Genomic DNA, 140,027 nt, shown 5'->3' on the forward strand with positions numbered 1-140,027 from the left:
GATTGCTGAGGAGCCGAGCAGAGCCGAGCAGAGCCGAGGAGAGCGGAAGAGGAGAGCCGAGAGAGAGGAACAGAGTCGAGAGAGTGGAGGAGAGTCGTCGGTCGGTCGGTTGGCGGAAAGGCGGACGGCAGGTCACGCGTCCGGTGGGCCCAGCCTCCAGTGAGACCATAGTGGTATGGCTCCCCTACCTATGGCTCCGTGGGTGTTCCTTTTTGGCCTCACCGTATCCTGCGTTCTTGTGTGGGGAGCGGGAGCAGAGACCCCGCAGGCCGCCCCGCCTGAAAGATGGCGCGGTGAGAAGGCCTCCGCGCACGACAAATGGCGCAGCGAGCAGGGTCTCCTGCACGACACCTGGTTTGTGGTACCAGACCTTTATGGCAGTGCTTGGGGTGCCTTGCATAGTTTCAACATGTAACAGAACACGGGACCCCATAATAGGCCACAGTGAGAGCACATAGATTCCCCGCAAAATCATCCCGGTATCGCGACCTCCGTATACTACAGTCACTTACGGTGGCCACTCAGCCACCACCCCTGGCGTCACTTGCAAATCATGAGTCAAACCGGCCCCCCATGGGGCTATCAGACCCAACCATCGACAATGGGGGCTTTTGACCTGCCAGGGCCAAGTCCATTGCTGTCGTTCCCCTGCTTTCAAGCATGTGGGTGCTGACAGCAAAATGTTCCCATTTCTGCTGTAGCCTGGCTTTAACAGAGTCTCACTTGTGGTAACTTGCAATTGAATGGGAGCGGCCGTTCGATGTAGCAGAGCGTCTACTGGTGCGGGCCCTCCCTTCCGTGGTCTCTCATTCAGGACTCTCAAGACGTCCCATAGACGCGAGGCCCAGTCACGCATCGTGGGAGGGTGTTTTGACACCCGGAGACCTTGCTTCAAAAGGCCATTATAGCGTTCAATCATGCCAGCTGCTTGTGGGTTATACGGGGTATGAAACAACCATTGCATGTCCATCCTGGCAGCCCAGAGCTGCACTTCTTGCCCCGTAAAATGGGTACCCCTGTCACTTTCAATGACTTGGGGGTGCCCATAGAGGGCGCACAGCCGTGTAAGAGCTACCACTGTATGCCGCTGATCCGCAGCCGGACACGGCCAAGCAAACATCAACCCCGTAGCAGTGTCCACTGCTGTGAATGCATACATCGCATTGTGGGCCTTAGGCAGGGGTCCACTTGCCAGCGAGGGAGGGGCACCCTCCCTGGCGTAATCTGCTATGTCTCCCAGGGGAGCCTCCGCCTTTGGGGGCTGTCCTGGACACAGACGGCACAGTCATAGCAGGCATCTGCTATCTCCTGCCATTTCAAAGGCAGACCCCAGCGTCTGCTCACCTGCCACATGGTTTGGCCTCTAGCGTGCTGCAATTTCCTATGCAGCCAGTGGGCCACATCAGTGGCAGGAGCCCGTTCTAACCATCGTACCCGTGCTAGGGCATCTGCTTCATCATTGCCTGGGGACACTAAGGGGGAGTGACCTGTGACATGCATTAGGGTCACCTCCTTTCTCTGCCCTAGGTCCCAGAGGTCCTGCCACATGGCTTGACCCCACAGTGGACGGTGTCCCACCAACCAGTTTTGGTGTTTCCACGTGGGGAGCCACAACATTAGGTCCCGGAACACCGCCCAGCTGTCAGTGCAAATAGCTAGGGGCCCAGGCTCGTGGCTGATTACCATCCACACAGCCTGTAGCTCAGCCCACTGGCTACTCTGGCCCGTCCCAGTATCAAACCAAATGGTGTCTGTTTTGGGCTGCACACCAATAGCCGTCCAAAAAGCTTCAGCCCCTCGGCTAGAACCATCGGCAAACCAGGCATCCTCAGGTACTGGGGACTGTCCTTCTTTGTAGGGCGAGGGCTCCAAGTCCTCCCCTCTAGGCAGAGGGCTTGGCTCAGCCTGGGCTACAAGCTCCACAGGCCCCAGGACCTTTTGTAGCTCTGTGCTCAAAGGGCTTGAACTAAGGGTGCTACGTTGCTCCAAGTAGGCACCCCACTTGGCGAGGGTGGTGGTCTGTGCCACCCCCGTTTTGGGTCCCTGGGTCCACGTACAGACCCACCCCTGGATGGGATAGGTTGTTCGAACCAACACACGTGCTGTTCCTGTGATGGCTTCTGTGGCCACTAGGGCTGCATACACAGCAGCCAGCTGTTTCTCTATTAGAGAGTAGCGGACCTCCGCTCCTTCCCATAATTGGGACCAAAATCCCACTGGCAACCGGAGACGCTCCTGCCGTTGCCAGAGGCCCCATCCGTACCCCTCGGGTTACGTGAACATCAAGTTCAAATGGGCGGCCGGGGTCCACTTCTCGCAGAGCCTGAGCCTGCTGCACTGCCCGTTTTGTGGCAATGAAGTCTTGCTCTATAGCCTCTGTCCAATCCCATGAGGCCCCCTTTTTCATCATATTGTACAAGGGCCTTGCCATTTGTGCTAAATGGGGTACAAACCCCGCCAATATCCTAGCAGTCCCAAATATGTCTGCAGTTGGGAGACCTTGGTTGGCCGGGGAAAGGCTTATATCTTATCAATAATGGCCTCAGGTATGACCTTTGTCTTACCTGACCACACAGCACCCAAAAACTTGACGGATAAGCCAGGGCCTTGGACCTTTTCCTCATTCACCGCCCAGCTATATGACTTCAGGTGGCGGAGAAGAGAGGGAGCTGCTTGCTCTAAATCAGAAAGAGAATCTGATGTTAATAAAATATCATCGACATAATGAAACAAGGCCACAGAGGATGGGCGATCCCACTGTGCCAAATCGACTCCCTTTTCTATGGCTCCATGGGTGTTCCTTTTTGGCCTCACTATATCCTGGTTCTTATGTGGGGAGTGGGAGCAGAGACCCCACAAGCTGCCCCGCATAACACATGGCGCAGCGAGCAGGGTATGGTGCCAGCCAAAGCTCTCCCCGAAGGGCAGTGGAGCAGTTTGTGCGCATGAACACTCAGTCTCAGGAAGACCAGGAGGAGCAGCTGCCGGAGAGCTGGACCCCTGTGGAGGGGTGGGAAGACGTGGACGGTTCTCTGACCAGCATAGGCAGGAGAAAGCGAAGGTCATTGTGGCCTGGTGGGCTGGAAGTGCTTGCTGAGGCAGCCCGGATGCAGGACTTGTAGTCCCAGGAGGAAACACTTGCTGACTCCTCCGTGGGAGATGCGGGTGAGGTCAAGGTCATCCCTCAGCCCCAGAACAGCCCTGGCGAATGACTATGGACTATGGGGAATTGCCTTCTATCCCTAATTTAATGGACCGCTTGACTGTTTGCTTTGGAACATACCACCATGTGGTGGAACCGGTGGATATTTGTTTTTGTGCCTTGACAGGCCGCCATCGAGAATATGTGAGAGACCTGGCTGAGTCCAGGAAGCCTGGCTGTGCCCCAGGGAGACTGGTGGTACCCTAAGAAGCCCAGGAAGACTGGTTGTGCCCTGAGAAACCCTGGCTGTGCCTAGAGAGCCTGGCTGTGTCCAGGGTATTACATTCACCTCCAGGCTCCTCGCACAGGGCCCCTCATAGAAGACACTTGTCGCGTAGATTGTGAGGCGAGACCCTGTAGGGGTGGAGTGTAGGGACAGAGCCAGGAGTGCAGTTTCCAGGCTCTTGCCCTCACGTGGAAAGGTGCTCACTCGGGTAGTAAATGGCCGTCAACTGTGATTGGATGGCCATCAGCTGTGGCTAGTTGGCCATCAGCTGTAACCAGTGAGCCGTGGCTACACTAGCAGAAAAATGGGGGCTAGCAAGAAGATGGTGGCTGAGCCTGCATGCGGCGCAGTGAGGGTTGTGGATCGTGTGGCTCCTGTTTCCTGTGTCTCCAACTCAGCCGTCAGTGAGACTATAGTGATATGACTCCCTCATTTATGGCTCCGTGGGTGTTCCTTTTTGGCCTCACCACGTCCTGCGTTCTTATGTGGGGAGCGGGACCAGAGACCCTGCAGGCCGCCCCACATGACACCAGGAGAATTTAAAATAGGAGTTTAAAAACAATTGTTTGCATGAATGTTCAGAGTAACCCTGTTCAAATAGACCAACGTGGAAACAACCCAAATGTCCAACAATGGATGAATGGATAAACAAAATGTGGTCCATCTATGCAATGGATTATTCAGTCATGAAAAGGAGGCAGGCGCTGACACTCACCACAACGGGGGTGGACCTTGAACACACGGTGCTCATGAGAGGAGCCAGACACACAAGGCGTGTGTGATTCCACTTATGTGAAATGTCCAGACAGGCATATCCACAGACAGGAAGTGGGTAAGTGATTGTCATGGGCTGGGGAAGGTAAATGGGGGGTGACTGCTAACGGGGACGGGGTTTCTTTTTGGGGTTGTCGTGCGGGAGACCCTGCTCGCTGCGCCATTTGCCATGCGGGAGACCCTGCTCACTGCACCATTTTTCAGGCAGGGCGGCCTGCGGGGTCTCTGCTCCCGCTCCCCACACAAGAACGCAGGATATGGTGAGGCCAAAAAGGAACACCCATGGAGCCATAGGTAGGGGAGTCATACCACTATGGTCTCACTGGAGGCTGGGCCCACTGGACGCGCGACCTGCCGTCCGCCTTTCCGCCAACCTTCCGACCGACTGACGACTCTCCTCCACTCTCTCGACTCTGTTCCTCTCCTCTCTTCCGCTCTCCTCGGCTCTCCTCTTCCGCTCTCCTTGGCTCTGCTCGGCTCCTTGGCAATCCTCGGCAGTTCTCGGCAGTCCTCGGCTCTCCTCTGTAGCCGCGGCAGTTATACCAGCGGCCAATCGGCTAACCGGCCACAGCCGACAGCCAATCAGCCACAGCCGAGTCAGCACCTTTCCACGTGAGGCCGAGAGCCTGTAAACTACTCTCTGGGGCTCTGTTCCCACAGGGGTGATGAATGTTCTGGATTAGATAGAGGTGACAGTTGCACAACATTGTGAATATACTTAATGCCATTGAATCACATTTTAAAATGATTAAAATGGTAAATTTTATGTTATGTGTATTTTACCACAATTAAAAATAAATCTTGCTACCCACGTGGCACCCCAGGCCAATTATAGCAGAATCAGGGGCTCCGGCTTCAGGTGCTTCTTAAAGCCCCTCATCCAGTTTGAAGAGCAGTCAAGATTGGGAACCACTGGGTCTGATCACACAGACAGGACCCAGGAACCAAATGCCAAGCAGGCATGTATTTTAGATGGAGATTCAAACAAGCCAGCTGTAAGTAATAATACGATACAACTGAGGCCAGGCAAATGCCAACTGGATCATTGCTATTAGGCAATTAATGTTGTAAGTCAAGTCATTATGCTGCACACCTTAAACTTATGCAGGGCTGTTCGTTGATTATATCTCAATAAAACTGAAAAAGAAAATTAGTGTGTTTTAAGTCTGATCATGACGCTGTGGCTCTGTTTTACTAAGCGCCCTTATCTTGTAGAGAAATGGAGTTGCTACAGTGCAATGATTTGGGGAGGGGGGGGGAGACGGAGGTGAACAGCTGAGAATTGTTAGTTTGTCTCCACTTGACACTAATCACGGCGGAAGCCCCAGCTGTTCATGGTTCCGGGACGTTGCGGGCAGGTTGTCATGTGCAGCCCTGGCCACACGGTGGCAACAGAGTACAGGCTATTCTGGCGGTCCATCTTGGCTGTGGGTACAGTCGGTTTGGGAATGGTGTAGGGGGTATATAGGGGTAAACGTGCTTGGGGATTTTGGCTTCATCCTGGCTCCTGCCAGAGCAAACCCACTACTGTTCGTGGCAACGACCCGGGCGTTCAATCCATATCAAATATTTATGGAATTAATTCTGGTCCTTGTTCACCAGCTCCTCCCCTTGATGTCTTGTTAGCTTTGCCTAACTTTACCCTCCAGGGCAGAATTTAGGAACCACAGGTGGAGCCCTAAGGCTTATAATTCTCCCTGAAAATTAGTGGATTACTCTCTCTCCCCACTCCACTCTTCAGAGTTACCAGATTTAGCAAAAATACAGGACACCTGTACAATCTGAATTTCAGATAAATAATGAATCGCCATTAGGTAGGAGGAAGTCCCATGCAATATTTGAGACAAACTTGCACTAAAAAAATGACTTGTTGTTTAGTTGAAATTCAAGTTAACTGGGTGTCTTGTGTCTTCTAGGATGAATTGCTCTAGCTCTGCTGTTGGGAGCTCTCTCAGTTGGTGGCTCCTGGGTCCCTTGGACATGCCCCCATTTTTGTGGGGTTTTTTTGAGCATGTCCTTATGTTCTGACACCACAAGATGTCCAGGCTTATTTTGTATTTGCCCCAAGCAGGCCATAGAATCAGCCATTCCTCCAAGGAGTTGGGGCAACTTTTAACACAGCTGTGTGTTTCCTGATTACTGTCACAAATTTCCCCCAATGGGGTGGCTTAAAACCACATATGGATTTTCTGACAGTTCTGGAGGTCAGAAGTCTTAAAACCCAGGTGAGGGCAGGGCTGGTCCTTCCGGAGGCCCCGGGAGAACCATTCCCGGCCTGTTCCAGCTTCTAGAGGCACCGCGTCCCTGGTTCGTGGCCCCTCCTCCATCGTCACAGCCAGCAGTGCAGCCTCTTCCGTGTCTCTGACTCTGAGCCTCCTGCCTCCCTCTCATGAGGACCCTGTGATGACACTGGGCCCCCTGGAATCCAGGGTCATCCCCATGTGTGTGGGGGGGGCGGGCCCTGACTTAATCCCACCTGCAGAGTCCCTCGGCCATGTGAGGTGACACATTCCAAAGTCGCGGGGACTAGGATGGGGACTTGTCTGTAGACCATAGCAGCCTATGAGTGGTCGCTCTGTGGTCTTTGTTGCTTTGGGGCCACTCTGATCAGGGCCTCCACCCACTCACACTCTCTTACAATCTCAGGGCACAGTAGCCTTCCCGCTTCCCTGGCTTTAGACATATTTCCAAGTCTGCACAGCAAATAGCTTTCCTAGCTACTTTTGCCTTTTTTGTTTGTGGCTATTTAAATTAAAGCCCTATAAAAGATAAAACTTTGTTCTCTCAGTTGCACAAGCCCCATCTCATGCTCAGTCACCCATGGAGTTGGCGGCTCCTGTATTGGAAGGCGCATGTGGGGACAGAGTCCCAGAGAGCCGTTTCCAGGCTCTTGGCCTCACATGGAAGGGTGCTGGCTTGGGTGGTAGATGGCCATGGCTGTGACTGGTTGGCCATCAGCTGTAACCAGTTAGCCAATCAGCCACTGATACAACTGCTGTGGCTGTGTTGGTTGGTTGGCTGACAGGCAGAGAACTGGATGGCAGATTGCGGATCGTGTGGCTCCTACTTCGTGTGTCTCGCCTGGCTGCCAGCAAGACTGTACCCCCCTTGTTGGGGTACTGGCCGATGTTTGCTTTTGTATCTCCAACCCAGCCACCAGGGAGACCATAGTGGTATGACTCTCCTATCAATGGCTCTGTGGGTGTTCCTTTTTGGCCTCACCATATCCTGCGTTCTTATGCGGGGAGCGGGACCAGAGTCCCTGCATGACAGTGCAAATCTAGAACTTTCTCATCACTGCACAAAGTTCTATTGGACCGTGCTGGACTGGAACATTCTAGAGAGTTGCTGTCCAATACAGGAGCCACCAGCCACATGTGACCATTGACATTTAAATTCTGTTGGGAAGCCCAGCATGAACCAGTGTGGCCTTCTCCTAGTAAAGGGGAGGGTCCAGGGGTGAAGTAGGCTGTGCTGAGTCTGCGAACCAACAGAGAGAAGTGACAAAGTGAGAGCTTGCATCCAGGACACTGGTCACGCTTTAGCCTTTGGCTTCCCTGAGTGTGCAGAGACGTGGAAAAGCTATCTGCACAGGGCAGGTGTTTTTGCTGCGAAAAAACCTACTTCGAAGCTCCCGGGCTGGGGATGCAGACGCTGCAGGTGGCTATGAGCTTGAGTTGCTCCAACTCTCTGTGGCTTAAACAAAGGAGGAGGCTTTTGGCGCTCATCCCTGAGGGGTTTGGCTGGATCCAGGGCCTCAAATGGCAACCTCCAGAATCCACCTCTGGCCACCTCGCCCTGACCACAGCAGCTCTGGCCTCCCTCTAATCAGTTTCACAAGCCCTCAGCGGGAGGTGGGGGAGGGGTGAGAGCACAACCCACAAATGGTTCTGGAAAGTCCTCCACAGCAAGTTCTCTGAACAGCATGGGGGACAGACCTGCCCCTGGTTTGGGGCCCCACCCCCGTTTAGTATTGCATCTCTCAGAAACCCCTTGAGAGAGCTCTGGCCAGATTGGATTTGGGCCCAAGCACGGGGCGTGACCCTCCCCTGGCCGGTCATCCAGGCACCTCATTCCCATCCCCTCTGCCGAACTCTCCAGCACCCAGGGCACTTTTGAGATGCTTCTTCTCTCTTCAGATTACGGCAGCAAAATGACAAGCTTTCTCATACGTGGCTGTCCAGAGGCAAAGCCACCCAAAAATACCCTTTAATTCCTTGCAGACCCCAGAGACCACCCCTCACCCCCCACCCCCGCCACAGTGCCCACTCTCTTCGGGACCCTTGCTCAGGCTCCAGCCCCCACCTCCTTCCTAAGAACTTACTCCCACCCCTCTTGACCCCTAGGCCGCTAGGAACTGCTCTTTTTCTTTTTGTGGTCTCCACAGCCTCGCCTCCCGGCAGCCTCCACTGCCTTCCGCAGTCTGGCTGTAGCCAGATCTCACCTGGGGCCACTGCAGCGGTGTGGAACTCCACCTCTTCACTGTGGACCAGGCCGGGGGTTAAGCATTGCCCACCCACCCATGTTGGTCTCCCATGACTGCTGGAGCTAATTACCACTAAGTGGGTAGCTTAAAATAATAGGAGTTTGTTCTCTTACTGTGCTAGAGAGCAGAAATCCAAACTCAAGGTGTGGCAGGGCCGGGCTTCCTCCGGAGGCTCCAGGAGAGGGTCCTTCCTGCCTCTCCCAGCGCGGAGTGCTCCAGGCTTCCCTTGGCCTGTGGCCTCATCTGCCTCGTCATCACCATCGTTACACAGCCTTCTGTGTGTTTGAGTCGGAAATCTCCCTCTGCAAGTCTGTCTCTCCTCTCACAAGGACACTCATCATTGGACTTACGGCCACTCCAATCCAGGATGACCTCATCTCAAGATCCTTAATTATATCTGCAAAGAATCCCTTTTCCAAATAAGGTCCCAATTACAGGTTCCAGGGGACCTATCTTTTGGGGCAATGATTAAACACACTGTACCATCCCTGAGCTTCACCAGAGTTAAGGAGTGTGGATATGGGAGCACCCCGATTTACAGATGGGAAAATTCCAGGCAGGGCTAGGGTAGAACACCCAGTGTGTGTGTGGTTCTGCAAGACCTACGTTGTGCTCTGTAGCTTTGGACCGGGTTTGGCCTTCCATGTCCTTCCACTCAGCCATAGGGCCTGAGGTGACTGCCACTCACTGGTTTCACTGTCCTGAGGTTCCTTGTCCATCTGTGGCTGCTCTCTCTTGTCCCTTCCTGTTGCACCACCTGACATATTGTCCCAAACCCTTTGCCTCCTCCTGGAAGCCCTCCAGACTCCTCTGCTATGCCTCCTAGCTTGCTTAGTGGGCTCTGTCCCCCAGATCCTTCCTCATTACTCTTTCCTCAGGCCAGCAGCCCATGGGGACCCTGGCCTCTGGGCACTTCTTTGTCATTATACCCCACACCGCACCCTCCCTACATTCCAGGGCTCTCTTATACCCTTCAGAACTTTGGTGCCCACCGACCACTGACAGTCAAACCTCTGGTACCGCAGTCCTCACCTCAGAGCCAACCTGAGCCCTGAAGAACCGTCTTGTGGCCCAAGGGGCCAGGTCATCTGCTCCCAACTAGACCAAAGGTGAGTGGGGGCCGATACCTGTGGCTCATCAGTCAGGTGTCCTTTGGGGACTGGAAGTCATTACGACCCATTGCAGGAGGCAGATTCCCAGACCTGTTTCCCCATGTGTACGGCAAGTGGACCCTGTCCTTTGGGGGGTGGGAGCCCCCCCAGCACAGAGTTGGGCAAGTGCCCCGGGAGACCACCTGGCACTGCCAACTCCACAGTGGCCATAGCTGGCCTCACACTTGGCCATCTCCAGGGATGTGTAGGACCTGAGCCTCAGGAAAGAGGGACCTGGCTGGACCACCGCCCCCTACATACTGGATGCCCTCATCTGGAACAGGGCACAGCGCCTGGCCTACATAAGAGCCTGGAATGGGTGTATCCTGGGCCCTCCCTAATTTATCTGGAAGGTGGGGGTGCCAAGGAGCTGGGTCTGAGAGCCCCTCCCCCATGCCCACGGTCACACACCACACCAAGGGCTCACATGTAGTAAAAAGACTTTATTAAGAAGGCTTCGGAGTCAAAAAATAAAACTCTTGATACAATTTTCTGAACCCTTAAGTCAGCTCAGCAAATATATAATCAGTAATTTAGCTGTGTAAGATTAAAGGTCCGTTACTTTAAAATAAAATATATTTTAGTTTTTAAAATTTATTCCATAAAGTACATATTTCCCTATAAATTCGCTACATATACACAAGAGGTAAAAAGTAAAAGTTTAAAAAAAACCAATTTAAAAAAATGTAAAAACTGACAACATAAACCACAGCAGAAGGGGATTAATAATTAAAAAAAAAAGTTAGAAACCTCCGGTTGGGATGCCCCTCACCCTGCCCCCGCCCCCTCTGACCGGGGCGGGGACTGACATACAAAAGGGTGACAGGTTAGCCCCAAAAAGGGAGTAAAAATGTCGCCATCCTCCTGGTGGAATTTTCTGCAGAGGCTGAGACTGCCTGAAAACATTGTCAGATCAGAAATCCACACCATAGAAAAGGACAACCGATTGTAAAAATCATGGTGTTTTTTTCTTAAAAAGATCACCCTGGGGGGCGGGGGGGGGGTGTCTCAAATAAAAAGTGCAACAGACCTTTTCTCTCTGGTTTATTTTAACCTGTCGACTCAATACTGTTATTTAAGAACTGAGGTGCCACTGGGCCACCGGGTCGTTGTCTCCACGCCTGGGACCGGAGTTAAAGCTTGTCTGTAAACACTGGCCACGCTGCCCTCTCCTCCGCCCTGCCCCCATCTACTTCCCCACCCAGGCCCAGAGAGTGTGTGTGAGTCCACACCCTGCACCCACCGACAACCCTGGTAGCCACAGGCGCGGTGAGGTGACCCGCTAGGAAAAGATATGAATGGCCTGGGTGGCGGGCGTGCGGCAGGCGGGGCACTCAGGCTCGCTCTTGCCACAGATGCGCACGGCGCAGTCCATGCAGAAGAGGTTGTGGCCGCAAGGTACCAGCGCTGCCATCACCTCACCCTCGGCGCATACCACACACTCCCGCGCCAGGGCTGGGACGGAGGCCGGGGCTGCAGACCCAGAGCACGCTGTGGCTGAGGGCTTGCGGCTTTCGGAGGTGCTGGAGTCCAGGGAGGGGCATGAGGAGGCCGAGGAGCTGCTGGGCAGAGAGGTGGCCGTGGAAATGCTGCCACTACTTGAGAAAGATGAGAGGGAGCCCTGCGGGGGCCTCCAGGGCAGGGCGCCCACCAGGTCAGGTGCGGTGTGGCGGGCCAGCGGAAGCTCCAGGCCCAGGCCACTGGGCTCGGGCAGCGTGGGCGAGTGTCGCGGGGTGCCAGCCCCACTGCTGCGCCGGACACCTAGGGTGGGTGGCGGGGGGGCCCCGTTGACGGCTGAGCAGCTGCTGAAGGCTGGCAGGGGCGCAGTGCGCTCAAAAGGGGCCCAGATGGTGGCCGCGGCAGGCACGTTCAGGTCCAGTGCCAGGAAGTCGAAGCCAAAGTCACAGTCCTCAGGAGCGGGGGGCCCCGTGGGGGCTCCCGGGCCGTCACCGCCAAAGGTGAAACCCCCGTTACCTGAACCACCGTAGGGACTGGTGGGGCCCGTATCTGGCACCGGTGGTCCCCCACGGCTGCCTGGGTAGAAGGCCTCGGCTCCCCCGGGGGCACCCAGGGCACTGTCCCCACGGAGGCTGGCTGTGGGTACGGGGGGTCGCCGCCCTGGGTTAGGGGTCTTGGACCAGAGGCCCGCAGCCGCCCCGAGCAAGTCCAAGCAGACGTCGGTGCCGTTAGCGTGGAAGTCGCTGTCGGGGCCTGCGTCGGTGAAGGCGCCGGTGCGCAGTGTGATGTGTGCCTCGATCTCCTCGCGTGCCCGGTCCACGTTCTCAGGCATACCCGTCACGGCGAACACTGGCTCCTTGTCACGCCCTGGCGTCACGATGTATGTGTGCGTCCGCTGCTGGATGCGCTTGATGGTGGCGCCCTTGGGCCCCACCACCAGCCCCACCACGCGGTAGGGCACGCGCACCTGGATGGTGGTCTGTCCTGGGAGGTTCGGTGGGCCCTGTGCTGCGCCGGGCAGCCCACAGGCCTTGCTGCGCGTGGCGCGGATGACAGAGAAGTGCTCGGCGGCCGACAGGATCTCACGCTTGGCCATCTCCACATCCTCCTTCCGGCCAGTCACAATGAAGACAGGCTCCTCCCCGCGCACTGGCGTCTTGATGTATGTGTTTGTCTTGGCGCGCAGAGCCTTGATCTTGCACCCTAGAGGGGAGAGGGACACAGTGAGGACAGGGACCTCTGACCTGGAAAGCCCTTCCAGGGCAGCGGCTGCAGGGGCCAGCCAGCCAGCCAGCCGGGAGCCCCCACATGTGGGCTGTAGCCTCTGCAGGCTTTAATCTCAGCCACACATCCTGTCCACCCCCCATCCCGCTCCTCAGTTTCACCTCTGGTCCTGGGTACCCCGGGGTTGGCAAAAAAGCAAGAAGGCAAGGAAGACTCCGTTGTGAGCTTAACAGTGTCTCCCAAAACCGATGTCCACCCAGACGCTCAGAATGGAATCTTATTTGGAAAGAAGGTCTCCACAGATGTAATTAGATAAAGCCACAGTGGGGTGGGGGTGGGGGTGGGGGGCTGAATCCCATGACTGACTGGGTCCTTATAAAAAGAGGGACACAGACACACAGAGAAGACAGCCATGTGACAAGGGAGGCAGGGGTTGGAGTGATGTGGCTACAAGCCAAGGGCCGTAGCATGCCTGGCAGTTTTACCAGCAGCTGGGAGAGCATGGGATAGACCGTCCCCTAGACCCTCTGGAGGGAACGTGGCCCTGCCAACACCTAGATTTCATATTTCCACCCTCCAGAACTGTGAGAGAATAAATTTCTATTGTTTCAAGTCATCCAGTTTATGTCAGTCCTAGGACATGAACACAGACCCTCTGACACCAACTCCCCATCTGATGGGCAGGGAAACTGAGGTTCAGATTGTGGTAGCCACCTTCTGACCAAGTGACCCTCCCATCCCAAGGGGAGCCAAGGTCTCAGCCAGACTCCTGGGCCTGAACTCAGGCTGTTTCCAAAGGTCGGGGTGGCCCTGGCCTCTAAGCGATGCTTGGGAACACACAATGGCATGGCATTGTGGTTCATCCTCACTGTCTGGGCTAGGATGCGGGGTACCAACCTGTGGAGGGGTGCAGGAGTGTCTGGGGGAGACAGGGGTCATGTAGGGTCTCTGATGGTGGCACCTGCCCGGGTTCCCTGATAACCCCACCCCCAGCCACAAGGCCTTCTAATAGTCTGGGAGACCGCCCCCGCCCAGCCACCTCAGGCTCTGTGGAGGCTAGAGGGACACAGGGATAGTGTGTCCATACGAGAGGACGGCACTGACAGGAATAACTGTTGCTAACTTCCTCATAGAAGATACAAAGTTAGTTGGACCAGGGGTTTGCCCAGGAAGGAATCAAGGAGGTGGGGCCTGGGCTGGGGGGCTGCTCAGCACGGAGTGTCCCTGGGTGGCCTCACCCGAGCCAAGGAAGACAGCAGCCCCCCATCCACGACTGAGCAAAAGCAAGATGGTTGAATAGGGATCAGAAATCTCCCAGAGTGGCTGCCTTCCTTCATTTCCAGGCCCTCCCCACCTCCTGGATCCTGAGCCACTCGTCCCCCATAGCTGCGTTGCCTCAACGACACCCAACTAAACCCACTCTGACCTGCTGTCTCCACTCCTGCACAGATGGTCCCCCCTACTTGGCAGCTGGGGTGGGGGGGGCTTTCAAATCACACGAGTCCTGCCTCTCTCCTGTAGCTGCTCCCTGCTCTGGCCATGCTACCCCCACACGATCTTCCCCCCCCCACCATTCCTCTACGTTCTCTGCATCAAACTGAAACCTGGCGCCCCTTCCTCCTCCAAGAAGCCCATTCTGACTGGGCCAGACATCAGCAGGATTCCAGAGTTTCTGCTTATACTACGTCTGACTTTCTGAATGCCCCGAGGCTGGGGGCCTGTGTTCTAAGGGCTGGGTACTTGGGATTACCCTGGGCCCTTGAGGGAAACTTCCGGAGCCTCAGCTTCCTCAAGGAGGGCTGAAATACCCAGCTTCACAGATTTGGGGCGTGGCCCCAGGCAGACACCCAGCCCTTGTGGGTCTCAAGGGCGCATATTACACCTTCACCTGAGATATTCGCTTGTAGCAGAGCCACATTGAGGGGAGGGGAGCAAGGCCCAGAGAAGGGGCAGGGGATCCGGGCCCTCCGCTGGCCCTCTGCACAGATGGGGAAGCGGGCCTCGTTCCCAAGCTCATAGAGCTGGAAGAGGCAGGAGCCGGCCAGGCTGTGAAACTTGTTGATGTGTTTGGTCTCTTGGCTGGGTAAGGGCAGGAGAGGGACCATGCAGCTTCCCCTTGGGTGGAGCCCTCAGGGCCCGAGAGGACCACAATTCACTGACTGCACTTCAGCTGTGACACCCGTTTGCCCCCAAACCCCACCCACACCAAGGCCCTGCGAGGGGGCAGAGCTTGAGGGGTTGGGACTGCCCAGTCCAGGTAATCGGGATCCATGAGCGGCCGCGGCCACACCTCTCCCCAACGGGGATGACAGTGTGGCAAGAGTGGGTTGTGACAGGGGGCTGAGCCCTGCCACCCATCAGTGGGCACAGGCTGAAATGTAGATTCCTGAGCACTGCCCCCTGGATTCCAACTCAGTGCAGGGTATACCTGGGAATGTGGCGACCACCCCCATGGCTGGCTCTGTCCTGCCCCAGGTCCCAGCAAACCCCACTCCACTGCAGCTAGACCCTCCCCTCAAAGTGGGGAGGCTGAGAACCCCCGGGAGAGCCTAGATGGGGGCAATCTTTCGCCTCCCATCACTCATACGACCCTGTTCTGGGGTCCTGGTCACACTCGTGTGCTGGGCACCCAGAGAACTTGGCCGCACGGGTGACCACAAGCTACACTAATCAAGGAAACATCAAGGCGGTGGGAGCGAGGGGAGCAGAGGGGGCCGCCCTGGGAAGGAGGACGGGCTGGGGGAGCGCTCCAGCTGTGTGACAGTGGGGAGAGTTCAGGAAGCAGGACAGGGCTGGGACAAGTTCCCACAATTAAGCAGGGCCAAAGTGGGCTGCAGTCCTGGCTGGGCCGCGTCACAGAACGGTGGTCTGCGGGGAAGCTAGCTTGTCTGTGACACAGGGACATAGAACGTTCCTACACAGGCAGGGCAGGTCTATACTTGCCAATACAAGGAGCCCCCAACCCAGGCCCGGGCACCGCTGTGTATGCCCCACAGCAGATAGACAGGAACACCAAGGCCTGGACCCCAACCCCCTGCAGTGTCCCTGGCCACCAGAAAGAACACCTGATGCCCCTGGGGATGGGGCCAGGTGTGTGTGTGGGGGCTCCTGGGGGAGGGGAGGGGAGACCAGCCAAGGAGGAATAGTCCCACGCCGTGGTCCTCAGCCTGACAATGATGGAGGGGACCCGGGGCTGCGGGTCCCAGCTCTGCCTTCAGCATTACTCATTCACTCCTTCCAGAAGGTGCAGCAGGCACTGCTGTGCAGTGCTGAAGACCCAGTGACCAAGCCCAGGGTTCAGGAAATGGATGGCAAGCGGGGAGGGACGGGCCCAAGATCACCCATGGCCAGTGTGCGACAGCCTCCCAGATGGCCTTGCTGACCGGCTGGACGGAGAGGCCCACCCCACATCCTCTTGGAGTCCCCACTTTTCCTGTCTGTAGAATGGTGCTGCCTCCTGCCACAACCAACCCTGGAGTTTTGGAAGGTGGCAGTTCTGTCCTGGGCCACCCTGCTCCCTGCAGGGAGAGAACAGTAAAGGAGACCAGGGTTCAAATCCCAGCCCTGCCGCGCCTCCGGCTGCCTCCTCCTTCAGTGCCCTCTGGGGGAGGGGGGTAGCCCTGGACTTGGAGTTTGACAGAAATGAGAGTCAGGGCAGGCTGTGCTCCCTGCACTGGGGAGAGCCTGAGCAGTAAGAAAGGACAGTTTTGGTGTCCAGGGACCCACAGGGGGGGAGAGAGGGGTGCGTGACTGGAGGAGGGGAGCGGGTGGTGCTGGGACAGTCTTCCAGGGTGTGCTTGAGCACCAGGTAGGGAGGATGGGAGCCACAGATGGTACTGGAGCTGGAGTGATACAACCCATCCGGCATCCACGCCCCCTCCCCGGTACCCAGCACCCCTCTTGCAGGGTGGCTACTGGGTGCCAGCCCAGGATTAGAACCAGCCTCCTGCTTAAGAATCCACACAAAAATCCTGAGGGAGGTGCTGTCCCCCCACCACAGAGAGGGGCTCTCATTTGCTCAAGGTCACCCCATTCTACAGGGTGAGCTGTCATGGCCCACCATACCCCCAGAGCCTGCCTTGCTGTGTGCCACTGCAAGGCTGGCACCCAACAACTGGGTCCCAAATGCACACCCAGGAGGTGAGGGTGGAGCCTGAGACCCCAGGTTTGCTCCTCCACCTCCAGGACACCACTCTGCTCAGCCCAAGGCCAGGGGTCCAATGTCCTCTGCCTGACTCCCACTGCCACCCACATGGCGAGGCCTCTCTGAAAGGAGCCTTGGGTGCCAAGACACGCATATTCACACGGAACATTCCCTCCCGCTCCAGTGCCTCGCAGCTCAGCCTAGTGACATTGGGCAAATGACCCCCAGGCCTCACTTTCCATGCCTGCCCGTCTGCAGATTTCTGGGCACTCAGTACATGGCAACTGTCTTATTACACATTCCAGGGCATTTATGGGGAATAGGGTCAGGGACATGAAGGGCCTACATAGGAAGGCAGTAAGAGTATCAGAGTGGAACTATCTGGTCTAGGTCTAGCTGTACCTGTCCAGAGTGACGTGTCCCCTTTCCTCACTCTCACTCCTGACAGCACTATGCTTTGCCCACCTTTGTCCACACATGGAAAGGACAAATGAATGACCAAAGAGCCACCCCACCCACCTGGAAGCATGAGAGGGCAGTGTCCAGAGCATCCCTGTGGTCCCCCCCCTGTGGAGGCGGTGAGGGGGACAGGTCACTTTGTAATTCAAGCCACCCCCATCCTTCTCTGGCTCCTGTTCCCAAGGGTGCAGAGGCCAGGACCCCCAACCCAGGAGAGTCCTGCAAGCCCCACCTTAAGCCCCGCCCAGGCCCCACCCCAAGTTCTAGAACCTGGCTGACCACAGGCAGCCAGTAGGGAACAGGAGGTGCCGGCAGAAAGGCAGGAGAAAGTTGAGGCTGGTGGGCAGGCCGGCTAACAGGGTGGGTGGGTGTGTGCTGGGCCCGGCACTGCCCACCACCCTCCGCCCGCCCCGCAGCTCCAGGGCCAATGAGCGGCGGCCGGCCTGATGTCACCCTGCAAATCTCAGCCTGGCTCTCTAACAAAGAGAACAATGGGGCGGCCACAGGGACACTCGGGCAATACTGCTACCCAGACCCTCACACCCAGGGCCCGCTGCCCGCAGGCCTGCCAGGCCAGGGCTATGGGGTTGTACCCCAGGAACCGCTTTTATAGCTGGTCCTTCCACACACCCTAAATTCCTGACTCGCCCTGAGAGGAGGGTGGGACCCTCTCTCATCCTGTCCTGTGCCCCACCCCCAGCAGGATCTCCAGGCTGGCAAGTCAGGGTGTACCTTCTTTGTGCAGCCAAACTTATCTTCTGACCGTGCCTGAGCGCCCCCCCAACCCCGAGTGGGTACTCCCCATGCCTGCTTGGGGTGTGAAACGACCCCCACCCCACCGGCCCTGGTCCCCGGTGGGCATAGCCCAGGGCCTAGGCAGCGGCGCCGCACACGGGGGCCCTTCGGGGGGTGGAGGCGCCGGGACAAAGGCAGCGACCGGGCCGAATCGCCCAGGGGAAGAGCGCAGGCTGCGCTCAACTTTCTCCCGCGGCCGGCGGCAAAACAAAGGCACACAGGCGGCCACTGAGGCCCGAGGCCACGCGGGGCGTGGCCGCGGGCTGGGCTGGGGCGGCCCTGTCCCCGGAGCAGCGGCGCGGGGACCCCCCGGGGCGGCGTCCCCCACGGCGGCCACTCACCCTGGCGCCCCACGATCTCGGCGACATGCTCGGAGCTAGGCACCGGCACGCACTCGGTCATGTTCACGCTCTTCTTGCGGCTGCCAATCACGCTCATCTGCTCTGCCAGCAGTGTCGCGGGGCCCAGGGCTGCGGGGTGGGGCGCAAAGCCCGCGAACACGTCGGGCGGCGACGGCCGGGGCGGCGGGGGGCTCACGTCGGGTTCCGGCAGCGGGCCCGGGGCCACGGACACTTCGGACCTGTCCGGGGGCGCAGGCTCGGCCGCGGCACCGCGGTCCCCGCCGTCCGCGGCCGCCCCCTCCTCGTCGCGGCCGCCAGCGCCGCCCAGCCCCAGCACCGAGAGCTGGTCCAGCGCCAGGCGCAGCGCAGCGGCCGCGTCGTCGGGCTCGGGCGGCGGCCGGGGCGCGGGCGCGGCCTCCTCGGCGCCTTCGGGCGCGGACGGCGGCGGGGGGCACGGGCTGGGGTCGCCGCAGGCCGCGCCCCCGCCGCCGTCGGGCTGGCCGACGGAGCCGGGCATGGCGCTAGCGCTCGGGCCCGCACCCTCGCCTCTCGGCCGCCGGCCGCCCGCGCCGCCGCCGCCGCCGCCCGCGCCGCCGCCCTCCGCCTCTGAGAGCTCGGCCGCCGGCCGCCGGCATCCAGCGGCGGAGCGCGGCGGCGCGGGGCTGCTCCGGGCCGCGGGCGGCGCGGCGGCGGCGCGACTCTTCTTGCTCCTAGGCGGCGGCGGCGGGGCTCTCGGCGGCGGGGCTCTCGGCGGCGGCGGCGGCGGCGGCGGCGGCGGCGGCGCGGACGCTCCTTTCCTCCCGCCGCCCTCCCTCGGGCCGCCCGCCCCGCCCCGGCCCCGCCCCCGTGACGCGCGCGCGCGGCCAACAATGGGGCGCCCGGCTGGGCGCACGCGCGGGGCGGGGCGGGGCGCGGTCACGTGCGCGCCGGCCACCCCAGCCTCGGGCACTCGGGCGGGTCTGGAAGGCTCGCACGTGCGGGCGCGGCAGCAGGTAAGTCCGCGGGGCGCCTCGAAGCGGTAGAACGACTGCCCTCCCGGTGCTAGGGACCCCTCTCTGCCCGCCCCGGCGCGGGGTCCTGCCCCACAAGACCCCTCGCGACCCGGCAGACCTTCGCACTCGAGGCTCCTTCCCCTGCCGGTCCTCGCACGCAGCTGGTCCCCGTGGGAGGTCACTGGCGCCACATCCCCCAGCACAGCGTGTGCCGGAGCCCGAGGATTCTTCACGTGGGCTGCGCTTTCGGGCTTGGGCTGGTTTCCACTGGTCAGAGTCGTCTGTGGTGAAGACCTTCTGGGGTGCCTGGCGCCTTGTCCTGCAGGCTCCCGGAATAGCCCAACGTGCTCAGCTCCAAAGCTACCCTGGCCCCGTGGCCCCTTTCAGCAGCGTACTTTTTCTGGGGCGAAGGATCCATCCGGTGTCCCCATGGAATTTCTCCTGATAAGTGGGCTGTGAGCAGGACGGACCCCAGTGCGGTCGCCCGCCTGAGTCTGCAAGGGGACCCCGCCCAGGTCCCTGGCTGGCAGTGGAACCTCAGGACAAATGCCTGGGCCACCTGCTCCTATTGTCCTGCACTAGCCCCTCCCGGTGTCCACCGCTAGTCTCACCTGCCCTAGGTTTCTTTCCACTCCCCATGTGGTCCCTTAGCCATAGCTGTTCATGGCTGGTCTGCCCTTTGCCTCCAGTCATTTCTCTCCACCTACACGGTCTTCCTTGGCAGGTGCCCTCCCCTAGTTAAAGCCCTCACTTCCCTGCCTTGGTAGGTGAGTCTGACCCTTCTGCCCCACCCTAAAATGTCTTTCCTGACCACCAGGCCACATTCAGCCCAAGTTCCTTAAGGGTTCCAGATTTCTCTGTGCACTGTAACACTCAGAATTATTACTGCACAATAACTTATCGCGAGTTCCTTCCCTTGAGACTGAACTCCAGAAGGGCAGGCACCAGATCTGAACCAGCTCTGCTGGAGGTCGGGTACACAGCGGGTGCTCAATAAATGCTTATTGAGTAAATGGAGGAAGTTTGAGATCATCTAATCTCAGGGGCTCAAACTGTCTCCCCTAGCTACAAATGGTGTCCCGTCTCCAAGGTGGGGCAGGGATGAGGGAGGTTGAATGGTGGGGGTGTTTTCTGTGGTGGGCTGAATAGTGGCCCCCAAAAGACATTCACCCCTAATCCATGGGACCTGTAGACATGTTGCCTCACGTGGCCGAGGGACTCAGCAGGTGGGATTAAGTCAAGGCCTCTGAGATGGGGACGACCCTGGATTACAGGGGGCCCAGTGTCATCACAGGGTCCTCATAAGAGGGAGGCAAGAGGCTCAGAGTCAGAGATGGAAGAGGCTGCGCTGCTGGCTGTGACGATGGAGGAGGGGCCACGAGCCAGGGACGCGGTGCCTCTAGAAGCTGGAAAAGGCCAGAAATGATTCTCCCTGGAGCCTCTGGAAGGACCAGTCCTCCCCTCACCTGGGTTTAGCCCCGAGACCCCAGATTCCTGAACCCAGAACTGTCAAGAGAATAAACGTGTGTGGTTTAAACCACAAAGCTTATGGTGATTTGTGCCAGCAGCCACATGAGGCTCACACAGGTGAGGCGGTGTCCCAGATGAGTGACAAGGGTGCAGGTGCTTCAGAAAGCTCTCCCCACCTTGGGCTGGGGGTAGCTGGGCACCAGGTCTCATGAGGGTGGCTCAGGGTCCATGGTGAGGATGTCCCTAAGCTGGTGGCCCAGAAACCCTGCTGCTGTTGCCCCCTGAGGGTTTCACCGTGGAGAGGAAAAGAACTCAGGAGGAACCCTCGAGCTTGGAAAGGTAGCTGGCTCAGTGTCAGGATGGGCTATGGTGTGGTAGGCCGTGTGGCAGGGCTGGAGTATTCCATCCTCATGCAGAACCAGAGTGCGCTGGGACCCAGGCCCGTGCGCTGGGACCTGAGGTCCCTGAGGCCAGAGGCTGGGTACAGTCAGCTGCATGGGCGCTGGAGTTGGGGAGACCCAAGCTCTCAGGCCCAACCCCATTCTACCGTGTTGCCCCAAAACTAAGACCTAGCCAGACCATCAGCTCTAGCGCATCTTCTGGAGCAAGAATTAATGACGGACTTGGTCTTATATTAATATTTTTGCTCCAGAAGATGTGTTAGAGCTGATGGTCCAGCTAGGTCTTAGTTTTGGGGAAATATGGTAGCTGGTCCCCCTGGGCAAGTTGCTAACCTGAGCCTCAGTTTCCGTTTCCCCTCTGTAAGATGTGGCCATGGCTGGGCGTGTGGGCAGGGCTGACTGTAGATAATGTAGTGGAAGGGCCACTCAGTGTGGGTGGGTGGGTGGGTGAGGGAGTCAGAAATGGACAGACTCCATGCAGTGGGGGTCAGGAGGGATGGGGACAGAAGACCTGGGGGGGCTGGGCAGGCAAAGGGCAAGGGTCCTCCCAAAGGCACCAGCCTTTAGGTTGGGAGAGAGGCAGCATTGGCCACTTGACCTGTTAGTGCTGGTCCAGAGGCTGCAGGGCAGTTCAGGTCCCTGAAGACCCCCCACGCCTGCACTGGGGGCTCCAAGTGTCCGTCTGTTGGAAACCTGCACTCCAGCTTCACACTCACTAACAATGCTGGGAACTGTCAGAAGGTTTGTGCCTCGGGGTCCTTCTTGGGGCCACAGGGAAATCTGCCCTAATGGACAGGCCCTGATTCTGTCATCACCCAGCCTAGGATGGATGGTAAACATGGGACACAGGCCCCAGGGCGAGGCCCCCATCCCAGACACAAACACTGTCTTCAGATTGAAGCCAGGCTCCAACCATGCTCGCCTGAGCTGGCTTTATTCAGTCACTGCCTACAGCAGTCTCCCCGCAGCCCTTAAGCTGGCAGGGGCCAGTCCCCCACCTGGGGCTTCCCCTCCCAGTGTGAGGTTCCATGCTCTAGGGAGGGAGCTTCCTGGTGGCCTGTGGTGGCCTGGCCCAGGCACTAGGGCCCATAGGGCAGCGCAGGGATTGCCAGGTACACTCAGGAAGCCTTCCTGGTTATCAGGAGTTGTGCTTCAACTTAACTTTGAAGGATGTGGTCAGTTCAATGGCCAGCGTCCTTTGGGTAGCGAGCTGGCAGCGGCCCCCCAGAGCTCCAAGGGGCTTCCATGTCACCGCCCACTTGGCTGGACATCCACCTGCAGCCTGATTGCTGAAAGTATCTGGAGTCATAGGCTGCTAGTTAGGACAGAGCAGAGAAGGGTGGTGCCCCTTGCCCAAGGCACCGGGGCTGCAGGGACAGGAAGTAATAGGATTCTGATAACCTTTGTCCCCAGTGCTCCCGGGGGGGCGGCTGCTCTGAGTGTGGACCATAAAGGCACCTCGGGATGAGGGACGCAGAGGAGCCTGGGCCCCAGGGCCAGCTCTGGCCCGGCCGCGTGAGCCTGGACATCACTGTCTGTTATACAGGGGGAGACTGAGGCACAGAGGTTGGCCCTGCTGTGCTCCCGGCTGTGAGCAGTCCTGTCCTCCGTCACAGGTGGCTGACGCTCAAGCAGAGCCTGCCGGGCTGCTGACAGGTTTTCAGATGTGAAGGCCAGAGTTCAAGTCCACGTGCAGCAAACGCAAAAGGTTAAGCAGGTACGGGACGTCCAGCCTTGTTTGTACCACTGATTTATTGAAGGAAAATGTCTGGTTTGTGCCGCTTGCTTTTGGACACGCTCCGAGCATCACGGCTTCGCCTGGCTGGATGGGCACAAGGGGCACTGCCCTGCACCTCCTTCCGGCAAGAGTGACGGCTGGCACAGAGCACTGCCCCGCACACACAGACAGGGAGGCAGGACTGCTGCAGAACGTCCCCCCGGCCCTGTGGGGCCCTGTGGGGGACTGCGGAGGCTGCCTGTGGGAGCAGCTCAGGGCAGTGACAAGCACAGGGGCACGGCTGGCCCAGCCCAGGAGTGCCCGGCACCTCCAGACACTGGACCCTTCTAGATGCTACGGGGTTGGTTGGGGAGGGGGCCGTCCTCCAGCCATGCCCCCGAGGTGCCCCTGTGCCTGGAGGAGGGGACAGGCCTAGGAAGGGAGGGGGGCCACCTTCCTCCCCAGCCTGGTCCCAACACTGCTAGGGCAGTCTGCAGGCACCCTACACAGGGCCTCTGGAAAGACAGGGAGGGGCCATGAGTGCCCCAATGAGGGCCAGGCCACCCCGAGCTCCTTCCCCAGGGAGATGGGAGCTCCCACAGCACAGCCTCCACCTGGAGCGGGCCAGGTCCCAAGGCCTCCGGGACCAGCCCTCCCCCGTGTCACTGCCAGAGTGCACCCTGCAGCCGGGGTCTGCCCGCTGGCTGCACACGCTCTAGAGGTGCTCCATGTCCTGGTCCTGGTCCGGCTCCTCCTCCTCCTCCTCCTCCTCCTCGTCCTCATCTTCATCAGCACCTGGCTTGTCCAATGGCACCTCGCCATCCCGGGCCAGCTCCTCCACATGAGCCAGCATATCGGCCATCAGCGCTTCCTCCAGCCGCTTGCGGACCTGCTGCACCAGCTCCTCCTGCTTCCTGGGGACACACGGACGTGCTGGCAGGGCATGTCCCTGTCTCCAGGAAGACCAGCGCACGAGTCCAGGAGGGCGGGACGTGCAGACATATGTGGACTGGTCACTTTGGGGGCCCGAGGCTCCTCCAGCCTGGCCTACAGCCCACGCTGCTTTCTCAAGCAAGTGGCCCTGACTCGGCCTTCTGGATGATGCCGAACTGTGCCAGGCCTGGGGGCCCCGAGTGCTTAGCCATGCTTGACCCCCGCTCCACTGGCCATCCCCTCTCCTCAGGCACTGCCCCAGCCAGCTCCGGTCTGCCTGGCCACTTGCCCCCTCCCAGCACAGGCAGTCGCCTGTCTGCCTGTCTCTTGTGGTCTTTCGTACACAAGAGCTCTTTTGCTATCACTTGAGTGGGTTTGCAAAGGGCGAAAAGACCATGAGTGTCCAGTCCACTGTCTCCATCCAGAGTGTCACTCGTCTTGTGTATGACCAGCTTTGCAGGTAGAATTCTAGGTGGGGAATGGCTTTCTGTCTCTAGGCTTCCGTTACTACAGTCAAGAAAATGGCTGTTGCCTGTTCTGCTCGCCCGTCTGCCGCCCCTTGTCCCCAGTTCTGCAGTTTCACTGCAACGTGAACCCAACATTTGTGTCTATCACCAGCTCTGGCAAGTGCTGGCCAGGTCCTTGTCCTGTGGGAGTCCCTTCCCTCCATCCTCAGCCCGCTCTGCACCGCCAGCCACTCCTCTCCTCTCCAGATAGGACCAAATCCGCTGCCTAACCCGTGACCCGAGTTTTGTCATTTTAGTGAGCTTTAAAAATTCATCTAGTCTTTTTCGATAATCGTGTTCTTATCCTTTCAGGGCTCTCTCCTGCCCTTTCCCTTGGGAGGAGCTTGAGGTGGGCATGGTGTCCGTTCCACATGTTTGCCTCGCAGGGGGCACAGGGCTTTCTCGTCCCCACGAAGCTTTTAAGCCCTGACTTCTGAGACCGGAAGCCCCCCTATGCCTCCACCCCATGCACCACTCAGGCTGTGGCTGCTCTGGTTTCCAGTCCCCTCTTTGTGTGGGGTCCCCAGAGAGCTGACTTCTTTTGCCCTCAGCTGTGCACTAGCATTGTGAAGTCTCAGTGTGTTTGCCTGTTTCCTGTCTGGTGCCAGTTCATACCAGTGCTTTGCCAGGATGCCTCCCACGGGGAGTCTACCTACACTGGGCATCAGCAACTCAGGCCCTGGGCCATATCTAGCTTCACCTCTTACCCCCAGTACTTCCTGTTCCTGTCGTGTGCCACACTCCCTGCCATTCTCTGGAGCCCCCTCCTCTGTGCCCACCCACAGCCAGTACCCCACCCCCTCAGTAGGCACCATGAAGGCCTCACACCCGCTGAGCACTTGGAGGTACACCAGCCCCAAGCCAGAGGGCTGGGAGGGAGGGCGGCTACCTGATGTCCTCGTCGGTCACCATGAAGGCCTTGCAGAGGGGCTGGGCCGTGTTGAGCCACACCCCGGGGTTCTTCTCCACGGCGGCTGAGAGCTGCCCAGTAATGGGCATGGTGCTGGTGTGCAGGGCGCTGGCAATGGCCGAGAGCAGGGTCTCATCTGTGCAGCCGGGACCCACACCTGCAAAGGTGTAGGAGGGGCAGTTACCACCAAGCACCGACCTTTGCCCCTTAGCCCCGGATTTTGTTCCCCAACCCCCCTTACAGACAGGCAGCTGCTCTCACGACATAAAAGGAAGACGCTGTGTGCTCAGGGGGAGCAAAACTGCACCCCGAATCTTTTTGGGGCCCCTAGGACAGACACATCCTGTTGGTCCAGCCCTCACCTCGCCCCCAGCTGTGCTGTGCTGGGGCTTAGAGGCCATCTACAGGCCCAGGAGCGCAGGCTGGGAAGCTGATGCTGACGAGGAACCAGGCGGCTGCCCCGCTGGTCCAAGGCTTAAGGGGGAGGATACCCCCATCCACCCTGGGGGCCAGGGTTACCTTGCAGACCCTTTGGGAGGTCCATGGTCTTCACAAGCTCCTCCGCAATGTCAAAGGCATTCAGGCCACTCAGCTTCTTCTCCCAGAAGAGCTGCCACCAGATAGACAGACATGAACCCACTGGATGGCCACCCACACCCACATGCAGGTGACCCAGGGCAGTTGGGAAGATGGCCTCTGACTCCCAGCACTGGCTGGGGCTGCTGGCGCCCCCACGTGGGAAATGAGAGCATCACAGCCTGAGGGGCACCATCCTCCAGGAGACCCAGGGGGCTCAGCGCCCAGGCCTGTCTTCCCAGGGCAGAGAACCACCCACCCCGACCTCGGGCAGGACAAAGACCTAGGATGTCAGACGCACCGTCCACACTGACGATTTATGGTTCCCAAAAGATGACTGTTGCATACTCTGCTACCCAGTGGGCATTTGTAAATACGCACGAAAACACGGATAGTTCTTGGTTTTTGAAAAGCAAGTTATAAAGCTGTATATGCATGACCTTACTTAAAACAACCCTCACAAAACTCAGCCACCTATTCAAGAACAGCAGCCTGCAGAAGCCCGAAGTGCCCCCGCAGCTGTCTGTGTGGTGGACGGGGTCAGGGAAGGGCTCTGTTCCCCATGGAACTTGGTTCTGGGGTGATCACTCCTGACTGCAGCACTTGGGCCGAGGGACCCACAGACGCCGGCTCTGAAGAGTGGACTGAGCTCGGGAGGAAAGCAAGGGTTCAGAGAGCAGGTCAACCGTGGCCTGGCACAGGTGTGTGTGCGTGTATGCGGGGTGTGTGCTCACCTGCCGGGGCTGCTCCACAGCCTTCTGGGGGTCACTCTTCACCTTGTTGCTGGGATGGTTGGTGATCTTGGTCACTGGCTGCTTGAAGATGGAAGCCGTCTGCCTGACGGGGAGGGCCGTGTTCAGGTCAGGCTTGCCCTGCAGAGACATGCACGCTGGCATCCAGGCCCCCAGAGCCTGGCTCCTGTGTCCCCCAGTTACTAGCACACCCCATGGCACCCATGGACCCGGAGGCAATGCCAAGTCCAGGTCCTGCCTACTTGCTGCCCTCAGTGAGGCTCTGGTCGCACACCTGCCCTGTTCTCGCCTTCTGTGCCAGCTCTGTCCTGCTGCCTGGGCAGGGACAAGGAACATACGTCCATCAGAGACTGGGGGACACAGCGTCACTGGGTGCAACAGAGCAGTTGGGACTGTGCCGGGGCCCCTCCAGGGACAGAATGGCAGACAGTGTCTCATCTTCTTTCTGCTTTTCTGTGGCCTCCAAACCTCCCTCAGGGAGTCCTTATGACTTCAACACTAGGGCAAGTGAACTCGATTATGAATCAGCTCTCTCCCACCCACAGTGGGTCCAAATTGGTGACCCCCACCCCAGCGTGGCACCGGGTGGCTCACCTTGACCTGGTTAGACGAGTCGTAGCGCACCCGCTGCCGGCTCTTGTTCATCTTGCTCATCAGCATCTTGCCCGTCCGGAAGTCGAAGGTGCTCAGGTCCATGGAACCGCCCAGGTACCGTGCCAGCTGGGGCTTGCTCCGGAACTTCTTCCCGCTCGGGCTGCGGACAGAGAGGGGTCAGCAGCTATAGGAGGTACAGGGCAACGCCCCTCGACATTAGGCCACCTGCAGATGCTGAGGCCGAGAGCTGGGATGAATGTGCCCAGACCTACAGAAGGATGGGGCCCACCTCTGGAAGCCTGGCTGACATTTCCAGAACATTCCAAAAACAGAAGTACGCCTGGTTCTTGAGAAAAGACCCAAAGATAGCAGGTATTTGAGGAACAAGCCCTAACAGCAGTCTCCTCGTAGTTACAGGGCCTCCTGGGGGGCTAGGCGGTAAAGTCTTATGTTAAGATTTGGGGCCAGGACCCCAGACAGCCACCTAGGCGTGACCTGTTGGGAAAGCTGGAAAGCAGGCGCTGTCAGGACCTGGCTGCTTGGCTCTGCACCTTGCTCAGCTCTCTAGCACACGACGATGTCCGCCCACAGGGCCGCTGCACAGCGGAGTCATCGCCCAGCTCGCAGCAACACTACAGCCATCTCAACTCGGGCAGCCACTATGCAATCAGCCCGGCAGTGCTTCATATGATCAAACAGCACTTCTACACCGAGGCATTTCCCTGAGAAATGAAAACACGCCCATGCAAAACACACCCCAACGTTCATGGCATCAGATTCACAACGGCCACAAGATGGACAAGCCCAAAGGTCCCACAGCTGATGGCAAACACAGCATGGCCCAGCCACACTCTGGAATATTACCCGGCCGTGAAAAGGAGGGAGGCGCTGACACTCGCCACAGCGTGGATGGACCCTGAACACACGGTGCTCATGAGAGAAGCCGGACACACAAGGCCACACAGTATGTGATTCCATTTATGTGAAATGTCCAGAACAGGCATGTCCACAGACAGGAAGTGGGCTCATGGTTGTCAGGGGCTGGGAAGGCAGTGGGAGGTGACAGCTAAGGGGCATGGTGTGTCTTTCTGAAAGCCTCCAGGACAAGCCCCTAATTCAAGCAACTGCCTGCCTGCCCCCTCCAGGCCTGCTCCAGACGGCCCAGCACAGGGCAGATGAGGGACAACACAGGGCAGTGGGGGACCTGTTATACCCAGGAGACCAGGATGTGTGCCCCCCCTCCCCCGGGACAAGGGAACCAGGAAGCAGTGCTAGTTCCCTGGGCCTGGCCATATCCACTAGGACAGGGCGCCCCGGAACAGAGCCCTCACGGCCTCGGGGTCTGAGGCCATCGAGGACTCTTCTGCAAGATCCACTTTTCTGTTCTGCTCTGTGCGGGCTGATGTGAACCCCCAGCCCACGTGCCCAGGACAGCAGAAAGGAACCCAAGTCCCTGACATGGGTTTCAGACACAGCCACAAAGAGAGAAGGGACCCTGTGAAACACTCGCCACCATTTCTTTGCCTGCAGTGACCTCACCACTGCTGGTCGGCCTTTAGAAATGAAGACAACGGAGTAAAACGTAGCGCAGACAGGTGGTTGCTTAGGGCTGGGGGTGGGCGCAGAGACAGTTAAAGGGCCTGCGGTTCTTTCTGGGGTGATGAAAATGTCCTAAAATTGACTGTGGTGATGGCTGTGTCTGTGAATACGCCAAACACACTCAATTGTACCCCTTAAGTGGGTGACCTGTGTGGGGCGTGCACCCTCGCTCAATAAAGCTGTTTAAAAAGAATGAGTGCCAGGGGCTCCAGGAGGAGACGGGGCGTGATGCTAATGGGCACAAGGGTTCGTTTTGGGGTGATGGGAATGTTCTGGAACTAGAGTGGTGATGGGTGCACATATTGTGAAATGTGCTACAAATGGCTGAGCTGTACACTTTTAAAGGGTAAGTTGTATGGCACGTGAACTACACCTCAATTTTCAAAAAAGGTTTTGCAAATCTGTACTGACACATGAAGACGTCCCTGATATTCACACTGTGGCGTGGAGTGTGGCTGACTGTGGGGATGGGGGCCAGCACCCAGCGTGGAACCCAGGGCCTGAGGAGATGCAGGATAGAAACTTGGCCTCAGCCCCCCTTCCTTCCCTTCATTCTGCTTCTCATCTATTGAAAGGGCTGCTGCAAGGCTCACCAGGACCAGTGAGTGGGCATCCACAGCACACCCAGAAGGAGGCTTGTGACCTGCACCGTCCAGTGAGGCCCAAATATCAAGGCACAGCTAGTTATGGACAACCTCAGCGTGCTGCCCAGGGAAGTGGCGGATATGCTAAGCCCTTTCTGTTCTTCGTAAGTATATTTCTACTTTTAAAATGAGATCTTCTGGAAAAGTCCTCTCTATTCTGCACGTCTAAAGAATTAATTATTCCTTAGGTTAGGGTACTCACTTCTCCCAAGTCCTCAGTTTCCTGCCTGGATAGAAAATGTCAAGTGGTGAGACTTTTCACAAGGAAAACACCCAGCTGCTACCAGATGCCCCACCGTGCCACCCTACCCTTGTGGCACACCCTGGGATTAAAGCTAGGCCCAGGTCATCAAGGTGGAAGGGTAGGTGGGTGAGTCCCTCAGTGAGACGGTCTGTGGGGTCACTCCACCTCTCCATGGCAATCCTGCAAAGAACACGCTCGCTCCCTTCTATTCTCTGGACCAGGAAACGAAGGCCTGCACGTTCCCAGAAGCAGGGCTAGGAGCAGGGGCCAGGTCTGTCTGACTCAGCAGCCTCCTCTCTGCATTAAGAGAACCAGGAAAATCTGTGCTCCTGCCCAGTCGCCTAGTTCAGCAGGGGGCTCCAGGCCAGGAACCCACATTCCAGAAAACACTCCAGTTCCGTGTCACATCCCCCCCAGATCTCCCATCACTGGAACGGGGACATCTGGCGGGTCACTTGGCCAGAGACCTGGGAGTGGTGCTGGCTCCCAAGCCCCCTCCTCTCCCATTTCAGTCTGACTCTCAGTGGAGCTGTGTGAAACCTGAACTCATGTCTGTCCAGTCCCGGGGTGGAGCTTCTCCCCACCTCCAGAACCTGATGCTCAGGGCTGGGGCCTCAGAGTGGGGACAAGGTGGGGTGATGATGGTCTCAGGGCACTCCAGCCACGCTGGCCTGGGTTTAGCTGGAGCTGCAGTCAGCTCTCCACTTCCCCAGACCTCTGCACAGGCCGTTCCTGCTGCCTGGCTAACTCCACTGTTAGGGGTCAGCTGTGTCATCTTCTCCTCAGAGAGGCCCTCCCTGATCTGCCCTAGCTTCACTTAGATCCCTGCACTTCTCAGCGTCTGTCACCACAGGTAACTACAGGAGTAATAAGATGAAGACTGGTGCCTCAGCTGTCACCCAGGAGGGAGGGGAGGGCGGGGTCTCACTCCCTGATGAATGGCCAGGACCCAGCTGTGCCAGACACCCAGAAGGTGCCACAGAGGGATTTGTTAAATTAACAAAGAACTAGAGGCAAAGATGCCTCAGCCTTTGGATCTAAAACAAAGAAGCCAGCACACAAGCAAGCTTGGAATCAAATGAGGCAGATGGTTTCTAGCTAGCCTGAGGCCTATCTACTGACCCAGGAAGACATAACTACAGAGATTTAGATTTTCTCAAGAGCCAGCAAAGGAGTGATGTCACAGTAGGTGGCAGCGGAGGAGAATGCACACTTGTCCCTAAGAAACAGCTGCTTACAGTGCCACTGTCAATGCCTAAGTTAGAGTCCAGCTGATTACAGTACACATCTGGGGGCCTAGTTTTGCTCCCAATTGTTGCCCTGCACTTTTCCGGAACCAGATTCTCAGCTTGTCCTGGGTGAGTTACCATCCTTTCCCTGCTCACTTCCTCACTCATTCTCCCAAAACGGACTAGCAAAGGCCCACGGTGGCCGCCAGTGCTAGAGGATGGACTGGGGGTTCTGCCTCTCTCCTCAGCCTCACCCAATAAATTACTGGGCCCACAACGGGCGGTAAAACCCCCAGCACCCGCTGGTATTTAACACGTGGCAGGTATCCAGCTCGCTTTCACCAGGGACCTAAAGCAAAGTGGAGGGAGCCGGTCAACCTGGCTCAGAAACAAAAACATCTACTGCCACGAAAAAAAAAAAAGGGAGGGAGAAGGCAAACAGCAGGTGGCCCACCGTCTGGGGTTGGGCTGCGAGCCTCCCACTAATTCTTTGTTCCACGGAGGGGGCTCCGGCCACTTCTCCTAAGACGAGGGCAGCCCCTCCCTCCAATTTGGGGTAGAACTCTGAAAGCCCCAGACCAATAACGTGCGTGCAGGACTCAGTCTCACGTTCCCGCATCTCTGCGGAGGGAACACCAACAGCGGAGGGGAGGGGAGGCGCCCACGGAACACGTTTAAACATGGGGAGGGGCGGCGGGGCCCGGTAACCATGGGAAAGGACCAGGAATCTACATTCCTAGCACGTCCTCCCGAGCCACCAGAGGAAACCCTGTTCCCCAAAACCCCTGATCGCCAACCACATCGGGCTGCGCACAGCTCCAAGAGCGCGCGCGCGACGCGAATCAGAGGGACAACCCAACCCCCACCCCCGCCTCCCAGCGGCGTCCGACCCGTGCCGAGCGCCCCTCGGCCCGTTGGTCGCTGCCGCACAACAAAGGCCCCTACGGGATCGCCCGGGGCCAGTCCGCATGCCATGCGGCCGCGCTATGGGGCGCACGCGCACTGGGCCGGGAGAGCGGGGGGCCGCCGCTCACGCACGCGCACTGGGCCGGGAGGAGGGCCGCCCCGCGCGGGCGCGGGCACGCACACGCACTGGCCCGGGCGCCCGCCGCGCGACTGTACGTACGCACGCACGCACGACGCACACGAGGGGCCCAGGCCGCGGCCCTGGTCGGGGCGCCCAGGCCGCCGCAGAGGCCGCTGGGAGGGGGGCCCTGCCCGGCCGGCACGCTCATTCACCTATAGTAAAAGATATCCCTGTGGCCGGCCGACAGCCCTGACCTTCTGGGCACTTCTTCCCTCTCCCAGCCCTGCGGGAGCGCCGGGCACTCCCACCTCTTCCGCTCCATCGCGCCCGGTTCCTCGGCCCGCCGCCGCCGCCGCCGCCGCCGCCCGGACCCCCGGTCTCCGCCGCCGCCTCAGCTGCCTCCGCCGCCGCCACCGCCACTTGCCGTGGCTGTTCCGGCCCACAGGCCCCCTCCACCCCCAGCTGGGCGCACGCCGGCTTTGCCGCCCTCTCAGCCCCCTCCCCGCTCTCGCCAGCCCCCGCTCGGGGGGCCCGCTCCGCCCACCCGCCCGCGCGCGGGGCCGCGTGTTGCGCAGGCGCCGCGCAGGCTCCGCCCCGCGATAGCGGCGCCTATCAGCATGCGGACAGGGGCGGGGCCTGCGTCGGCACGCGGCTTTCGACCTCGGGCACCGCCGGCGGCCTGTGTCCCCTGCACACCGCTACCTGTCCCCTCGTCCTCGCCTGGCTTCCAGGATGCTCATCTAATGCCGGACCTTTGTCTCGCCCCTCCCCTGGTCTCCCAACGTCCAGTCTCTTTCACTGGTGGCCATTGTCGGTGACCACCCCAAGTCCCAGCCAACGCTTTTCTGACGCCTCAGAATCCGGGAATACACACCCCCTCTCCTCACCTCCACCTTGGTTCATCTACCATCTGTTGTCTGGGGGTCCAGGACCCTCCTATGGAAACTTGTTCACCCCTTGTTCCCGCTTCCCAAAACCTCTTCCCCTCCTTAGCCAGGGGATACAGGTGGCGCTCCCCCCTCAGTCTCTCCCTTGGCTGCAGTGCTCCAACATGGCAGAGACTGGCCGGCCCAGGGCAGGCGCTTAAGATTGCTCAATGAGTGGACAGCTGTGGCCGGCGCCAGGAGCAGGCTGGATCTCCTGACGGTCCTCTGGGTGAGTGGCGAGGATGCGGGTGGGAAGGCCCCGGGCTCCACCTAGGAGGCAGAAGGGTGGTCTGCACACCTGGTTCTCCCTCACAGGTGTCTTCCCAGCCCAGCCGGTAATTCTTGCTCACAGGTCGGAGGCAGGTCCTGGGCGGGAAACCCAACCCTACAACAGGCAAGTGTCACTTTAAAGTCTTCAGGAGAGTGCTACTTCTCAGGATTCCTTATGCCCCTTATCCTCCTGGGTTCCCCTAGGGGCAGCTGGCTAACAGTTGCTGCCTCTGCTGAGAAGGCTGCTCCCTCACAGACTGAAGGGCTAAGTGGCCAGGCAGGCACCTTGTCAGCAGGTTACAAAGCTGGTTTGATGCCTTAGATTCCTATCTGCAGAGCTCAGTACCGAACCCAGGACTCGGGATCCTGGCCTTCCGTGGAGGGCACTGTTCTTAACTGCTAGGTGTGTTTTCCAGCATGTATGACTTTATTTTAAAAATTGTAATTACAAAGATAAACACGTTCAGATATGCTTATTTCTGTATAGAAAGTTTCTAGAATTTTCAAGAACTTGGCAAGAGTTGGAGAGAACTGCGCAGTGGCACCGGGGAGGGGACAGGCCACACTGTACCCTTCATGTGATGGTTGCACACGTTTATAAGTTCGGAAGTTCTTCCTTTCAAAACAGCCTGATTCTCCCTCCCCTTGAGTGTGGGCTGGATTCAGGGATGTGGTCCTAGCAAATGGAATGTGCAGTGACAACAGAATCCAGTGATGGAATGAGACTGCCCAGGGGAGGTCATAAAAGACATGTGGCTCCTGTCTGCTCTCTCTCTGGGATCACTCGCTGGGGGTGGGGGTGGGGGGGGTAGGGTGGCAATCAGTGGAGGGGCCCCATGGGGGAGCTGAGGCCTCCTGCTAGCAGCCATGTGGGAGAGCCATCGTGGAAGGGACCCCTCCAGCCTTGGTACAGCCTTCAAGATGAGGTGGTCCACACTGGCAGCTTAAATGCAGTCTCATGAGGGACCCTAAGGCAGGACCACCCAGATAATCCTCCCTAATTCTTACCTACAGATACTGAAAATGTTTTTCACAGGATAGTTTCTTAAGGTAGTGATAAATACACTTTGCAGGTGTTATCCATTAAACATCTTAAATAATGTTTCTGCCAGCGATTGGGAAACAACTCTATTTGTAAAATTTTGGAGGTGAAAGGACTGCCGGGCCACCCAAGCCACCAGGACTATAGACAGGGTAACCAAGTTGCCAGCATCACCATGTCCAGGCGGCGCAGGTTTCAAAGTGAAGTTTAATGCTGTGTGCACTCACATCAAAGTTATTTTCCGAAACTATAGAAAGCCCTAAGTCATGCTGTGGACCTCCTTGAGGTCTGTGCTGAAGGCTCACGTTCTATATGCAGCAGACATCGCCACCAGCCACCTGCACGGGGACAAGGGAGAGTGAATAGAGGGCTCTCGGCTCCTGTTCTTACAGGAGAAGAGGCATTGAGCAGTGAGGGGGACACGGACGCTGCAGTCAGGCTCCAAAACCAGAGCTAGCCATGCCACCTAGGAGATGCGTGGCCAGCCTCTGTGCTGATAGGCTGGAGGTGCCTGGAGAGCCCACCCAAGAGCCCCACCGGTGGGCAGGATTCTCCAGGGCGAATAGTCCAGGTGAGCCGCCCTACCCTGAAAGCACAGGGAACCCGCCTTGTGGAAGCTCACCCCTCTGCCATGCGGGAATCACAGGGTTCACCGCCAACAGCTGCTGAGACTTACCAGAGAGGTCCAAGGAGGGTAGGTTTAGTTGTCCTTAAACTTGCCGTTGATGTAGGGCACCCAGTCCAGAATCAGCCGCCAGTCGGTGGCCCACACCAGCCCTATGGTACCCACGGTGCCCCACATGCCCACTGTGGGAATCCTGCAAAGGACAGCGGAGGTCAGGCTCTGCTGGGAACTCATCCTCCTGGCAGCACAAGTGAACCCCTCCCCATTCTGAGCCCCTGCCCAGCACGTGGACACATTCTGTAGGGTGGGTACATGCAGAAGACCCCGAAGTGACCACTCCCATCTGCCTTCATGTTGGGATCTGCCTAAGGTTTTATTTGAGGAATCGGCTGCTAAAAAAAACAACACCCCATGCTTATAACCACCGTAACAACAGGCGCCGTGTGCACAATGTATAGTGGTTTGCTGATCCCTGCAACAGCCTATGACCGGAGGAGGCAGGTGTATCAGGGTCTGTTTCACTGATGAGACCAAGGCACAGAGTGGGTGAGTCAGTCCCCTGAGGACACAGTCTCATACGACAGATCTCATTTGTTTACTTTCTCTGGTCCACTGACTAGAACGTCGTCAGCCACAAAGGTTTATCGCTAATGTCTCTGGCACCCAATAGTGCTAGATGCTAGCACATAGTGGGTGCTCAGTAAGTGCTTCCTGACTGAATGAAAGCCTGGATGAGTGTGTCGCTGCTCTGACCAAGCCCAGATGAGATTGGACCAGCTGAGCTAGGGGAAGTCCCAGCCAACAGCCTGAGAGACTGCATGGGCCCTGGTGGTTCTCACCTAACACTAGGGATGGCCTTCACCTTCCCGGCCAGGTCGCCCCAGTTGTCGTTCACCACCAACAGTGTCTACCTGAAGGGCAGAGCCACTATCCAGAAGCATCTCCCACCCCTTTCCCTGCCAGAGCTCGAGGACACGACTGTCAAGTGTAGGCCCCTTTTAGCGCCTCACGTTGTGGACACCAGGCAACCCCCTGCAGAGGTCACCCCATCCGTGTTGCCACGGGGGGGTCACCCCAAAAAAGTCACAAAGTCAAAAGCAAAGCCAGGAACACAGAACCATTTTTCAGGCCCAAAGAGCTGAGCCGAAGGTGCTGGGCGGGGACAGGGTGGGCGTCTTGTACGAGGCAGAGAAACAGGTTCTGAGCGGCTCGGCCACGGGGTCAAGAGCCCGCCACGTACGTGTGCCGGGACAGACCGCTCCGCTTCTCTGCGCCTGTTCTTTCGTTTGTTGCCCGGCACGATTCAGGCCGCGGTCCAGGAGCCATGGTGCGCGCACTGATGGGGGCCGTGCGGCGGCGGCGCGGACCGGGAAGGGCGGGGGTTGCGTCCTCACCAGTTCTTGGCCAGTTCGCGGTAGCGCGGGCCCAGGAACCTGCTCAGCATCATGGCACCGTCTGTGGCTCAGGGTGACCCTGGTTCCGCCCAGCCCGGACGCACTGCGCAGGCGCACAGAGGCCCCACCCCGGGTCAGCCAACCCCGCGTTTGGACCCGCTGCCGCTGCGTGCGCGGACGCGGAAGACACTACAGTCACTTCCGGGGAGGTTCAGATGAGGTTAGACGTAGGCTGGAGCGATCCATGTGCTCCAGTTCTTCGTGTCTCCGCCCCCCTGGTTAGCGTGGCCCCCAGTTACGCGCCGCCTCTGGCAATAAAGTACGACCTATGAAATTTGGCTGGTGATTTCGTGTACTTACTACGTGCCAGGACTTCATTTACAATTAACGAAACTGAAGCCAAACGGAGAAGGGACGTGCCCAGCGTCGCACAGAGGGGCAGACTGCGATCTGAACCCACTTCTGGAGCACTGGAGTTGTCATTGACCCGCTGTCCTCGAGGCTGTGGCCAAAAGACAGTTCCTCCCCGAACCTGTTTGCTCTTCGTGAATTGTCTGTTGTCTGAAATTTTCGGCACGTTTTCATTTGAGAGCGCGGTGATTCCTCCTCCCGGCTGCGGAAGGAGGCCGGCTCGGTGCCGAGAACACCCAGGTCTCCCGTTAGCTGGTGCGCCGTCCGCACAGGCCCACCCGCTTCTGGCTTTCTGCAGGCCCAGGTTCGCTCCGGCCCAGCGTCGGATGCAGCAGGCCAGGAGGTAAGCTCCCGACGCCGTGGGCTGGCTGCCGGGCCCTGCCTGGCCCGCTGCAACCCTCAGCTCGCCTTCAACCCTCAGCTCGCAGGGGCTGCGGGTTCTGATCTGCCCCTGGCCCCAAACTGGGGGTGGGAGCCAGCAATAATGTGTCCCTTGTTTCCCCGAAAATAAGATCTAGCCGGACAATCAGCTCTAATGCGTCTTTTGGAGCAAAAATTAACGTAAGACCGGGTCTTATAGTAAAATAAGCAAATTGATTTTTGCTCCAAAAGATGGATTAGAGCTAATTGTCTGGCTAGGTCTTGTTTACGGGGAAACACGGTAGTGACCGTGATCTGGTTTCTTGATCTTTCCAGTTACCCAGGAGTTTTTGAGCTTAGTATCAGAGAGGTCCTGAAAAAGCCTGACCTTGATGGAAACTTAAAAAGAGGGGCAGTGTACTGGCTGTTACGAAGATTATGAGAGAGGAGGAGAAAGAATAAAGCTTCCTGAAAAGAAGAGCAGAGGTGGGCATGGAGGCCTGGGGCTGCAGGTCCTGGATCCAGCAGTTCCTGAAGCCATGCCTCCACTACTCCTTTCCGCATAATGTACTTTATCCAACTGGGCAGAGTGCTCTTCGTTTCAAGTGATTAAAAAAAACACAAACAAAACAGAAACGGCATAAGCAAAAAAAAGGACGTTTTATGGCATGTTGGATAGCTTCAGGCATGGCTGGATCCAGGACTCTAGCAGTATCATTACAAATCTCTCTCCATCAATTAGCTCTGCTTTCTTCTGTCACCCTCCCTCTCTGGTCAGCATCACCTGGAAACTGCGTTGACATTCCACCAGTCCTTATAGGAAGATGGTACCTCTTTCCCAGTAATAACAGAACATGTCCCAAGGCTGGTCCTTGTTAGCCTGCTGTGGAAACGGCAGAGTGAGCCCCTCTCATATGAGGACATGGGCTGAAACTGGGGGAGGAGGGGACTCCCAAAAGGGAATAACCAGGATTCTATGACCAGAGGAGAAAGTGGACAGCAAGCCATTTTAAAATGTACAATGCAGTGGCATTGAGTGCATTTGCAAGGAGCTCAGTGTAGTTCCAGAGCATTCTCATTTCTCCTCAAAGAAGCCCTGTCCCCATCAGCAGTCACTCCCACCCCCGCCCCAGCCCCTGACAACCACGAACCCACTTCCTGTCTGTGGATGTGCCTGTTCTGGACATTTCCCGTAAGTGGAATCACACACTGTGTGTCTGGCTTCTCTCATGAGCACCATGTGTTCAAGGTCCATCAACGTTGTGGCGAGTGTCAGCGCCTCCCTCCTTTTCACGGCCGAGTAACACTCCATGTGTGGATAGGCCACACTCTGTGTTGTCAGTCATCTGTCCATGAATGCTTTTTAAATTTCTACAACTTCAGTGATGTATATTTGACATACAAAAATACACATATTTAAAACGTACAACTTGGCATGTGCATGCCCGTGAAACCACTACCACCACTGAAATGATGGCACACTTCCCCCACCCCTCCCAGCCCTAACCACCACTCATCTGCTCTCTGCTATTGTCAGTTAGTCTGTGTTTTCTAGACTTTTCTGTAAAGGGAACCTTTGGTGTCTGGCTTCTTCCCAGAACGTAACTATCCTGGGAGTCACCCAGCCATTGCGTGTGTCAGTGGTTTGTTCCTTCTGGTGCAGAGTCGCATTCCATGTAGTGTGTGGACCTGTGTGTTTAGTCATGTGTCGGAGGACATTCCGGTTGCTTCCAGGTTTTTTCTATTACAAATGGAGCCGCGATGAACCATCGTGACCAGGTCGTTGTGTGGACGTGTCTTCGTTTTTCTTGGGTGGGTGTCGGGATTTGGAGGGCCAGCTCATAGGGAGGCATCTGTTTAACTGTTGGAGAAACCGCCAAACTTTCTCTTAATTGCGGTATAACTGATGTAGGACATTACACTAACTTCATGGGTACCGCCACTCTTTTGTAAAGCGTTGCATCAGTTCACATTCCCACCAGCCACGTGTGTGAGTCCTGTTGCATTTGGATGTTTTAAAAGGGCACATGCTATTCATTTCGCAGAGGTGCTATATGCTGGCCAGCTTAAAACAACAGAAATCAATGCTCTCCCAGTTCTGGGGACAGATGTCTGAGATCCCCATGTGGCAGGGTGGCGCTCCCTTCCGAGGCCCCAGGGTAGAATCCATCCTGCCTCTCCCAGCTGCTGGGGGCTCCAGTGTTCCTGGGCTTCTGGCTGCAGCACCCGTGTCTGCCTCCACCTTCACATGCCCTCCTCCCTGGGTCTGTGTCTCTCCAAAGGACACTTGTCATTGATTTGGGGCCCACCTAGATAATGTAGGATGACCTCATCTCAGAGCTTTCCCTTGATTACATCTGCAAAGACCTAGTTCCAGATGCAGACCTCACTTTACTGGGTTTCACAGATGATGCAGTTTTTACAAGTTGCAGGCCAGACCCTCACCAGCAAAAAGGTTATGGTTTGCTTTACTGCGGTGGTCTGGGACTCAGCCTGCAGTGTCTCTGCAGTTGGCCTGTAAGGTCCCATCCACAGGTTCCAGGGGCGGATGTGGCATCTCTCTTGGGGCCATCACCACCCACTGCAGCATAGCATGGGCTGAGAATGCCCACCGCGGAGGGGAGGGGGTGTGCTCACCTTAGTCTGGCATGTCCCTTCCATTCTTGGCTCATGGGTGACAGGTCTGCTCTGGGAGGCCAGGCTCTGAGGGTTCTCATCAGTCTCTGGCTGTGTGGCCTCCAGAGAGCCCGGAGGGCTGCCCTGGGGCCCAGTTGAAGGCCTGCGCCAGGCACCCAGTGAACCACACACGTTCTCACCATGCCCCGTCCCCTACCCACCACATTTCTGAGCTGAGCCAAGCACTCTCTCCTAGAAATTTCCAAGGAGCCAACTGTTGCTGGGAGAGGTGTGACGCCTCACTTGGTGAGGATTTTGGCACCTTTACACACCTTTGAGCTATATAACTCACCTACCATGCCATTCACCCATTTAATGTGCACAACTTAGTGGGTTTTTGTGTATCAGTTCTTTTTACAAATCAACAGGCAGCATCTTGGGAAACGGCTTTTCTGTGTGCGCCACTCCCGGTCCCAAATCACCAGGAACCCAATACAAGTGCAGGATCCCATCTCATGCACATCTTTGGTTCTAGAAGGATTCACTGTGGGCTCCTTTCCCGGTCAGACTCCTGTTGTGGCTGATTTGCGTGCCTCCAAAAAGACATGTTGAAATCCTGACCACTGGTGCCTGTGAACGGGATCTTATTTCGAAAGAGGGTCTTTGCAGATGTAAGATGAGGTCATACTAGAGTAGGGTGGCCCTGATGCAGTGACAGGTGTCTATATAGAGGGGGCTATTAGGGCAGACACATGGTGAGTGAAAAGCCACGTGACGACAGAGGCAGAGATAGGCTGATGCAGCCACTAGCCCAGGGACACAGGAGTCCCCAGAAGCTGGAAGAGGCAGGAAGGACTGTCTGCTCCTTGGGAGGGATCAGGGCTCTGTGATACCATGAGCTTGGACTTCTGAGCTGCAGAATGTGAGAATCTATCCCTGTGGGTTTATGTCTCCTTCAAGAGTGTGGCCACCCCAGGGTACTCACACCCCCAAGAAGCCCGGCATTCCCAGTGCCACCTTTACAGGATGCGCTCAGGCCACTCAACAAGCTGCTCCCATGTACACGAGTTCAGGCCCCCTCCCCTTCAAAAGCACACAGCCACCGAGAGATCCGGGGCACAACTGAACATTGGCGTAAAATGTCACATTTATTGCTACAGTGCTGTTAAGTACAGAACAGGTCTCCAACCTACTTTTGAAAGGGCATTGTTTAAAAATTCCAGACTCCAGCCAACCGTGTGGACACTTGTATAAAAAAAGTTTTGAAAACCAATTATCTTGAGGCACTCAGCACAACCCCCCCCCCCCAATAACTCTGGTTCTTCCCCTCCTCCCCAGTGCTACTTTTTATATGCTGGGTTAATCTTTCTTTTATATATCTGTAATTTAAATTCAGTATATAACACACAGTTCCAAAGTCTGTGGGCCTTGGGTGGGTGGGGGGGCTCAGATCCTTGGACCCTGCCCATCTGGACCTATAGGTAAAACCAGAAGCAGAGTAAGGGAAACTGAGGCAAGTTCCCCAAAAGAGACGAGACCCAACAGACCAAGGGAGTCACCAGGTAGCCCCCTGTAAGCCGATGGCTTCTTGCCATCCTGATGAGTCTCAGAGCCCGGATGTCCCACCTAGTGCCAGCTCTGGGGCACCCCGCTCCCCAGCCTTGGGGAATTCCAGTCATGTGGGATCAGGAGGCCCCCGGGTGCTCTGGGAACAGGGTTGAGGGGGGTCTTTAGAGGGGATGCCTGAGCTGGTGGGGGGGGGGCTGCTGGTGAACACAGCCAGCCTGGGGGTCCTTAAGGCTTCTGTGGGGGACACGGGGGGTGATAAGGGAAGAAACCAAGACCCCAGCATGCATGACACTGCACCTGGGTGACATGTAGGGTGACCAGAGACATGGATATTCAGTATAAACCTGGAACATTCACGTGTAGCCAGGGACCAACTGGTTCCCCTGCTGACACGTGTGACCAGAGAGGGGACTTGGGGAGGCCTGGGACATGGGGCCCTCCTGGTTTTGCAGCTAGTCGGTCATCTGGGAAGGTGCACAGCTTGGGGCCTTTTCTGGGCACAGGGACCCTGTACCTTCTCCCTGTAATGTCCACACCCACCTCTGACCCGTCCACAGCAGGACGGCCACTTGGTGGAGTCGGGGGGGGGGGGGGCAGTTTTCTGTGCAGGCCTCAAGCCGCAACCCCTCTGCCAGGGTGCAGAGAAGGGGCTTGGGTTCCCAGGTCAGAGGAGACACCTTTGGACCGGACTCTAATAGTGCGGTCCTCGTGCCTGGGAACGTTAAGTCCCAACAAAACCCCCCATCTTGGAGAGATCTGTGGGCTCCAGGGTGAGCAGCTTGTGGGGTCCCTGGGAGGGCTGTGGGGACCAGCAGGCCATGGGAAGGTGCCTCGGGGACCAGGCTGCTTCTGGAGGAGGACCCTTGGCATTTCACTTGGAAGGGTGGCACCTCCCTGCAGGCGCCCTGCCCTGAGAAGCCGGGGTGTCCTCCATCTGGAGGCAGGGAGGATGGGGGTGGGGAAAGGCCCACCCACCACTTTACGCCAAACCAGATGCACCATCCCTGTTCAGCAGCTGGGCTACCCAGAGGCACCTCGGTTTTACATTGGGCCTCATTAATACAACTTTTAATAATCTGGTTGCTCAGGAAATGCAACGGTCACTTCTAGAAACAGCAGCAGAAATAGCAAGAGACATGAAACTTTTATACAAAAACATTTGTTGCTTACAAAACATATGCAAAAAAGCTAAAAACAAAAACAAAAAGAACCACCAAAGGCATTTTTTCCTTGCTAATTTTCTTCTACGTTAAAAAAAATCTCATAACTAGCATTCTTTTTATTTTCCTTAAAAAAAATATTAGGCATAGGCACAAGTTGCTGGTGGCTTCTGAACAAGCCAGTTTTGCACAGCGTCTCTCTCCAGCAGGTGATATGTTTCGATTCCTCCATGTTTTATACTTAAGGCATTTATTTTTTCTGACAGTGTAACGTTTCTTGCTTTCTGATTTTTACAAAAAACAAACAAACAAACAAAAAAACCCAAAAAAACTTCGGGCCAGGTCTTGAGTGGCAAGGCTAAGATGCAGTTTCAGGATCCATCAGGTGTCACAGAGCATGGGGACAGCTGAGACCTGGGGGTGGGGGTGAGGGCGTGAGGCTGGTGAGGGGACAGCAGGGTCCCTAGGATGCTCCCGTACCCAGTGTCACCTCCAGGGCCCCCATCACACAGAGCCGCCTTAGGTCAGTGTTGGCTCAACACTGGCCACAGCCGTCTGTGAGGTGGACACCGTCGGGCCCACATTGAAGCTGGACCCAGCACCTGGTATGACCGTCCCGGAGGGGACTAAGGTCAGGTCACTTGTCCCACAGCAGCGTACCTTTCACATGTGGCCAGCAGGGTTGTGGGCATCGCTCAGGCCCTGATGGGCAGCTGAAAGTACCATCTGGGGGTCTCCGACCACGCCTGACACCTTCTCCTCTTCACGTCGTTTCAAGCAGGCTGCTTTGGGGTTCAGGTTACGCTCTGTGAGGAGGGGGGAGAGCACTGTGGGAGAGGGTCCCCTGGAGAATGAGAATATGAGGTGGCAGGGCTGGGAGCATGGCAAAGAGCGCCAGGAGAGAAAAGGGCCCCTAAACGTGTGGCCACCTCCACTTCTCGACTTGACCCCTTCCCTGACTAGACTGTGCAGCGCTGGGGGTCATAAAGAACAGGCGGAGCGTTCCGGGGCACATCTCCTGTGAAGCGGCGCGCGCACACGGGGTGGGGGCGGGGCGGCCGGGCGCCTACCTCGCACCTGCTGCTCCAGGCCCAGGATGACCTGCACGGCCTGCTGCAGGATGAGCAGCTTGGTCTGCGCCTTGTCCGACTTGAGGTGCAGCTGGCACATGCGCCCCAGCTCCCGGAAGGCCTCGTTAATGTCCCGCACGCGCACCCGCTCCCGCGCGTTATTGGCCATCCGCCTCTCCCGGTCCCTCAGGTCTTTCTCCTCCAGGGACAGCACCTCCTCCGTACTGCTGGGTCACAGCACCGGGGCCCCCATTAGTTACGTGCGGGGACGGCGTGGTGGGCAGGAGGGCGGGCGGGCAGGGCCGGGGTGTAGAGGGAGCCTGCTGGCTGTGTGGGCAGGCACCACAGTGAGGGTGCGTGTGCCTAGTGTGTGCTCACGCCCTGAAACATGCTCCTGGAGCAGAAACCGGACGCCACGTGCCTGTATGTGACTGGTTCCAGGTGAGGCTGTGTGTAGTCATATCTGAGGGACATGACCAAGGCTGGACTATCCCCAAGATGATTGCTTTTATCTGTCCTTTGTGTCTTGCCCATCCCACGCGCCCCAGGGCTGGCCAGGAAGGGAGGGGAGGCCTGGCGCTCCTCTGGGGATGATGACCTTTCCCGTTTAGAGCAGCCGCCTGCTGGGTGGCGGAGGCCTAGGTTGCCTGGCTTGACCAGCTAGGCTGGAAGGGCTGAGGAGACTAGTTCAGCAGGCCTGCAGAGGCCTGGCGAGAGCCCTTGTACTGAGCAGTGGCCCAGGACGTCCAGTCCCCCAGGAAGCCAGCCAGCGAGCTCACACCCTCCAAGAGCCCCAGAGCTGGGCTGCCCTGACATGTGGGCCTGGACTGGCCATCATGAGCTCTGCCCACAGGCCTCAACTCTGGGCTTGGGGCTTCCGATCTACGGACTTGGGGCTCCAGCGGTGGCTCCAATTTATGGAGTACCCATGTGTACTGGGTAGAGTGGTGAGCCCTTCGCCCAGACACCTGCCCGCCTGCTCCATACCCAGCCCAGGCCCTAACAGCTGCATGGCCATGTGGCTCTAGAAATGACCTCACTCAGTGCCTGTTTCTTTATTGGTAGGAAGGGGGTTAATGGCAGTCAGGATGCCTGCCACATTTGGCTGTGGTGATAAACATGGGTGAAGGCCTGGCACATGGCGTGTGCCCAAGATGCAGGAACCCAGACGCCCAGCGCCCTGTCCTGCTCCTGTGCTGCGGCGGCTGCTGCCCTTGCCCTGCCTGCCGGCCCCGGAGCCCAGGACAAGCGCGCAGACCAAACTGACAGCCAGGCCCAGAGGCTGGTGCTCCTCGGTACCCTTTCTTCCCTCAAGTCCCCACCAGGAGCTTTGGGAGAGGAAAGGCCTGAGGTTGCTGCCTGCCATCCGGTGCTTGGGCAGCAAGTGCGAGGTGAGGAGGGGCTGCCGGTGGAAGCGGGGACAGATAGGCCGGGTGAGGTGAGAGCGCGAAAGGCAGAGAGCAGAGAGGCGGACACAGGGGCATGGCGTGACGCCCACACCGAGTGCAGATGCAGAAACCTCAAAGCTGAGGGGACAGCGCAGGGTGGGCCAGAGCCCCAGCTCCAATACAAGCAACAGCGCTGCAGGAGAGAGAGGGTTACTGGGTGCACAGTAGGGGAGGCGGTAAGGAAGCAGCTAGGGGGGTCACATGGGGACTTTCTGGATCCTCACAAACCCTGGGAAATGGGGGTGAACCCCACCGGCAGATGGGGGCTGACAGGGTCCCACAAGGTGTTCGCTCAGAGTGACAGTGACAGTCTCTGGGACCCGGGGAACACTGGCCCCTGCTGGCTGGGCTCTGGACTTCCTGAGAAGGAAGGGCCAGGGTGAGCAGGGGTCCTTGGGGTCTGGGACGCAGTTCTGAGCCAAAGTGCCCAGGTCTGCAGGACTAGGGACCCAGAGTTCCATCCTCCCATTCCAGAGGGCACACTGGGGCAGGCCAGGCAGAGAGGGCTGCCGGCTCAAGGGGGACGGTCACTGGGAATCACTGTGAGGGGAAGGTCACTGCAGGGACAGGCGGTCATTGTGAGTGAGGGCTGTCATTATGGGGAGGCGGTGACGGGGAGAACAGGGCAGTACAGGGGGATGGTCACTGCAGGGGGACAGTCACTGCAGGGAAGGCGGGCTCCAGGAGGGGAAGGAGAGAGCGCGGGCAGCGGCGGCCCCCACTGACCTCGCACCTGCTGCTCCAGGTTCAGGATGACCGACACGGCCTGGTGCAGGATGAGCAGTTTGGTCTGGGGCTTCTCACTGTTGAGGTGCAGCTGGCACATGCGCCCCAGCTCCTTAAAAGCCTCATTGATGTCTCGGACCCGCAGCCGCTCCCGTGCGTTATTGGCCACCCGGCGCTCCTTCTCCCGCTCAGCCTTCTGCTCTGGGGGGAGAAGGTCGTCCTCGTCCTCGTCCGGGCTACGGGGCCGGGGGCCAGAGGGAGACAGTGAGGCGGGGGACGGGCGCGGGGCCCGACGGGTGCCTCGCGTGGTGGGCGCCCTGTGCATGTGCGTGCGTGTGCGTGCGTCCTGACGGGAGGGGAGGGACCAAGGAGGGGCTGGCACCTGGTCCGGGTCCGGGGGGGTTTCAGCTCCTTCTTCTCCTCCTCCGAGTTATCGGCCACGGATGCGTTCTCCTCGTCCTCCTTCTCCTCCCGCTTGATCTCGCTGGCGCCTGAGGCAGCGCCGGAGCGCCCAAGCCCTGCAACAGGCAAGGGGGTTAGGGTTCGGCCACCCCCAGGACCACTGGACACATCCCGCCACCCTCTTGTGAGGGGCAGTGAGCTCTCCTGGGACAGCCAGGTCTCCGTTTGCAAAGGGGGACAAAGCGTCCACCACACAGCACACAGGCATCATCAATTCCAGAAAGGCGAAACCTTCAAGAGCAAGTGGGTGGGTCTTCAGTGAGGCCTAGGGGCAGAGAACTATTTCGTAAAACACTAAAACGGCTGTTCCCAAAAGGAAAAACGGAAATTGATAAACTTGACTATATCCTAATTGTGAATTTCTGATCCTCAGAATACTACCAAGAAAATAGGAAGAAGATAGGCCACAAGACAGAAGTTATCCATCACATATAAACCAGCAGAGGCTAGATCGCCACAATTTGTCAAAAACGCCGACAAATCCACTAGAAAAGGACAGATGGTTCAACGGGAACAGAGGCAGCACGGAGTGGGCATTTCAGACGTGGACATGGATGTGGCCATATGGAAATCTGCATCATCACATCAAGAAGTGCGAATAAGGACCAACAAGCTACACGTCACAGCCACTGAGTTGGCTGAATCGAGAAGTCTGACCGTCTTCAGTGTTGTGTGTAGGACGGCAGGTCTGTACAACTGCTTAGGGAAACAACTAGGCGTTATCTGGAAAAGACACGTGCACATCCAGAAATTCCACAACTTGGAACCACTCCTGAGAAACTTTCGCATATGTATCCCAGGAGACATGTTTCAGAATGTTCTGGAAAGCATCCAACAAAAGCAGAGAGGGAAGTGGCCTAAAGCCCTAGGTTGGGCCTGGGACCATCCCCAGCCACTGGCAGCACAGCAGACGTCACACCCAACGTGAGCAAGCAAACAGGTGAAGAGGAACATGGGTTGGACTCCCAACCCATGGGGAAAAAACACATGGCTTCAGGGGTCGCAGCTCCACTGAACTCAACTACATAGGAGATGCAGTCGACAAAGTGCTGACCGGGAAACAGCTCACGTTCATCAACAGGTGAATTGCAGGGAAAGGAGGGGAAGGGAAGAACCTGTGGGTAAGAGCTCAGGGTCCCGCAACAGCACCGCTGACATCGGGGCTCGGTCACTCTGTGGGGGGCCGCCCTGAGCACTGCGGGGTGTTCAGCATCATCCCCGGCCCCCACCCCTTCAATGCCAGGAGCACCCTCAGTGTGACAACCACAGATATCACCTGGTATCCCTCAGGTGAGATTCTGGGTGTGGAGTAATAAAAGGAAGAAAAATGAAAGTACTGACTTTTTCCTAAGTCTGGATGGCTTTTGGGGTATGTGTGGGGCAGGACAGGGAGGGTCCCCAGGCAGGTATGAGAGCGCCTGCTCTAATTTGGGTTGCATGGTAGGTTCCCAGGGGACTTGGCAGTTACGCAGTCTCCTCATATCAACACGACATTACTGCGATGTGTGCGGTGTATTTTTCACAAGGTGGAAGGTTCAGGGTGGAGGCCAGACTCGGACACAGCCTGGTGGGGAGCCCGCTCTGGGCCTTGATCCCTCCTGCTGTAGCAAGGTTGGCGTTAACTGACTCTGGGACTGGCCATGATGAGACCTAGGACCCCAATCCTGGGTAGGTGCTTGTGAGCCCTGCCATGAGCCCTGCCACATTCCTGCCTCCCGCTCTGTGAAGATCTCCCGCCAGGCGGACAGATGTCCTGCTCACTAAGGGCCTCCCCTTGCTGGCCCCAGCACCTTCAAATGTGCTGTCACCTCCTCAGTCTTGAAATAAATCCTCTAGACTTCACCCACTTTGCTCCTGCTCCCTGGACGATAATGCCCCAGTACTGTACCGACGCCACTCCTGCCCCGGTCACTCTGACCCCACCTCAGTCTAGCCTGGGTTCTTACATCTGCATCGGACACAGTCCACCCTCCTCCACTTCCCTCGCCACACACTCGTTTCTGGCCTGACGCTTAGGCCTCAGCTCTGCTCTGCCCACACCACCTATCACCCGTTCAGGTGCCCAGCTCTGAACTCTACCACATGCAGTGACACTTGGGCCTGTCAGCCTGAACTCCGGATCCGAATCCCATCACCTCCTCCACGACTGCAACTTCTGTGGGCTCTGCCTTCAGGATAGCTGGCACCCACCTACCATGCCACGGCCAGAGCAGTATCCTGTGCAAGGTCCTTGGCTGCCGCCCTTGTTCTCCCCGTCTGTCCTTCCCACAGCAGCCACCAGAGGGCTTCTTTGAGCACCCGAGTCAAGTTACTGCATCTCCCTGAATGTGAGGCCGATCTGGCTGCAACCTCTGTCACCCCAACGACAGCCAGGTTGATGGTTGACCTGGCTGGTGTCCCCTTCCTCCCTCACTGCTTTGTATGCGTCCCTCCTGAAGCTGCGCGCTTAGTCGGAGAGGAGGACCTTACCTGATAGAGGAGAGGGGCGTTTTTTAGTCAAGGGTGTATGAGTAGCAGAGCTCCCCTGCTAGAACCTCCAAACAAGTTCAAGTCCTGCATCTCCCTTCCCTGGTCTGTCCTCCCCGCAGCAGCCACCAGAAGGCGCCTGTGAGCAGGAGTCAGTTTGGTCCTTACCCTGCACAGCTTGTCCTCCCCAAAACCAGCAGGGGGCGCCTGTGAACAGCCCAGTCAGGTTCTGTCCCTCCTCTGCCCACAGCCCTACGGGACTCCCATCTCTCTCTGGGTAAAAGTCCAAGTCCACCCCGTGGCCCACAAGGCCCTGCCCAACCTGCGCCTTCCCCTCCCTGCCCTCACCTCCACCCTCTCTGCCATTTGCTCCCTCTGCACCAGCTACACCAGGCACAGACCTGCCCCAGGGCCTTTGCAGGGGCTCCCCCTTCCTCACACCTGGCTCTGCTTACATGTCACAAGCTTGCCACCGCCACTATCTTTGAAACTACAACACCCCTACAGCCCTTCCCCTCCCCACCTTCTCCTTCGCACCTGTCCATCCCTTACCCCCAGGGTGGCCATTCTCTGTTGGATTCCATTTTATTCCCCAGAGCCTAGAGAAGCCCCAGGTACACACTGGGCATGAGCCCAATTCACTCGAGTGTTGGACGAGTGAATATAAAGGCAGGGCCCTGAAGGCCACAGCATCACTTGCCCCAATGAGCAGCCAGAGACAGCTGGATCCTGTCTCCCTTCCAGAAGGAGCTGACCAGTGACCTCGCCAGCCTCTCTGGGACTCCAGGTGCCTCTGCCAGTGACCGCAGCTGCCCAGCTCACCCCTGCTGGGAGATCCTGTGCACCTGCCTGGTAGCGCTTCCCCAGTTCCTGCTGTGCCTGTGCCTATTTCCTCACCTGGAAATGGAAGTGGGACAGTCACAAGCCCCAGTCCAGCAGAGAGCAAATGCTTGGCGCAGCTTGGCTGTTCTCAGTCCCTGTCACAAGCCCTCTGTCATCCCCGTTTTCCAGAGGGGGAGTGACACCCAGTAACCGGGCCCCACAGAGGGAAGCAGGGCACAGGTGACGCTGAGGTGCCAGCCGCCTTGCCCAGGCACGACACTGGGACTTACCACTGTAGGAGTCGGGCGGCCGAGAGAGGTCGGGGAGGGCACTGGGCTGGCCAGGGAGGGCCACGTGGTTGTGCAGGAGGCTGCCACTGCCTGAGAGGCCATCTTCCGAGTGGCTGCCTCCAACCTATGGACGGGGAGTGGGCTCGTCAGGGCCGTCCTGATTCCTACCACCCTCCCAGCCCCTCACCCAGCACTCACCAGGCCGGCATGCCGCCCTCCCAGTGGCATGATGGGGCCAGTGAAGCCCGAGGCCAATGTCCCGTGGCCAGGCAGCAGCCCGTGCACATCACCCGCAGTGCCCACAGCGTGGCTGCGGAGCACGTGGATGGCCTCGTCCAGGTGGTCTTCCATCTTGTTCTGCTGCGGGCGTGGGGGGACAGGGTGAGGGGCCTGTACCACTGGACCCTGCCCAGTCCCATGTGGCCTGGCTCAAAACATGTGCCTGCACTGGCCACAGAGCCACGGAATAGTGCTGGATCTTACTCCTGGCAAATTAACTACAAAGTTCATTCTTGTCAATGGGGCATCTGTCCTGTTGCAAGTTCTGCTGGTCACACGAGACCTAATGACTCTTATGCAGCTCAGTTTCAAAGTCACGTGAAACATGGCCACAGCAGACATGCCAAGTCGTCCCATGGCTGCCTCCCCTGCCCCAGGAACGGGCATCCCTGTGCCTGCCCCCCCACCCCCACCCCCACCCCAGGGTGCTTGCACCAGGGCGCATCCTCCCCAGCCACACAGGAAGCTCACCAGGCTGTGGAGACCCCCATCATAGCTGGGCGATAAGGCACCGGGGGCTCCTGCTCGGGGCCACTGCGACGTCCCTGGAAAGGGTAGGAGACACATGAATGGGGGGACTTGGTGCAGCCTGACCTGGAGAGGGAGGAATTTGGAAGGCCAGGGTGGGAAGCTGCAGAGCGGCCTGTAATATCCGGGCTGGCCACACGAGGGCGCCCACATCCGCAGAACTGTTCTACCCGTGAGCCTGGCCAGGTCTGGGTAGGTTCACATCTCCCAGCCTGTTTCCCCATCTGCAGAATCCACAGCCCCTCCACCACAGGGAAGGTGGCTGGCTTAGAGGCACACAGTAGGTACCCTAGAGGCTGGCCCCTCCCAGTCCTGCCACACTGATGGCTGGAGCATAGAGGGGAAGTGGTTATTAGCCTTGTGGGCACCACAGAGGCCTTCCAGAAACCTCTGCTCTCATTCCTGCTCGCCCTTGGCTGATCCCCAGGTGCCTTCTTGCAGGGGACAAGAGGACCTGGACCCCTTGGGAGAGCTGGCACAGGGCATACAGTTGGTGCCTTTTATCTGTGGGGTGTTCAAACACAAACACCCGCATGTTCTGGAGTCTGGGCAAGAGTCTCAGGCCCCTGCTCTAGCTCTGTTGGGTCCCACCTGCCCCTCATGCTCACACAGTACGAACTGCTAGGTTCTGCCTCTGGCTTTTGCCCATGCTGTGACCTAAAATCCTGGCTTAGAGACCACCTCCTCCAGGAAGCCTTCATGCATGCCCACAGAAAAACAAACTCCAAGGCGGGTGATCTGTCCAGCTCCCTAACCCATGATGCAGCCTGACCCCTCCCGGCCCACCCCAGGCTGGAGGCACCAGACACAGCCCCCTCTCCCCCAGCACCCCACACAGACCTGCCAGGCCCTGGGGGGAACCCACGGGGGTCGAGGGGCTGGATGAGAAGTTATTGCTTGAATGATCCGGTGAGTAGATCTGCAATGGGAATGAGGATATAGGGCCACCAGGCAGCCACTCAGGTGCTGGCCTCTCTTGGTCACTGGCCCAGCTGTCCCTGCCACCCCCCGGGCCCTGAGCCTCACCGAGGCCAATGCCTTCCCGAGGGCGTCCCCAGAGCTGCCAGCCGTGGTCCCTCGGGAGCCTGTGGATGGAGAGAGGTGAGACCCAACCTCGGGAATGCAGTGCTCCCAGCACCTGGGCTTGACTTGGATGCCCGGACTGATGGGGAGGTCCCTTCTATGCCCAGCTGCCTGGCACGGATGTCCCAGCCCAGCACTGGGCAGCCCGATTTTGGTCTGGTTTCTGCCTGACATCTCACCACCTGCCTCCACAGAGGCCACGGGACCAGGAGCAAGCCATTCCCTCTTAGCCTCACTTTCCCCAGATGTAAAGTGGGGAAGCCCACTCCTCAAAGAGCCATTTTCACATCTGTGATGAAGCTGAGGGGTCTGAGCTGATGTGGATGGTGCGCCCCAGAGAGGGAGGGTGCTAATAACAAGGGCTGCATCTGGGGTGGGGTCGGGGGCCATACCCATGAGGTTGTCAGCCCCGCTGACAGGGGGCGTGTGGCTGGCAACACTGCCATAGGCGCCTGTGGGGGCTGAGAAGGTGGACACGGCTGGGAGCCCACCATTCACTTCTGAGCTGTGCAGTGGGTAGCCCTGTGGTGGGACAGGGTCAGAGAGCAAACGGGGGTCAGATGGAGTCAGAGGGGATCACACCAGGGCTACCCACATGCACATCCCCACACCACCCTGAGGGGCCTACCATGCGCTCGTGCTGGTGAAGGCCACCAAAGCCACCACTGCCGCTGCCCACAGTGCTACCGCTGCCTGGCGGGAGGGGCAGGGGGGATGAGCCCCCACCCAGCATGGGCCCAAAGCCCGCCTGCCCCGGGGGACTCCAGAGTTCTGCTGAGGGGTGCAGGCTGCCATCTGCAGAGAGGGGCACAGTGAGGTGAGAGGACAGAGGGATTGCCAGCCATCCCAGGCAAGCCCCCATATACCTACCCGCCATGTAGAAGGTGGACGGGTAGGCGCTGATGGGGGTCTTGGCAGATGGATAGGGAGTGGTGTCCCTGCTGTAATCATCACTTGAGCTGGGTGGGTACACCTGTGGGCGGGTAGGTAGGCGTGGTCGAGGAGGAACAGGACTAACATATCCCCCATCCCCAGTACTGTCCTCCACCTGGATAAGCAGCTAACCCCACCACCCACTTCCCTCCTGCCCAGAATTCCTTTTCCCTCCTTAACCCTGCAAACTCCTGTTGATCCATCAAAGTAAAGCCCAGTTGCAATGCCCCCAGCCCTTCCTTCTTCCTTGTTCCCCTAGCGCTGGAACCTCCCTTGGCCCCAGCCCTGATCACATAAAACCCAGGGGCTTCAGAGGCAGGGCCCTGGACTGACATTCCACCCAGACTGCCTCAGAGCAGAGAGACAGCAAAGGGCTTCCAGGATCAGTGCCAACTCTGATCGGCTGGCACTGCCTGGAACTGAGGCAGAACACAGGAGAAAAGTGCTGGGATCAACTAGTAATGTCTGCCCCAGCACTGGAACAGTGTGCTGGTGGGACTGGTGGGATGAGGTGGGCCTAGGGAGCTCTCAGCTCCACGGAAGTGGGGTGGGGGGGGGGCAGTCAGGTGAGGAAAATGGGAAGACAATGACATCAAGAGTCAAGTCTTTAAGACAGCCTGAGCCTGACTGCACCTCCTGGCTACGGAATGTCAATCTCTGTTGCTAACCCGGAGTTTTGGTCGGGTCCTGGAGTGGTCTGGGTCAGCTTGCAGGGGAATCTGCCTGAGCCGTGGGCCCAGGGACTCCTGGAGGCTGCACAGGAACCAAGTGGAGGCAACAGGCAAATTGCGTTTTCCCCATGATTAAATTGCAGATGGCCCAGCACCATCTGCTGGGGTAGGGACAGAAGGTGGCTCGAACCTGGGTGGACCGGGTGAGGGTAGGGACCCTCTAAACTAGCCCCAGGGTGCCCCTGTCTGCTCCCACTCCCAGGACCCCTACTCATACCCCTTTCTAAGGTGCCACAGGACACAACCTTCTCTTAACGCAGGAGGGACGATCAAGGCTAGACCCCAGAACCTCCTCAGCTCCCTCAGAAGCGGGCAGAGTGAGGCCTCGAGCAAGACTCCGGCTAACTGGCCAGTCTAGCGGGGCTGCGACCCAGAACCCAGAAGGGGCCTGCCCATGCTTAGGAAGCCACGTGGACCCACATGTGTTCCCAGCGGCAGCAGCACATGTAGCCCAGTGCCCCCACTGATGTGCTGTGTGGCCTCCAGCAGGGAGGGGAATGAACCCTGAGCTTGCAGAGCACGAGGGACATGTGGTCTGTGGGGTCCCCACTTGATCTCATGACTCACCGAGGACGGGAGACCCGGCGGCACCTTCCGGACCTTCTTGGGCTGCGTGTCTGTTAGGAGCAAGAGGAGTGAGCCACCCTACACAGCAAGGGACACCCGGGGGCCCTTCAGGGCCCAGGGACATGCCTGCCCTACACCTTGGAGATGAGGCCCTTGAGCTTCCCTTTTAATAAAACTACTTAAACAAGGGCTCAGGTCCGTGTGCAAGGGTCTGACCAAGTGCCAGAATCATGGGGGGATCTGCAGCGGAGTCTGGAAGTGGGCAATCAGCGGATACTTGAGCTGGGTCCCTGCTCCAAAGCACCCCCTGCCGCCCCAACCCCAACTCCCACAGTCCATCCCCTTATGCACAGGTCCCTGACTTGCAAATCTGCTGAGAACTGGTCCCCTCAAATCATACTTGCAGTACAGAGTGGAACCCTGAGTCTGCACACGTGTACACTGAAGAGGAACAAGTACCAACTCCGCTACAGACCAGGGTCCTTTTGTCAGTCTATCAAGAGCCCTGATTTTCATGCTTTTTGTGGGTGGCTTTGCTGTTTAAAACAGCCCCCACACATGGTGCCGTAGTGCTGGCTCGTGGTCCTGAGTACGAATATTGTGATTTGATGTGCCAGACCAGCTACATTCAGGCCCCAGTTATAGCACCACTGGTGAGTTCCGTGTCAATGAATGAACGATATATGTGAAATAAGGTATACAGACAGGAACACACCTGACACGAGGTTATGTGTTGATCGGTGATGACCAGAGGCAGGCAAGAACCTACGAACCTACCCGTGTGCTTCCCCAGAAGCAGGGACTGAGTGCGGATTTGAGAGGACAGAACCTCTATGAATGACCAGAGTTGACTGCTTCTTTCCTGGCTCACCACCCATCTCCCCAATGCCTGAGCTCCCAGTCCAGCCAGGACCTGGTAGGCACACAGTGGGGCCCTCCCTCTCCCCACCCTTGAGACCCACAGGCTGCCCTACTCACCCAGGCTGCTGTCTGCGGCTCTCCGCCGAGCATGGCCAGGGTAGGAGTAATACTGGGACCCGCCCTTGACGCCAGAGGGGGACAGTGGCCCAGGGCTGCTGAGGGCCAAATCACCGGGCAGGAACCCAGCCTGGGGATGGGAAGGGAGGTCATCACCAGGGGCTGGCCTGGTGCCCAGTCACAGCCCAGCTATGGGGTGACAGTGACCCCTGCTCAGGACGTTTCTCTCCTGACACGTCACCCATGAACCATACACAGCAGTGCTACTCTCATGAGAAAAACCGTTGCCAGCAAGCCTAAAGGGATGCAGAACGTGCAAACATGTGCATCTGGGAGGCAGTGAAATCTCACTGTTTCAGTTTGTGGGTGTCTTTGTTTTGTTAAAGCAGATGGTTTAATTTTGCATAATTAGTTTGAAAGGGGCTTTCTTCCTTAAGGAGCATAAGCGATGGGGGTTCAAGGCCTCATGGGAGTGGCAGCTCTACACCTGGCCCTTTCCATCAGTAAAACAGGTATGTCGGCTCAGGGGGTATGGTGGAGACTGATGGAGGCCAGGTGAGCTCTGCCTTGGCACAGGGCCTGGTACCCAGTTGGCGCTCAACAGGCTTCATATGCAGAGGCGACACCACCTGACACAAGGTCTAGCTGCACCTGAGAATCTACAGATGGTGGTGGGGACAGGAATAAAACCCTCGGGCGGGGGTGGGGGAGGATGCCCAAGGGGTGAGCAGGACAGGAGGCCACATGGGACCACTGTGGCTGGTCAGTTGCCCTGTGGGCCTCACAGCTGGAGCAGGCATGGGTGAGTTTCACCTGGGCGAGGGGCGTGTGGGGCGGGGCTGGCCTCAGTTTCTTTCTCTGCACTCAGGGGTGTGCAGATGTCTCTCTGAGCCCCTCCACCTGTGCAAATTGGCCCCAATGTTGGGGGGCCATGGCTTCCCCTGCCTCTGCCCCGCCCCGTCCACTCCTGGCCACCCCAGCCTGGCCTGGTCCTAGTTTAGCTGCTGCTGAAAGTGACCAGCACTCAGATCAGCCAGGAACCCTTCCACAGGTCAGGAGGAAATTGTGACCAATTTGTTTAAAATTTTAAAAGGTGGGTGGGAAAGGGGCAATGGTAGAGATGACTGCAGCCGCCACTGAGTCCTCCAACCCCGGGCCAGTCCCCACTACGATACCCCTCGAGTCTGGAAATGGGGGTCCCACCCAGCCCACTCTCTGGGTTCTGCAGACTGCTGGGTGCCAATGGGTCCTGGCCGCCCGCACCCCAAAGACATGGCCTTACCTGAGTCAAGCCACCAACACCTGCATCTCTGCCAAAGGTGGTGTAAGCACTCCGCTCACTGCCCTTGCCTGCACAGGAGAAAAGAGGGTCACTCAGCTGACCCCAGGAAGGACATGTCCCAAGGAGGCGACCCCGCGCTGGCACATACCTACATACAGCAGGTGTTCCCTAAGAGTACCACACGGAGAGGACCGCAGTGGGATACTGATCTCCCCATTGGCCTGGCGGACAAGCGGGGGTCTGGCCAGACACCTTCCCAGTGACCCACAGGGGCTTCTGCAAATCCACCAGGGCCCCCCCCACCATGTCCCGTCCCTGAGGTGGGCCAGCACCAAGTTCAGTACCCCCTGCCCTTCCTGAGTCTCCCTTCCTCCATTCAAGGTAGTGAGGTACTACTGACTCCCCAGGGTGCTGGGCTCCCAGGGGATAGCCTGAAGTGGGTGGTGGTCCCTGGGGTCTGTGAGGTTCGGTGCCCAGGCCCCAACCAGGGTTTAGCTCATGAACTACAATGTGGTGTCCCTGTGGACTTGGTGAGAAGGGGCCCGTCCCCTCTGTGGGCAGGTGACGCCTGAGCTGTGGGGACACAGCCTGTCTAACAGCCACCAGTGTGGATGACTCCTGCCACTGCAGACGCCTGGACCCAGCCTTGACTGAAGCAGGTGCCCTGGATCAGTCAGTAACTGAGCCATTTATGTCTGTTTCTGGCTTAGACTGGCACCAACCTCAACATGAGCAAGGAATCATAACACTTGATCCAGTAACTTGAATTACTCACCAACTCAGAAGAGAAAAAAAATCTCATTTTCTTTATATTAAAAGCACAACAATTTCAACTAGACTCCTGGAGCTAGTTGACAGGGACAGGGAGAGGTACCCCACAGGGCAGGTGATGCTGGGCCCTTTTAGGGATGAGCAAAGCAAGGCCTGAAGACTAGAGGGGCCTTGTCTTCTGTCCACTGAGTTAACAGATGGTGACGCGAATGCTTTCTCCCAGGGGGGTGGAGGGTGTGGGAGGAAAGCTGGCTGGCCCAGCCAGGGCTCTGGGCTCCACCTGGGGAAGCAGCTTCACCTCCCAGACTCTTGGCCTTCCGTGCAAGATGAGGCTGCCATGGTTTAGGCCCAGCTGGCAGCAAATACGGGTTTGCCAAGGGGCAGGGTGAGGAGGGCAAGGAGAGGATGCTGAGGTGCTGGGAGGGGAGCCCCGTGGGTACATCAGGTGCCTAATCCATGTGCTGGACCCTCACATCAGGGCATGGGGACAAACAGCAGAGAATAAAACCACCAGGGGCGTATAAGGAGCCAGAACGGGCTGGAAACCGCATGGGAACAGACTGGCTTCACCTGCCAGGGAGCAGTGCCCTCACCACCCACCACCAACCCTGTCCAGCCTGGTCCATGGATGAGAAACAGGCACAGTGAGGCTGAGGGTGCACCTACCTCCCTACCCGGCTTGGCCTGAACTCCCTGGCCACAGGAGATGTGGCTGTGTGGGACACAGCTGGCTCTGGGCCCTGCTGACCAGGCCCAGCGTGGGAACTGCCTATGCCAGGAAGAGGCGGGAGGAAGGAACAGCAGAGCGGAACAGCTGCAGGTGCAGAGGCCACCCTGGGCTATGGAGGCCAGGCCTCACCTCCTGCCCTGGGAAATGGAGGCAGACTCCTGCTATGCAGCGGGTGCGTGGACACTGCCCCTCCACCCCCTCATGCTATTCCTCTCGGGCCATACTCACCTGTCCAGCCCTACTGTGTGCCCAGTCCTGGGCCCAGCCTGTAGGGTCTTGCAGGCGTGTCCCCTCAGGGTTCAGCACAAAGGTCTCCAGACTCAGTTTCCCCACCGGTTAGTCATACCAAGGGTCCCACAGTTCACACATCTACTCCCCCAGCAGCCACCTTAGCCTATAAACTATGAACGATGGCACTTCTATAATCCGATTCTGCCCAGCTTTCACGTGGAAGGGCGTCCTGTCTCAGGGGTCGGGGGTCCTCCTCCCGACCCCGAGACGCCAGCTTTCCAATCGCCTCGAGGCTCCCTCAAAACTGTGTGTGGGCGGGACAGGGCTCGTTGCCTTTGTCCCTCCATCTCCTGGTGAGAGGACAGCACACAGGACATCAGTCCAGCCCCTGAGGACAGAGCGCTGGGCGGACCCTGACCAGTCCCACATCCCTGACATGTCCCTTTCTGCTGAGCCTGTCTGACCCTCTACAAGGTGGGGGTGCAGGGCCTGGAACATTGGGGAAGGCCTCACCACCTACTACATGAAAGTTTCTGTGAGCATCCCTGTCTCACGGGTGGGGAAACCGAGGCTCAAGGGGGGCCAGCCTCGCCAGTGGCCCAGTGGGATAGACTGGAGCTCAGGCTGGCTGAGTCCTGATCCTCGTGGTCATGGAGGGCAGGCCAGCCCTGGAAGGGCCAGCGGGCTCAAACTGCCTCCAAGTCACCAGGACAGCCACGTCCACTTCCTGGTGAGGACATGGCCAGCCACTAATGACCTGTGGAGGGGGGTCCAGGCTGTGTCTGCCTGTACCCTCTGTTCTGGGCAAACATCCTGGAAGCGCTGGTACTCTGAGTGCGCTGACCACGCCCTGGGCACCCCCATGCGGGTTTGGGGAGAAGGGCCATGCCTTGTGGACACTCACCTCCAAGTCCAGGTCCCAGGAATGTGGATGAAGAGAGGCTGCTGTGGGACTCAGTGAAGTGGCTGCCTTCACCGTAGGTCTGCAGAGAGATGGGTGGGGGTGAGGGGTGACAGGGCACCCAGTTTTAAAGCTGGGGAAACAGGCTTAGGAGGCAGGCATGCTCGTAAGTACCCGAGGCAGGACTCAAACCCACATCTCTGAGTCCAAAGTCCCTGCAGACCAGGCTGGCGTCCGACTTCCCCCCCGAGCCTCAGTTTCCTCGTATGTCCCCCTCCCCCGGAAAAGGGAAACTCAGGGTCTCAGGCCCCACAGGGCTCCTCACCCGGCTGGGGTCGAAGGAGGAGCTATTCTGGTCGCCACTGCCCCAGGAGCCTGAGCTGGGCCGCTCCTCCAGACCTGCGGGCAGAAGAGAGAGAGTAACCTCACCCCACCCAGCTCTATATCACCGCGCCTTACGACTTCAGATGGTCCTTCCTCCATTTAGCAGGCTTTCTGGGCCCTTCCTCAGCAAGTGCCCCAGACACCCTGGCACTTAGCACAATTCCAGGTCGGTGGCTCAAAAAATTCCACGAGCTATCACTGCTGGCAAACTCCTGCCTATCCATCAAAGCCCTACCCACCATGGCCGCCATAGGCAGAGCCCTCATGAACACCAAGTCTCCTTCCCCCAGCCCCAGGCCCCATCCTCGGGCCCTGCCCTGACCATATGGCGATGGGATCTCTGTGCCCCATCACTCCTGACCCCGTGAGAAAGACTCATGAGGACATCAGCAAATAGGATGCGTAAGCCGCTCTGATCTCAGGAAAATTGGAGTCTCCCCCTGCCTATCTAGCCCTGCCAACATGAGAGGCGAGACTGTCCCTTTGTTGAAATAACAGTGGCAGCTGCCACTGACTACCCACCAGGCACAGGCTGGCGGCTCCTCCAGGGTGGAACCCAATCCCAGTGAGGAGCAAACTGGGGCTCCTGCCACCTGCCTGCTGGGCTGGGAGTCCAGCTTGGGGAGAGGACCTTCGTCTCAAGAGTCAGTCAGGGTGGGGCCCTTATCTCCCCAGACACTCTCCCAGGCACCAGGCACCCACCCAGGACTCAATCTTCCCCCCCAGGGGAGGCAGCCAGTGCCTACATCCTTCCTAGGCAGGGGCTCCAACCCCATCCATCAGGAGTCAGAGAGCACACAACCTAGACAAGCAGAAGGGGAGCAGTCTCAGGCCCTTCCTTCTTGGTGTCTCCATTTCCCTCCTCTGTAAATGGGGTTATTAACAGGACCTACTTGGCAGAACTGGAGGTGTCCACATCCCACTGTGAGTCCAAAGGCTCCCTAAGCCAGGCTGGAGGGGGATATGGAGCAGAGGGGGCCACATGTACGAGCACAACCCTGCTCCCACCCACCCTTGAACACTACACTCTGGCCATCCCACGCACCCCAGCCCAAATCCTAAACCCTGCCTCCCGCCCTCCCCTGCTCGTGTGCACCAGAAACTTCCTTCAAATTGCATCCTTCTATTTTGGTGCCTTTGTGTTAATCATTACCCCAGAAAACTGGTGTTTAATTGGTGTCTAATTTGCATAATTATGCATATTAATCGCCAAGCCTGATGAATATTCATACATCTCATTTAGATTTTGTTTTCTAATCAAAAATTTCCAATGTGATTACAGCAGGAAGCTGGAGGGCTGCCTCGGCGGGTGGGGGACCTGGCAAGGGGCTCCCATGGTTTCCAGGAATCCATCTGGCATTTGCTGCCAGATTTGGGATTTCTATACCCCAAGGTCCTGGACTCCCACTTGGGCTCCTAAGAGGACAGCAGCCAGTGAGGTTGGGGTGACCTTGGGCAAAGCGCCAGCACCCCCAGAGCGTCAGTTTCCCTCTATGTGCACTTGTCTGTTGTCTTCTCCCCCACGGAGCAGCCCGCACCCCATGAAGGCCTGGCAGTAGTGAAGGGGGCTCGTGGGGCTCAGGGACTCCCCACATATGGGTTCCATGAGTGCCTGGCAGAGGCAACAGGGTGCTGCTCTGTCGTTTCGGGGAAAAAAATCCCTCAGCCAGCCCCCATCCTCCCTTCTAGAATGACAAAAATAGCAACAGTCCCACTCCCATTAATACAATTAACGCCCCCACCAATTAATTATGCATTTTAATAACCTGGCCATGAATATTTATAACATAACATCCCTTGTTCATGTTCTAATTAAAATGTATGAATAGAATAAGACATTGCTGTCAGAGTGTCATTTTTTTTATGATTTCTTTTTTTAAAATGCTAGAAGTGACACGCTGGTGGGGGCGCCTGGGAAAAACTGCTCAGATCCAGCCTGCCTGCCTTGCAAAGAGGGACACTTGGAGGAGCAGAGGGCATAGGAAATGGGGGCAACGCCAGGGGTGCTGCCCACTCCCCCAGGTTGCTGTGAGGATGACAAGAACCACTGCAGAGCAGGCGGCACAGTTGGCACCCCAAGCTGAGTCACCTCACCATAACTGAGGGCTGGCCCTTGCCTGATAAACTGGGGGAGTGGGCTCTGAAAAGTGCTCAGTGGACACATGCTGAGACCGGGTGGCCCATGTCCTGTGCTGGATTTCTCTGGAGCAGGGTCAGCAAACCAGGGCCCTCGGACCAAGTCTGGCCCCACCTGCCTTTATAAATAAAGTTCTATTGGCACACAGCCACGCCCATTCGTCCTGTACTGCCTACGGCAGCTTTTGCTGTAGCAGCAGAGTACAGGCCACCTGGCCCTTCATGGAGAAGGTCAGCTGACCTTGGTGTGGTGAAGATTCCAGAAGCCGGTTCCTCTGTGTAAAGAAGCCCAACTATCAGAATCTAGTACCAGGAGCAGGGTTATCATGTGGGACAGGCAAAGCCCAGGCTTTCACGGGGCCCCAGGCACAGCCCTGTCCACCTTCCCCACCCCAAAACTCTGCCAGTACAACCAGGTGGTCGTTAGCCCAGCCTGGGGTCTTCATCCTGCAGCCCATCTCTGTAATTAAGCGCCCCCTCACTCAAGCGTCGACCCCCTCTCCTTCCCTCACAGCCCACCCCACCTGGCCTCTGCTCCCAGACCGGCTGGCTGCATCCCTACAGCAGGGTCCTCGCCCATACTCCACCCCAAGCAGCCCTACAGAGCTTTCAGAAGCAAAACCTGACTCTCCTCCCTCCAACTCCTTCCATGGCTCACAGTTGCCCTCAGAGCAGAGACTAGGCTTCTCCCTTACCTCTTTTCTGCCCCTCCTTCTGCCCAGCTGTCCTGGTGGTCCCCACACCTGCTGGTTCGTCATCCCCCTTCAGGGAAGTCACGTATCCCCTCCTAGCCCGGGACCTTCTCTGCAACCCGTGTCACCTGAACAGACATGGCCTCCCCAAATGGCCTCCATTGTTTTCTATGTCTTCATCGCACCCACAAGTAACTTAACCTGCCTCCAACCATCACAGTGTGTCCCAGAAGGTAGCCATATGGCTGCAAAAGAACTTCCCGTTCTACGTGATTTTAATCGATGCACATTTAGATTGCCCTGTGTGGGTAGGAGCTGCTTATACTGGCTAGCACAGCCCCAAAAGATAAAGACTAAAATAGTGACAACAATAACAAAAGTAACCACCACAGACGATGATCACATCTGAGAAATTAACAACAAAGCCTTAAGCAACTATTCGGCCAGCGCTCCTGCAAACGTTTTCTCCTTGTTTTATCAGGTGGCTGATGCGACTCCCAGCCTGTCAGCTCTCCCTCCAGCTTTTCCCTTAAAATGAAAATCTCCAAGAAACCGAATGGTGACCATTCAGCCGCCCTGCCTGGGTCTGGCACTATGGCGACTGGAGTCTCACAAGGGTGGCGGGGGTGAATGAGATAAACGCTGGTTGGAATTTGGGGGTCAGCCCTTCCTCAGGTGGGGCTGAGGGCTCCCACCAGTGCTGGGGTCTCTTCTTGTGATCTCTTTGGGCAAGTTTTTAATTTTCGTATCATTTCAGACTTGAGAGAAAGCTGCTGGAAGTGCCAGGATGTGTCTGAAACCCAGATGCACTCATCATTTGTATTTCAACCATTTCATCATCAGCCCTGTTTATAACATCGTACGTGCCCCTGAAAGTGAGGGATGGGAAGACAGGGCCGCAAGCTGCCTGACAAGCAGATCTGAGGCTGCAGAGGAAGTGAGAGGAGGCCATACCCCACCCTTTCTAAGAGCAGGGGGTCCCAACTGGGGCTCTGTTCCAATTTAACCTCTCCTGAACCCCTAGGGTGGCAACACCCAACCCAGGGCTTTCCTGGTAGGCAGAGCTGGCCCTCAGATTGAGAGGGTCCCCACAAATACAAAGTAATTCACAGAGAAACGGGGTCCCTCAGCTGCAGAAGTTGCCCCACCCTTCTTCCTGTAAATTTCAGATCGATGACCAAAGTGATAACAGAAAGACCCCCTTCTGCTCCAGTCTCCAGAGGGAACCATGTGGTATCCAAGTGTGGGGACAGGAGAATCTGTACCCCCACTCCAATATGAGCGCAAAGGCCAACCTATGACCTCCATGCAAGAAGCAGACACGAGAGGGAAACAAGCACAGAACAGAAGAAATGGATCAAGCTAATGGATTCAGGATTTATCCCAGGAAACACAAGTATGTCTAAGACAACAACCACCATACACCCGGAAGGAAATTACAGAACATATAGATTCTTTGGAAAAAAGATGAGATTTCAGAGAGAAAAAGGGAAGAAGCGGGAAAAACTAAGAAAAGAAGTTCATGCAACAAATTCAGATTTTTATCACCAATTTTAAAAGCAGCACCAGAGGCAGCGAACGCTGAAAAGTGTATCAAAGATTATCAATGAGGAGGGCAAGTTCTGGAAATGCCCCCAAACGCAGAGAAGGAAGGGATTCTGAGACGATCGACATAAGTGAGACCCAACATTAGAAAGCCAGCACCTCTGCAGAGAACAGGAAAAAAAATCCCAGACTGGAGTGGAAGACATAGCTCACCAAGTATTTCTGAGCTGCAGACCACAAGAGCTCACCAGCAACCCCCAAAACGAATGAAAAAGCACAGAAAGTTTAAATAAACGTATGCCCGTTTACTGAGTATCACATGTGGACAGCGGCATAAGACTGGGCACGGGTGGAGGTAGGAAAGGGGATGGCCCAGGGATTCTACACCCAAGCGTCACATGTGAAAAGAGCACCCTGTCCCCTTGCTGGAAATCATCCTCTGAAGAAACACTCCAGACTGGGAGGGAGCAAACATGGACATGTGAGTCGGGAGGGTGGCCTCATTTAGCCCTGAAGTGAAGACACCATTGCACCAAGAATGGGACTGGAACCTGCAGGTGCCATGCTCTCAGCACTTTTCATGGTTTCTCCACTGAATCCTTGCAATGGCTGCGAACATCCCCATTTGACAGATGAGGCCCCGAGGCTCAATGAAGCTTAGTCATTTGCTCAAGGCCTCCTAATAAGGGGCAGGATACAACATTGACACACATTTCCCGACTATTTCCGTTTCTGTTCCATTTCCCCAACTGTTTCCGGCAGAATACAAATATATACAACTGCCAACAAAGACAATGTTGTTAAAAGTGGCCCTTTAATTTATACCAAATATCAGGGCAGGAGAAGAAATGCAGAGGCTCATTTCTCTGCTTGCCTGCAGGAGGGAGACGTGACTTCGCTTGTGGGGTAGGAAGAGCCAGAAATGGTTTAAACACGTTCTTTAAAGCCATGAAAATAACCTCCAGTGAGCTGCCAACCAGCACAGACCTTCCAAAGACAACTCCAGAAACACAGGCCAGACACACACAAGTACAGGAGGGAGTGTGAAGACAGAAAAACCGGACACCAGTGTATGGAGCGAGGCTGAAATGTAAGCCTCACAGTTAATTACTAGAAAACAACGGCACCAACAGGAGATATTCTGGAACTCAGGAAGACGAGAAAGAATCGAAATCACAAAAACAAACCAAGGAATGAAATGCAAAGGAGGGGTTGTAACATTTATATAAAAGTCTGAATTCAAGAGGCAAGTGCTCGACCCACAAAGAAAGCCCCAGCGACCAGTTTCACGTACCAATAACCCCGCATGCAATAAGCAGAAGCCAGGGACACTCAGAGACCCACAAACATGAGGGGGCAAACAGGGTGCTTGGTCCTTGATATTCAACAGACTGAAGATCCAAACATGGCCAGGCGGGAATGCAGACCTCACAGCTCCATGTCCAAATGTCCCTCAAGTGTTCATGAAGAACAACCAAGTGAGAGCAGAATGCTCTGTATTGCCTGGACAGGAGCAGCTGCCCACGCTGCATCGATTCTGCAATGGCGACCTAGAAATGTGCCAGGCCAGAGATAAATTGTCCAGTTCCAACCAGGAAATCAGGAATCTCCAAAATAATGATTCAATGAGGAAAAAAAAATGTTTTTAATGATCAAGTATCCCTAAAACCGTAAGGCAAATACACATTGTTGAAACCAATGGCGTGTGGCTGAAGTGGTCTTCATTGGGGAATGGGTAACCCTGGACACAGGTCACTATACAAGAAAGAAGGTAAAAAAAATAAAAATGAAAACTTTAAAAAGAGAATTAAGATGGAAGAGAGAAAAGAAGAGCAGTTGACTGATAAATATCAACTCAGCAATGAACAAAGATCAAAAACAGATAAGGCATGAAGCAGCTGAATCAAGAACAAAAGAGCAAAAAGAAAAGCCACGTAGATTTAGGACAGAGACACAGATGCCATTTCCTGACACAAGGACAAGTGACTGTATCCGTTATGAAAGAATGCAATGTTAGCCATTGTTAAGTGTGCCTGAAGTGGATGGATTTTTTTCCTAAAGAAATGCTAAAACCGACAAGAGGAGTGGATGAAATCTTGACAGGCCAATCGTATGAGAAAATGAGGAAACTCCAGGAAGTATCAGGTGCACACGGGGAGGGGCTGGGTCTCCACACACCAAGGTACAGGGTCCCACTTGTTGGTGACTGTTACAGAGAAACTGATTCAGAAACACAGCAGTGCCTAAGGAAGCCACAGCCCGACACTACATAGGAACACAGGCAAAATGCAAAGTAGGTCTAGCTAATATATCGTGTTCCACCCAAAATAAGATAGGGTCTTATACTGTACTTCCCTGAAAATAAGACCGGGTCTTACATGAATTTTTGCTCCAAACGATGCATTAGGGCGTATTTTCAGGGGATGTCTTATTTTTTCATGTACAACAATCTACATTTATTCAAATACAGTCATGTCACCTTCTTCTGGAACATTGTCATAACGTATTAAATGCGTCTGTCTGGCTGACGATCTTAACTGGGGCTTATTTTCGGGGAAACACAATAATAAAGGACACAGACCATATCTGAAATTCAAGAAGCATTTGGGGTGACAAAAACCATTAATGGACAAAATCCCAACACGGTGAAGGAGGAAAACCAGGGGCCATTCTGAGACATTTGTTGTGGATGGTCATATAGGACTGGAAGGAAACACCCTTAACATAAACAGACAGATCTATCTTGAATTGACAGCCAGTGTCAGGCTTGGTCCTGCTGACAAGAAAAACAGCAGGGACTGTGTGGTTCTACAAACATAAGTCGATGAGGAAACGGACATGGCAGCTGTGGTGGAAAGGGGGCGGCTAGGTGTCTGAGGATAGTTGACCTGGAAAAGTGAACCCAGAGGAAAATGCAAACAATTAAGGGTTGGCAGGAGGCAACCAGGTGAAAAACATGACGAAAATGATCTAGAACCACAGCACAAAAATACTTAGAAATAACCCTCAACAGAAAAGTACATGATCAAATTTTTTAAAAAACTACAAAATGACCTAAGTGCCTTATACTTCAATTTTCAAAGTTTATCTTAAAAACTAAGAGTCAAAAAGAAAACAAATGGAAAGGATACCAGGTTCTTATAGTGGGAAAATGCAGTATTTTAAAGACAAATGGGGCCCCTCTTGAGCCTTACCTTTGCTTGGGGCCAGCTCCAAACTATTTGGAGTGTACTTTTTCTTCTAATAAACTGTTCTTTCACTACTTAAAAAAAAAAAAAAAAAAAAAGGTTCTTCCCAAACTTACCTATGAATTTAATATACTATCAAAATCCCAACAGGTTTTTTTTGTGGGGGTGATGTGGGGGTGGGGAATGAGGAGAAGAGACATGACCTAATTATTCTAAAGATCATGGAAAAGAATTAGCATCTCTGAAAAATACAGGGAAAAAAACCTGAAAAAGAATAACTGAGACAGGACTACAAAAACACTGTAATGCCCCAGTAATTAACACTGGGTAGTTAACAGATAGCAAGGTAAAAAGATGAGAAAAAAAATTTTGTGCATAATTGCAATTTAGAAAATGCAGTAAGACATTTCAAACCATTAAGGGAGGTTTCCTTGAATTTATTGTTCTAGAACTTCCTAACTGAAATGCTTAATCCATTTCTTTTCATTCTATCTGTTCTAATGAGAAGAAAATTAAAGGCTATGATTCTTCTCCAAGTACAGCTCTGGCTGTACCTCATAGTTTCAATGTGTTTTACATTTTCACTGATGTTATTCTATGTCTTGGCTGTTTTAATTTCTTCTTTAACTCAAGAGGTGGGTAAAAAGGAATTTTGTTATTTCCAAGCGGTCTGACTTTTTATTTCTTTATATTTTTTTGGTCTTTTATTCCTAGATTTACTACATTGTTCTTAAACATGGGTTTATACTTTGTTTTTTGCTTTTTTTTAAAATTTTAGAGGCTTTCATTGTGCCGAGTATGTGGTCAATTATTATTATAAAAGGAGTGTGGTTCCTATTTAATTATAGGCCTTTCAAGAATAAGTACTTCTAACTGGAAGTTCCCTCAAAACCACCTGGAACCAGCTCTTACAGGCCCTATCCCAGCCTTTTCATCAGTGGCTCTGGGGCCAGGGTGCAGGGGTGTGTGTTCTGAGCAGCTCCACAGGTGAGCAGGATGTTTGTACTTGGATGGAGATGGCTATGCTAGCTCAGCCTCGATCACCATTAAGGTTCCTCCCTCCCACTTATTTTTCATGTCTTTGCTTGGCCAAGGACAGCGAAAGCATACTTTTCTGCCCTCTGGCATCTTTCCCATATATTCCTCAACCTGATGTAACGAGGAGCAGGCACATTCATGATTGTCACATCTGCACTGCAGAACAGACTCCGTCATCCAATTCCTAAGGATTTTTCAGAAATGGCACCATAAATGAAAAAGTCTTGACAACATAAAAACGAAACCCGTAAACCACCAACACAAATGGAAAAAACCTCCATCACTAACAACAGTTGAAAAGTTAGGAGAAAAGCTGCCAACAGAGATCACAAAAGACGAGCATGCTTTCTATATAAAGAGCTCTTGCAAATCAATGAGCACAACCTGGGTCATAGGTATGGGACACTACAGGGAAGCAGTATTGGGTAGTTAGCTGGGATGGTTACTAAACTCTCTGAGTTTCAGCTTCTCCATAAGTAAAATGGGGATGGTAACAGCACCCACCTCACTGACCTGTGAAAAAGACTTACAATAAATGATCCAGGCTGGATGCCTGTCGTAAAGTGCTTAAGAAGTGGTGACATAAGTCATTGTGGTAAGTGTTATGATTCCTGTTGTTAAAAAGTTCAGGCAGCAAAAAAAGAAAGCAACCATTGAAACAGCCAACAACTTGGGTGGATCTCTAGGAGACTATGCTAAGTGGAAAAAGCCAATCTTAGAAGGTGAGATGCTATGTGGTCCCGTGTATATAACATTCTCGACATGACAAAATGTGGACATGGAGAACAGTAAATCAGTGGCCACTGGGAGCAGGGTGGTTGGTAGGGGTGATTATGAAGGGGCAGCAGGGGGGATATCGTGGGGTGATGGAACAGCTCTGTATCTCGATTGTGGTTGTGGCTTAATAGCGCTATACGTGGGACAAAATTTCACAGAACTACACGCAAGCACGTGCGTGCACCTGCACATACACTGGGAGACCCAAATAAACTCTGTGCACTGTACCAAGGTCATCTTCCCAGTTATATATTATGTTATAGGCACACAGGACATCCCCGCAGGGGGAGGTTGAGAGATGGGGCACAGGACCTCCCTATACATTTCTTTGCAACTTACTGTGTATCTATGATGACTTCTAAGTAAGTTAGCCAATGCTAAAAAATTGATCAACTCCAAAAAAAGGGGGGGTGGGGGGAGTCATCAAAAAACTCATGGGCCTATCAGCTTTTAAAAATATAATCACCCATTATTAATGAAATAAATCCATTGAAATAACACGTTTTTTTTCACCTGTTAAACAGAAAGAGATTAAAAAAGACCTGGGGCTGGCTAAGAGGTGGGGACACCTGGGGGGCATTTTCATGGTGTACACACCTCCCAAGCCAGCAGTTTTCCATCTAGTGACTTCTCTAGAGGACAGTGCACACACCTGTGCTAGGCCAGAGTCCTTACAAAGATGACATGTGGACGCCTAAGTGTTCGATTTTTACCCCAGCATGCGTTACATTTAATACATACAAACCAAGAAAGCTGCCGGGGAATTAAAAATAGGAGAGATGCTTCCTTTGGTGGCACAAGCACACCCCGCTGTCTTGTGCGGCCTCAACCCTGCAGTGTTTGGCAGAGATCTTTGCCTCGGGGTTTCCCAAAGGGGAGGGACTAGAAAAATTCTTGTTTTAAATGTCTTTCCATCCAGAGAACAACCAGAAAGCCTCTGCCTGGCACTCATGGGTCTTCAATGCCTCGCTGACACCAGTTTTTAAAAACATACCGTTTCACCAAAAGTGAGACCTAGCCAGACAATCAGGTCTAATGTGTCTTTTGGAGCAAAAATTAATATAAGACCCGGTCTTCTATATTACATTACATAAGACTGAATCTTACATTATAGTAAAGTAAGACCGGGTCTTACATTAATTTTTGCTCCAAAAGACACATAAGAACTGATTGTCCAGCTAGGTCTTATTTTCGGGGAAACACAGTAGATGGCCCAGGCAGCCCTTCGGCAAGCATGCCCACAGACCCCAACACTCCACTCAGCTACTTTCAATTATTTTCAGAGACATCTCCCATTTCGGGCCAGGCTGCTGATTTTCTGATAGAAAGTGCCCTTTTGGAATGAATTTAAGAGAAGTAGTTGACTTACAGTAACACTAGGAAAACCAGGACATACAAAGACGGGTGAGGGGGAGAACATGGCTAGGGGACTGACTAGCACCCAGAAACTCTTGACAAATGGTGGTGTCCCCCTTAAGCTGACATGGCCCATCGGGAAAGGGGGGTGACCCACTTATGATGAAAGTGGGGAGGAGCAGCCAAGACCCTCCCCATCCAAAGTGGTCAGGGCAGGCCAAAGGGAGGGCGGGGCTGCCGAAACCACAGATAATCAATCTGCAAATATTCACAGGGGCAGACTCAGGCTGTGCCAGGTGTTCAGTGCATGGGAGGTCAGGCCATGCATGGAGTGTCCTGGAAGGGACCCTTCCCCTGGGCCATGGCTTTGGCTACTTAAGGGTGCTGACCTTTTGAATGGACACTGGACTAGGAAAGATAGCCCAGGGCAGAGGCCGGGGGAAGGGCAGGGGGAGATGAGGGCACATCTGTGCTATCTCCTCCGGGAAGACCCCAGAGACTGACTCTCTGCCCAAGGCAGGGAAGTGGCAGTACCCCAGCTCCTGGGGGCTGTTTCCGGGGGTGGGGGGTGGGGGTGGGGATTTCCACACCTCAGTTAGGATTCCGGCCAGCCCTGTGGCTACTTCCTCAGGCAGAGAGGAAGGCCAGTGCAGGACAATGGGGGCGGCAACACAATGCTTCTCCCTTTCTGGGGTGCATGAGCACAAACCACCCCCTCAAAATCCTATCTGCCTCCAGCCAGAGCTCAATGGATTCCTCAATGGAATTTGCAGATGACTCTAAGAACCTTCTGTCCTGGATCCCAGAGACATGGAAGGATACGGTCCCAATTCTGAGACCCCGGAAAGACCAAAGTCCATGCAGAATGCAGATGTGCTGGAATCTGAGCCAGCTTCCCCAGGGGATCCCCCAAACCCCTCTGCCCACAGCCAGAGTGGACTCCCTAACATGACATCTCCCTGGGGGTGAAAGCCCAAGTCCTCTCCACAGCCCACAAGGCCCTGCCCTCACCTCTTCCCTCTCCCCCTTACTCACTCGCTCACTCTGTTCCAGCCACACAAGGCACCGACCTGCCCCAGCGCCTTAGCACATGCTGTGCCCCTGCCTAGAACGCTCCTTCCACCAGGTCTCTTCTCAAACATCTCCTTGGAGTCCATCCTTGACCGGCCTGGCTTTGTGGCAGTGCTCTCCCCAGTTCCTTTAGGCCATACTATCTGTCATCCTGCGGCCACGTCATCAGCACCAGTACCCGGTAGGGTGACTGGCTCGTCCAGGTTGGCCTGAACATACCCCGTTTGAACGCTTCATGTCTCAGATACCAGGAAGCCCCTGGGTCCTGAGCAAACCGGGATGGTCAGTTAGCCCAGTGCTGGGTCCTGTGTACAATAAGTGCCTCACACGTTTGCATGTAAACAGTGGGGAGCTGGGTCTCTCACAGGGCTTACAGGAAGGGCACGATTTGTCAAGGGCTGCGTTGCCATGTCACGCCCTTCTGGGCCTCAGTTTTCTTCTTGGGGATAGACTGGAGATTCAGGACCCCATGGAGCCAAGAGGACCTTGGAGGCTCAAGTCCTGGCCTCACAAGGGCCCCCAACCCCAAGCCAGGGGCCCAGGCTCCAGGCGCAGGACAGCCAGGGGACACTATGCTGACCTACAGGCTCCCTGTTACACTCAATGCTAACACAGGTCACGTGACCATGACAGTACCTGGTTCTTGGGCTTCTCTCAGGCTGCCCGCCCCCACCCCATGCTCTCGTGTGCACCGCAGGCCCCCATTCTCCACTCCAGCGGCTGGGCCTTGGTGCTGACCCCCAGCGCCCAGAGCCTGCGTGCAGCCCCACCCAGTGCCGCTTCCCGCCGGGCTCTGCCCCAGGCCACGCTCTATACATGCTCATCTTTCCGTGCAAACGTGCAGCCCCAAAGCAGTGGGATCCTACCTGAGCCTCCAAACTGGGTGCCGGCCAGTGAGGTGGGCCGGCCCTTCCCGTTGGCTACTGGCAGAGGGAACATCTGCGAAGAGAAGAAGAGGTGAGTGGGGTGGGAGGGCACACCTGGGAACGCAGCTGTGCCGAGGGGTCCTGTCCTATCAGGCAGCCCAGGCACCCCATGGGCCCTGATGGCCCAGGCAGAAAAAGGCAGCCAGGGGTCCCCCACTGCCCGCCCCTGCCTGGAGAAAGTTTCTACGGGACAAACCCACTGACAGCGCGCCATCCACACTGGCAACAGTATCCAGTATGTTAAAAGGCAGCTATTTACAAGAGGGTTGTATTTTTAGGAAACAGGCAAGTAGCGTGTTTCCCCGAAAATAAGACCTAGCCGGACAATCAGCTCTAATGCACCTTTTAGAGCAAAAATTCATATAAAACCCGGTATTTTGTATTTATATTATATATTATTACATTACATATTATATTTATTATATCGCATCATATTACATTACATCATATCACTAAAACCCAGTCTTATAGTAAAATAAAACCAGGTCTTATATAAATTTTTGCTCCAAAAGACACATTAGAGCTGATTGTCCGGCTAGGTTTTATTTTCGGGAAAACACGGTTATTAGGTTGGTGCAAAAATAATTGCGTTTTTTCCCCCATTTTTAACCTTTTAAACCACAATTACTTTTGTACCAACCTAATATTTAGACCTTGATACAATTTTTCTGCTCTCAGAGGTGATACAAAGTTTTCTTTGCATTTCAGCTTCAAAAAGTGAGATCGTTTATACCCAATAGGTAGACCAGCCATGATCCATCCCCCAGCCGCCCCAGTCTTGCCCACCACCCAGCTGCAGACCTTTTCCAACAAGCCCCAAGTCACCTCCTGTGTGCCTCTGAGCCCAAGTGGCACAGATGTGGGGAGGACAGCTAGCCTCCACCAGAGACAGGGAGAGTGACCAGGTCGAGTGTCCCCCATGTGCCAGGCTCTGTGCTCAGTGGCTGCCTGGGTGGCCTTCACTGTACTCTCGCCACTGATGCCTGCCCATCATTAGGGGAAACTGAGGCTCACAGAGGCAGTAAGTTGGAGACCAGAGAAAGGCTATACACCCTCATGGTTGATTGGGCGGCTCTCCCAGGTGCCACCCTCCCCACCCAAACCAACGAATTAAGTCCCAAAGATTAAACAGCTTAGTAGTACAAATAGGAAAACCCAACATCAATAAACCCTATGCCACAGAAAAAATAAAACACATCCCTGCCCTGCCTCAAGGGTCTGGGTTTTACAGATTCCATTTGGGGTCTGAGTGATTAAAAGTAGCCAGAATCAAAGGCAGAGCTTGTTAGAAAATAGTTGACGGTCCCCCAAACCTTCCCCAGCAAGCCAAGAGGTGACAGCACAGCTCTTACCTAGGGGCGTGATTCCCATGTGGGCACCATGAGCTTTGCGAGGGGCCCAGGAAGTGGCGTCCTATCGCCCACACAGTATCCTACAGGAGGGGAAACTGAGGCCACATGTTCACTTGGCTCCAGGAGTTAGAGCAGAGGCTCATGGGAGGGGTGGCAGTGGGTTCTCACAGGTCTATGGCCTGAGGGGGCATGACTGTGCTCACAACTGGGCCAACCTCCCCAGAGCCCTATTTTTCTAAGATGGGCCCCTCTCCCCCTGGAGGAACTGAGGACTGTATTGGGGAGGGGCTGGCCTGAGCCAGGACCAGAACCAACTGGACCCCAAGCCTGGAGGTCAGCAGCCAAGCACGTGGGGCTTATCTTTATTTCATACCCTAAAGTGCCAGGGTCTCTGACATGGCACTTGCCACAGGGGCACTGGGCCGTGGCCTGTGGGCACCCGTAGGCCGTCTCATCACCAGCCCAGATAGGCTGCTGTATCCCCAAAGCCTCAGTATTCTCTTCTGTGAAAGGGACGCAGGGCTCTGACCACGTGGGTGTCTTGCACACGTGAGGGCCTCTGTGCACACACCTAGCTCAGAGGGGCGCCCAGCTGGGTCACCGGGCAAGCGCTGCTGACCCCTTGGTCCTCCCAGTTCTTCATCAGGCTGAGGGGCCATGTCAGGCCCACTCAGGGAATAGTCAAGTGCCCTCAACACCTGCTGTACTTTTCTAACCAAGGAAGTTCAGTGCCAGGCATTTAAGAGTTCCATTTGTTTCTTTGTATTAATATTGTTGCCTCTCCTACTTTGGAAACCTGGCCCAAGGAAGCAGTTTCCTTTTAAGTTCTTCTGTTTCAGTCTAAAAACAAGGTGTTTCAAAGAAACAAATTTTCTCTGGAGCAGGTGAGGGGCTGCTATGGAGGAAGGAAAGGAGGGATGTGAGCTTAAACAGGGGGCTACCTCTGCTCCGTGACTTAGTGAGGCCTCCCTCCTATAACAGGGAGAGAGGATAAAAATCCAGCTCTGGGTTTCAAGGGGAGACACCAGGCATCCGACCCTTCAGGCTTAGTTTCTTCGTCTGAAAAGGGTTTCTGACTGAACTGGGGTAGAGACATTCAGACCCTTGACAGAAGGGGGAGGCTGATAAGTGGTTCAGGGGCTCTAGGATGGTGGAGGTGAAGGGGCCAAGTCTAAACCTGTGCCCTCCCACCCTCAAGCTGGTCTGTTCCAGCCCAGTAGACTGTGACTTGTCAGTTTAACAAAAAAAAAAATCTGAGCTGCACTCCTGGTTACTCAGCCAGAGAGGCGAAAATAAAACGGGGCTTAAAAATACAGGCATGGTCTTTCCGGAGCTGTGGCCCACTGCGTTTTTCCACAGGCTGTGTTTTTCCACACAGTAGCTGACGTTGTTTCAGTCTGGGGACTTGTTTGCAACAGACCTCAGTGACCTGGGCCTTGTACTGGTAGAGTTATATTCAGACCAGAGAGTTACATATTCAGACCGAAAGCTTCCTCCCCCAACTTATTTCAAACCAAAATGGTACCTACGGGGGAGCAAGGGACTTAGGAAATTGTCCACACTGGGTTCCTACGTTTGCAAGGAAACCCTGACTACCTGCTCTGACACCCGTGACAAGTGGCCCACTGTGGACAGGATGAGGCCCCTGGTCCAAGGTGCACTCTAGCTCCCAGCACCCAAGAGAGTTCTGGTCTGATTTCTGACCTCACTGGGCCTGTCTGGGCTGTGTGACCTCTACACGCTAGCACCCCCTCTGAACCTCCATCTGCCTGACCGGGAAACAGGCCATTCCGGGGTGGATCAAACAGCCTGGGAAATGTAAGGATCCCCCACTTCTCCCCAACAATAACAATGGCAGTAACAGTGGTGGTGGCTGAATACTGACCACAGATGCCCACACTCCTTATGGGGTCTCTTCCTATCACCAGACTGCGTTAACCACTGTGTAGCTAAATAACGGAGAAATCACACTGTCACCATCTGAGCCCTCTGCCCCACTCACTGAGGGTCCCCACATCAGTCAGCCAGGTGCTGGGCCCTCCTCGTGTATTTTTTCATCCATGATGTAGAAAATAACCCTGATCACACCTATTTTACAGATCTTAGAAGGCCAGGGCCACTGTGTGCCAACAGCCAAGCAAGGGCCACGGGACCAAGAGTCCCCTTGGAAGCATCGGAGGCTCTGGGCAGCCCCTCCTGGTCTCTGGGCCTCGGTTTCCCCATCTATAAAGTGGTGGACTGGTCCCATTCTTCACCTGAGCAAACACCTGGGTGACAAGTGTCTTTGGAAGCCAACAAGGGCCCCAATGCTGTACAATGCCATGGGGTGGTCAGCCTGCTCATCAAAGGGTAACTTAATCCCCCAGCCCCACCTGGGGGCCCTTCCATCCAAACAAGTGTGAGGTCTAACTGTTGGGGGTATTTTGGCAGACGCTTCTCCCCAGGAGCCTGGAGCCACAGGAAGTGTTGCCGAGGTGGGCAGGGCCTGGCTTACCATGCTGAAGTCCAGGAGGTCGTTGAGCTCCTTGTCTGTGCCCACAGGCGCCATCCTCTGTGGCTGGTTCATTCTCCAGCTGCAACAGTGGGCCTACAGATGGCCTCGCGTGGTGGGCTGCAGTGGTGGATGCAGGGAGGGGCAGGGAGACACAGGGAGAAAAGGGGATGGGAGAGAAGAGGTTTGACCGTGGCCAAGGTAGACAGATGGGGCATGGGGGAACTGTGTAAAAAGCCCTTCTAACTGCCCTGAGGATCTAGGTCCCCCTAGACTGAGTTCCTTCCTGACCCAGGGGGTGGGGGCAGGGCAGCCAGGATTCCAGGATTCGGGCTCCTGGAGAGACCCCTCCCCAGAGCCCTGGAGGAGTCTGAACAACGAAGGGGGGATGTGCGCAAATACAGATTTCCTAATTCCCTCTGCGACCACCAGGGACTCAAGTTGCAAATTTTAAACTGGAAGCAGAGCGGGAGCAGTCCCTTCCCGGCTCGCTGGGCCAGAACCCGCCCCTCTCCCCGCTACATCTCCCATTTCCAAGCACCCAGGCTTCCCCTAGCCCCGCCTCCGGGAAGGGGGCGGGGCGACCCAGACCCCGCCCCGAGGAAATTTGGTGACCCCCCCAGCAGCTGTCACAGCACGCGTAAGTCTCAGTCACCCCCAAATTCAAAGCGAAAGAAATCCTCAAGAAGACCAAGTCCCTTGCCCGCTTCACGACTGATTGGGGGACCGCCCCACGCAGAAACCTACCCTCAAAGCTCCTCTCCATTCTTCATCTCCTCCCCCCACAAAAAAACAACCCAAGTCAGAAAACAAAAAAACAAGCCTACGTTTATTGTCACGATGTATCCGGTAATTATTTTTAAGCAACTCTGAAAACATCCCCTGCCTCCCGCCCCTGGGGGAGGGGAACCCAGACCAAGGTCCCCCGCATAGTCCCAGGGGGCTCCATTCTAGAACCGGGTGGGGTATCCACCTGCCAGACCCCTTCCCACCCCCCGAAAGGGGCGCACGTCAGGTCTCCATCGTCCCATATACGGACAGGAAAGCCCCTCTGGCTTCCTCCCCGTGTCCCCAGGCGGGGGCGGCTGCGGGGACCCCACGGAGACTGCGGGGAGAGGAGGTGCCGAGGGAGACCCAACTTCAGAGGAGAAACCCCCGCTTTGTTTGCCAACTAGAGACGGGGTGTGAAACGGCTGCCCCTGGGCACCCCTCCCCCGCTAACTTTTTTCTTTTTTGGAGGCCGTGTGAAACTGACTTTTTTGAGTACGAAACCGCACTTTTTGTGGGGTAGTTGAAACCGATTTTAAAACAGACTAGAACAGGGAGCTGAAACAGGCTTTCATAGGGGAGTTGAAAGTCTTATGGCGTGTCACAAGTACTACGGGGAACTCGAAAGGTGTTCGGAACCACTTTGAGAATATGGGGGCACAGGGAGTGTTCCTTTGGGAGGGGTGGGACGAGGCCCGGGAAACCAACCCCCCCCACTTCCAATTCCCGCGGCCCGGGAGCCCTTTGAAGCTGGGGTGCCACCGCCGCTCTGTTCGCGACCCCAAGCCGCCGCTGCCGCCTCTCCTCGCATTAACGCGGAGCAGATGTTCCCCCCCCCAGCTCCCCCAGCCCTCAACCTGAGCCGCAGTTCGCGCGGCCGCACCTTCCCCGCGCAGACAAAAGGACTCTCCCTCCCTCCCGCGCTCCCCCTCCAAACTCTAGCGCCCGGCTGGGCCCCTCCCGGGGGAGGGGACGCCCCGATAACCCCGCTCCGGGGCCGCGACGCCCCCCCACAAAGCTGGGTGCCCCTCGGGCGCCCCCCGCACCCCTGCCCAGGGCTCCGCAAAGTTTCGTTAAGTGGCCGGCCCGACCAAGGACCGGGCGCGCGCGGGCCTCGCATGCGCCGACCCCTCCACGTCGCCCGCCCCCCCCCCCCCGGCGCGCAAAGTTGGAGAACAATGACTCCGGCCACCGCCGCCCCGCGCCTGGCCCGCATGGGGCGAGGGGCGCACTCCCGAGAGCCATCCCCGTCCCAACTTCCCGGCCTCCGCGGCGTGGGGAGGCCCGGGGCAACTTTGCACACAGACACTGGGCCCCCGACGCCTCGCGGCCCGCCGGGTCTCGACGCGGTTACCTGCTCGGCGCGGCCCGGCCCGCAGCGCGCGGGGGGCGGCGCATGAACGGCCCCCCCCGACAAAGGGGCGTCCTCGGCCCCGAGGGTCGCGCGTGGGCGGCGCGGCGCGTGGCCCGGGCCCCTCCCTGAGTGCCCGCCCCGCGGGGCCCGTGCGCTGCCGGGACGCTGGCTGAGGCGGCGTGCGCGGAGACCGCAGTGCCCGCCGCCGAGTCCGGTGGGCTCGGTCCGGCCCGCTACGCCCGCGGCCGCCGCCGCTGCCTCATCTTCCTGCGGCGGGAGACATGTTCCGCCCCCCGCCCGCGCGTCGGCCACGCCCACTCCAGGGCACGCCCCCGTCCCGCCCCACGCCCCTCCGATGCCACCGTGGATCCTTCCGCCGCAGCCGTCCGCGCGGCCCGCTCCAGGCTCGCGGCTCGCTCTCCCGTGCGTCCGCAGGAGGTGGCTGCGGCGTCGTGGAAGAGCCCGGAGCCTGAAAGAGAGGAAGTCCTGCGAGTCCGTCAGCAAACGGCGCCGGCAACCAGCAAGGACTATCTTCCTGCGCGGAGGCGCACGTGGATTGGGAGTGCAAACCTTGTATGACGCAAGACGGAAAGGACAGTGAGATGGAAAGATAAGGCAGAGCGACGATATCCAATCGGAGGGCGCGAAAGCCTGATTGGCGGGGCCTCAAGCCATTCGTGGATAGGCCACGCCCCCTTCACGCCCCTCTGTGCGGCCCAGCGAAGAAAGAGGCGGGACTCTCCGAGTAGGAGGCCGCGAGAAGCGGCGGGGTTGGGTTTTGGGGTTTTATTCTCAGGTTTGCGTGGCCGCCCGCGCGGCATCTTGGGCTTGGTCGTGTCTGCGTTCCTAGGGCTGGCTCCGGTGTTCAGTGTTGCGAGCGAACATCCAGGCCCAGAGCGAACGAATCAGACCCATTTCACTGTCGGGGAAACCGAGGCCAGCTCTGTTTCAGGGTTAGAGAGTCCCGCGTGTAACCCGCACTGTGCCTCTGACTCGCTGGGTCTCACTTTCTCCATCTGTAACATGGCATTTGGACCTGAGTTTGGGCAGGACTAAAGCCAAATTAGGCCTTCTGATTCTCAGTGATCTGTCTCCACTTAGGTCCAGAGTTCCCCCCACATCAAAGGGCTCCTCAGCTTTTTAAAGACCACAGACCCTACAGAATGGGAATAATTATTATAAATTAAATAACACACTTTTCGTGGCTCCCTGTGTCCCCAGAGAGAAAGCTACACTACTTCCAGGCTTGGGAAGGGGTGTCACCATCCCCCTAGCCCGCGGGGCTCAGGAGCTCAGGCCAAAAGGGCCACCTCCCAGTTCTGGAACCTGCCAGGCTCATTCCCACATGTGGGTCTTTGTCCTTGCTGTGTCCCCTGCCTGCATTGCTCTTCTACCCCCACCTAGAGCTCTTGAATCACCACAGTTTAGGGCTGCTCCAGAGAGCTGGGCTTTCTGAAAGGAAGGTAGAAAGGGGGGGTTCTGAGGGAAGGAGTGGAGAAGACCCCAGGGAGATGCAGGGACTCAATAAAGTCACAAGCCCCTCCTGCTACACTGGAACTGGGGTGATCCTCACCCTGATCCCTTCTGGTCCACAGAATCTCCATATGCTCCAGGCCTGGGAAAGGGGTATGGATCGTGGGCTGTGAGTTTGAGTCCCTCTTCTCTCCCCATCTCACTGTGACCTTGGGCAAATTCTGGCTGCACTCTAGGCCTCAGTTTCCCTATCAGGAAAATTGAAGGACACAGAGGAGGTACCCACAGCTCCTGCCTGCATCCCTCAGCCTTTCCCCACTAATGGATCTGGGACTCTAGCATGAGGGCCCTCTCAAACCCCAGTGCTTACCAGTGACCCAGCCCTGACCCCACAGGTCTGTGGCCTACTCTGGCTTCCCTCCAGCTTGGGAGGTTTCTGGAGGAATAGGCTGGGGCCAGGTTTCTTGGGGTCCCCAGCCCTAGTCAGGGTGGGCCAGCCTTCCTCCCCCAATGCTGAGTATAAACCATTGGGTTGGGCCAGTGTTCCTGGGGTGGCCCTGGACACACCCAGTGAAGAGGAGAATGGTCCATTCATGGACCATGCAATTATTGAACACCGACTGTGTGCCAGATTTTATGCTGGGCATTGGGGTACAGTGGTACTTGGGACCTGTCCATTCCCTGTCCTCCAAGGCAAGCTGGGCCATCTAAAGAGCTCCCCCTTTAGTCCCAAAGGTGGCACTTTCCATCCACACTTTTGGCTGTCAGGTTCTCACACCTGAGTGATTAAACCCATTGTCCAGATGAGGAATCTGAGGCTTAAAGAGCTCCTCCTTGGGCCTGAGTTCACCCTGGGGCTCACACCTGCCTGGAGGCCCTCCTGGATCCACAAGCCACCATTGTCTTCCTGGGGAGGCCTGGTGTGGGGCTGAGTCACCAGGTGGAGCAGCCCATAGGGCCCCCATTAAGTTGCTACCTCTGCCCAGCCCAGAGGCCCAGGTGTGCCCTACAGGGCCCTGGCACAGGGACAGGCAGCCAGCGGCTGGTGCCAGGGGCCCTTGAGGGCAGCCCACAGCCTGCCCACCTCCACCTGCCTGACTGTGGCCTTTGTTCTCTGATGCCCCAGGTTGGGGAGGCAGGAGCCAGAGACCTGCCTCCCTCACCTGCTGCCTCTTCCTTCCACCTGAGCCACACCTACTGTGCAAACCCCAGGCTGGGGACCCCACAATGAGGGACGTAACCCCATTTCTGGTTGGAAAAACTAATGCCAAGGACAGATTCCCACCAATGAGTCGGGGTTGGGATGGGGGTGGGGGGTGGCAGGGGACAGAACTTGGCATGGTGGTGGAAGCTTCCAGAAGACAGACACAGTAGGTGTGTGGGCCTCAGTTGTCCACAGAGAGAATGTAATTGGAACTGGGACTTCAGGGCCACCCTCCCAACATCCCTTTTCATTTGTCTCCAAAAAAGGTACCTTCTCCTGGGGTGTGAACAGACTCCCCCCACCACTCTCCCACCCCACCCAGCTCCTCCCTGCATTTCAGAAGCTGCAGCAGGAGGGAGGAGAGCTTATCACTCAAGCCAGACACACTCACACTCACACCACTCACACACACACACACACACACACACACACACACACAGCATTTCATCATCCCAGCAAGCGCTCCTGCAGGGGTATGGAGCTGGGGGCTTCTTGGTCCATTTGACCCTCATGGAGGGGCCTGACCCCAACATGGCTATGCTCACCAGTGACCTGGGTCGGGTCTCATTAATTAATTAATTGATTATCCCTGGGAGTGAGGTTCCTCCAAGGCCTGCTGGTTGTGCCTGGGGTTGGAGGGTCTCCCTGGAGATGGAATGGGGGAGGTATTACTCTCCCAAGATGAGGAAGGAAATGCCAGCCATGGTGGGTGTTCGGTGGCCAGTGAAGCAGCAGGTCCACCGGTGGCTCCCAGGACTGACTTCTCTGGCTCTCGGACCATGAAAACAAGGAGGGGAGGGGACCCCTGCCCCTCCACCTGGCACTGGACCTGGGGAGCAGTTGGGCTATGAGAGCTGGGCAGGGGGCTCTGAAGGTGACCGGAGGCTTAGCCTCGCACCTCCCATTGTTGGAGTGTCAGATAAAGATCCAGGAGGTTTCCTAAACATGTCCCACAGGACCTCGACCTCCCTGGGGTGGGTCTCCTGGCCAAAGACACTTGAGTGTGACCAGAAGGAGGAGTGAAGTTGATGGGCAGAGCAGGGAGCATCCTAGATAGGAATTGCAGGGGAAAGGCTGGGAGGTGGGACTGAGCAGGGTGTATTTAAGGAAGCCGCAATGCTGGAGCCCCAAGAAATGGAGGAAAGAGGAGCCCAGGTCAGAGGGCGGAGCCTCAGACTCCACAGGGAGGGGTCAGGTGTTAATGGTGAGGGTATGAGAGAGCCACGGTGGAGAGAGGGACTTGATGTCCCTGGCTGTGTGTGGAGGAGGGTTCAGGGGGGAGAAGGTGGGATGGTCACTGAGGGAGAGAAGGGTGGGCCGTGGGGCTGTAGCTTTGGGATAGGTCTGTGGGGGGACCGAAGGCTCTCCCATGGGTTGGGGACGAGGAGACAGCCACCCGTCAGTATTGAGTGTGGGGCTGGGAATCTGTGTGCATTAATAGTGGTGCCCTTCACTGAGCAGGGGCGTCTGAGGGCCAGTGAAGGAATGAACAGGGCGGGCCAGGAGAGGCTGTGTGCCAGTTGGAGGTGAGTGAATGAATGAGCCCTGACCTGGACTGAACCCAAACCCAGCATGGGCCCCAACCCTGGACTGAGCCCCAAACCTAGGCTGGACCCCTTCACCTGGACTGAACCCCACCACCACACCGAGCTCTTTGCACCTGGCCCCCACCGGCATGCTCACCATCCACCACCAGGGCAAGTGCCACCTGCTGAGGGCGGCCTTTCCTCCTCCTGGCCTGGTGCCCACAGCTCCTGACTCAGGGGCCCCAAGGGCCTGTCCCACCACATTCCGGGGCAGCCTGTACAAACATGGGGCACTTCCCCACCTGCCCCCCATGGGCACTGTCTGGCTCAGTTCCCTGGGAGGGTGGGAGGGGTAGGCAACAGGGAGCCAGGCTGGATTCCCACTGCCCACGTACCCACCCACAGGGCAGCCTCTCTGACCCCTGCTTATGGCAGCATGAGGCATGCCCCTCTCTACTCAGAGCACACTGAAGGTGACCCCCTTCTCCTGAGGCTTCTCCAGATCCCCCAAGCTTCAAGCAGGAGGAAGTAGGAATCACCCCATTGTTCAGATGGGGAAACCGAGGGTCAGGTCCCTGCCTGACGCTGGCCAGACTACCACAATGGGTTCAGCTGGCCTCCCAAGCTCCTTCACCTGCTCCTTGGTGCCTTCCAGAAATGGGGGAAGAGCATTCCAGGTCACCAGCACCTTGTCAGGCTAAGGAGTGTGGGTCTTACTCAAGAGCCCTGGGGAAAAGCCAGGACAATGTGGTTGATCTCACTAGGGGCACGGGAGCTGAGCCTGAAATGCTGAGGTGTTCCCAGTCTAGCAAGGGTGATCCGGAAGAGGGTACAGCTGGGGCAAGGCCGAGAGGTGGCATTGAAAGCCATCCCCTGGGTGTGCTGAGGGGCCATGGGAAGCCCTTGGCAGTTAGTGGCACTGAGCCCACCCTGGCCTCCTCCCTTACCCCAGTTCTGCCTACTCCCCACCTTGCAGCCTCACCAACCCTCCAGGTCGCCTCCTTGCCGCTCCTCAAACACCTGTGAGTTTCCAGGCCTCTGCCCTACCTGTGCCTCCTCCTGGGCCACCCTTCCCCTAGTTGTACCTCACTCTCCCCTCCTCATCCTTCGGCCCTCAGCTTAAGTACTGCCTCCTCCAGGAAGCCTCTTGGTTCCTAGTGACTTGAGAAGTGGGTACCCAGCGTAGGAAACAGAGTATGAGTCCTGTTCCCAGCCTCTTGGCCTGGCTCACCAATAGATGCAGGTTCAAATCCCAGTTCTACCCTGTCTTTGCTATATGAGCCCAGGCAGGGGCTTTCCTTCTGGGGCCTCAGTTTCCCCTTCTGAAAATCAGAGGCTAGACCCCAAGAGCTGCCTGTATTGTGCTTTCCCTGAGTGTATCATCTCATTGAATCTCACCCCAGCCCTAATAGGTAGTGACCGTTATAGCACCCGTTTTATAGATGGGAAAACTGAGACACAAAGGGATGTAGCCACTTAACCAAAGCCACACGACTGAGCAGTGAACCCAGGCAGGGTTCTGTGCCCAGGACTACCTGAGGGCAGGGTCCCTGGGTGTGTGTGTACACCTGTTTTACAGAAGGGACAGGTTGATGGGGTCACCTGGGCGCTGGCTTTGTGCCTGGCATTGTGACACATTTTTATGACACAGTTTTTATGAATCTCTGTGATCTTCCCACCAGCCCAGCAAGTGTGTGTGTGTGTGTGGGGGGGGGCTGTGGTTGGCCCTATTTCGCAGAGGAGGAAACTGAGGCCCAAAGAGGCTCAACCAACTCCATGTGCTCCCCCTCCTGACTGGGGTTCAATGTGACCTAGCTGCGTGTTTGCAGAGAAAATAAATCAGTTGCACAAATAGGTCAAGAGGCCTGGGGAGGGAGGGTGATGTACCTGGGTCCTTAGGAGTCTGGAGTCAGGCCTGGCCTTTACTTGTTCCTGTGTGGAAGACAGTTGACAGTTTTCAAATGGCCAGTGGGGAGTGCGTGTGAAGGTTCTGAGGGAGGGAGATGCCTGGAAGTGGCTGAGCTCCCTGAACTCCTGGGATTGGAGGAGACTCAGAAAAGGCTGGCCTTGCCCACCCTCTCCCCCCACCCCCACCTGCTTGCCCTCCTCAGGGCTGAAAAAGACACAAAGCCCAGAGCTGTAAAAAGGAGGAAAATCTTCAAATTTAACTACATAAAAACAAAACATTTCTGAATTATAATAGACCCACAGATAAGGTCAGATGAGGTGTGACTAGTGGGGAGAAAATATTTGCAACATCGTAACAGAAGAAGGATTTGTATCCTTCCTATACAAAGAGTTCCTACAAATCAGTAAGAAAAACAACCAAACAGAAATGAACAATTACTTCACACAAGAAGAAATACAAATGGCCACTGGAGAGACAGAGAATATGAAGCTTAAAGTCACTCACAAGGAAATAAATGCAAACAAATACACAAACAAGAAACCACCTTTTGTCCTTATAGTTGGCAAAACAGTAAAAGATTGGTCACATCCTGCAATGGTGAAGGTGGGTGTGGGTACCACTGGGGCGTGCTTCTTACAATTCAGAAACCCTGCATGGCTTTGAACTCTGCCTCCAATTCCAGTGCTAACAATCACAAATCTGATCAAAGTGATGGCACAAACGGGGTGCTGCTTACAGCAAACACTTGAGAACCACCGGTGTCCAGCAAAACGGGATGTGGAAGCAGACATGGCCATGCACGGAACACTGTCCTCACCTTACAGCAGAGGGGTCTGCACTCGTGTTCTGAGTAAGGACAACATCTGAGGCAGGCTGTGCAAGGAAAATACAAGCTGGAGACCCATGGCGCCATTTGGGGTAGAGTTTTTGTAAAGGAAGAAAGCGTGTATTGAAAATGTGCAGGAGGAAATGCCCAAGGTTTCAGTGGTTACTCTGGGTGGGGGGTACTTTCAGTTCTTACTTTATATTTATAGTTAAGAGGTGGGATTAGCAGAGGGTGGGCTGTATGCCCTGTATGTGTGTGTGGGGGAGGAGGGTTGGTGGGGTTTTTTTAATAAAAAAAAGTTTAGCTTTTCAACTCTATGCTGAAGCTGTGTGACCCTGCAGAGCCATGAGATGGAGGGGTGGGTTTCCACTGGGCAGGGGGCAACTGTTTTCATGACAATGCTCATTGGGCGTTCCCTGGACAAGGCAGGTTTCCAGCTACCCTAGGCAGGGTCTTCTGGGGGAAACCCCTGGTGCCTGGGGAGGCCCCCCAGGGCAATCCTGAGAATGAGCAGGGTATAAGGAGCACTGCAGAGTCCAGTGGGGTCACACCCCCACTGGTCAGTTAAAGGGGATTAGTGACGACATCCATCAGGGTCAAGGCTAGGCCTCCTGATCTCCAGGCAGGTGCTGGGGGAGCAAGGAGGGGCGGCCCCTCCTGGAGGGCAGGGAAAGCCCCAAGCACTGCCGAGAGGAACTGGGTTACAGAGCCTCTCCTCTGAAGATTGCTGGCCTCAGTTTCTCCATTTGTGTTGAGGCCCTGCCTCCAACCCCTATAGGTCCCCCAGCTGTGGTTTCCTGGGCTTGGCCTTCCCATCACCCCACTGCCTGGGTGAGGGGTCTGGCCCCCTTACTGATTCTTGGTTTCCTCCCACCCCTAGTTGGCCCCAGAGCAGGGTAGAAAAATATGTCCCAGGCCAGCCTGTGACCTCTCTGTGCTTCACTTACAAGGATGCAGAACAGACACAGAGAAGAATAAGAAATTCACCCACCAGCTCCTAATTCCCTCCCCTCTTGTGGCTTGGCTGTGTTGGTAATGATGGGGCTCAGGGACACCCAGAGCTAGCTAGACACCCCCATCCAGGGATGGGGTCTGGGCAGGCCAAGAGGGAAAGGAATAATGTGAGGACAGGAGAAAACTAGGGGGCACAAAGCACCTACCGTGGTCTCCAGCTTGGCCTCCCTCCAGCCGCCTCACTCACTCCCTCCAGCCATAGTGGCTCCTCCTCTGACATCAAGTCTCATTCCAACCTCAGGGCCTTTGCACGGCTGGTCCTTCTGACAGCTGGTCCTCTCTCCCTCATTCTCCAACCTGTCAGGCTGGTTTATTACCTTTCCTCCTTGTACCTGTCAACATGCACAACCATCTGATTTGGTTGTTCAAGTCCCCCACCCCCACCTCCAGTTCCACGAGGACAGCCCCTGCGCCCAGCCTGGCCACCCCTGCATCCCCAGCACCCAGCCTGGGCCTGGCATACAGGTGAAGCTCAGAGGCGGAGGCCTGTCCTACAGCTTAGTGGTGCCTGGAAGCCCCGACCTAGGCAAAGGCATTTCTTCCAGCCAAGGGGGTTGTGTGGGTCCCTGGCAGCTGGCAGGGCCACCAAACAAGTCTGTGTGTCTGTGTGTGTGGCAGCAGCAGCTGAGGCTCCTCAGGGCCCAGCCCCCACCCTGAGTACAGTGGGGAGGGAGGGAGGCAGCAGCTGGTGGCTGGCCCTGGGCCAGCTTGAAGTCTCTGCTGGGAGGGGCAACGCTGGGGCTGGCTCTCGGTCTCTATCTCTGTCTCTGTCTCTGTCTGTTCCTGTCTCTTCTCTCTCTCTCTCCCCCTCCCTTCCTGTCTATCTCCCCATCCCAGAGCTTTGCCTCCTCTGGGGCTGGGGACTGGGCCCACTCTGTGACATTAGAATCCCACTCACCTCCACCTGCCCATCAGGACCAGCCCTGCCTCTGTTCCATGGTCTTTATCCCTCCCCATATGGGGAGCCTGGGAGATGCCTCTAATGTGCTGGGGGGTCCCAAGCAAGTCCCCACCACCTTATGAGACTGTTTCCCTTCTATAGAGTATTGTGGGCCCCCTCTCTGGCATAGGCACCTGGTGGGACCCTCGCAGGGGTGGGGGTGGGGGTCATTGCAACCAGCCGGGAAGGAAACAATCCTGAAGGAGCCACTGGAAGCGTCTGAAGCTGTCATGGGGCCAGAGCTGGGCAGCCAGAGGGTCCCCAGGAGGGGGTATGGAGGCCAGGAGTCACGCTGGTTGGGACAGGGCTAGTGCAAAGGCCCTGAGGACTCTCTCCTCTGTCTCTGTCTGTCTCCACCGCCCCACACTGGGCTTCCTCTGCCACACTAGGATCCTCAGCCAAGTCCCTGGTCCTCACCCCCAGGTCACACAGCAAGCTGGCTTGGCTGACCCTGCCCTCTGCTCCCCCATTCAGGCCACTGAAGCGAGGCCCTGGGGAATGTGGACAGAAGGAGTTTGTGAGCAGCAAGGAGGGCGGGGAGGGGGGGGTGAGGAGCTGGGCTCCCCCCAGGATCCTCATTCCCCAGATACACCCCCGCCCCCATCAGCACATCAATCTGCCAAAGCTCTGCTGACTGTAGAATCCATCACTGCAGAAATACCCTCCCCGGGCTGCAGCTTTATCACCCCTGATTTGCATTTTTGCATATTAATGTAGGCAGAACTGCTAATTTTGCTGCATTATTTTAAAGGCACAGAAACTCTGGGGGTGAGAATGGGGCCTTCCTCACCAGGTCTGTGGGTACAGGATCCCTGCCCCTCTGTGTCACCCCTGCCCCTTAGGTCACAGGGACCCCTACCAGGGAATAGGGTGTCTTTACTTTTGAAATTGAGGCATGAACTTTGGCATAAGCCAGTAGGTCTGGGATTCTGGAATTTTTTGCAGGTGGCTCCATTCTGAGTATCCCACACTGGTGAAGTTGAGAATTTGGGATCAGAATTTGTCTTAAAACCTTTGGATTTGTCATAGACCCTGAATGGTGCTAACAAATCAATCTCCTGTGTTCAGGGCAGAACCCGAGGGCCCTTCTGCAGCCTCAGCAGTGCGCTCCCCCTCCAAACCTCTCGCCCCCACATCTGGCCCCGGGGTCGCTCAGCCCAGCCTCAGGATGCCTTTCAGCTCCGACTTGCTCCAATGGCCCACCTCTGGGCCTTTGCACATGCTGTTCCCCCGCCTGTGTGTTCGTCCTTTTCCTACAAGGTCATCTCTTACCAGAGGCCCTCGGTGCTACTCTGCACCATGCACGTGTACGGTCACCTCCACGAACCGATCACGAAGCTGGGAGACAGGCACAGAACGGCGCCGCCGGGTGCTGGGTGGGTGGGTGGGGGTCACACAGGCTCCTTCCAGAGCCCTTCTCTCCCAATGGCCTGAGGTACGCACCTGGGCGCATGCTGCCACCTGGTGGCGCCCCGAGGAGTCCCCGCCCCATGGAGCCCACCCTGCTCTGGGGGACACCCAAGAAGCCCCCAGGTGCGGAGATAGCGAACCGGCCAGACTCCTGTGGACCTGGGCGCTTGGGCGCCAACGGGCGGGATGTAGGGGCTTGAATGGTGAGGAAGGACATGGGGCCCCCACCCGGCTGCCCCATTCTGACCCCTGGGGACCTTTCTGTCCCATTCTCACACTAATGTGATCATTTGACGCCCACATTGACCCTCGGCCTGACCTGGTTGGAGACCGGGCCGCCGCGACCGGGACCCTCCATTGCATTGGCAGGGACGATTGTGCAGCGGAGCCCGTACCATGACCGGTGTCCACCAGAGGGCGCTCGGCGCCCAGAAATGCGGGGGCGCCCCTGCGCGTGGCTGCAATCTGCGCACGCGTGTGCCGGATCTCCGCGTGAGTTCCTGATCGCGCGCGTGCTCTGGCCGGCTCAGGCGTGTGCGTGGCGCACCTGGGCTCGGACACGTGCAAACGCAAGTTCATGCGAGCCGTGATGTGTTCGTGCATGTACGCAGCTCAGCTGTGTTCGCCTGTGCTCACACGTGCTCAACGTGCTCAGTCTTGTGGACACGCACACTTGAACTTACGTGCGTGGTGGCAGACTAGTGAACGCTCTATACGCTCGTGTATACTCTGGCATATTCATGTGTGTTTACATTTACACGTGTGTTCTGGCATGTTTCTGGGGATGCACACACATGCTGTGACAGTTTCCTTGGGTGCGGCGTGCTTAGGTGTGTTCACACGTGCACATGTGCCCTGGCTTGTCCGAACACATTTGCGTGTTTGAACGTGTGAGGCATGTTATGTTTGTTCACACATGTGCACACATGCTGGACACACCCTCATGTCCACGTTTCCTTGGGCTTTGATCTGGTCACCTGCCCTCCTTCAGGCAGTCACATGGTCACGTTCTCTTGTGTGGCCCCGCATATTTGCACATGCATATGTCCTGGCAAACGTGTCCACATGCTCTGGCATGTTCATGCATGTTCACACATGTACACGGGCAGACTCAGTGTCCCCTCTGGTTAGTGTCGGCCCGCGTTTGATCCCCTCCCCCAACCCATGTCTTTGTTACCCTGACCTGGGTCTGGGCTGCTGTCCCCTACCATGAGGACCTGTGCTCTGTGAAGGCACCCCCCCATGTCTGGCACTCAGTGGGCACCCAGTACACAGCTCAGTATCTCAACTAGCTGAAGGACAAGCCCAGTGGCCCCTGTGATTACAGGTATCCATACCTAGCTATGACAATGCAGCCACAGCGAGTCAGCCTCAGAGGTTCCAGCATTACGGCTGGCCAGCAAAGTAGGGACCTTTCCTTATCCCACCCACCCACCCCTTCCTCTCCACTCCCAGGAGGGTATGAAGGGCTCCCTCCCTCCTTCTTACTGTTCCTTCCCGCTCCCCCCCCCCCCCCAACCTCCTATTCATCCTACAGGGCCCTGCACTATCAGTCCCTCTTCTAGGGCACCTTCCCTGGTCTTCTGGGCATGAATAGAGTGGCCACCATGGAGAGCAGGCAGGGTTCCTGGGCTCCCAGCTGGAGGACTTGTGGTCCAAGCCATGTCTGCAGACAGGAGTCTGTCATCGGTGGTTCCTCAGGGATGGGTGAAAACTGGTTCCTGGGCCCCACACATGGTTGTTAACATAGCTGACAAGTTCTCCAGGAGGCTCTGATGTGATCACTGTGCTCATGTGCTGTGGCTCCTCCTTCCATCCCTCTGTCCTTTCCTCTGTCCCTCTCTCCCCTCTCTCTCTCTCCTCCTTCTCTCAGTTCATCCCCCTGGCCCTGGCCACTTCCCACACACACACACCCCTCATGGGCCATCTCCTTGGCAACGGTGGCCATGAGGTCAGCTACTCAATCAGTCTCCTCTCACCCCTGCAGCCCTGACCCCTGGACCCGGAAGGTGACAAGGAAGTGGGGTCAAGCTTGGGTGTCCAGGGTTGGGGGAATGCTGTGGGGTTAGGACAGAGGTCCCTCAGCCAGAGCAAGGACAGCAAGACTCAGAGAGGGAGGGTGGGTCCCTGGGGCATAGGGTGAGCAGGGTCAGAGGTCAAGCGACCCTTGGCATACATGGACAGTATGGCCCTCCTGGGTCTCAGTTTCCTCCAAGACACATTCAGATTTCAAGTCCAGTCCAAGCCAGTTCTTTGGAGCACTCACCAGTTGTGAGCACAGTTCCCAGCCCTTAGGGAGGAAGGCTCAGTCCTCATCCCAATGTACAGCTGATGACAAGGCCATGTGGCTGCAGACTTGGCTTGGACCACCAAAGGTCACCCAAGCACTGGTCTGGGTAATTGTCACTGGAAACCAGGGCTCTGTCCTCAGTACACCGGACACCAAGTCCACATTCTAGCTCCTGAGCTGGCTGCATCACTGCTTCTGGAAGAGTCCACCATTACTGCTTCTAGAAGATGTCACCATTACTGCCTCTTGACTATTCCTCCATCCCTGCTTCTGGAAGAGTCCACTGGTCCAGCTCTGAGCAGTGCACCATTCCAGTTCCCCAGGGAAGCAGTCAGGGGCCTTTAGGTTTTTCCCTTGTAGGACGAGGCAGGGGAAGGTCCCCAAACACCCTGGGAGGAGGAGGCTTTCTCTCTTGTTGGCAGCCTAGTGGGGACAGCTCCTCAGGGCCCCATGAGGGGTGAGGGCCACAGCCCCAGTCCCGCCTCCCCGCAGGTCGATGAGCTGGGCCCTGCAAGGACATTGATCGCTAAGTGCATTTATATAGATCCTGGGACAGGTAGCCTGGGCCCACCGTGAGGGGACTCAAAGGGACCTTGGGGGCTGAGTGGGGACTCTAGGGTGAAAGGGTGGGTACAGCAGAGTACAGAAGATACCTCGGTTGCCCTCTCCCCTTTCTGAGCCTCAGTTTCCCCATCCTGGCAATGAGGGCAGATGGAGATATGGAGGAGTTTGCAGTGGGCCTCCTGGGGCCCCTTTTTTAGCCATGGCACCAGCAGCTCAGAGAGGTCAGGCTGCTGGCCCAGGGCCACACAGCCTGAGGGCGGGAGATACCATGGCTGTGCTGATGGGGGGAGCATTGGGCTGGGGTCCGCGCTTGACTATGGGGCTACCCCTCCCCGCCAGCTGGGGCTGGGCTGCTGGCCCTTTAAGAGCCTAGTTTTGGCGCCGCCTGGGGGTTATCGATTGCAGCCTTGGAAACGCGATTAGATTACTCTGGCTGGGAACGGCCGCCTGGCGGGGGCCGCGGGGGGCCGCTGGGGTGGGGGGAAGCAAGGCTTCTTGTAAATGGCTCCCCAAGGGTGCGGGGACCTGGGGCACGGGGAACTGGTTCCTGGGGCTCCCCTGGTGCCGCCTGCCCAGTGTTCCTTGGAAGAGGGGGTGCATCATCGGGGCTCCCATTGTGTGGGTTTGGAAACGGAGGAGCCGCAGAGAGAGGTGACATAACCAGGAAGATCCATTTATCCAGCTGCATTTATAGAGCGACTCATGTGTGCCGGCGTGTGTGGGGCTCATTAATCCAATAGTCACTGTATAGAAAAATATAATCATATTATTATTGTCATTATTATAAATAACAACTGTGGCTCATGATTGGCCCTGCTGTCCTGCGAAGACTTTAGGCGACTGCAATATATGGGGTGGGGGAGTCTATGATCCCATTATACAGGTGGGGAAACTGAGGCTCCAGCTTATGCAAGCCAGAGGAGCTGAGCCAGAACATGCAGGTACCACTGGCTCATTCCTGGGGATCCTCCCTGGTGGGGCCACTTGGAGAGGGAATGGAAGGAACTGATATCGGGGCCCCAGCCCTTCCACTGACCCTACCCCTTTCTACATCAGCAAAGGCCTCTGGGAGGTATTTGGCTTTGGGACCCAGGGCAGAAGGCAGATCTAGCCTCGAGTGGGCTGAGGACATGGTGAGTGGGGTGGGCAGAGGGAGGAGGTAGGATGTGCCCTGGGATGGGTGGGGTCTGAGGGCGCCCCCTCTGCCCCCAATTTCTGAAGCGTGGAGAAAGCTCCACTTACCGAAGCCTGCTCCCTGCACACGGATGGGGGTGCGGTGCAGGATAAGCTCCCCTTCCATTCTGCACACACATGGCCACCACACAGGCGCAGACATTCATCTGAGCACCTGAGTGCATAGCCCCACACCCCGCACACATGGGAACACACAGTAGGAGCTGATTCAGATGGCCACTCACATTCTCCCCAAATGCATCCCAGAGGCCTGGTTCCAAGTGGTCTCATAGCAAATGTTTGTGGATTGACTAAACAATAGTACTTAGCAATAATGGCGGTAGTAGTAAATTAAATTGTAACCACTCAGATTGGACTTCTGCTCTTGATAATCCTCCCAGCCTCATTGTCCAGCAAATCTCCATCAATCATTCAGTTCTAACATTTATGGAGTGCCAACTGTATGCCCCAGCTACCCGCTTCATTCCCTCAACAGCCCTGTGAGGCAGGAAATATGACGGACATGTCTACAAAAGGGGAAACTGAGGCTCAGGGAGGTGGGGGACTCAGTCAGGAAGATGAGATTCTAAACCCAGATCTGTCTGTATCTCACCCTAGGGTTGCCACTGAGGAAAGGGGCTTGATCATGTATTTCTGAGGCCCTAAATGTAGGGAAACTGAAGCACAGAGCCAGGGAGAGGCCTGGAGATCTCCCAGAGCTTCCAGGAGGAGCCAGGAGGTGGTACTGGCAGGTGGTCCTAGCACAAGCCCTGGTGTCCCACAGGGGATCCCAGAGCAGCCAGCCAAAAGGGCCCTCCACACAGCAGGAGCTTAATAGATGCACATTAAGAGCTCAACAATGATAATGGCAGGGACTCCCTGGGGTCCAGCCCAGGGCTCTGGGCCTTTGAACAGGGCCAGAGGAGAGCTGGGGAACAGGGGAGTCTCCCCTGCACCTCCCCAGGCTTGGGGGTCCCCGCAGGACCTCATCTGCCTGCCCCCTCATAGCTCTCGTCCCTCCCCCTGTCTCTCTGTCTCTCTCTGCCCCTCTCTCTCCATCTCTATCTCTCTGTCCTTTTCTTCATCTCTATCTCTCCCTCTCTTTCTCTCTGTCTCTCTCCATCTCTGTCTCTCTGTGTGTCTGTCTCCATGTCTGTCTCTCTTTGTCTCTCCATCTCTCTCTGTCTCTCCCCTCCCCCTCATCTCTCTCCCTGTGTCCTTAAGCACGTCTCTCTCCATTTTTCAGTTCCTCTCACCCCTCCCCAGTCCCGCTCGGCAGCCATTAACTGTGGTCTCTCCAGGTGCCCCCTGTCCCCCAGCCATGAAGAGCCTCGTGGAGGGGAGGCTCCAACAGTGGCTGGCTCCTGCTCAGGGCCACAAAGACTGCAGAAGCTCCATGGACACCCCCCTCCGCCCCTCCCAGAGCAGGATCCGCAGCCACCGGGCTGTGTGGCCTTGGCTGGGCCCCTGCCCTCTCTAGATAATGTTACCCCACTGTAGAAAATCAGCCTGGGGTGGGGGCTGGAGACCCACAAAGGGCTGGTTCATCAGGCAGCTGAGAGGGGACACGCAGGACCCCTCCTTCTGACCCAGCCCTGACCTGCACCCAGGCTTTGTCCTCCAAGCCTGGGGCTCCCTTCGGGCCAGATGCCTGTGGTGGGTGGGCACCAAGTGTGGGGAGAGGAGAGAATAATGAACAAACCACCTATCCCTTCCTTCTGCCACATCCCCATAGTTAGTGCTGAGAGCCCTGCCATCTTGCTAGGGAAACTGAGGCACAGACAGGGCAGGGATGCCAGAGGAGGGCCAAAGACTCCAAGGGCCTGGGTGTTCCCCTTGCTGCTTCTGGGAATGGTAGAGACCAAGGCCAGGGGATTGGGCTTGGACCAGCCCCACCCAGTAGGTTCCCCCAGGTACCACCCCCCCATATACCCTCCAAGGTTCCCCATAGTTTCCCTCCCAGTTTCACCCCAGGTTCTCCCCACAAGTTGCCCCCACAGGTTTCCCCTCAGAGCTGCTGCAGGCTGAGGTGAGCAGGAAGGAACACCTGGGCCCAGAGGGGAGAAGGCAGGCAGTTTCCTGGCAGAGGGAGTAGCAGCTGCAAAGGCTCTGAGACAGGAAGTAGAATGTGCCGCAGAGGGAGGCGGCTCTGCCCCTGGTGGGTGGGCCTCGTAGAGCCTTGTGAGCCATGTGAGAAGCAGGCCTTTTTCTGGAGTGCACTGGGGAGCCACAAGAGGCTTTAGAGTAAGGGAAGGACGAGGAAGGAGTCAGGTTTTCCCAAGGCCCTTGGGTTGCTAGGAGAGGAAGGATGTGGGTGGGGGGCAGGCAGGGAGGCTGAGCTGAGACCACAGGGCCCAAGCTAGGGCACAGTTGGAGAGATGGGGAGAGACAGGCCAGGTGTTATTCTGCCCAGCCCCTGAGACCTGGGGGGTGCCGGGCAGCCAGGAAGGGGTCAGGGCTGAGAAGGGGTGTGGGGCAGTGGCCATGGCCCTACTGGCCCCTCGGAAGCAGTAATTAAGGGTTCCGGCGTCCCCGCGGCATGATGTATGTGCGCCTTAACTAATCATTTATTAGGGCACTGATAGTTCGTCAATATTAATTCATTTATTTAAACAACTCCGCTCTGTAATGAAGATGTTGGCTGAGCTGGGAGGCAGGTGGGGGGCGGGGCCAGGACTCAGGAAGTGGGCTGAGACCTGGGTCTGGGGGTCTCCAGGGTTGGGGTGAAATGTCCCCTGCAGGGTTAAGCCAACACCCTGCTGGGCCGACAGGGAGACTGAGACTAGAGCACGAGGTGACTTTCCTGGAGGCCCCATAGCCATTGGGGAGGGGAGGGAGAACTCAGACTGGTCCATCTGGACACCCCAGCACTGCTTGTTGGACCCCTTCCTACTGCCCTGCTCCTGGAGAGCAAACACCAACCAGGAGGGCTGCAGCTGAGAGGCTAAAAGGTTGGCTTTCTCTTTCCCTGTGCTGTGCCCTCTGCCTGGTACACCTGTCCCAGTGTCCTGCCTGCCTGGTGGATTTGCCCAGGGTGACATTTAAGAACAAAAATCAGATCCCATTCCGCCTCTGCTCAAAAGCTACTCATGGCTCCCAGTGCCCTGCAGAGAAAATCTAAGCTCGTGTCTCTACTGACCTCCCTGATCCCCCAATCCAAGGGTTCCCATCACCTCTCTATCACCCGTGACCTTGTTGTTTCCCCACCAGCCTCACCTGGGTGAGGAAAGGGAGCCTGCCTGTCCTAGAGCGCAGGTGACACTCAGCAAACCCCTTCCCCTTCCCGCAGCAGACACTCTGGGGCCAGGTCTAAGGTCTTTGGCCCCTGTCATTTTGGCACAGCTGCACTGCCCATCCAGGCGAGCCCAGGTACCTCCTCTGAGTGTCTGCTTCTGGGGTCCCTGGAGGTGAGGGGCTAATGTCCCTCCATGACCTGATGGACAAATGCCCATCCTTTGCCCATCTGAGGCAGGGACCACTCTGGGGTGTGTCCCTCTCCATCTCTGGGGATTCCTGGCAGAGGGAGCAGTATCTGTAGAAGCTCACAGGTGTGGAAGGGCGATCTCAGACATCCAGTCTGGCTGTGGTGAGAGCAAGAGAGGCTCAGGGCCTTCTAAGGACTCTGTGCTCTTGTGAGAGGGTGCTGCGGAGCCATGCAGAGTCTCAGGCAGGGCAGGGGCATGCCCTGATTTGCCCTCTAGATTTATAACTCCACTCTGGGTGTGTGTGGGAGCAAGATCTGCACTGGGAATCTGTGACGTGGCAAGCACGAACTGAGAACCTACCGTGTACCAGTCTTTGTCCTCTCTCTCAGAGGTGACATCACGCTGAGGCTGGAACTGGCACTCAGTCTGCTAGCTGTCCTCCCTCTACATGCGGTCTGCACACAGCATGTGGCCTCCCAGGCTAGACCAGCTTCTCCTGTGGCAAAGAGGGGCCTCCTGTGCCTTTCTGCACAATTGTATGCTATTGAAGCTCGCAGCAGCTGGGACTTGGGGGCTGGGTGGTGCGTGGCTGGCCTGACCCAACACTGGCTGGTCTCCAAGGGAAGCACCCACACGTCTGGGGTCTCCCCTAAGTCCATGGAACCTTCTGGCCACTCTGACTGTAGGAGGCAGGCAGCCAGGGCATTAAAGTTAACTTCCTCTTAAACAGACTTAATTAGTGTTCTCTAGTCCCACATAAATTAATCGTGGCTGGCCATGGAGGCTGGGATGCCCGATCGATGGGCAGCTGGACGATAGCAAGGAATTGTCCGGCTCATCCGTCACGTCGCTCCAACTGATAACAGCTCACAGCTTTATCTTCTCCAACCAGGCCCAGATAGCTGGAGGACTGTGGGCGGGCAGCAGCCCCACTCTGAGCCTCAGTTTCCACATCTGTGAAATGGGGGGATGCTCAGATGAGGTGAGGTTGGCCATGAGGCTGGAGAGGAAGAAGGACCAGCCCGGTGCTAAGTATCACTTCATTTAATCCTGGTGAGGGGTCTGCAAAGCATCTATGAGGTCCTTCGTCCTTCTCTGGATATGTCAGCTGAGGATGGAAGAGGTCAAGAGAACCCAGGTATCGAGCCCCAGAACTTAGTTTAACCACATCCTGAGGCACCTCTGGCTTTAAGAGCTGGGACTTTGTGTGTGGTCACCTGGCATTGGATTGCATACCTGTTGTATTGGGGAAGGGGTCAGGAAGGGCCAAGAATCCCCCAGAAGGCCCTGTACCCTAAACTCTGCTGAGGGAAGAGGGCACCCCAAGTCTTCAGAAGTGTGGACTTGAACAGGGTGGGGGGATCCCAGGAGGAGAAGGGTGAATGTAGCTCCAGGCCACCTCCCTGGTCTTGTCCAGCTTGGCACACCCTTGCCTGGCCAGGGGACTAGGCAGGGGTCTCCAGGAGCCCCACATTCCTGCATGTCTACACAATGGTCCTGTGAATATCTCCTGAGCACCTACCCTTGGACTGGGAGCTGGGGACTTAGTGGTGACCACATGGGGAGTAGACTCTTTCCATGGTAAAGACAAATGAATGGCTAATTAGAAAACTGTGCAGGGAGGGTGCCCTGGAGGTGGGGACATTGGGCTGAGACCTGGAGGGGGAAGGGCTGAGGGGGAGTGGTGGCCATGGGCACACTGATGCAACCACAAAAGGGTGGCGAGTGGAGTAGGGAGGAAGGGCTCCAGAAAGCCCTCCAGACCTGGAACCATTCTGGACTCAGGGGGAAAGGTACTGGGCTGAGACCTCTGGTGAAGACAAAGCCTAGTAAGGGTGTGGCCGTGGGTGGGCGTGGCTTGTAGGAGAATCGTCAACACTTGGAATTCACAATGTACAGTGGGACATAGTCTATATGGGGCCTGGCTTTCCCTGAGGGGTGTGGCTTGGGCCAAGATGGGTAGCAGGTAGTGTCTCCCCTCTTTGAGGACCAGAGTGCAGGTAGCAAATACCCCACCACCCAACGAGTATTTAGACAAAATTGAGACCCATGAGACCGCTGTCTCAAGGTTCCCCTGAGGCTAGTGGCAGATAGAACTGGCTATGACTGCCTCAAGGCCTGGGGAGCAGAGTGGGTCCCAAGGGAAAGACCCAGGGCTGGAGGAGGAGCCTGAAGGCATGATGGAGGGTCTGCCTGGGGGTTAGGGAGGGATCCCCAAGGAGGGGCCCTTGGAGAAGGAGGGAGAGCTGGCTAGGAGAGAGAACACAGAGGGACTTGCTTGTGTAAAGGCCCTGAGGCAGGAATAGCAATGAGGTTTGTTTGGTGGGGGCTGGGGAGTAGGAGAAAACCACCTGGGAGTGGTCAATTAGCTCAGTTGGTTAGAGCGTGGTGCTAATAACACCAAGGTTGCCAGTTCAATCCCCGCATGGGTCACTGTGAGCTGTGCCCTCCTTAAAAATAAACAAACAAACAAACAAACAAATAAATAAATGGCATGTTTCAAAAAAATAAGTGAATTAAGAAGGCAGTTAATTTAAAAACAAAACAAAACAAATGGAAAAAAAAACAGGTGGAAAGTTTTGATTTTACTGAGAACCAAGGGGTCCATGGGGATTTCCAGCATGCGGGTGGGGGACCATAATGCAATTTTCATTTGGAAAAGTTCCTTCTGGCTCCACATGGGAGACAGGAGGGAAGGAAGGAGGAGGTGGGAGACCAAGGTCCAGGTAGGAACAAGGGGCAATCCTGGACTGTGGAGGGTGCAAAGGGTGGGAGAATTTTAAAGGGGGTTGGAAGAATCAGGGGGAGCCCCTGCTGGGTGTGGGTGGTCTGTCCCCGCCCTAAACTTCCCACCCCCTTGACAACCTGAGCCTGCCAGGCCTCTTTGATGTGTCTGGAATTCTCATTCATAAAATATATTTCAGGCCCAGTCACTGAGCCTGGATCCCAGCCCTGCACTCTGCCCGCCATGTCTGGTGGCCATGGGAGCTCAGCCAGGCTTAGAAGCAAACTGGTCCCAGCTCAGCATTAAACAGCCCAGACTGGGTGCCTTCCCCAATAGCTGGCCTCAGTTTATCTATCTGTGCAGTGGGCTCCACAAAGACCATGCCAAGAAAAGGGTTTCTGGTGGGGGCTCGTCAGGCAGCTGGGTGAACCCACACTTGGGGACACCCAGGCTGGGGCGGCATGACTGCACACAGACTCTCAGCCTGAGGGCTAAGGGCAAGGAACCAGGTAAGCCCTGCTGAGGGGGGAGCACAGGAGTCTCCCTTTCGGGGCTCGTTTCCCCACGTGGGTCTGGCTGACTGTCAGGCACACAATAACAATAATAATAATACCTGTCCAGGGCGATCGAGAGGGGCCTCCCAGATGCCCCTGTTACTTGGGCCAATTGACCTTTCTCTCTGAGCCTGGTAGGCAGGAGGCTGGTGTTTTGAGAAAAATGTTGTCTCTGTTTGGAAAGTGATGCTCAGGGCATGGCTAAGCAGGGTCCTCTGCAGGTTCCTGCATCCACATCCCATCTCCACAGACCCTTTGCCAAGCCATGGGTTTCTCTGGGCCTCAGTTTCCCCATCTATGAAATGGGGGTGGTTTGTGACACGAGGCACAGTTCTGAAGTGTCAAGCCCTGGACTGGGTGCCAGGAAGGAGACTTTTTTGGGTGAAGTGAGTTACTGCCTGCTGTCCCCTTAGAACCTCATGTCCCAAAGGGGAGACTCCCCCCAACCCCCGTGTCCTGGCTATATCTCCAGGGACAGGAGGCCTCTCTAAATCCATGTGAATGGCCTGCAGTGTATCTCCCTGTCTCTGAACCTCAGTTCCGCAACTTTGAAATGGCTACAACTGACTGGCATGTCCCTCCTGGAGCTGAGGACAGACCCTCACCCACTTCAAGGGGTCTTTATTCCTTGCCCGGCCCACTCTCTGTGCTGCCTTGCAACCCCTGCGGGTTGGGGAGCTCACCCCCTCCCCAGGGCCTGCAGGTAGAGGTTTGATGTGTGTCAGGCTGGGGCCTGGAGATGGGTCTGGGGGAGGCAGTTCTAAGAAGAGGTGGAGACAGTTCTCAGAAACCCCGAGACCCTGAGGGACGTCTTTCCTTTCTCAGAAATGCTCCCCCCACCAACTCAGGAAGACGCCAGAGCAAGAAATGTGGGCAGCTCTGGGCAGGGGGCTCAGACGGGCCACAGATGCCCCGCCCCAGGCTGCCCTGAGTCTTCCCCTCTCTAGCATGGCCTCCCCACCCCAGGCCATGTCTCCCACCTCTTGCCAGTCCCCAAGGGCCCCCATCCTTCCCTCCAATGCCTGGGCGCATCCCACCCCCTTTGCTATGTCCCTCTTTGTTCTGAGCTAAGGGCTCTCCCAAGCTCCCCCTGTCCCTCATCATCTCATCCCTCACTGGGTAACCTCCCGACCCCGCTTTGGGCTAACAACCCGTGAATCCAGGATTCACACCCACTCACCACGAAGTTAGGGTCTGCTTTGCCTGTGCCGCACCTATTGTCTGGGCGTGGTCCCCTCTCACACTGGGCAGGGGACAATAGTAGGACCCGAACCTTCTCCCTAACTGCTCCCAGCTGCTTAGGCCCAAGGGTAATGCTGGACACAGCAGCCCCTCCCAAGTGGGACATCTCTGGTCTCCTCCCCCATGAAACAGACTCAGCCCAAGACTCAGCCCCTAGGGCCACCTTGGGCTGGGAATGACCACATCATGCTCCAGCTGGGGTCTCACCCAGGGCCCCCCAGGAGGGGAGATAATTATCTTTGTCCTGATGTTGACTCACCTGAGTCCTTACCTACCACAGGTCACCTTGGTAGCCACAGAAGCAAGGTGGCTCTGTGGACACCTAGTGGGCAATAATGGGGGCCTGAGATGCAGGGGTGTCCCTGCCTCAGTATGGGGATGGAGGTGCTGATGAAAAAAGAAGGAACACCACTCCGCTGCTCCCAGAGCAGACTCCTCCCCTGTCCAAAAATCCGGGGCTGTCCTTCTAGAAGGGCCCATGCCTGGGGGTGCAGTGGGAGTGGACGGGAGAATTAGACTTAGGTTCACAGCCTGGCCCCTAGGTGCCCCTGTGCCTCACTCGTGGGGTCTCCCATGGGGGACACCACTCCATGAAAGCTCCGACCCCATTGCCTTTTGCCCTCCAGGCCCCTCCATAGGCACCTCCCTAACTCCCAGGCACACCAGCTCTCCTCGGACATCGCTACTAGGTCACCCGTCGGACTTTGCAAACTTCTTAGCCTCCAATTTCTGCCATAATTATCAGGTTTCACACCCATTAGAATGACTTTTAAACATGGACAGTCATAACAACGGGAAATAACAAGTGTTGGCGAGGAAGTGAAGAAACTGGAACCTGGTGCATTGCTGGAGCAGCCGCCGTGGGAATGCCTGGCGTCACCTTGGAAAGTTACACGGAGTCGCCACGTGACCCAGCAGTGTGGGCAGCTGTAACTGAATTTTTTTAAAATTGAGGTAAAATTGATGTAACATAAAGCTAACCATTTTAAAGTGAACAATTCAGTGGTTTTTAGTACATTCACAGAGTTGTGCAACCAACAGCTCTATCTAGTGCCAGAACATTCCATCACCCCAAAATAAACCCTGTCCCCATCAGCAGTCACCCTCACCTGATTCCTCCAGCGCCTGGCAAGCACTAACCTCCCTCCTATCTATGGATGTGCCTGTTCTGGACATTTCACATCAGTGGAATCACACACTGTGTGGCCTTGTGTGTCCGGCTTCTCTCATGAGCCCTGTGTGTTCGAGGTCCATCCACGTTGTGGTGTCAGCGCCTCCTTTCCTTTCACGGCCGGGTGACACCCCATTGTGTGGATGGGCCACGCTGTGTGTCCATCTCCTGCTGATGGACACTTAGGCTGTGTCCACCTTGTGGCCATTGTGAATAATGCTGCTGTGGACATTGGTGTACAAATAAATACCTGTTTAAACCCATTTTCAGTTTTTTTGGGCATAGACCTGGGAGTCTGTTCATATGGTTATTCCATGTTTATCTTTTTGAGGAATTGCCAGACTGTTTTTTACAGTGGCTGCCTCATTATAGCCCTGAATTCACCTTCATTTTCTGGGGACAAATACTGGTCTGAGAAAATGGGTGTGAAACCAAGTGACTTGGTTTCTTGTCTCAGCTCAGTCAGACCATCACTCAGAGCTTCACCAAGCCCCACGCCCTCTTTTGCCTCAGTTTCCCCATCTGACAAATGGGCAGATGGGGTCAGACCAGGATTTCAAATCTTTGTGTGTACTGACAGAACCCTTTATTCAAAGGATCAATTTGCACAAGGTCAGTGGTGTAGATGGATGAAACAGGGGTTCTCTCTTCTAGGTGAGGTGCAGGTTGGAGGGACATTTGACTTTCCTATTGTGGCTGTAACAAGTCACCACAAATCAGGGCTTAAACCACACATGTGTATTCACTGACAGTTCTGAGGTCAGGAGTCTGACAGGGGTCTCTCCAGGCTAAATCCAGGTGAGGGCAGGGCTGGTCCTTCAGGAGGCCCCAGGAGAACCGTTCCCGGCCTGTTCCAGCTTCTAGAGGCACCACGTCCCTGGCTCATGGCCCCTCCTCCATCGTCACAGCCAGCAGCACAGCCTCTTCCATCTCTGACTCTGAGCCCCCTGCCTCCCTCTTATGAGGACCCTGTGATGACACTGGGCCCCCTGTAATCCAGGGTCATCCCCATCTCGGGGGCCTTGACTTACTCCACCTGCAAAGTCCCTCTGCCACGTGAGGTGACATGTCCGCAGATCCTGTGGATTAGGGGGAATGTCTTATGAGGGCCACTATTCAGCCCACCACAGAGGACATCCCTTCACTCAACGTCCCTCACCCTTGACCCAACTTAGAGCCGGGACGCAAGGTGAGGGAACAGGTGAGGCCCTGGGATTAGATGATCTCCAGTTGCTCACTTACTCAATTGCATTTATCAAGCACCGTCTGTGTACCAGGTCTCTGTACCAGGTGGCTATATATCAGGACTGGCTTTGTGGATGTGCCACCTGTGCAGGTGTCCACGCTGTACGTGTGGTTCAGTGCTCTGCTGTCACCGTTTTGAAATTCTTGCTCATTTGATCTCTTAAGTTGTTTCATAAGTGGAGTCCGATGGACAATGGAGCAGAACGGGACACATGCACAAGACATGTGTCTCTAGTCCTGGTGGTTGTGCTCGTACCTGCCAGCTTCCTTGGTGTTAGTGGAATGTTCGCAAGTCCAGAAATGAAATGAAAACAGTTAGCTTGTGTGGGGCCGTACTTCGGTGGTTCTGGTGAGAACAAGACACATACATGTAGGGGGTGGCCGGTTAGCTCAGTTGGCTAGAGCGTGGTGCTAATAACACCAAGGTTGCCGGTTCGATCCCCACATGGGCCACTGTGAGCTGTACCTTCCTTAAGTGAAAAAAAAAAAAAACAAAGACACATACTTGTACAACTACAAAACATAAGCAGTATAATTTCGGTGATTCTGCCCATAGGTGTTCTGTGCTTTAATATTTATTTGCTTTAAAATTGGTATTGCAACAGAACAGTCACATTCCTGCAGCTCATTCAAATTTTTAATTTGTGTTATGTAGAATGACACGGAAATGCAAAAAAAAAAAAAAAAAAAGGCAGGTGGAGACGGAGGCACTGTGCATGGAAGGAAAAAGCTTTATATGTTAGAACCTTGAATGACAACTTTTTTCTTGCTTTGGAACTAGCGGCCCTGCATTCTTATTTTGCAGTGAATCCTGCAAATTTCATAGCTGGTCCTGTATGTATACTGAGTGCTGGAGACAATGTGAACAGACAAAAATCTCTACTTTTACAGCCCAGACATTCCAGTGGGTGGATAGACAAGGAATAAGTGAATATCCCACATGCAAGGTGACATGAGCTGTAAAGAAAAATTAAGAGGCAGGGAGATTGGGAAGTTGAGGGAGTTGTGGTTATTTATTTGTTACATGTATCAAATGCCGGCTTTGTACTGGTGGTGATGGTAACTCGTTTTCAAATTGTTTTAGTGTAAGGGGGGACTGAAAAATCTCAGGGAAGGACTTTGGCCAGTGTGGGTCATGTGCCTATTACTGGACCAATCACCACAGCCAGGAGGAGAAGATACTACACGATTGGCTGGCTTGGTTAAGGTACGCACTCTCATGGTTAACACATGGTTCAGAAGGATTCCCCAGAGTGGGAGGAGACAGGGCTGCACACACATATTTCTAGGCCCAGGCAGTTAGGACTGGGGTGAAGGGTGGGGTGCAGTTAAGATCAAAGGTTTTCCTTGGGAACGAGATGAGGATTCACAGAGGAGGGGACATTGGAATTGGGGCCTGAGAAATGAGTAGGAGTTTGCCTGGTGATGAAGATGGAGGGCAGAGGACACAGGACCAGTGAAAGAGAGAGAGAGAGAGAGAGAGAGAGAGAGAGAGAGAGAGAGAGAGAGAGAGAGAGAGAGAGAGAGAGAAATGGCTGTCAAAGGGGGTAGTGATGGAGACAGGCAAGGCCAAATCAGGAGAGTGGGAACTTTGATCCCAGGAAAAGAAAAGCGGGGGAGGTATGTACCACATCTGCAAGGGAGAAAGTGTCTGCTGCAGTCAGTGTAGTGGGTAGTCTAGACCAAGAGTCAGCAAACTAAGGGCTGAAAGCCAAATGTGGCACTTGGCCTGGTTTTATAAATAAAGTTTTATTGGCACACAGCCACATCCATTCATTTATGTATCGTCTATGGTGCTTTCACTATAAGAGCAGAGATGGTACTCCCGACAGAGACTGTCTGGCCCACACACCTGAAACTATTTATGCTCTGGCCCTTTATAGCCTGGTCTAGAGGAGTGAGAACAGAAGGGGAGACCCAAGAGGAGGTGAGGCCATGGGCACACTGAAGAGGGAGCCTTTTCCAGGGAGACTCAGAAGGCAAGAAGGAGGATGCTGGAAGGATTGAATGTGGGGCTGGGGGAGGGAGATGGGTGGATGGCCGGGCCATCACTGATGGGGATGCAGGAAGACCCTGAGGCCAGTTAAGCTGGCTGACTCAGGGACCCGGGAAGGTGGGGAGGGGCTCTCTGAAGAGGGGTGGACATGCAGGACTGGAACCTTCCCAGAGGCCAGGTGGGCCGGGGCTAAGGCTTCTGTGGGCCTAGAGGCCCTGCTGGCTATCTTCAGAATGGTTCCCATCGTGCCAGAGCTCACCAGGCGACTTACACGTACAACCTCGAAGGCCCCCGAACTGGAAATTCCAAGAGTCCTACACTGCCTAGGAGCCACACACCAGGTATGGGAACCCAGCTGGTCCAGGGGGCTCCGGAGTCAAGAAGGGCCTGAGTTGTCAGAGGATGTTCTGTACTACGAACTGCGTGAGCCACTACCTGTGATGTAGTCAGAGTACATGCTGTCACCATAAGCTACCAGGCTGAGGTGTCCACACCGTGGGGACAAGCCTGGCATGAGTCTCGAGTCCAGTTCAGGTAGAACTTCATGTGACTACCAGAGGCACGGGGGCTTCATCCACACAGGACAGGGACTCGAGCCTGTACCAAATGCCCATCCAGCCTCCACTGTGCCCTGTAAATGCCCCAGGTCGGGGCCGCTGGACTTATCCCAATGGCCTCTGCTGACCGGGTGCTCCAGCACCACTCCTGGGCCCCGCCTGGCACAGACCTGGTGTCCAAGGATGCCCGGAAGGATGGGCCTTGGGGAGGGCCCAGGGATCAATAGCTCCGCTAGTTGCCGGGGCGGTCGCCTGCTGTCCCCCACCCCACCCTCCAGGAAGGCGGATAAGACTCGGGGACCCTCTTGAGCGAAGCCGGGCACCCCTATCTGCTACGGGAGGACCCAGTTCCTGAATTGCTCCGACGGGCTGCGCCGCAGGCCTCTAACGGGGCCTTTAATAGCCGGGGCCTAAGGTTTTATTGTTGGTTTAAAAGTGTAATTAGTTCAAGTGTAAACAGAAAAAACCTGCTTAATTAAGAATTTTTAAACGGGCATAAAGCTCCAGCGGAAACATTGGCGAACCCCTAGAGCAGCTTTCATAAAATCGATCAGAAGAGGCTCCGAGTGAAGGGGCCGGGCAGGGTGGGGGGCTGTGGGGGCCTTCCGGTGGAGGCTACTCGCTGGCCAGGGCGGGGGCCCCAGGGACCTACCGGTTTACGACCGGGGTCTCGGGACCAGTGCCTAATCATTTTTACGCATTAATGGAGATGACAGTTGGCCAAGACAGGCTGTTTCAGAAGCCTTTATGGGCGGCTTGGAGCCGAGTCCCGTGGCCCCAGGGCTGGCTGGGTGGTGAGAACCCCATCCCTGGCCAGGGAAGCCCTGATGCTGCCCATCTTTTTGGTGCCAGTATGCCGGGCACCCTTTTGGTGTGAGACACACACACACACAGGCATTGGTGGACAAAGGCTCTGTGGTCACCAGGCCACCTCCCGCCAATCAGGCCTGTCCCCTGCATGTGTCAACACCTTCCCTCCCTCAGTGTCAAGGGCTTAAACTTCCCACTCGATTCAGGCGACTCCTGCCTCCCACCAGGGACGGGGCGATGTCCACAGTGGCACTGGAGGCCTTGGTACAAACCAGGGCCTGTGGCAAGATCGGCTGGACCCGGCTGGTGGGAGGGGTGGGTGGGATGGTCACCCATTCACAGAAGATAGTCAGGGAGACCCAGGTTGGGCTCAACCACTCACTGAGTCCCAGAATTTGGCAGCTCCAAGTGCTAGGAGCTAGATAAGCAGGGGAAAATTGACAAAGAGCCCGGTGGTTGATTGCACTCCACACCGTGCAGCCTGAAACCTGGGGGTTCAGGGGACAATCTGGGGGGCTGGGGACAAGCCAGGCAGGGCATGGAGTGAGGGCTCTTGCCCAGCATCAGCTCCCTCTTCAGTTAAGGGGTCTGTCTATTCCTTACCCTTCCCCCACCCTCCGCTGTGACTCTCTGAGGATGAAAACATGCAGTATTTTGAAAGCAGTTGACAGGTTGAGACTGGTGGCTGGAGTCCCACTTCCAGCCATGGAGCCTCTCAGATGGAGAGGAAGTGGTAGTGTCTTTCACCCAGTCCCCTAGGAGCCCCCTCAGGTCCACCCAGCCCTGCTCCTCCTGAATGGAGACAGGGGATAAGAGCTGGCGTGGACTGTGCTCTTTGTACTACAGGAGCTGCACGAATTCTGGTGTTACGGTCACTGCATCCCACACAGCCCCACTGGACAGGTGTGGACACCTGGGCTTGTCCTGTCCCCGTAGTGACCTAGGTGTCATATCCAGTGGTGCCCAGCTCCAAGGCCTGAGCTTGGAATGGCTGAGCCATTTAGAGAACGCAGGGAGGGTCCAGGGTGGAGGCCCAGGAGAAGACCCTTCATTGCCAGAACAAAGAGGCCACCTGCAGTGGGTCCTGGCCTCCCAGTCCCTGGAATCTGGGCAAGAAGGGGATCCATGAATACCTTTTGGGTGATCAGAGAGGCTGAGATGGCTGCCCAAGGCAGCCCAGCAGGCTGGGGAAGGGGTACCCTGGATCTTGGCGTCTCACTGCCCCCACCTCTCTTCCTAAGAAACAGAAATGAGGTGGGTCCCCAGTGGCCTCCTGCCTGCCTGCTCTGATGTTGGGAGTCTCTGGGCTGCCCCCCCCCCCCAGGGTTGTGGGTGCTCCCTGCAAATCATAAAATACATGAAGGGAGGTTTGCGGCCAGCACTGAGGCCGCTGCCCAGAGCCCCGCCTGCTCCCAGCCGTACCCACGAAGGCAAATCAATAGCTGGCAAGGCGAGGCAGCCGGATGGGGGATTTCTCTCCTCTGATTGGGAGGTGAACGCTGCTGCAGGGAGAAGCGGGCTAGACATGCTGGGAGCTGGGCCCAGGCCAGATGTGCGAATGCACAGGCACATCTGCTGGCCAGCGGTCAGGACTACGCCTAGCTCTGCAGTTCTCCTGTGTGTGGTTCACTCTGTGTCTCCATCTCTCCATGTCTCTGTGTTTCTCTCTTTGTCTTTCTGTCTTTGTATCTCTTTATCTTTCCTTTCTTGTTAGTCTCTGTTTCTCGGTCTCTCCCTCTGTCCCTGTCCCTCCCTATTTGTCTCTCCCTCTCAGAATCCAAACTAAGACCTGAGCTCTCCTCCAGAAAATGTCCCCCCTGGAGACCACATACCCAGCCCTGAAGGGGAGCTCCCAGTCCAGGATGGGCCGAGGCAGTGTCACCTCCCATGGTCCCCCAGACTCCCACCCTGGCTCTGGTTGAGTCTCCTCTGTTTCAGAATGTTCATTCAAGTTTGAATAAGTTCCCACACGTAAAAGCCATGACACTTCCATGGGAAATCTGATTTTGGCCACTGGACTGCTGCGGCCATTCTGATGTGCATTCCTGGTGGAGCCCCAGCACCCCTGACCCGCTGGCCACAGGCCGGGCTTCCTATTCATGGGCTATTTAGACCCTCACCATCTGAGAGGTGGGCTTTGTGCTACAGATGAGCAGACCCAGAAGCTCCCCCTCCTCTTGACACCCTGAGTTCGAATCTTCCTCCAAGTGGGACCCTGGCTGAGTTCTCAACCCCTTGGACCTCGGGGCTCTCATCTGCAAACCGGGGGCAAGTTTCAGGAAATGACTTCAGTCTGAAATGGGCAGAGCCACCTTAGCAAATCAGGTGGTCGTGAGTGTGAGAAACAGGAAACTGGGCTCAAATGGCACCAACAATGGAACCATAGTGTGGACATATGGGCCAAAGTTCAAAGACAGGCAGCTGCAGGTAAGGCTTGACCCAGCAGCACAGCCTGGTCACCAGCAACCCAAGAGAATGGCCAGCAGCCTCTTCCCTCCCTCAAGCCCAGAGAGAGAGAGAGAGAGAGAGAGAGAGAGAGAGAGAGAGAGAGAGAGAGAGAAAACGAGAGAAAGACTCATTTCCCTCTAAGCAGCTCAAGGACGAGGTTCGCTCTGATTGGATCAGTTGAGGTCAGATGACCATCTCTGACCAATTCCCAAAGCCTGTGGATGGGTAGCTCTGACTGGCTCTGCCTTGGGCATGTGATTTTCTTGTGGTCCCTTCTTCCTAGGGGAGGGGGTGGGGGAGTCGAAGGAAGGGCAGCAATGCCTGTGCACCTGGGACTGATCAAGCCTACAGACCCCACCTAATGCTGGTCAGCCCCAATGTCTTTCCACCCCGAGTTCCTATACCCCCTCCTCCAGGCAGCCTTACTTGACTCCTGCTCCCTGAATTTCCTCATCCCTCTAGCCTGGCCCTGGCCATGTGAAGCTGGATGTGTCCAGCTCTATCCCTACACCTCCAAGCTGGAGGGTCACTAGGCTTTCCACATTCTGTTCAAACAAGTCCAGCCTCTCTCTGGCCCCCTAGCCTCAGTTTCCCCATCTGCAAGAGTATGTGGAGGACTTCACTGATCAGGGGAGTGGGACAGGAGTGTTCTCAGCCAACACCTCCACCAGAGAAAGAAACACAGAAGGCCCAGTGAAATCTGAATTTCAGAGAGGCAGCGAGTACGTCTCATACTTAGTGTGTGTCTGGGACATCCACACGGGAGGGGTGACACTCTCAGATGGCTGCAGGTGACCAGCTAGGGCTTTGGCCCCTCGTTGCTCTCCATCAGAGGGGAGCTTGGAATGGGGGGCTGGACCTCCACTGGGGCTATCACACCGGATTGTGCCGCGCCTGGGTCCATGGACCCACTTAGACAAATTATTCAATTCCCATGGAACTGGGCCTCCTGATTTCATCTGGCAACAGAGCGTGCAGGACAGGTTCTTCCCCTGGCCACTTTTGGGTGTTTTTCTCACTACCCAGGACCTGGCTAACTCGCAATAGACCTTCCTCCTTCTATGAGTATTTATTAAACACCTACTGTGGAACCGGCACACCTCCAGAGGTGGGGAAGGGGCCAGGGGACACCTGGATTTGAGAGGGCACGATGCTGGGGCGGCCCAGAAAGGCCAGGAACCTAACTGGGGTCACTTAGCAGGTCTGGCTGCTGGTCACAGAGTGGACACCTTGGGGAGGGTGTGGCCAGGGCCCCAGGAGGCACAGATCCAATCAATGGCTCTGCCGTGTGCAGAAGCCGTGCAGCCTGGATGGAACTGTGCGGGGGCGGGGGTTGGACAATATGAGTGAGCACATGTGTGGGCACGAGTGTATGAGTGTGTGTGTATGCACCTGTGCACACATCCCAGTGTATGCATGTGTGTGTGAGTGATGTGTCTGTGTCAATACCTCTCTGTCTGTCTGCATGTGTGTTGCTTGTGTAGGCACCTGGCCCGTGTGTGCCCAGGTGGACGTCTGTGTGGATGTGTGCGGCCATCTGTGCATGTGTCAGGGTGTCAGGGTGCTCCACCCTCTGGGCCCCGTGGCTTTGTCTTTTGTACCTGATGGCCTGACTGTGATGGAGAGGTGGCCCCGGGCCACTGGTGGCAGCCAGCAGGACAGCAGGGATCCTCAGAGTCAAAGGTCCAGGGTGAGGGGCAGCTGGTCTCCCAGAGATCTGCACTGTCCACATGTGGGCACCAGGCTGGTGGGCCCGGGGTGCCCATCCCCCATTCCCAACTGGATAGGACAGGGCAGGACCACCCAGGCCTGCATCCCTCTGAAGCCATTTAATAATCACCTAGTGTGGGAGGGGCTGGGGGCTCTGGCTGCAGAGAGAGAGAGAGAGACAGAGATAGACAGATGGACAGAGACACAGAGAGGGAGAAGGAGGGACAGACAGAGACACGGAGAGAGAGATGGAGGTTTGGAGGACAGAAAAACACGGAGACACTTACAATAGCATCTTCTTTGTCTCTGTTTCTCTCTGTTTTTGTCTGTCTCTCAGTCTCTGTCAGCTTTGACTCCACCAGGCCAGCCAGATAAGAGATCTGTACATAGAAACAGGAATAAATAGAGAAGGTACACAAGCCAGCAATTCCACTTCTAACTATCTCTCCAGAAGAACTAAAAAGAGGTGTGGAAACAAGTGCATGTGAATGCACGTTCCCAGCAGCATGATTCACAATGGCCAACAGATGGGAACAACTCAGTGTCCATCCATGGAGGAACGGAAACACACAGTGTGGTGTCCATACAGTGGAGTGTCATTCAGCCTTAAAAAGGATGGACATTCTGACACCTGCTACAATGGGATAAACCCTGAGGACAAGATGCTCAGTGAAATAAGCCAGTTACAGAAGGACAAACACTGTGTGATCCCACTCACAGGAGGTCCCCAGAGGAGTCAGATTCACAGAGACAGGAAGTAGGTGGTGGTGCCAGGGGCTGGGGGAGGGGAGGGGAGTGAGTGTTTAATTAATGGGGACAGAGTGTCAGTTTGGGAAGATGGAAAGTTCTGGAGATGATGGTGGGGACAGCTACACAATGGCGCGAATGTGCTTAATGCCACTGAGCTGTGCTCTTAAAATGGTTAAGATGGTGAATTTTATGTTATGTGGGTTTTAAACACAATACAAAAAATTGTTTTACAAGTGGATAAAAGACAAGGTAAAATTTATACAAGACAAAGAAAGTTTGATGAGTTATAACAAATGTGTCACTTGTTATGTAAAATGAATTCTGCCCCGTTGGCTTTGGTTCTAACTCGTGAAGTTCAGTTTTTCATGTTTTCATGTGTTTCCTCTGGTGGGAATTTCTTCACTGTGGTTCTTGCAACAAAGTATGTACTCATGAGGAAACAGAAGCCACCTGAATGTCCCTCAAAAGGAGGCTGCTACAGTAGGGTCTGGCTCCTGGTGGGACATGTGGGGACCTGAAAGTGCTCCTGTGGACGGAGTGCTGATGTGTTCACCCAGTGACAGTCTCAAGGTCAGAGAATGTCGATAGAGAGACACATGAACAAAAGCACACACTCGAACGAAGTCAGTCTGTTTCTGGAAGGAAACCCAAGACCCTGGTGATGGCATTACTGGGGAGGGGGACTGAGATGAGGTGTGTGTTTTTTTTGCTGTGTTCTGTTTGGTATGACTGAAAATATTTGTACCACTGCATATAATAAAATAAACATGCTTGCAATGAAAATTTCCTGCTAGTGCCATTGTCCCCAGAGAGCAGAGGCCCCTCCCCAGGCCAGCACTGAAGAACTCTTTTCTGGTTGAAATTTCCACTTTGTCTCTCCCTGCCCTACTCCAGCCTCTCAGGTCCCATCTCCACGCCTTTGAGACTTACCCCTGTCCCCTGGCAGAGGACTGAGTGTCCCTTCCCAGACATGATTCACCACCCCTGCATAGAGGGGACTGGATAAGGGTTGACTGGAAGATGGGAAGACAGACATGCAGACAGGGACATACCATGTTTCCCCCAAAATAAGGCCTAGCCAAACAATCAGCCCTAATGCGTCTTTTGGAGCAAAAATTAACATAAGACCTAGTATTATATTGTATTGTATTATATTATATTATATTATATTATATTATATTATATTATATTATATTATATTATATTATATTATATTATATTATATTATACCTGGTCTTATAGTAAAATAAGACCGGGCCTTATTAATTTTTGCTGCAAAAGACACATTAGAGCTGATTGTCCGGCTCTTATTTTCGGGGAAACACGGTAGGTGGATGGACAGCCCAAAGGATGGACGGGTGGGTAGAGAGTAGACGAGAGGAAACACATGAAGTGTTTAGAGAAGGACCTGGAATGTAGTAAGCACTCAATTAACTGTTAGCTTGTGGTGGGGTGGGGGGGAGGGAGATGGGAGGTAGACAGTGGAATGAATGAATGTTTAGGTGGTACAAGGATGGATGAATGAATGAATGAAGTCATGATGGACAAATGAATACATAGGCAGACTAGATATGTAAATAAATACCTACATCAATATGCAAATAAATGTTTGAGTGGATGGGTGAATGGACAGATGAATGGATGATTATATGAGTCTATGGATGGATGATGGGTGATATATGAATTAATGGATGGACAGATGGATAGATAGAAGGATATATTATGGATGATGGCTGTATGGAAGTAGGGATGGACAGATAGATGGATTAGTAAGTGAATGAATGTATAAATAGAAGGGTGTATTATGGATGATAGATATATGGATGGCCAGATGGATGAAAGGTGGGTGGATGAATGAATTGATGGATGGATGATAGATAGATGGGTGGATGATGGGTAGATGATGGATGGATGGATGGGTGGATGGATGGACAGATGGATGACCATACACATGGATGGATGCATATGAGGTCTGACAACCAAGTTTATGAACTCATCCTACAAAAAGTGCTACATACCTCATTGCTGAATATCACTATGATAACCTTTGAAGTACTCCCCTTGGGAAGCTATGCACCGATGCCAGCGCCTAGTCCACCCTTCAAAGCAATTTTGGAACTCTTTTTCCAGAATGGCCATCAGAGCTGTCGTTGTATTACCCTTGATGTCCTGAATGTCATCAAAATGTCTTCCTTTCAGTATTTCCTCTATTTTCGGGTAAAGAAAGAAGTCATTGGGGGCCAGATCAGGTGAGTAGGGAGGGTGTTCCAATACAGTTATTTGTTTACTAGCTAAAAACTCTCTTACAGACGGTGCCGTGTGAGCTGGTGCATTGTCATGATGCAAGAGCCATGAATTGTTGACTAAAAGTTCAGGTTGTCTGGCTTTTCATGCAGCCTTTTCAGCACTTCCACATAGTAAACTTGGCTAACTGTTTGTCTAGGTGGTACAAATTCATAATGAATCATCCTTCTGATATCAAAAAAGGTTAGCAACATTTTTTTTGACTCTTGATTTGGACTGATGGAACTTTTAAAATTTATTTATTGGGGATGGGGAACAGGACTTTATTGGGGAACAGTGTGTACTTCCAGGACTCTTTTTTCCAAGTCAAGTTGTTGTCCTTTCAGTCTTAGTTGTGGAGGGCGCAGCTCAGCTCCAGGTCCAGTTGCCGTTTCTAGTTGCAGGGGGCGCAGCCCACCATCTCTTGCAGGAGTTGAACGGGCAACCTTGTGGTTGAGAGGACACGCTCCAACCAACTGAGCCATCTGGGAGCTCAGCGGCAGCTCAGCTCAAGGTGCTGTGTTCAATTTTAGTTGCAGGGGACGCTGCCCACCGTCCCTTGCGGGACTCGAGGAATTGAACTGGCAACCTTGTGGTTGAGAGCCCACTGGTCCATGTGGGAATCGAACTGGCAGCCTTCGGAGTTAGGAGCATGGAGCTCTAACTGCCTGAACCACTGGGCCGGCCTGATGGAACTTTTTTGATCATGGAGAATTGGCTGACTTCCATTGTGTACTTTGACGCTTTGTTTCAGTGTCGTATTGGTACACCCATGTTTCATCACCAGTGATAACACGGCCCAAAACATCATCTTGCCTTTCCTAAAGGTCTTGGCAAACTTTGACTCTCCTTTGCTTTTGTTCATCAGTGAGCTCCTTGGGATCATTTTTGCATACACCTTTCTCAAGCCAAGATTTTCAGTTAAGATTTTCCTAACTATTTCTCTATCGATGTTTACTTGGTCTGCTGTGCTTCTCAGAGTCAGCTGACGATTTTGATGCACAATTTGATGAATTTTTGCAATGTTTTCATCAGTTCTGCTCATTATTGGCCGCCCTGACCTTTCTTCATCAGTGACGCATTCTCTCCCCTCAGAAAAACATTTAATCCATTTGTACACTGCCGTTTTCTTCATGGCATTATCCTCATAAACTTGGACTAACATGTCCCTGATTTTACTTCCACTCTTGCCAAGTTTAAAAACAAATTTAATGTTTGTTTGTTGCTCTAATTCAAGCTCAGACATTCTCGCGACAGCACACAAAAACATGCAACAACAGTAACGAACACCACTCAGCAAGACACCGCCACACATTGACATGAACACAGCTGTGAGACACTGATATACCAAGGTTATGAAACCTTCCCGAGCTATTTGTACAGTGCGGCCAATGTAAGTGCATGGTGGCAAGTTCGCGAACTTAATTGTCAGACCTCTGTAGACAGATAGGTGGATGGATAATTGTCCTTGTGGGTCCCACATCCAATGGGGATGCATGCCATCACTTCTACGGTATATTGGCTCACAGGTGCCACCCTTCCAGGATTGGATATGGCCCTCTGCTGGCCTCTGGGTCTCAGTCTCCCCCTCATAGGCTCATCCTGAGGGAGGACATGCGGGGACCCAGAGTCCTCTATGCTACCCCTCCCACATCACCCTGCACCATTCCTCTCCAAGAGCAAGAAATGGCGTGGCAGATGCAAAAAGGTAATTAATCTATGGGGGGGAGTGTTAATACCTTGAAGACGTGGGGGACACACTCTCAGCTCCTACCAATTAGTGGCCTAAGCTGTGTGGGTGCTCTCCATGGTGTGGCCGAGCTGATTACTCTAATTAATTTTGCATCGACCCGCATGGATCTGCTGGAAGAACACTGATCAGCCTGGGAGATGGACGCTGCCAGCTTGCCGGAAGGTCCCCGTGGTCCCAGCCTCCCCCACCAGCCACTCAGCCCCTCCCTCACTGCCCAGTCTGCAAGGTCAAACACCTCCTCACTCGGCCTTCAAGGCCCTTGGAAGGGGGGACCCTCCTCTCCAGAGTCCAGCCAACTTCCCAGGACACACACCTCGACCTGACTCTCTTGCTTCTTTACAGAGCAGAGAAGTGGCACTGCTGGGAACCCGCATTCTCTCTGGCTCCATTCCTTGTAACAATGGCAGAGGAGAAGCTGGAAACATGTCCCGGGGTAGGGGAGAGTGCTCAGTGGGCCTTGACACCACTCATGGTTGTTGGAGTCTGCCCCATGAGAGAAAATGTGTGTGGGGGGACACCATAAGTCAAATGCTTGCAGCTAATGAAGCCTTCCCCACCATGACTTCTGGTGACAGCCAGGATCACCCTGTGCCATGCATGGGGGACTTCCTACATCAGAGGGAATATGGGTTTTCTATTACTGCTGTAACATCACTACAAAGTCAGTGCTGTAGGACAATATAGACTTGCTCTCTGACAGCTCTGGAGGTCAGAAGTTCTAAAACCCAGGCGAGGGCAGGGCCAATCCTCTCAGAGGATCCAGGGAGATCCATTTCCGGCCTTTTCCAGCTTCTAGAGGCACCACGTTCTTGTTACCCTCCTCTATCATCACAGCCAGCAGTGCAGCCTCTTCCATCTCTGACTCTGAGCCTCCTGCCTCCCCCTTATGAGGACCCAGTGATGACACTGGGCCCCTGGGGAATTCAGGGTAGTCCCTGTCTCAGGATTAAGATGACTTGACCCACCCGCAAGGCCCCTCGGCTGCGTGAGGCAACACGTTGTCCACAGGCCCCGGGAGCAGGACGTGGATGTCTTTGGGGCTGTTATTCTGCTGACTACAGAGGTCCATACTGAGACAAGGCAATCCCCCAGTGCTGATCAGAAGTTGGATACACCACGCCTGAATGGACTGTTTCACTTGTTGGGGTGAACGGAGAACCAAAGACAGGAGCTAACCAACAAACACATCCAGAGAAAACAGCATGGGACCAGCACCCGCCCCCAGTCTCCACCCTGTTTTTCCATCAAAGGGCTAAATGGCATGACATCCAGTGTTCACCAGAGAGGATTTTGTTTTTTATAGCTGGGTGAATGTTTACATATAGATACACCTAGGTAATCTCCATCCCAGTGAAGACCAACGTTTCCTTCACCCCAGAAGGCTCCCCACCAGTTTGTAGCCCCTGGAGGTAATTGCTACCCTGACCTTCATCACCAAAAATCAGTTTCACATATTCTTGAAATTCATGTGACTGGAATGTGTGTGTGTTCTTTTGCTTAACAACCTATCTAGGAGATGCAGCCTGAAGCTGGATATATTGATAGCTTATGCTTTTTGATTGTCCTGTAGTATTCCATTGTGTGTGTACACCAGCCTTTATGGATCTGTTTTACCATGGGTATTTGTGTTGGGTGGATATTTGGGTTATGTCCAGGTTGGGGTGCCCACGAGCAAATCTGCTGTGAACCAGCTTGTATAAGTCTTTTTTGTGGACATAAGCCCTCACTGCTCTGGGGCATTTTCTCAGGAGCAGAATTGCTGGGACCCAGGATAGGTGGATATGGCCAGTCTGCCAATGTGGTTGGACCAACTGCAACCCCCCTCACAGCAGATGAGAGTTTTCGCTCCTCCACTCCACTCTTGGAGACAAGAATCCATTCACACCATTTTCTAGGAAATCGTAGTCATTGCAGACCTAAGAATAAAGAATGTGAGAACTAAGAAAGGGGCCCAGACCTTCAAAGAGATTAGTAGGAGCACACGTAGCCAAGAGAGCTGCCCCAAGAAACAGAAGACAAATGTTCCATGCTCTCCAAAGAAAACGATAGAAGACATGGATCTTATAGAAAAAAAGACAAAACATTAAATGCTAAGTAAGAGGCCAAGACAAGCACTTAGTCTGGCAGGGCTAAGGAACACGGAAAGGAATAAATAATGACAAAACAAAATTTCAAATATCATTAGATGTGGTATAGATCACAATCCACATTACAGAAAATCAAATCTATGTGGATCACCAGTTTGATAGATTATTCCAGAAGGCAGAGGGAAAAAAATAGACAAAACAGAGAATTGGTGTTCCCAGACAGAGCTGTACTCCATAGTCTAGCAAAGAACATTTTCTGCAGATGTAGACAGGTCTGAATCTCTAGTTCAAAAAGGACTTCCATTTTTGAGGCAAAATTAGAGTAAAACAGTCAACATCTACATTTCGACTGGGGGAATTCATGCATTTCAAGACTAAGGGGAAAACATACAAAAATTCAGATTAAAACAAAGAAGATCTGAGAAACTCACAGCCTAGGGAGCCTAAGAGACACAAGGACTAAAGGTCATGTGGGATTCTGGGCCAGAGAAAGGACACTTAGCGGAAACTAAGGAAATCTGAATATAGGATGAACTTCAGGTATTAGTTATGGGTCAATATTCGTCCATCAGTTGTGACAAATGTACAATACTAATGTGAGATGCTGATAATTGGGGAAACTGAGTGTTTATGGGAACTCTCTGTACTATCTTAAAATTTTCTCTGTAAATCAAAATCTGTTCTAAAAAATTAAATTTATTAAAATAAACAACCTCCAAAAGGAAAAAATCAGGCAGGCTAGGTTCAGATTTCTCTTCTACAACCTCATATTTTAAAGGCAATAAAGCATTTTTACAAAAAAGGAAAAAGAGGGAGAAAGAGATATGTGAGAAGATGGATAGTTAACTAACCAGTAGTAAGAATCCTTTCCCACAATGTACACGTATATGAAATCACCACTATGTACACGTGAAATATCTTACAATTTTATTTGTCAATTATACCTCAGTAAAGCTGGGGGGAAAAAGAAGAAGCAATTAAACATTACACTGGGTATGTATAGAGATTAAAGTGTGATTATGAGACAAATAGTAAATATACGTTTTGAGAGGTGATGTATAATTTACAAACATTAAAATTTAACAGCAAAAGACTGGACAAAATCCTTGGTCATGTCAACAAAAATTGACAGTTTTAGGGATTCAGCAAAAGATCATTAATGGGTGTGGCATCCATATATACTGTTCTTTTAATAAAATTGCTTATATGAAAAATACATGGTCACTGTTGTGTTAACCTAAAAGTGACTGATGATAGGACAACAACAAAATGCTATATTTCTCCCCAGTTACTGAAGAAAAAATATTCAAGCAGACATTGACCATAATCCAAATTAACAAAGCAGTCAGCCAGACACATTGATGGAAGGAAAAATAAGATAAAACCACATTACCAGAGAAAAGCTAGAAATCTCTAATCTACAGATAAATGTAAATGAAATACACTCTTTCTTTAAAAAAAATACTCTTAATTTTTTTGGAGGGGGTCAAAAAACAAAATCCAACCTCACGTGCACACAAGAGACCCAGGTGACTTGGAAAGATTAAAAGATGGTTCAATGCCATGTGGGACTCTGAAACAGAAATGGGACATGGGTGAAAAAACCAGAGAAATCTGAATAAAGTGTGGAGTTTAGATCATAGTAATGGACACTTGTTGGTTTCCTAGTTGTGACAGATGTGCCATTGGTGATGTAAGATATTAACATTGGGGATTCTCTGTACTGCCTTTACAGCTCTTCTGTAGATATAAAATTATCCCAAAATAAAAAGTTCTTTTAAAGCACAGGAGGAATCTAGATGAGGTTGGGTATGGTGATGAAGGGACGATCCATGAAAGGCATCATTGACAAGCTAGATTTCATTAAAATTAAAAATGTCTGCTCTGTGAAAAGCACTGTCAAGAGAATGACAAGACAAGCCATGGACTGGGAGAAAATATTTGCAAAACACACAACTGATAAAGGACTGTTGTCCAAAATATGCAAAGAACTCTTAAACCTCAACAATAAGAAAATAACCAACCCAATCTAAAAATGGGCAAAGACTTGGACACCTCACTCAAGAAGATATACAGATGGCAAATGGGCATATGAAGAGATGCTCCACGTCATACGTCTTTAGGGAAATGCAAATTAAAGCAACAATGAGAGACCACACAACTATTAGAGTGGCCAAAACCCAGAACAGTGAGCACACCGATGCTGGGAGTATGTGGGGCAGAGGAATTCTCATTCGTTGCTGATGGGAGTAAAAAATGGGACAACCACTTCGGGAGACAGTTTGGTAGTTTCTTACAAAACTAAACATATACTCACCATACAATTCAGCAGTTATGCTATTTGGTATTTACCCCCGAAAGTTGAAAACTTATGTTCACACAAAAACTTGTACATGGATATTTATAGCAGTTTTGTTCATAATCGCCCAAACTTGGAAGCAACACAGATGCCCTTCAGTAGTCCATCCAAATAAACTGTGGTCCATTCCAAATGAGGGGATATTATTCAGTGATAAAAAGAAATGAGCTATCAAGCCATGAAAATATGTGGAGGAAGCTTAAAAGCATATGACTAAGTGAAAGAAGCCAGTCTGAGAAGGCTACATACACTGTATGATTTCAACTTCTATGACATTCTGGAAAAGACAAAACTATGGAGACAATAAAAGATCAGGGGTTGTGGGGGTGGGGGTAAGAGGGAGGAGTAGGCAGAGCACAGAGAGTTTTTAGGGCAGTGAAACTACTCTGTATGACACTGTAATGGTAGATATGTGTCCTTACACATTTGTGCCAACCCATAGAAAGCACAATACCAAGCGTGAACCCCAGTGTCAAATATGGACTTTGGGTGATGATATACCTGTCAGTATAGGTTCATCGATTGTAACACATGTCCCACTCTTGTTAGGGATGCTGCTAATGGGGGAGGCTGTGTGTACGGGCAGGGGCGGGAGGACTTGATAAATCTCTTATTTTCCACTTATTTTGTTATGAACCTAAAACTACTCTGAAAAAAATACAGTATATTTTTGAAAAGCAAAATAATGAATAAAGCTGTGCCAGGCAATTGAAGGCCCAAAAGGCAGGAAGGGCCATGATTCTGACATCAGTCAAAAACAAAGTCAGGATAAACAGTGCAGCGTGTAAGGAAGCCCCTTTGTTATTATTAAGAATGTAATGCAGGGGGTGGCCAGTTAGCTCAGTTGGTTAGAGTGAGGTGTTAAAAACACCAAGGTTGCCGGTTTGATCCCCGCATAGGCCGCTGTGAGCTGTGCCCTCCTTAAAAAAAAAAAAAAAAAAGAATATAATGCAAACGGAAACATAACTGTGAGGAACCTAAATGTGCCAAAGCATATTCAATGATACAAAGCTGTCACACAGAGGAGACAGCTTTAGAAATACAGGAAAAAGTGGGCAGATACCTCATAATAGGTTTTAACCCACGTCCCCTAGTACTTGTCAAAGGAACAAACGGGAAAATGAGACAGACCAGAATCAGCGTAGTGTAAATAATGAGATCAAGCTAATAGGCACATCAAACCCTGCTGTGATAAAGGACAGAATTTCTTTCTGAAATTTCAAAAGCCAACAAAGAGATCCCCAAAATATTTCTAAGTGGAAAGAGTAGCAGCCATGTTTGTCAACCACTGTAAATAAAACTAGAAATAAATAACAAAATACTAAAAAGAACTAATTCTTGGGTCAAAACAATTCCAGGGTCTTTTAGAAATAATGACAAAGGGAACCCTCCTCACCAAAACCTATGGGTGATGGCTGAGCACAAATCTGTTGCCTAAATGCTTTCATTGCTACAGAAAACAAACAAACAAAGAAACAAACAAACCGTGAATGTGAATAAGGTCAGAAATTCAAAAAGAGAACAGCCCCAAAACAGACCTAGGGAAAGCAGACTAACAAATAAAGATAAAAGCCAAAATTAATGAGAGAAAAGGGGAGAACAGCAGAATTAATAAATAAACTCACAGCTGCTTTTTTGAAAAAACTAAAATCCTCTAAAATAGATAGAGTGGCATGTGTAATCAAGAAAATGAGAGAGCAGAAACACAACTGAAAATCAGGAATGAAAGAGGCTATGAAACCATAAATACTGAAGACACTTAGATGTGTGAAGATAAAATGTAGGATTCTGCGTTAATGAACAGGATGAAAGGGATGATTTTCTAAGGAAAACATAAATTACCAAAATTGATCCCAAATGCAGCAGAGCACTTAAAGAAAATCACAGTAGAACTTTGCCTTAAGATGATGCCATAGGTCTCTACCCAAAATCATCGAAAGGAGGTGTTCAAACAAATGCTTGTTCACAAATGTTTATAGCAGCACTATTCACAATGATCAAAAGGTGGAAAACCCCCAAATATCCATCAAATCTTCAGACCACCTATTAAAGGATGCAATTGTACCAAGTAAACCCGTATCCAGATGAGTCCAGAGAGATCTGGAAGAAAAACCCACCACCATCAATTCAGGCTGGTTCCAGGGTGGCAGAAGTTAGTCACCTTAGAAAGTCTATTTGTGTACCCCACCATCTAAATGGATCGGAGCAGATAAACCTAAGACTCCATCAGTAAAGGCCAAAACATTCGTTAGAAACGCTAGGTACAATGGGAAGAGAAGGCTGTGCCCTTAATGTGATAAAGAAATGGACACGTCACCTCACAAACTCTTCACAGAACTCTTGAAGAAAGAGGCTCCCAGTAGTGTCTTCTATTTTTTCTATTCGTTTTTTAATGTGTCTTCTGCTTTTTCACTGGTCATTGGCATGTGTCTTGACAATGTGTCCATCTGGGAGCAGAGAGCTGGGCATGAGGTCTGCACTGAACTTGGAAACCTGCACCAAGTGAGTTTCCCTAAATCTCTGAAGCCCATGGCACACTGAGCGTGAGTGCTGCGTGGGGTGTGTGGTCCTCCAGATGGGTCACGCCCCCTTCTATCTCTTTTCAGTGAAGCCTTCCGGTAAATGCCTGTTGCCGATAGTACTTCATCGATGTCACCAGCTTGGTTTAAAGCCTATCCTGGAAGTGCTAGCCAACTCAACAAGGCAGGATAGTCAATAGTCTGGGTTAATAATAAAGAGGTGGGAAACCTTCAATCAGTTTCCTAGGGGGCTGTCAATCAGTGTAATTTATGATAGCCACAATAAGGAAACAAATGTTTTTTTGGATAGAGTCATTGTATCATAGAAACCCCAAGAGAACTTATGAAGATCCATCCAGGTATTCAAGATGGTTACAATGTGAAAACACAAAACCAACAATAGCTTTCCACAGACTGGCAATAACCAGTGAGAAGGTATATTAGAAAAAAGAATTAATTCACAAGAGCAATGAGAACAAAAACTTAAAAGGCTTCAGAGGGGAAAAAATGTAAGACACATGCAGGACTTAAAAAAATACGAAACTGTTGAAGGACAAAAAATGACATGGATAAGTGGAGAGATGTCCCGCTTGCTGAGTGTAAAGACCCAATAATGTAAAAATGTCAGTTTCCTCCAGATGAATCCATACATTTTAATTCCAATACCAATCAATACGGCGATCAAATTTTCTTCACGGGGTGAAGAAGAACTGAATAAAATTGGTCTCAAGTTAATGTGGGAGAAAGCATATTTGGAGTTTGCCAGGATTTTATGAGCAGAGTGGTTGGGGGCAAGGAATTGAAGTGCGCTGTGAAATAACGATAACTATTAAGTTACACTATGTTGTCCTACAAGCTAACCAAAGTGCATATTAGCTTTGAGTATAATTGAGGTGTTGTTTCCTTTTCCTATGGCATACAAGCATAATGAACTGGGTTGTCTGTTTCTTATATCAAATAAAAGCCATTCCTGGGAGTCTACAATCTCTCACAATTATACAGAGCTTGTTTGTTATAAGATGTCCATGGCAGAAATCTTTGACTTGCTTTTTAAAATTGGAAAGAATCAAAATGTGTGCATCAATCAGGGTCTACCACCATGGTAACTGATTGTAATACGAGACCCAAGTCTTCAGTCCTTCCTTTGCTGAAACTTTGCAGTGATGGAGGAGGGATAACATCCCCACCCTGGGCTCGACTATGTGACTTGCTGTGTCCCACGGAATGTGATCCTGGCAGAGACCTGAATCGACCTTAACAACACAAGCTGCCATGTCTTCACCATGCTCAGATGTATGAGTTACCTATTGCTGTGTAACAAATGACCACAAACAGCAGCTGAAAACGATCATGTACCATCTCACAATTTCTGTAGTCTGGAATTTGAGGAACAGTGTAACCAGGATCTCTGCTTAGGGCCTGGCAAAGCTGCAGTTGAGTTGTCACCTGGGCAGCATTCTTTTTTGCAGCTTAAGGACCTCTTCCAAGCTCCCGTGGTTGTTGGTAGAATTCAGTTCCTTGCAGCTGTAGGACCCATGGCAGCTTGCTTCTTCAAAGCCAGTAGCAACAGGAGAAAGAGAGAGAGATGCTGGAAGTCTTTAATTTGAGGATGATCTGGGCTCTTTTCATCAGGACCCACCTGATTAGGTCAGGCCCACCCAGGGTAATCTCCCCTCTGATTAACTCAAAGTCAACTGAGTAGGGACCTTCATTACATCTGCAAAAATCCCTTGGCCTTTGCCACAATCTGTGTGTTAAAGAAAGTCACAGGTAATGGCTGCATTCAAGAGGAGTGGACTATACCAAGGAACTCACTGAGGGCCAACCTGGGGTGTGTCTGCCATACCAGGCTACCTCTGTTCTCAGCAGGTTGTCCAGGCCATCCCAGCTAGATCAGCTCACAGCTAGCCAACCCCAGACAAGATTAACAAATCGACCACTCCAATCATGCGAGAGCAATATATTGTTTTATATATGTATACTGTTATATATTGCAATATACTGGTCTATATACACTGCTCTGTATTGCAATATACTGCTATATATATTGTTTTATATTTCAATATAGTGTTCTATATGGCAGTATACTATTCTATATATTATATATACTGTTACATATTGTAGTATACTGTTATATACAAGGTCGGATAATTAAGTTTGCAAAGTTAATTATCCAACCTCGTATATACTGTTATATATTGCAATACACTGTTATATATACTGTTCTATATTTCAATATACTGTTTTATATATATATATACATATATACACATATACTGTTATATATGGCTATATATGGTTATATATTGCAATATACTGTTATAAATTGCAATATATTGTTTTGTATATATACTGTTGTATATTCTATATACTGTTATATATATACTTTATACATTGCAATATACTGTTACACATATTCTATTATATATTGCAATATATTGTTAGATATATACTGTTCTATATTGTAATATACTGTTTTATATATATACTGTTATACTTTGTAATATTCTGTTATGTATATATCCTATTATATATTGCAGTATACTGTTAAATATATATATTCTCTATTGCAGGGCAGTATACATACTGCTATATGACACTGAGGTATTGCAATGCTTGTTACACAGCATTATACGGCAGCTTATGACTGAAACACCTTGCCCGAATCAGAGTCTCTGCAGGAAAGAGATGGTGCGTGCACACTAGGAAATTGAGGGAAGTTTAATAAAGGCCTATGTTTTTTTTACAAATGTTTCGGCAACTTGAGAAAACACAAGGGGATGGCCTAGTACCCCAGGATAGGTACCTCCTGATCTCCTCCCGCCTCCAATCTCCTACAAGAGCTCCTCATTGACCAAACCCAATGGAAACCAAGAAACAAGAAGTCACGTGGGTTAGCCTCAGCAGGCCAGAGCAGAGCAGCAAATGGTGGAGGGAGGTCCCCGGGGGGAAGACAGACTTTATCCAGCATTGGTGCCTATGGATGCAAGATCGGATACACACGTGCACACACACACACGCACATGCACAAGCACACACACGTGCGCGCGCACATGCACAGGGATTATCATGGAGATACTAAAAAGACTGGGGCTGCCTTACACACGTAAATAGAAAGCCACCGGCTTCTGTTGCTAAGGGAACAAGGCAAGATCTGAAGCAGAATGTGCACTAGGCTCCTATTTGTGTAAAGTCACACACGTGTACACCCTCCTGTTACCTGGGGTGGGGAGTAAACGGGCTGAAAGGCAGCAGAGCACGGACCACCGGGGATCAAAGCCTGGTTTACCACCAGCCGGCGATGTGAACTTGAGTGAGTACCTTGAACTCTGTGTCAGTTCCCACATGTGTGAACTCGTGAGGCCTGGCCCTGGGCGCTGGTGAAGATTAAACAAGGCTCTGACAGAAGCACTTAGAGCAGCACCTAGCGTCTCAATATGCACGAGTTTAATACGTACTGAACACACTTCTGTATTCTTTGCATTCTTTTGTGACGAGCATGCAAAAGATAATAAGATGGAGATAAATAAAGTCTGTGGGGAATAAAGTTTAAAAATGAGCAACGAAAGCACAGTTGTACTGGAAGGACAAGTAATGATTTGTGGTTAGTCCAATGTATATAATTTGGGGTGAGGAAGGCTTTCTTAGCAAGAAACCGAAGGCAGAAAGTATAAAAGGAAGAGGGATAAATTAGGCTACATGAAAATTAAAACACCGTGAGCAAAAATAGAAAGCAAATGAGAAACCTAGAAAAATATTAAAACATAAATGGCAAAGTTAATATCCCCAATTGATAAAAGCATCTTATATGTTCATAAGGAAAAACATTGGTACCCTTCATAAAAAAACAAAAACAAGGCAAATCATCAGAATAAACAATTCACAAAAGCAATGAAAAATGGCCAAAATGAGATGTGATGATCAACATGAGACACTATGTTCTACATATTAGGTCAGCAGAACTAGAAAGGTTAATAATACCCACTCCCGGGACAAAGTGGGGCACCTCCTGCTCCCTGGGAAGAGTATAAAGTGCTCAGACTCTCAATAAGTGCTTTGGCAACAAGTCCCAGAAGCTTCTTTTCAACTGACCACTTACAAAACCATCAGAGGTTTAGAACAAGGATTGCTCTTAACAAAACAACCTTACAAAGCCTTAAATGATAGGTGGCTGCTTAAATAAAGTTGGATATTCAAAAAGTAAACCATAGAATGATCGTATGATTTGTCAGTTCCGTTCCTAGGTATATATCCCAAAGAATTGAAAACAGGTGTTCAAACAAATAAGTATACACTTGTGTTCATAGCAGCAAGACTTACAATGGCCAAAAAGTGGAAACAGCGCAAATGTCCATCAATGGATGATGGACAAACAGATGTGGCCCATCCACACACAGGAGTGTCACTCGGCCGTGAAAAGGAGGGAGGTGCTGACACTCGCCATGTGGATGGACCTTGAACAGAGTGCTCATGAGAAGCCAGACACACAGGCCACACAATGTGTGATTCCACTTACGGGAAATGTCCAGAACAGGCGCGTCCACAGACAGGACATGGGTTAGCGGTTGTTGGGGGCTGGGGAGGGGGTGGGGGTGACTGCTGATGGGGAACAGGTGTCTGTTCTGGCATTTGATAGTGGAGGTGGTTGCACGACTCTGTAAATATGCTAAAAAAAACATTGAATTGTATATTTTAAAATGTTTAAGTTTATGGTATTTGAATTTTACTTTAATCAAAAAAGAAAATAAATAAACTCAGTTATATCGGCGAACAATACAGCTATAAAAAATTGTCAAAAAGATGGATAGCTACTAGCTTCAAAATGTTCACAATACCACAAACAGCATTTCAGCTCCCTATTTGTAAAATGGGTATATTCGTATCCCTAAGATCTGTATGAAAAGAGCCGGAATTATCATGGGTCAAAATAAGAGAGGTCCAAGTCCCTTCATAGGATGTTGGAACCAGAAAAGGACATGAAAAGCCTGGGGACACACAGGTCAAGTCTACACCATGTGACAGTGTCGGACCAGCCATCATTTCTCAGTTGTAACAAACGCCCAGTGAGGGGAAACCGGCACGGAACGAGGGGACTCTGTCTAATCTTTGCAACTTGACTGCACGTCCAAAATTATTCAAAAATAAGAAGTTCAATTGTTTTAGGGGAGAGAACTGCTGATTCCTGTTCTAAGAAAGGAAATTACCAATGAGTAAATTTTCTCCATTATACTTTCCAGTGTTTTCTAGTTATTTCTGACTCTGACGATGTATGCCTTTCTGAATCCGAAAAAAATGCTCACTTTTCAGTGCAGGCTGTAGACAAGGTATGAGGCCATTTTTTGTAAACTTCTTTAATATGTATGTACAATGATTTTACACGCATATACACATCAGCATGTCGGAAATCTCACAAGTGTTTTCTCTAAAAGGATGAGATGAGTATTTTTTGTTGTGGTAGTGATGGATTCCATTTTACTACAATTTGGCAGCACAGACACACAGCATTTGTGTAATAAAAAATAATAATGGGATTTATTTTTCCACCATCAAAACTTTCTTCATGGCATTATGCGAATTTGCCCAATGACCTTTTCCAATACCCACAATAATTGATCCTTAATCAAATATTCAAATGGGTGCTTCAAGGAAAGACACAGTGATTTGGCAACTTTGATGATAAATACTATTTCTTTGCCTTGCCCCCTCATTGTTTCCCCAGTACCCCCTCCCTTTTTGCAGCCCCGATGCCGCCCCCATCACAGGAGTCTTGCAAATATCTTTTGGTTTTAAGAGTTCCCTGGGGAAGCCTTGTTCTAAATGAGGTGTAAAAATCTAAGCGGCACACACACACACAAAAAATAGCGTGAGGTTGAAATCAATATTCTCTTCACAGCTCCATCGATTAACAACCATATTCTTCATTTATTAATTATGAAGGGGGTTTCGGAGCCACTGTCTCCTTCTTTCCCTATGACACGGTGGCCTTCCCCAATCTCTTCCCCCAACCCTGCCCCCTCAGCTACCTCCCAGGTCTGGGGCCTGTGGACCCCTGTCCTCAGAGTCCCCATCCCTGGGAAAAGAGGAGGCAGCTGCACCTGCCCCCACCTGCTGGTTCACCCAGGAGCAGAGAGTTTTGGAATCGACCTTGCAGCAAATTATTCTATTTCTTTGCTCCTTTGCTAATTTTTTTTTCTTCTGTCTTCTCCGCTAGAACATAAGCTCCGTGTGGGACCCTGCCTGCTTTCTCCCTGCTGTGTTTCTAAGGCTGGGCACATGTGCTCAATAAAGATTTGCTGAGTGATGGAGCAGGCGGAGACAGAAAAGAGGGCAGCCAGGGAGGAGCTGTGGGGAGAAGAGTCATAAAGAGAGCTCCAGCCATAGTAAATTCTTGTCACTTGGCCCATGGAAGTCTTGTCATGGCCACCACATTAGTGGCAGCTGTCTTTGGCTCTGGGCTTTCCTGGCATCACCCTCCCTGTGTGGGCTTCTGTTTGCTCATCTGTAAAATGGCACCTTGTTTAGATGAGGTGGTCCCTCATGTTAGCCCTTGTCTGAGTTTAACCTGGTTGCACATATGAGGGTGAAATGTCCTCAGTTTGGGAACTCATGGAGCAGGCAGCAGGTCAGATTCACCTTATTCCCAGAATGTATCATCAGGATGGCCTGGAAGTGACCACAGAAAATACTTAGTGTGAACATGAATGGATGGGTGAATTGATAAACAGATGGGTGGGTGGGTGGATGGACAGTAGATGGAAGGGGAATGAATGAGTAGATGGGTAGAAAGGTGTTTGAATGGGTAGATGACTGGAAGTGTTGATGAATGAATGGGTGTGTAAATGGATGGGTGGATAGGTTGGTACATGAATATGTGGATGGGTGGAAAGGTGAATGGATGAGAGAAAGGATGAGTAGATGACTAAAAGGATAGATAAATGGGATAAATGGATGCATGGATGGATGGATGAGTTGGTGAATACATGAGTAGGTGGATGGATGGATGGATGGATGGATGGATGGATGGATGGACGAGTCATTGGATATCTTGGTGAACATGTGTCTTGTTGACTGGGTGGATTGCAAAAAGTATTAATAAATGGATGCATGGATGGATGGATGACTTGGTGAATGCATGGTTTGGTAAATGGATGGATATATGGATAGATGCCTAGATGGGTGAATGGATAGGTAGATAAATTAATCGGTGTGTAATGTGTGGGAGAGTGGATAGACAAATGGGGGTAAAAGTGGGTGGATAGATGGATGAATAAATGGATGGAGGATGGATGGATGGATAGGAACATGAATGGGTAAATCAATGACTGGATGAGTGGTTGAATGAATGGGTGGATGAGTCATTGGGTACGTTGGTGAATGTACAGCTCAATGACTGTGGGTAAATGCGTGGATAGTTAAATGCACAAGTGTCTTGGTGAAAAGGCAGATGGAACATAGGTTGGTGAGTGAATCAATGGGTAGGTGGCTGAAGGGATATATGGATGGGCAAGTTGATGAGTGAGTGGGTGAATGGGCATCTGGGTAGATGAACAAACAGGCTTAAGTGGGATTATTTTGCACAGGTTACCTGTACAGCCTCTAAGCTTTCTGGAATTCCCTTCCCAGTATTTATTTTACCTGCACAGGTGCTGTGGAAGGAAATCTGGAGCTGGCTCAGGAGTGTCCAGTGTTCTCTACAGAGAATGGTACACAGGGTCCTGGATGAAGGGGAGACTTACAGAAGAGTGCTACAAGAAACAGAAATAACAACTGGACTTGGAGCTGTGAGCAGGCCCAGGCCTGGGGGATGAAGGATAGGACTTCCAGCAAAGAGGGATTTTGAGGGGAGTGTCTTCCACCAGCCTGGCCTCATTTCCGAGGGACCCCCTAACACCTGGAGCTGGCCGCCACCTTCCAGAACTCCAACAGCCTCTGGTTGCCCTGCTCTGCCCACTCTGCACCTCCCACCTTCCCTGACCTGTCTGTGCCCATGTCCCAGTCCTTTTCTCCACATTGCTGAAGGAGAGGGGGCAGCTCCAGGCAGGCTGCTGGGGTGCAGAGCCGCAGCAAGGCTGTCAGCTTGGATGGCGGAGAGGGGTGCCTCCACCGAGGTCGATGGGAGTGGGGCCCAGGCTGTGGTTTACACTGAATCCACGAAAATCACCGAAGCTTGAAAAGTGCTCAATACACCATCGATCGCTCTCTGCTGATCGACACCACAGCAGCGGGCTGGGAACAAGGGCAGGCAGCTCCCCCCAGCAGAAGCCCATGCATGACCAGGACGCAGGACCACAGTGGCTGTGCGCCTGAGCCCACCCACCCAGGCTCCAGTCCTGGGGACTGGGGACAACTTCCCTTTGGTGTGCCTGCAGACTTTAAAATCCCTCCCCAGCTGTCTGGGAGACAATGGAATTAAGACAGAAAACCAGGCTCTTCCAGTACCGGAGCTGTGTGACCCCGAGTGTGTTTTTGAACCTCTCTGGGCTTCAGTTGTCTTCTCTGTAAAGTGGGTGTTGTAACAACACCTGGCTTCCTTAGTGTCTCTCAATTCTGCATTTCTTTCCATCTCTTGGTGACTCCTTTTTCTTCTCAGCTGGTGGAAGGGGTTTCAAACTCAGAGAACAGCATGTGCAAAGGTTTGGAGGCTGGTGCCACGTGGGCATTCAGGGAAGAAGGACAAGTGGCTGCGACCTGTCTTTGAAAGGAGGGTGAGAGGGGAAGAATTAGGTCTGCAATGCTTGGTGCAGCTTTGCTATTGAATCCCGGAGGTAATAGGGGTGACATGAGTAGATTAGCATCTTTCCCCCCAAAGCTATGCCTCTTATGTCTGCCCCCATCTTCCCCCCCACCCCCTCAGGGCCCATGGGCCACCACTTCCTGTTCTCCTCCTTCAGAAGTCCCTCCCTGGCCAACCCTACTCTAGCTCCCCAGAGACCCTTCAAGTCCAAATCTGAATTTGCCCCTCCCCTGCTCTAAGCCCCCCATAGTTCCCAATACCAATCCAGGCACCTGGGCCTGATGGCCCACAAAGCCTGTGACCTGTCCCACTGCGTCTCTAGCCACACTCCTGCCAGCCTGCCAGTCTGCCCCAGCATGTGCTATCCTCCTGCCTGGAGTTCTGTCTCACCCAACATGCCTGCTAAACCCCTCCGCACCCTCTAAGCCCCCTGCCCCGGGCCCACCTGGGCGCATCTCCCCGACACCTCCAGCCCTGCGGTCTGCTTGGCATGTGTCGGTCTGTGCCCGCAGCCCAGGACGGGGGGCTGTATGGGCTTGGGCACGTAGGGGCCGGCCGTGCGTTTGGCGGTTAGACAAGGAGTTTGAGGTAGAGGATGAGGCCTGTGAAGCAGACCGGGAGGGGGTCCTGGGGACACAGAGCCAGAACCTCCCCTCAAGAGCCAGGGAAACTGAGGCGCAGCTGGGGGTCTTGCTTCCCTCAGCTCCCTCTTGCCTTTGAGCCCAGCCCCCCACACCCACATACCTAGCATGGTTCCCCAACCCCATTCTGAAGAGGGAAAAAGGAGAGAAAAGGGAGTGAGACCAGTGGCTCCCTCCCTCAACTCTTTTCACCAGACTCTCCTTTCTGGACTCCTCTGGGGGGACTCCTCCCCTCACACCCCCCCCACCCCATGACCCACACCTGAGCCCTGCAAGCAGGGTGGGGGGACGCCCCTCTCTACCCCCACATCCTTCTCCCCAAAGGTCAGGGAGCTGATTTCATTCCCATGTATCTCTCACACCTCAGTGATTAATAATTAAAGAAAATGCATTTCTTTGGGGGCCCGGGATAATTCAGAAATAACTACAGCATTTGTATGTGGCTGGAGGGCTGGGGACGCCTGAGGAAGAGAGAGCCTGGAGGGGGTGTAGGTCTGAGATTCCAGCAGCCATGATAACACTAAAAAGTCATTTCTAAGTCATAGTAATAGCAGCAACCACAAGAATAGCTTACTGGGGACTTGCTCTGCATCACGGGGTACTGTGCTTGTGAGAAGTGAAGGATCTCACTGTCTGCAATTTCAGATGAGGAAACTGAGGCCCAAATCAGGGGAAGTGACTTGCCCAAGATCACACAATTAGGTTTCAGACTACGGGGGCCATGCCCCACACCTGGGACTCTGCCCAGGATCCCTCCTGACATCTTCCCTTCAACTGGGGTCTTGAGTCCTACATGGGCTGGGATGGGGGGTGCTTGACCCCACTGGGGTCTGTTCACTGCTCCAGATATGCTTCACAGAAGTGGGTGAGGTCAAAGTCACTGAGGTATACCCACACTCACAGCAACACGATTCACAACGGCCAAGTTGTGGACACAAACCAAGTGTCCATGGGCAGATGAATGGACACACACAGCGTGGCCCAGCCAATTAGCCATGAAAAGGAGGGGGTCACTGACACTCGCCACAACGTGGATGGACCCTGAGGACATTATACTCAGTGAAGTAAGCCAGTCACAGAAGGACAAACACTGTGTGATCCCACTCACAGGAGGTCCCCAGAGGAGTCAGATTCATAGAGACAGAGAGTAGATGGTGGGGCGAGGGGCTGGGTGAGGGCTGGGGAGTTAGTGCTTAATGGGGACAGAGTGTCAGTTTGGAGAGATGGAAAGTCCTCGAGAGGGACAGTGGGGAAAGTGTGAATGTGCTTAATGCCACTGAGCTGTGTACTTAAAAACGGTTAAGATGGTGAATACTATGTTCTGTATATTTTACTACAATGCAAAAAAATACATTATTTTAAAAAGGCGTGAAACCTTGATACCTACTACAACATGGATGGACCTTGAACACACGGCGCTCATGAGAGAAGCCAGACACACAAGGCCATACAATGTGTGATTCCACTTATGGGAAATGTCCAGAACAGACACATCCACAGACAGGACGTGGGTTCATGGTTGTTGGGGGCTGAGGAGGCGGTGGGGGTGATGCTGATGGGGACGTTGCTTATTTTGGGGAAGATAATAATATTGGAGCGCCCATTTAGCTCAGTTGGTTAGAGCGCAGTGCTCTTAACAAGGTTGCTGGTTCGATCCCCACACGGGCCACTCTGAGCTGCGCCCTCCACAACTAGATTGAAACAACTACTTGAGTTGGAGCTGATGGAGTCCTGGAAAAACACACTTAAGTAAATAAAAATAAAAGTTAAAAAAATTTTTTTAATGTTTAGGAACTAGATAATAGTAATGATCGCACACACTGGGAATGTGCTAAATTGTACACTTTAAAATGGTGAATTTTATGTTATTTGGGTTTCACCCCAATTAAAAAGAAAATTGTACAACAGGAATGAAGCAGACCCTCCCCATCACTGGGCATCTATGCTTTGGTGACACTGGCTCCCCACTGGGTAACAAACTTCAAATGCTTTTTATCCAGTGCAGACACGCAGGGGTGTGGTCTCTGTTATCCACATCCTCATCCCCGATGGATTCCAGCCTGTTACACTCACCCTTGCTATTTTGCCATTTGCCAGAACAAAGTGTGCTGGGATTAGTCTTGCTGTCCAAGTGGCAGGGAGGATTGATAAATAGTGGATGTCTCTTCTGTGGGAGGAATGTTGGGTGGCTATTAAATGTGATGGAGGAGGGAAAATTGTAATGATGTAGAAGGATTCACATGGGATAAAATGAAAGACACAAACCACATGGGGTCACATGTGGCCACTTTGGTGAAGCCCCAGGCCTCTGTCAAGATGTTCCTGGGTCCTAGCCCAGAGCCAGTTATACCCAGCAATTCCTGGGACCCTGGAGAAGACCATCCTCATATCTTCCTCCTTCTATCTATGTCCACCTTGTAATGAGTCAAATGTTCCCCTCCAAAAGTCATGTCAACCTGGAACCTCAGAAAGTGGACATATTTGTAAATACTGCCTTTGCAGATGTCATTAGTTAACACGAGGTTGTACTAAATCAGGGTGACCCCTAAATCCAATGACGAGTATCCTTATAAAAAGAGGAGACACACAGAGACACAGAGAGAAGAAGGGCATGGGACAAGGAGGCAGAGATTGGAGTGATGCAGCCACAAGCCAAGGAATGCAAGGACTGCCAACAACCACCGAGGCTGGGATAGGCATGAAGAACCCTCTCTCAAGCCTCTGAGCCTCTAGTGGGAGAGCTGTGGCCCTGCCCACACTTTGATCTCAGGCTCTAGTCCCCAGAACTGTGCGAGGATAAATCTGTTGTTTAACCCTCCTGGTGTGTGATATTTTGTTACAGCAGCCCAGGAAACTCATATACCACCAATCTTGGAAGAAGGAAGAGAAATGGAGGAAAGTGCAGGGGGGAGTGCTATGAAAAACCCATTGGATTTGAAATCAACAATGCAGAGGAATGGAAAGCAGAAAGTGGAGATGGAGGCAGGAGGGGAAAGTAGGAGGAAGAGTGAGAAGACAGAGAAGAGGGTGGGGGAGGAGAAGGGCCTCATTTTCCCGCTTCATCATCTGTGAAATGGGGTAAGTCACACAATGCACCGGACTTTGAAGAACCGATGCACAAAATACATGCAAAGCTCTTAGCGCCTTGTCTGGCTCACTGGAAATGGTCCACGAACTGGGGAGCAGAAAGAGTGGGAACCTCCTGTAACAGATGCCATCCCTGAGCTGGTGACTTCCCCTCTGGGACCTCAGCGTCCCCAACTAAGAACAAAACATGGTTGAGGCCCACCGAGAAACCACTCACAGAGTTCTGCCTGTCTAAAAGGTACCATCATTACCCCACGTTACAGGTGAGGATTCTGAGGCTCAGAGAGACTAGCCCACATGCCCAAGGCCACTCAGCTAGTGGGTGGTGGGGATAGGATTCTAACTTGGGGCTTTTGGCCCCTGCGCCCACCTCTGGGATGAATCCAGACACTCACTGACTCCCCTGGCTAGGATGTTGGGAGATTTTAAGGGCAATGGTCCAGCAGGCAGGAAGCACTGTGTGAATGTGAGCTGTTGTTGTTGTTAGTATTATTATTATTGTTGTTATATTATATGATTGAAGGGAGCGGGATGGGAGGAGGTGGCGGGTGGTGAGGGCACCCGAGCCCCTCCCTTAAGCCCTTTTCCCAGCTTATTAAGCTCCTCTGGCCGCGGCGATCGATGGCCACTGGGCGCCTGCTGCAGCATCCCAACCGGCCGCGGGCTGCGCATGCGCGCGGGCGCCGGATTGATCGCGGCAATCTCCGCTCCATCACCGTGCCGGCCCCGCCCCTCCTCCCCGGCCCGCGTTGCCCGGCAACCGCAGCTCGGAGCGCCCCCATTGGCCGGCGGCGAGCCGGACTTCTGGGCGGCGTGGTCAGTTGGTCAGCGCGGCCGCGGCGTGGCCGGGGGCCTGGCTCCGGGCTCTGGTCGATGCCGCCTCCCATCTGACCTTTCCCTGCGCAGGGAGGGGGCTGTGGGTGGAAAGGGGGCTCAGGAGGATGGAGCAACCGGCAGGTCTTGGAAAAAAGTTTATTGACCCGTTTCTTATCTCGGGTACGCACGGCTTCCTGCGGTGGGGGCGACTGAATGGCTGGGGTGGGGGGTGAGGAGGCGGCGAGGACCCTGTTCCCCTGCTCTCTCGCTCCCCAGCTCGCATGGGGCTGCATCTAGGAGTTCTACCTGGCCACCTTCCTGGGCTAGCTGGTCCCATTCCCTAACTGGGAAAAACCAATACTCTGAAGGGCTCAGTGACTTGTCCAAGTCAAAGGATTTATAGGGTGGAGGTGGGCCTGGTACCCAAAAGGTGTGGCTCAGAGGCTTCCGATTCTCTCTGCCACATCAGGCCCACCACTAACCACCCCCATCAAAGAAAGCCAAAACATTTACCCAGTGTTCACAGGGTCCCACTGCCTATGGCCCACAATCCTACAAGGGACAATGACTTAAATTAAAATGTCAGGTTGACATTAAAGGGCTTGGGGATACTGTGGTGTCTTCATGCCTAAACAGCACCCTCTCCCACAGAAGTCCACAGAGTGGCAGGCCCCGACCCAAGGTGACAGATTTCAAAAAAGACACTGGTTATTTCGAAGGGGGGATGGTGCCATGTCCTAAACCTTCCAGCTTAGTAAAAACAAAATCTCAAAGGCCCCAACAACTATTTGGGTTTATTAAAACTGAGTTTTGTCAAAGAAAAACTTATTTCAAAAGTAAAGAGGCTGTTTATAATAAAACAGTAGGATTCCCTCTGTGGGGCCAAAAATATTTCTTCCATCTTTAGGTGTGAAAACAAGATGGAGTCATTTGATGCAAAAATTTTGTGTACATGATAGTTTTAATATGTGTGCTAAGTCCAGTGCTAAGAGATTTATTTAAATGATCTCAATCTCCCCCCCCCCCAAATCAACATGGCTTTACAGAGGAGGAAAACAGTGCAGTTCTCTCACCACTTTAAAGGAAATAGAAAAGGAAAAACTGTCAGACACAGCTCCCCCACCTTAAATCAGCTGTGGTCATTTTGTCCAGAGATCGCTGGCCTCTGTGCCACGCACAGACATGTTGTACAGAGTTGCAGTCTTCATGTCACCCCCCCCAAAAAAATGTTGTCATTTATTTTATTTTTCACAGAATGCCGCACCTGGGGAGTCCCCAGTCTCCCTCCGTGGCTTTTGCATTTCCAATTCTTAACAGCTGAGAAAAGCGGCATTGACCAGTGGATGGGAGGAGGGTTATTTTTGAAAGCAGATGCTGGAATTCAATTTTTATTTTAACCTGGTTATTGAGTGGGGAGGAGGAGGGAGGCAGAGGTGGGCCAATTCGTGTGCAAGATGAAAAAGCTGGATTTTATCAAAGGATGAGCTGTTTTGAAAATGGCTGCTTGGGTTTGTGATGTATGAATGGTTGCATGGCAGCCCTGAGTGTGTGAGTGTGTGTGCATGGGTGTGAGCATGTGAGTGGCTGTCCCTTTGTGTGTACACATGTGTGACATGGGTGTGAATGTGTGTGAGTGCATTATGTGAGGGGGTGAGGAGAGGGAGGGAGGCCGAGGCTGGTCAGGTGACCGTGTGCATTTTTAGCGTGTGTGTGCGTGTGCATGTGGCTGTGCATGTGCATGTGTGTGAAGGTGTGAGTGGGTGTGTATGTGTTGTGGGTGCATGCATTGCATATTTGTGTGTGTGCATATATGTGTTCATGCATGTGCATGAGCATGTGAGGGTGTGTGCAAGGGTATTTGTGCATGAGTGTGTGTGATTACATGCATGGGTGTGTATTTGTGCACATGTGTACATGTGTGTTTGTTCACATGGATAAGCATGTGAAGTGTGTGAGTGTGTACTGGCCACATATGACTGTGTGCGTGAGCATGTGCCTGTATTTGTGCCCGCACGTGAGGGTGTGTGCGAGTGTGTGTGTGAGCACAAGTGTGCCTGTATCTCTGCCCTTCCAGCCTTCCACTCTTGCCCAAGCTCCACTCCCAACTTTCTGTGGCTGCTTGTCCCTGCCTGGCCTCCTGCTGTTCCTGCCCAGAGACAAGGGTGTCCCTCTCTCCTGCTGATGATGCTCGTGGCAGGTCTCCCTTCAAGTGTCACCTTCTCGGAAGCCATCCCAGACTGGCCAGGCCCAGGTGCCCCACTTGGGAAAACACATTCAATTGTACTTATGCATTCATTTCATAAATGTTGGCCTCCCTTGGGTGCCCTCTGAGGGCAGGGGCCTGCGTCCTGAGCATTGCTCAGAGCCCAGTGCCCAGGACAGGATGACTAGATTAGAGTATGATGATCATAGGTGAGCCATGAGACTACTGGGCTGTGATGGCACAAGGTGACATTGCCAGTGTGGGAACCCCTTGGATAGCTAGAGAAGCTGAGGCTGAGACAACAGGTACCCCCATCCCGGGATGTGCCCCCCACCCCGACCAGGCACCAGCCCTGATGGGTGTCAGCTGTCCTGGAACGCTGCCCCGGTTGGATATGGCTGGGTACATGGATTTCCGAAGCCATCTCTCCATCTGGCAGCTTTATTAACCCAATTCGACTGATGGAGTGATTGACGTGTTTGCTTATCGCCTACTCCTGCCCCTCCAGGGATGAGGGCCAGATGCCCCCCACCTCCGTCGTCTTCATCAGCCCAGGAGGAGAGGGGATACCAGAAGTCCCTCACAGCCTCATCACACTCACACACACACACACACACACACACACACACACACATACACAAATTATACACTTTTGGTGACTGGGTCAATTTGAGTGGATCTTCCCAGAAGGCAATGTGCCAATGTCTAACAAAATGTAAAGCCAAATTTAAAATGAGTGCTTGGTGAGGATAAAAACTTTCATCTGTCACCTTCCCCACTGGTGCCCCTTAAAACCATACTCAGCAGATAATAGGTGCTTAATAAGTGGTAAACGAATTCCCCTGGCCCCTGTGTTTCCACTGCTGGAAATTTGTCCCACGAGTATGCACACAGAAATGTGGCAATATTTGCACATTTACATAAGCATGTTCCCAGAAGCATTAACTCTTCCAGCAAAAATCTGGAAACAACATGAATAGCCAACGATAGGATGCTGGTTAAATAAGTTACCAACCACAGGGCTGCACAGTGATACCAGGTAGTGGCACTGAATATTCCTAAGACATATCCAGCTAAAAGCTAGCTGTCCCAAAGGAGTTAGCAACTATATCCACACAAAAACCTACACACACGTGTTTCCAGCAGCTTTATCCATAACTGCCCAAACCTTCCTGGTCCTTCCTGTGGTCCAACCAGACAATGGAATATTATTCAGTGCTGAAAAGAATCAAGACTTGAAAAGACATGGAGGAATCTTAAATGCGTATTACTGAGTGGAAGAAGCCAGTCTGAAAGGTTACACACTGTATGATTCCAACTACGGGACATTCTGGAAAAGGCACAACTGTGGAGACAGGAAAAGGATCCATGGACGCTGGGTGTGCAATGAGGTGCACAGGGAGCAGAGAGGTTTTAGGGCAGTGACACTGCTCTGACAACGCTGTGATGGTGGATGCATGATTTCATGCAATTAAAACCCACAGAACATGCAACACAAAGAGTGAAGCTTAAAGTAAGTGATGGACTTGAGTTAATGTATGAGTTTCCTAGCACTGCTGTAACAAAGGACCTCAAACTGAGTGGCTGAAACACAGAAATGTATTTTCTCCCAGTTCTGGAGGCCGCAAGTCTGAGATCAAGGAGTCAGCGGGGCTGGCTCCTTCTGAGGCTGAGGGAGCATGTGTCCCATGCTCTCCCAGCTTCTGGTGGCTCCAGCCATCTTTGGCGTCCCTTGGCTTATAGACACATCACCCCATCTCTTCCTCTGTTATCCCATGGCCTTCTCCTCCCTGTGTGCATATCTGTGTCCTAATATCACCTTCTTATAAGGACATCAGTCATATTGGATTAGGGCCACCCTAATGGCCTCATCTTAACTTAAACACCTGCAAAGACCCTATTTCCAAATAAGGTCCCATTCACCGATACTGAGGATTAGGACTTCAACATCTTGGGGGGGGGCACAATTCAACCCATAACACTTAACAATGTATTAATATTAGTTCATTAATTGTAACAAATTAATCTTATAATAGAGGAAGCTATGTGTGTATGTTGTGGGGGGTATATATAGGAAGCCCTATACTCAGCTCAATTTTTCTGTAAATCTAAAACTATGCTAAAAAGCAGTCTGTTGTTTAAAAAAAAAGAAATGAGCGTACATCTGTATGTGGTACTCACATTATTCACACATAAAAGGAGGCCTGAGGACAGAGGCTGTTGTACAGACCGGGGCCAGTGAGACAGAGATGGAGATTTACGGTTCCCTGTATGGTTGTTGTTGTTTTTTAATTTGTCCACCATGCACATATTCCTTGCTCAAAAAAACAGATAGAAAATATAACAAAGAGTAGAGATCACTATTTGTATTTCAGCTTTTCTGAAGTTGGCTGTGACACGGGAACACTGGCCTCCCAGTCTCCTCTACAGATGACTCTATCTGATGCCCTCTCTACCCCTGGAACCTGGGGTCTATCCCCCATGGCCCCTGCCTGTGGCCTCCAGTCCTCCCAGCTCACTAGCTCGGAGCAGGAAGGAGGTCGTGGCAGCTCACATCTACATAACTCAGTTTCCCTTTTATATAGTGAAAATAACATCACCAGCTTTTTCTAAAAACAGTGCTTGTTTTCATCAAAATAATAATCCAACCATGTCCCACCCACCTCAGCCCCTTCCCTGGCACCCCTTTTTCTCAAAGTGATGATCTAGCCTCTCATAACCCCACACTACTCCGAATGCTGAGCCTTTGCACATGCTGTTCCCACTGCCTGAAATGCTGCTCCCACTTCTCACTTAATTCCTGCTCCATTTACAGCTATCAGGGCAAATGTCCTCTTCTCAGGGAAGCCCTCAGCCCTCCTTTCAGCCCCCTTAGTCTGGGTCATGCTTTAGGGTCTGAACCCCACTTCCTCCCAGTTCTAGGGCTGGCACTTAGCAGGCACGATAAAGGTCCTTTGGGCAACTGCATGGAAGATGAAAA

The 140,027-nt window shown here is 54.0% G+C and overlaps 5 protein-coding genes and 2 long non-coding RNA genes across 20 annotated transcripts; 2 read left to right on the plus strand and 5 right to left on the minus strand.

Annotated features, from left to right (window-relative positions):
* Nucleotides 1-10,262: 10,262 nt before the first annotated feature.
* MEX3D (mex-3 RNA binding family member D) lies at nucleotides 10,263-18,778 on the minus strand. Its single transcript, XM_019743938.3, has 2 exons — nucleotides 18,261-18,778; nucleotides 10,263-12,500 (listed from the first exon to the last, which is right to left on the minus strand). The coding sequence occupies exons 1-2, from the start codon at nucleotides 18,775-18,777 to the stop codon at nucleotides 11,122-11,124; spliced, it is 1,896 nt and encodes a 631-aa protein (XP_019599497.3). The 5' UTR covers nucleotide 18,778; the 3' UTR covers nucleotides 10,263-11,121.
* A 4,078-nt stretch (nucleotides 18,779-22,856) lies between these two features.
* MBD3 (methyl-CpG binding domain protein 3) lies at nucleotides 22,857-32,307 on the minus strand. The gene is made up of 6 exons (XM_074337473.2): nucleotides 32,163-32,307; nucleotides 27,112-27,271; nucleotides 26,500-26,637; nucleotides 25,709-25,799; nucleotides 25,169-25,346; nucleotides 22,857-23,754 (listed from the first exon to the last, which is right to left on the minus strand). Exons 1-6 carry the CDS (start codon nucleotides 32,174-32,176, stop codon nucleotides 23,556-23,558), a joined length of 780 nt encoding a protein of 259 aa, XP_074193574.1. The 5' UTR covers nucleotides 32,177-32,307; the 3' UTR covers nucleotides 22,857-23,555.
* On the plus strand, nucleotides 27,271-29,485 carry LOC148755218 (uncharacterized). The gene is made up of 2 exons (XR_016018969.1): nucleotides 27,271-28,075; nucleotides 29,286-29,485. It is a non-coding gene; the product is annotated as an uncharacterized LOC148755218 (long non-coding RNA).
* LOC141572659 (uncharacterized) lies at nucleotides 31,364-47,266 on the plus strand. Of its 2 annotated transcripts, none has more exons than XM_088792204.1 (2): nucleotides 31,364-33,009; nucleotides 46,307-47,266. In XM_088792204.1, exon 1 carries the CDS (start codon nucleotides 31,537-31,539, stop codon nucleotides 32,455-32,457), a length of 921 nt encoding a protein of 306 aa, XP_088648330.1. In that variant the 5' UTR covers nucleotides 31,364-31,536; the 3' UTR covers nucleotides 32,458-33,009; nucleotides 46,307-47,266. The 2 variants fall into 2 exon arrangements, 1 of the variants encoding a protein (XP_088648330.1); XR_016018968.1 differs by lacking the exon at nucleotides 31,364-33,009 and adding an exon at nucleotides 36,346-36,865.
* Nucleotides 34,282-36,297, minus strand: UQCR11 (ubiquinol-cytochrome c reductase, complex III subunit XI). Its single transcript, XM_019744096.2, has 3 exons — nucleotides 36,112-36,297; nucleotides 34,769-34,910; nucleotides 34,282-34,430 (listed from the first exon to the last, which is right to left on the minus strand). Exons 1-2 carry the CDS (start codon nucleotides 36,162-36,164, stop codon nucleotides 34,793-34,795), a joined length of 171 nt encoding a protein of 56 aa, XP_019599655.2. The 5' UTR covers nucleotides 36,165-36,297; the 3' UTR covers nucleotides 34,282-34,430; nucleotides 34,769-34,792.
* On the minus strand, nucleotides 38,382-78,173 carry TCF3 (transcription factor 3). 13 transcript variants are annotated; one of them, XM_074337458.2, is made up of 20 exons: nucleotides 77,604-78,173; nucleotides 75,485-75,601; nucleotides 71,579-71,651; nucleotides 58,851-58,924; nucleotides 58,529-58,607; nucleotides 55,893-55,960; nucleotides 54,611-54,740; nucleotides 53,633-53,682; nucleotides 52,272-52,374; nucleotides 52,030-52,196; nucleotides 51,794-51,923; nucleotides 51,345-51,403; nucleotides 51,159-51,237; nucleotides 50,262-50,335; nucleotides 49,710-49,871; nucleotides 49,512-49,635; nucleotides 45,854-45,989; nucleotides 45,472-45,707; nucleotides 42,888-43,033; nucleotides 38,382-38,743 (listed from the first exon to the last, which is right to left on the minus strand). In XM_074337458.2, exons 2-19 carry the CDS (start codon nucleotides 75,554-75,556, stop codon nucleotides 42,891-42,893), a joined length of 1,959 nt encoding a protein of 652 aa, XP_074193559.1. In that variant the 5' UTR covers nucleotides 75,557-75,601; nucleotides 77,604-78,173; the 3' UTR covers nucleotides 38,382-38,743; nucleotides 42,888-42,890. The 13 variants fall into 13 exon arrangements, with proteins under 13 accessions (XP_074193559.1, XP_074193560.1, XP_074193562.1 ...); XM_074337459.2 differs by lacking the exon at nucleotides 38,382-38,743 and adding an exon at nucleotides 42,193-42,641 and having other exon boundaries at nucleotides 49,710-49,868; nucleotides 77,604-78,172; XM_074337461.2 differs by lacking the exons at nucleotides 38,382-38,743; nucleotides 45,472-45,707 and adding exons at nucleotides 42,193-42,641; nucleotides 43,298-43,521 and having other exon boundaries at nucleotides 77,604-78,172.
* Nucleotides 78,174-83,945: 5,772 nt separating this feature from the next.
* LOC109453860 (uncharacterized) lies at nucleotides 83,946-87,734 on the minus strand. The gene is made up of 3 exons (XR_012497982.2): nucleotides 86,019-87,734; nucleotides 85,702-85,887; nucleotides 83,946-84,588 (listed from the first exon to the last, which is right to left on the minus strand). It is a non-coding gene; the product is annotated as an uncharacterized LOC109453860 (long non-coding RNA).
* Nucleotides 87,735-140,027: the final 52,293 nt, after the last annotated feature.

The sequence above is a fragment of the Rhinolophus sinicus genome, chromosome 15 (genome assembly GCF_057876585.1).
Source record: "Rhinolophus sinicus isolate RSI-liver-muscle chromosome 15, RSI-T2T, whole genome shotgun sequence".
NCBI lineage: Eukaryota > Metazoa > Chordata > Mammalia > Chiroptera > Rhinolophidae > Rhinolophus > Rhinolophus sinicus.

Excerpts from the sequence above, each read along its gene's own strand:
- MEX3D (XM_019743938.3), bottom strand. The coding sequence starts at position 18,777 with ATGCCCGGCTCCGTCGGCCAGCCCGACGGCGGCGGGGGCGCGGCCTGC. Across the intron at positions 12,501-18,260 it reads CGAGATCGTGGGGCGCCAGG|GGTGCAAGATCAAGGCTCTG; the intron begins GTGAGTGGCCGC and ends TCTCCCCTCTAG.
- UQCR11 (XM_019744096.2), bottom strand. The coding sequence starts at position 36,164 with ATGATGCTGAGCAGGTTCCTGGGCCCGCGCTACCGCGAACTGGCCAAG. Across the intron at positions 34,911-36,111 it reads CGCGAACTGGCCAAGAACTG|GATTCCCACAGTGGGCATGT; the intron begins GTGAGGACGCAA and ends TGTCCTTTGCAG.
- MBD3 (XM_074337473.2), bottom strand. Across the intron at positions 25,347-25,708 it reads CCTCCCAAAGGGTCTGCAAG|GTGTGGGTCCCGGCTGCACA; the intron begins GTAACCCTGGCC and ends ACACCTTTGCAG. Across the intron at positions 23,755-25,168 it reads GTGACCGACGAGGACATCAG|GAAGCAGGAGGAGCTGGTGC; the intron begins GTAGCCGCCCTC and ends GTGTGTCCCCAG.
- LOC141572659 (XM_088792204.1), top strand. The coding sequence starts at position 31,537 with ATGGGAAAGGACCAGGAATCTACATTCCTAGCACGTCCTCCCGAGCCA.
- TCF3 (XM_074337458.2), bottom strand. The coding sequence starts at position 75,556 with ATGAACCAGCCACAGAGGATGGCGCCTGTGGGCACAGACAAGGAGCTC. Across the intron at positions 54,741-55,892 it reads GTGTTGGTGGCTTGACTCAG|GCTGGGTTCCTGCCCGGTGA; the intron begins GTAAGGCCATGT and ends TCCCATCCCCAG. Across the intron at positions 49,636-49,709 it reads GAGGGCGGCATGCCGGCCTG|GTTGGAGGCAGCCACTCGGA; the intron begins GTGAGTGCTGGG and ends CCCCGTCCATAG.